Here is a 144,179-nt window from a genome sequence, read left to right on the forward strand (position 1 = left end):
GAAATGTTGGTATTTGGTGGGTAAACAACACCATGGTATATTTGGGAAACTCCAAGTTGGCTTATAATCAGGAGCCTAAGATGCCATGAGGGTGTGGCATGGTGTCTCCAACTCTATTTCAGGGGTTGTGGAGGGTAACTGAAGGGATTGTGAGGTTGTATTGGCACAATTATTTACATAAGATTGGGAAAAGTGGATGTGGCAAGAGTCACTGCTCCCCACTTGCTCCTTGGCACCGCCTTTGCTCCAGGAGGCAGGTCTGGGGAATGGAGGGCAGGTGGGGCTGTGTTTGTCTTGCTGATGAGTTCCAACTAGGCCAACAAGGGGCCCTTGAAGGGATTCCTGAGGGTGAGTGAGAGGTTCCCAGGGCTTCCTAGGCAATTCATTCCACAGTTTGAGGAAGATGGAGTGGAGGATGGAAGACAGTAGTCGAAGAAGAGGGTGACTGTCACAAACATCCATTACAACATTCCCTTTGTAAAACCTTCTTTGGGTAACACCCTTGATTCTTGTCTCTACTGGCTCATCCCCGGCCCTCCGTGGGGGAGGCCCTAGAAGACACAGGAAAACTCAGGCAAGTGGAGAACAGAGAAAGGATGGGAAGCAGGTCCCAGAACCTGCAGCGGCTTCCCAGCAAGCACCCATTCAAGCTGGCTCTCTTGGCAGCCGGCATAGGAATTGGCCCTGGGCAAGTTCCCCAGGTAAAAGGTGCAATCTGGGCGTGGGCAGGTTTCCTTGTGAAGGCTGGTGCTTCCCCCTAGGCTCACCCTCACGGCTGCTGAGTGATCTGCAGGCTGTAATCTGCCCGTGAAGGCACTCTGGAAATGGAGTGTGAAGCTGCCAGGTAAACAGCCAGTGTGTGTGCCCAGAGCTGAGCCTACTTACGTCTGTCTTCTGAGGAAGCCTCCCTCCCCGCTGGCCTTTGGTCTCCACCCTGCCTCTCTGTCTTGCTCTGCTAGGCTGCCCTGTCCTTCCCTGGGAACCAGGTCAGGGGCCCTGCTGGCAGGTGTCACAGGGCGTGAATCAGGTCCCTGCAGGAGGAGGCGGGAGATGTAGGCTGAGGCCAACAAGGAGGGTTAATTGGATGATGTATCTGGTCAATAGCCAATCTATTACACTCCCTAGGGAGAATTAGGAACCTGAGTATATGATGGATCATCTCTTTGTGGGAGAAGTTTAGGTAACTGGTAACTACATTTTGGTCAAGAGCAGTTTGGTTGATGAGAATTTGATTTTGTATATCTGGGTGATTTCCGAGTGGTGGGAGCTGGCTGTCATTTGGCTGGTGCCTCACCAAGGCACTCTATCCCTTTAGTTGGCCTTTGATTATCAGAGTGGATAGACTTTCCAAGGAAATTTATTTATGCTGAAGCCCAGAGTAAGGTTTCAAATGGTTCATATGGAGACTTGACAACCTGTGAACTTTCTTTTCTAGACTTGTGTCAGTTTGATTCAACAGAGCATGACTAGGCCTTGTCGCTATGTGCTGTGGGACAAATCCAGGGATTTGGCAAAGACGGACCCTCAGCCCTGCTCTTGAGAGATTAGCTCATGGTCCCATGCTGGACTCGTGCATGTACACACACACACAGAAATAATGGTGAGATTATTGGAAAGCAAAGGATCAGGAAAAATTCATTCTGTTAGATAAAGGAGGAAATCACTTCCCAGAGGAAGTGATATCTTAGATGAGTCTGGAAGGGTAAATAGAAGTGAAGGTTCTCCAACTGTGGTCTATTTGGTGATCTTGGGATTGGCTTCTTGTCATAATGGTTTTGAGTGTAAATGATGAATTCACTTGTAACACTAATAACAGGAAGAAAGCATTTACTAGCATTGCAAGTGGATTTATCCCAGACCTCTCAGTAATTTCCCCTCCTATACTTCTGTTGCTGAGGTACATGATCTTTGCCCTCTGTGAAGTGGTCCACAGCATAAAAAATTTGAAAGGCCCTATTAAGTGAGCGAGTTAAAGGAGTATGTTGAGCTATGAGCTGTTCTTCTTACTTTTCTCCTTTAAAATACTATGATTGCTCCAGGGAAAGGAAAGTTTCTTACTCATCTCTCTATTTTCAAAAGCCAGTCGAGGGCCTGTCACCTTATCTTATAAATGGGGAAAACATTTGTGGCGTCCTTGTGACTTTCTCCCCAGATGGAATCCTGAGCCCACAGCCCATGTTTCATATGTGGGCTGTTAGATGTGTTCTTCTCTGGCTCTGAAGTCTGATTTCTTCTTGCCAGTTGCAATAATATAAAGATCAGAATTTTCACAGTCTTTCGAGATCAACTTTTATCATTATTTGGTTAATTCCCTTGGCGGGACTCTCTGATTTGCTTCGTTTTCCTTGTTTTTCACTGAAATCATCCAGGGTTGTACATGAAGAGGAGCCCACAGGGGCCCTGGGACTAGAGGAACTCTGGGAGTTACCTGGCCAAACCAGTGCTCCTCTGAGACCCTCAGCCTCAGCAGAAAGCCTCTCTCGTTTAAGGAAGGAAAAAGAACCAGACCCACATCAGTCTCCATCAAAACCCATCGATGCCCTAGGAATTGGCCGTGATTCTGCTTTAGAATCTCTACCTCTTTGCAAGTTGAGCTTTGCAGAGGGTAGAAGTCTCTAGAAGGGTGGCAGACAAGGAAGCGAGGTCTACAGCTTGCCATTGATGACATCTTTATGAATAAATCCGTGTGGGGAATGGTGGCATTGAGAAGGGAGAAGGACAAGCAGAGGGCAAATGGGCTGCCACAGTTGTACATACCGTGTAGAATCAACATGAGAGCGTGATATGCCAGGCTCTGTGCTAGGCACTGGGGCTACATCGGTGAGAGGTGACCCCAGCCTCCAGATTCTCACCGCCTGATGCAAGAGAGAGATGTTAGTACACAAGTACAGCAGATGGCAAGCAGATGGCAAGCACATTAGGATGTGAAGCCATAGATGTAAGCCACAGTGTTCTGGGACTTTCAAGTTGAGTCTGGAAGCATCCATGGGAGTTGCCCAGGGTGAGCCATTAAGGGAAGATGAGGAGGGGTAAGGGGCGCTTCAGGCAGAGTAATTGAAAGCCAAGGGGCTGGGAGGGAGGAAGAGGACATCCATGAGATTGGGAGGAGGAGGACAACAAGGTGCAACTTATGACCAGGTGAAGGCAAATTGTTCAGGATCAAATGTGAGAGTGAGGGCCCCTGGTCTACCTACAGAGGCAGTATTCTGTACTGTGACATTTTGTGGGTTTTTTTTTTTTTTGAAGATTTTATTTATTTATTTGAGAGAGAGAAAGCATGAGCAGGAGAGGAGGGGTAGAGGGAGAGGGAGAAGCAGACTCTCCGCTGAGCAGGGAGCCCAACATGGGACTTGATCCCAGGACCCAAGAATCATGGCCCGAATCGAAGACAGACTTTTAACTGACTGAGCCACGTGGGTGCCCCACTACTGTAACCTTTTGATGAGGATGGGCAAATACATGACTTTTTGAGGCAGCTATTTTCACTATTGAGAACCCCTGGCCATTATTGAGTTCTGAATATTAACAACGGCTACTGTTTCTAAGGCATTCAACAAATATCAGAGTACTTTCTCACGTGTTCGTCTTTGGCAGCCCATGAAGACACTGGGCAAGAGGTCATGGGGTAACCACACACTAGCTACGTAGAAAGCCACTGAACCTTGCTGAGCCTCAGTCTTCCTAGCTGTGAAACGGGGATATTGACACCTACTTCACCTTGTGGATGTGAGGTATAGATAGGATAATTGTGGGGAAGTGCGTCGGAGGTCCTTGACACCTACCACTTCTCATTTGTTTGCACTGTTATCCCTCTGGGGTGAAAGTTTCAGAACCACGCCCCTGACCAGTTGTATTAGGAGGTCCATCCCTCCAAAGTCTCCGAGTGGTGATCTTGGGATTGGCTTGGTGAGCATCTACTAGTGTCCCTGTTGGAGTGTTTTGGGGTGTGGTGAATGAACCTTGCTTCTGTTTGTCAGATAGGAGGCACTGTTTTTAAGATGTACCCAAAGCTGAAACTGGAGGTGAGTGCCTCAGGCCAGCAATACATGTTTCTGCATGATTCTGAGTTCAAGTGTTTCATATTAGCCCCTCTATCTACCCTAATGACTCATGTTCACCAGCTTTAATTGGCCTCCCTAACTGCTTTTATATTTTAAATCTCTTCCTCTGATCCCCGAAGTCCGCCTGCTTCTGTCGCTGCCCTAATTGCATACACATTTTATTCACTAAATGATAACCTTAGCCATTTGTACCCTGATTTTAAAGCCACATCCCTTGTTGGAACCTTTTTTACATATGACCTCAGGTGACCCACCTCCTCCCTCTGACTGCTTTTTAATTTTTTTCTCTTTTCTATTAAATGTCTACTAAGCAATGTGCTGTGTGAAGAACATTCAAAGAGGACTAAGACGCAGTCTTGTGAGCGCAGAGAGACCATGAGGATGCACCCTGGGAAGTGTTAGGTTGGGAATGCAGAGGATATAAGAGGGTACCATCCCAGGATGTTAGGTTTGGGAGAGGATGAGGGACTCTCACAGACAGAGGGACTGTCCCATACAGGAGAAAAGAGGCAGGAAGGAGGCTGGTGTCCTAGGGCTACCATAAAAAAGTATCACAAAATGGATGGCTTAAAACTCCAGAAATTTATTTTCTTGTATTTTTGGAGACAAGAAATTTGAAATTAAAATGTTGCCAGGGCCAGGCTTTCTCCGAAAGCTCTAGGGGAGAAACTGAATCTGTTCAATGGCATTCTCCTAGCTTCTAGCGTCTCCCGCAATCTTTGGCATCTCTTGGCTGGAGGTGCATCACTTTGATCTTTTCTTCTGTCATTACATGGCATTCTCCCTGTATGTCTGTCTCAGTGTCTCTCCTCTTCTTATAAGGACACCAGTCATGTTGGATTAGAGCCCATCACAACTCTATGCCAGGATGGCTTCATTTTAACTTGATTGCATCTGCAAAGACCCTGTTTCCAAACAACGTCATTCACTGGTCCTGGGGGTTAGAATTTCAACATATCATTGAGATACAATTTGGCCATAAGAGAAGACTTGCAGATAGTTATTTTCTAGAATCTTAACTTCTCGACTGGTCTTTGGGAATCAACATACATGGATGTAGGTGTGAAGTGACAATGACAGGGAGAGCCCTTCTGGGGCACACCCCACACTTTCCAGGACACTTTTTTTTTTCTTTATTTCTGGAGAGGTTCCAGGCTGGTGTTCAGAGAAGGCCAAGATGCTTTCAGCCTCACTTCCCATCTCCTTATGCTCCTGGAAGTGAACTTTTGAGCAATTAGAGATGTCTGGTCTAATCTGAATGGTGCTCCTTATTACAAATCTATCAGGCTGATGTGTTGATGTTATCTGGGAGAGGCTGTAGCAACTGTAGGATAAGCAAGGCAGAAGAGAGAAATGGGGTTCATCTTGATCAAAACAAGTGTAATAGGGCAGCCTGGGTGGCTCAGAGGTTTAGTGCCGCCTTTGGCCCAGGTTGTGACCCTGGAGACCCCGGATCAAGTCCCATGTCTGGCTCCTTGCATGGAGCCTGCTTCTCCCTCTGCCTGTGTCTCTGCCTCTCTCTCTCGTGCTCTGTGTCTCTCATGAAGAAATAAATAAAATCTTTTAAAAAAAGTCAAAAAAACCCAAGTGTAATCAAAAGATATCACTGAGGCTTGAGGCTTGATGGCACCACTCTAATATATTTCCCTTGAAATCCTTTGAAAGACAGAAGCTTAAAAGAATAAACAAGATGAGATTCATGAGATAGCATTTCAGAATGGAGCATAGGTACAACTAAGCTGAGCTAAGGAGTAACAGAAGGAGAAAGTGCATGTCAAAAAAGAAAGGAAAGAAGGAAGGAAGGAAGGAAGGAGGGAAGGAAGGAAGGAAGGAAGGAAGGAAGGAAGGAAGGAAAGGAGAAGAAAGAAAGAAAGGAACTAAGGAAGGAAGGAGAAAGGAAGGAAAGAAAGAAAACCCTAAAATGCCTCTGCCCTGTGAATCTTGTGGGCGGCAAACTTCCTTCACAAAGTGCATGTTTGTGTTTTGAGGGACTGAGAGTCCAGAGACAAGTTTAAACACACATAAGTTCAATTTAAAAGTAAATAAGATAACACTGGAGGAAATTAATGATGCAATGTCCCCTTTTATGTAACACATTTTCTTTGGAATTCAAAATATATCTACTTAAAAATGACACAGCAATTTAGGGCACCTGGGTGGCTCAGTTGGTTAGGGTCCAACTCGATTTCAGCTCAGGTCATGATGTCAGGGTCATGAGATTGAGCCCTGCATCTGGCTCTGTGCTCAGCACTGAGTCTGCTTGATATTCTCTTTTCCCCTCTCCCTCTGCCTCTCTCCTTGCTCATGCTCTCCATCTCTCTGTCTCAAATAAATAAATAAATAAATAAATAAATAAATAAACAAACAAACAAATAAATAAACAAATAAGTAAAATCTTTAAAAAAAGACACCACAACTGCCATCTAGTTAACTAGATGGGGTAGGTGGAAGTGGGTTCAGAGGGAATCACTCAGCTGCATGGTATTTATTTTGGAACAAGGGAGAGATGATCCCCAGCAAAGTTCCTAGCAGTATCAGGCATGAGAATAAACACTAATTTATTCAATAAATATTTATTGAGCCACTATATGTGCTGGCATTACGTGACAGGATGTATACTCTCACCTGTTAAATGAAGAGACTCATATGTACTTTCAGGGTTGCGATTTTTGTTATTCAGGCTAATACTTAGTAATAAGTGCCAGATATTGAATTGTATCGAGTGTCAGGGCTGAAGGAGCTCATCCCATCCACCCAGTAAGTCTACGAGGGAACTACTAACATCTCCCTCACTCTACAGATCAGAAAACTGAGGCACAGCGAGGTCAGTGATATGCCCTGAGCCACATAGTTAAGAAATAATGGAGGCTAAGATTTGACCCAAGTCTGTTTCAGACCCAGGTTCCTAGTGTGACATAGTGATGTTGTAAGGAATCAAGGGCCACATAATCACTCTGCTTGATCCTTTCAAAAAAAAAAAAAAAAAAAAAAGGTGTAAGAAGTGAAAGAGTAATGGGATTGGGGAAAAAAGCACCGGGGTCCTGAAGATGAGTCAGACAGTACCTCTGGGATGGCAGAGGAAGAAAGTTGCCAGTGCTGAACTGTAAAATGCCAGAGATTCATTGACAGAAGAAACCAGCTCATGTTAATCAGTATGGTTTTGTCCTTCTACTTGATGATAATACAACCACGAAGTTCTAGGTAGTTCTTGTTTGTTCATGGTCCACCATAACTCAAGAATGCATCCAGTGGAATTGTGGAGACAAAGATGGGCACTTGGAGAAGAGAAGGGCCTCCAGTGTCAAGTACAGTGCCTGGCTTCCGACATCCTTTGGATGGTGATTGCTGACTTCTTCCAGCAACAAATATTTATTAAGTGCCTACTACGTGTAGCACTGTAGCCTGCCTTAGGACACATACCTTCTCCAACAAACTCATTGGGGCAGACTTTGCATATGCCAGAGAGACCTAGAGTTTTCCAGATCAGCAGGATGGCTGATGGGTCTGCCTTGGTGGAAGTGATGCCTTCGCATACCCTCTTGTTGCTCCAAAGCTCTAGAGCCTCATTCTCCAATCAGACTTATCAATAACAAATCTGATCCTTTGATCTTAATCTGAGTCTTCTGTGTCTTACTCTCCATTGGTTCTGAATTTAGGAGGGCAATCATTTCCCTACCACTCTTTAAGTAAATAATCATGACAATAAATATCAATAGGGGCTCTAAGAAGGTTGATATTATTTCAACAAACATCTACTATGTTCTCCCTCCATCTAGGAGCTATGCTAGCCTGAGGATATACCTGGGAATAAGACACAGCCCCTGCCCTCAGGGGCTCACAGGCCACTGACAGGTTGCAGGAAAAAGAACTAGTCTTTCCAGGAGAATGTGCTAAGACAAGTGATTAAGAAAGAGATAATCACAGAACAGTATTTTGGCCCAGACGTGAGCACTAGTCAGGCTGGAAGGGTTGGGGTGAGAGGTTTTGTAGACTCACTTCTGGAGAGAATAGAGCCTGATCCGAGACTTGAGGAGTTAATTATGCCAAGAAAGAGGGGGAGGGTGTTCCCAGAGGGTGTTCTAGCATGGACAAAATTGGTTAAATGTAAAATTTGTAGCTAGAGTGGTAAAAATGAAGTTGGAAAGGAGGATGAGGCTCAGATTTTGAAGGGCCTTGTATATCTTAAGAAAGAATCTGGAGTTCTTGTTTTTTTTTTTTTTAATAGCAGGTGAGAGGTAGGTGATGAAAAATTGAAAATTTTAAACCTACATGGTTTGTTTTCCCAGTATGAATGAGGTATTCGGGGAAGGCCATGGAGCCAGCATGGAGGCAGAGAAACCAAGGTAGGTGCAGACTGAGCGAGTTAATGTGCATCAAATGCTTACAATGGTGCTTGGCACAGTCTCATTGCCATATAAGTATTTGCTATTGTTGTAATCAGTCAGGATGGTCTAAGTCAGGGGTCAGCAAATTTTTCTATTCAGAGCTAGATTGTACATGTTAGGCTTTTTATTAGGCCTGTTTGCAAATCACTCACCTCTGCTGTAGTGTGAAGGAGACCATAGACAACACACAAATGATTGATCATGGCTGTATTTCAATAAACTTTATTTTAAAAAAAAAACACAGCCTGGGGGCATGTGGGTGCTCAGTTGGTCAAGTGTCTGACTCTTGATATCAGCTTAGGTCATGATCTCGGGATCATGAGATCAAGCACCACTTTGGGCTCCTAGCTCAGTGCAGAGTCCACTTTAGGATTCTCCTCCTCTTCCTCTGCCCCTCCCCTCCTCATGCTCTCTCTCTCTTTCTCTCAAAAAAATAAAAAATAAAAAAACCCATAGTCTATATATTTTGCCTATGCTTGATCTAGGTTATGCTGCAGTTACAATCCCCAAACTTTAGTGATTTATAAGAGTTTAATCTTATTCTCTAATTATCCATCAGAATGGGTTAGGTGAGGCTGCATTAACAAACAGCTCCAAAATCTGAGTTATTTATAAAACAAAGATTTCGTTCTTGCTCACACTCCATGTCTTATTTGAGTGGGTTAGGAGCTCCACTCTATGCATCCTCACACTGAGACCCAGGTTGATAAAGCAGCCAGAAGTTTCTGGTCTCTGAAGGCGAAGTAGGGAGAACTTTTAAAGGTCCTATAGCAGCAGTCAAGTGATCATTCCTAGAAGTGCACACAGCCCATTCACTTTAGCTCATTGGCAGGCTCTATGCAGATGGACCCACCTAATCACAGGGGACCCAGAAAGTACAATCTCCACATGCAATCCTACCTCCTGCTCAGAAAGCAGGGAGCTGAAAGCATCTGGCCGCATTGCTGATGGTTTCCACATTATTATCATTTACTTCTCAGCTTCCAAGTCAACATGTTATAGCTCTGGCCATATGGGGAAAAGACATCTTCTCAGTATAATTCCAAATTCTTGAGGAAAAGAATCTATTGGCTCAGCCTGAGTCAGAGGCCCATTGGTGGTCTCATTCACCGAGGCAGAGACAGGGTGTTATATTGTACAAATATGGTTGGTGGGAGCCCATTTGTTTGAATGAGGGGTGGTGGAGAAATTTAAAGAAGTTATTTTAAGTGGGGCAAGTTGTTGTAATATATATATGTATGTGTAATATATATACATTAAAGTAGGTTCCATGACCAGCATGGAGCTCAAAGTGGGGCTTGAACTCACGACTCTGAGATCAAGACCTGAGCCAAGATCAAGAGTTGGATGCTCAACTGATTGAACAATTGAGCCACCCAGGTGCCCAAGTTATTGTAATATTCATATATCTTAGTAAAGTAGCAGAGAGCATTTCAGCTTCCTGAGCAGGCCAGGTGTGAGAAGACAGTGCCATATATAAGTGAAAGCAGGGGAGAGCTGGCACATGGAAATGAAGGCACAAATTCTGGTTCTGTGGCTTATCAGGTATATGGCCGGTGTAAGATAGCTCAAAAACTCTTGGTGCCTTAGTTTCTTTATCTGTGAAACACATGCCTTTGTAAAATAGTAGACAAAGGAAATACAGTTTTCTGAGGAAAATGACAGGTGATGTTTTGGAGATCCAGTGAAACAATGGATATGAAAATGCTTTGTAAATCAAACTCTGGTCTTCTGAATTGCACAGTGTTGGCCACATTGGTTATAATTCCTGAGTCCTAGTCTCCTTGTCTTTAACATGAGGATTAAAAGATTTATTCCTTAGGATGGGAAGTATTTGAAGAAAGGAAAACTGGACACTGTGGCATTGGGTCTGACAATACACCGAGTTAATGATGATTCTTCTTCCTACTGTCTGTACAGTGGATTCATATGCCTCATTGGCCTCCAGAGTTGATTAGGCTGATCTGGCTCATTGAGTATATTTCTTTTGCCTTCTTTCTTGCTGCCATTGACACTCATGGCTAGTGAACACGTGCTCTTCTAGGAGCTGTGGCATGAACAAGGCTGACCGTCCAAGCAGGTGGTGTGCTATGAAATGCTGTGTGAGAAGCACAGTACCCCAAACTGCCTCCTTCCATGGGTCAGTCTAGGATTCTCATCCTTTGTTCATGAATCATGTACCCATTGAGGCATTGTTTCCAGGGGAACCATATGAAAGCAAACACTGAACTCATCAGTAGGTGGAGGAGAGGTGATTTTTGACTGCTTGCTCCGAGTTGGATCTCAAGGAATGGAATACAAGGGCCGATGAAGCTGTGCTTTGGAGATTGAAATTACCTGAGTTAAAAAAAATATATGTTGGTGCTAGGAATCTGCCTGCAGAAATTCTGATTTAATTTGTTTGTAGTGTGGCCTAGTTGGGGGGGGGTATTTAAAAACTCCCCAGATGATTCTCACATGCAGCTGCTGATTGAGAGCATAAGGAATTGTTAGAGAGGGCAGATCTGTGTGGGAAACTGTGATAGGACCTTGAGCAGACAAGACGGGGCAGATGAGGTGCCAGATGTTTTGAAAGAGGGAGTATGAGAGGAAAGGAGAAGGAGAAGATGCGGAGGCCAGGTTTATACCAAGCTTAATCTAAGCACAAAAGCTGTTGTGCAATTTGGCAGGGAGAAGGGATAGAAGGGGAGAGGGTGAGGTTTATTTTCCTAGCTCTTCCGTGATGGTTAATTTTATGTGCCACTTGGTTGGGCTGTAGAACCCAGATATTTAGCCAAATGTTAGTCTCCGTGTTTCTGGTGAGGGTATTTTTCTATGTGATTAATATTGAAGTCAGTAGACTTTAAGTAAAGCAGATTGTCCTCCCTAATGTGGGTGGACTTCGTCAAATCAGTCGAAGATCTAGATAGAAGTAGAAGAAGACTGACCTTCCCGAAGGAAGAAGGAATTCTGACAACAGATTGCCTTTGAACTTGACCTGCAAGTCTTCCCTGGATTCCCAGTCCATTGACCTGCTCTGCACACTTTGGACTTGCCACTTCCCAACAAGCTCATGAGCCAAAATTTTAAAATCTCTCTCTCAACTTCTCTCTATCCTTATACACAAAACACGATTGGTTTTGTTTCTCTGAAGAGCCCTGACTGATACAACCCCAAGGAAGTGGTATTATTAGTTTATTCCATTTTACAGGTGAGAGAGCAGGTTTAGGAACACGTCAGCTTTAGGGCAGGTGGGGGAGACAGGCTACAAGGCCTGATGGCTGCCTCTCGAGTCTGCTGGTTCTGCCTCTTAGATTCTTTTGAAGCTGTGGTCAGTGTGGTGGACAGTCACGAAATGCTAGATTGTTCTGCAGAAATTACTTCTTCCCTGTGAATCTGTTTCTTTTCGCCCAAATGAGGGGTACCCTCAGTAGACCCTTTCAACCCTTCCTAGCTTGTAACAATCGCTAGAAGCTGGTGCTTGTCCACTGGTAGTTGCAGCGATGCCCCTGGGCAGTGTGATAGGAGCATACGTGTCAGCTTTGCCATGTCCTTTGTTGCCTCTTTGCTCCATCTCATTGCCCCCTTTTCCTGGGCTGACCCTTTGGCTCACTGAGACCGCCTTGGTTTCTCAACTCCTTTTCATCCCTTCTTTGATGGAGCTCTTCCCGCTGCCACTGTCTGACACGTTAGCAATGTTAGAAGCTCAGAATGATTGCTCCTAGCCAAACGTTTGCTTGGTTTTGAATATATTCTCATCTTGCCATACTGGTTGCTGGCACTCTTGTTAAGCTTCTCTGTGTATGTGTGCGTGTGAGTGTGTGCATTTGAGCATTTGAGCATTTGAGGGTGTGTGTATGTGTGTGCTCTTTCCTTTTTTTTTTTTTTTTAAAGATTTTATTTATTTGTTCATGAGAGGCACACACACACACACAGAGAGGCAGAGACACAGGCAGAGGGAGAAGCAGGCTCCATGCAGGGAGCCCGACGTGGGACTCGATTCTGGGTCTCCAGGATCACGCCCTGGGCCAAAGGCGATGCTAAACCACTGGGCCACCAGGGCTGCCCCTCCTTTTTTTTTTTTTTAATATTTTATTCATTTATTTGAGAGAGAGAGAGAGAGAGAGAGAGAGAGAGAGAGAGAGAGAGAGAGAAAACCAGAGTGGGAATGGGAAGGGGCAGAAAGGAGAGGGAGACTCCCTGCTGAACAGAGAGCCTGATGAGGGGCTTGATCCCAGGACCCCGAGATCATGACCTGAGCTGAAGGTCTATGCTTCACCGACTGAGCACCCCCAGGTGCCCCTGTGTGCTCCTTTCTAAACAAATCACCCAAATTTTTAATCCTACACCTCTCTGAGGAGACCAGCTCTACCGAAATACTTGTAGTGTTTTACGCAAAGCTATAGTGTATCGGTCTATTGTCAGCAGTTTTCTCTCGCCACTTGCTTGCTATCTGCCTGAACTCTGGTAGATCAAAGTCCAGTTCTGGCAATAAAGGGTTTGGGAGCATGCCTCTGCTTGAGGAGGGCACCAGAGATCCAGGTCCACACCCTCTTCCTTATCTCTCATTGTTCTTGTTTCCCTTCTCACCTGATACTTGTTCAGTTTATCAGGTATCTTTTATTTTCAATCAGCTTTATTGTGGTATAATTAACACACGATAAGTGGACATAGTTAAAGTGTACAACGTTAAAGTTTTACACATGTATGTATCCGTGAAACCAGCACCACAAATCAAGTTAATGAACATAACCATCACCCCCGAAAGCATCCTGTGCCCCCTTGTAATCTCTCCTTCTCTCCTTGCCCCCTTCCCCACTAAATGTCAGTTTGAATTTTCTAGAGTTTTACATAAATGCAATCAGATAGTGTGTACTCTCATTTTGGAGGGTGATTCCGGCTCTTTCTTGTTAAAGTAACTATTTTGAAATTCATCCATATTAATACAGGTCTATTCATGATTATTGATGAGCACTATTCCACTGTATGGAGGGACCGCAATTTGTTCATCTATTCACTGGTGGATGGATACATGGCTACTCTTAGCTTTTGGGTTTTAGTAAGTCCTTTTATGTAAAAGTCCTTGTATGGACATATGTTTTCATTTTTCTTCAAGATCAGAAGAAGGGCACCTGGATCATGTGGTAGGTGTATATTTGACTTTTAAAGAAACTTCCAAATTGTTTCCCTAAGCGATTGGACCATATTTCATCCCCACTGGTGGTGTGCAAGGAGTCTCATGGCTCCGCATCCTCACCTCCACTTGGTGTGGGTGTTCAGATCCTAGGTAGTCCTCTGGGGGTGTGGCGAGATGGACAAATGAGCCATGCTTTGTGCTTCCCCCGTAGTATGTATAGCCAGGTGAAATAAAACTAAAAGACATACCAGAACCGATGTTGGAGAAGAAAAATCCATTCAAAATGCACCAGGAGAAGAGGTTATGGCAGACGGGGGAGCAGGGGTGGAGCTGGTGGTGAGGGTGGGTTTGTGGCTATGATGGGCCCAGGAAATGTATCACTCTGGGTGATACGTGCCAACCGAGAGTGACCCTGAAAGTCTGGCAAGTAGCCTTTTTATAATTTTGCTATTGTCCCATTTTAAATAATATAACTGGGAGGATGGCCTGTAGGGTAAAGCCTTAAAATGTGGTCTCTGTTAATAAGGCTTTGATGTTTCCACTTATCAAAAAGTTCCCGAAGGGGTCTGGACTGACTTTTAAGGAGGGAAACAATGAGCTTGCCTAATTTCCCCAAATTTGGGGAAGGACTAAATTCTCACGCTCGTACCCTTTCAGAACCTCCTCGTAAGTGGCATTGCCTCCTCATGCTATAACCTCCTCCCTGCATGATTCCCTGCAAGTCTGATTTGGGGCGCAGTGGGTCTTTCCCCTGAGAGTGGGAACCTTGTCTGTGTTCCCTGTCTGTACCCCCAGCAATAAGCACAGTGCCTGTGTTGGTTGCTGCCCAAAGATATTTTTAGAGCCACACCTGCTGCCAAGGGAAGCCTGCTTTGGATGCTGAAGTCTTCTCTGCTGATGCTTTGCTCGCTGGCTCCAGCGGAGATTAGGATGAAGGGAAGAAAGCCAGGGATGCTGGATCTCCCGTGGTGTGCCAGGCATTGTGATAGAATCACCGCATTGGTCGTCCTGTGTACTCTGCATCGTGATGCCACAACAGAGCACTTGTGGTTCCCATCCGCTACGACTGAGGAAATGGAAGCTCGGAGCGCTCAGGACCCTTGCCCAGTGCCACACAGCAGAACGGAGATCTGGACTCGTACTTTCCCCGAGACTTTAAAGCTTCTCCATACATATCCCAGATGTGCTGAGATCATTGACTTAAAAGATACATAGCTACCCCGCATTAGGCACTCCCCGCGTGGCAGGTCCTGGGGATCGATGAGTGATTCGGGAGAAAAGCTGCAAGGGAGGTCGGGGGAGGTTTGGGGAAGGACAGCAGGATGAGGAGAGAGGCCAGAACTGGCTTCGAAGTGAGTTATCCACCAGGCTAAGGAACATGTGTTGAATCTGTGGGTGGCAGGAAACAACAGAAGGGTTGTGTTTGAGTAAAGAACAGGATTGGACTTCGAGCATCCAGCAGCAATGGGCAGAAGATAGGGGCAGGGGAAGGGCAGGAGGTAGGAGCGGCGGTTCCAACGCCACCCAAGACAGAATAAAGATGGTGAGGAGGAGGCGACTGTAGGACCGAGCCCTTGGGTGCAGACGTGTGACATGAGCTCCGTGCGCTCACTCATGGAACATTCAGGATGACTTTACCAAGTAAGTGCTGCTATTACCCTCATTTTCCAGGCGAGGAAACTGAGGCACCGAGAGATTAACAGCCATCACTGTCATGATGGGACACACCTAGAAGAGATGCATCCCCTCGCTCGGGCTCTTACAGCCAGTGGATGGCATTGGAACCTACATATCCTGAATCCAAGGCTGGCACTCCTTTTTTTTTTTTTTTTTTTTTTTTTAAGATTTGTTTACTTATTTGAGAGAGAGAGAGAGAGAGAGAGAGAGGAGGGTCAGAGGGAGAGGAAAAAGAATCCTCGGGCAGATTCCCCACTGAGCACAGAGCCTAATGTGGGGCTCAATCCCAGGATCCCAAGATCATGACTTGAGCAGAAATCAAGAGTTGGATGCTTAACTGACTGAGCCACCCAGGTGTCCCTGAAGCTGGCACTCTTTTTTTTTTTTTTTTTTTTTAAGATTTTATTTATTTATTCATGAGAGACACACAGAGAGAGAGGCACAGACACAGAGGCAGGGGGAGAAGCAGGCTCCATGCAGGGAGCCCGACGTGGGACTCGATCCCAGGTCTCCAGGATCACGCCCTGAGCTGAAGACAGATGTTCGACCACTGAACCACCCAGGTGCCCCAAAGCTGGCACTCTTAACCTCTGGGCTGCATGCTTTTGTTCTCTCACCAGATCACATCAGATCACAGCCCTCCAGGGCGGGGAAAAAAATCTTTGTGATGGTAAAGACTACCTCCTGTCCCTCCACACCCCATCCAGATGTTTAAGACCTTCCTGTGCCATCTGGTTAAACACCTCTAGTGACAAGGGCCTCCTGCCCTGCCTTATCCGGTTTGTCCAAGGCACTGCTTCTGGTGCCTTCTCTGAGCCTCGGCTGGCCCCGAGATCGCACCTGAGGGTATAAACTGCGGCTGCCGGGACAACCTGGGACAAAGTCCGGTGGGGAGTCCGTGTGTGTTCTTTGCCCGCAAATCATCACGAGGTGGCCGAGCCCATGCTAATTGGCCGCATTTGAACTATAACAACATTCAAACCCAGCAAGACAATTAAAGCTGAAAATGATCAGCTGGGATTAAAAGGATTCAAAGGGTAATTGGTTCATAACAAGCTACACCGCTCCACGTAGCAGGAAGGGTTGACGGGACTGGAATTAATTATATTGGAATACTTGTTTATTTTTATAGAGTCTTTTAAAATCATTTGGATTTGGCCACGTTGTGCCTTTCCCGAATACCCTGGGCTTTGAGTAACTGCCGGGGATTTATCTGCCAAGTGCAGTTACTGCTGTTCTTGGAAACTACGAAGGCACGAAAACACACTCGCCATTTATCAGCAAGATCAATCCTTTTATTGCCTCTGTAATAATGATGCCTACATTTGTATAGCGCTTGTAACGTTTTCAAAATGCTCTTACATACGTTATCTCACTCTGTCTTCCCAACGACCCAGGGAGATGGTTCGGGGCTGGAATTCCCACTTGGAGGTGATAAAACTAAGGCAGAGGGAAGTGAGCCACACAGCAGACTAACAGGACAGCCCCGGCTGGAGTCCAGGCTGCTGCCTCTCCTCTGTGCTGTTTGTCCTCGTGGACTGAAAAAGATGCATCCTGTGTGCGAGGTGGGCAAGGCCTACCCTGCTGTCAAGAAGAGAGAAAGTCATTGTGGAGGTTCAAGCGGAAGTTGAAACTCATTAATGAATTAGCCATTTAAATGGAGAAGCAGTGAAAGAGGGCATTGACTGGATAGGAGGGGTGCTTTTGGCAGTGGGGCTGCTACCATTAAGGCCTAAGCGAGGAACTTTGGTTTGGAGTTAGCGGCCTTGGGTTTGCGCTCTGCTTCTTCCCTTGCACGGGGTCTGTATCTTGTCCTCTGCAATATCAGTTTTCTCTTCTGTACAATGGGTCTAGTGAGGACCTTCACCAGTGTTATGGTTAAGGTCGAATGACAAATAGCATGTGCCAGAGCCAGACAAACACAAGCTACTTTTGTCGCTGGCGTTTTTCTGTCTGACGCCCCTATCTTAACTGACTATGACATAATAATGGCCCTTTTTGCAGCCTGTTTCCCAAAGACTTCACTCCCTTTATCTTAAAGTGTGTGTATCTCTTAAAGATTTTATTCATTTATTTGAGAGAGAGCGAGAGAGAGAGCATGAGCAGCAGTGAGAGACAGAGAGAGAAGCAGACTCCCCACTGAGCAGGGAGCCCAACTTGGGGCTTGATCCCAGGACCCCGGGATCACGACAAGAGCCGAAGGCAGATGCTTCACTGACTGAGCCACCCAGGTACTTCTGAAAGTGTGTTTTAAATATGTTTTCCAATTATAATAGAATGAGTTACTAGCATTTTTTAATTTAAGGAAAACTCTTCTGGACAAGCACGAGGTGAACCAACTACCTTAAACCAAACAACACCTAAAAGATGTGCCTTCTATTTCTGGTGCTTGTACTATTCCCAACTTTTGGTGACAACCCTGACCAAGTTGGCCAGCCCTAATATTTGTTCTAGGGCTGGAGTTTTCCAGAACTCATGAATGTAAAGCCACAGGATATAGAAAGTCCACATCCAGATTTTTCAGTCCAGTAAAAGGCTGTTTTTGTGCAGTGTGCTGTGGATTAACCCCTAGCAGACAGAAAGTGGTGTTCTAGGCATTGTGCAGTGCATGCAAAAATAAATGGGAGTTAGCTTGTCTCCCAGGAGGTGCTTAGAATCTAGTTGGGGAAAGAAGAGGGACACACATGAAGTGCTTAGAATATTTGACTCTCGTGGAGCTCTGGCCTTGTGTCAGGAACCAGGCTTGGCCTGCAATAAATCTTACCTCTTTTCACCCGATGAGATAAATACTGTTGCTCTTACCCCCATGTTATAACATAGGAAACTGAAGTTTAGAGAGTTTTAGGGCCTTTCCAGAGAAACTCCATCCATCTCCGAAGACTATCCTCATACCATCCAAGTAGTGATGCTATCGAACTTAATCAGTGGGCACCCCAGCCAGTCCCGAATCTTGGGTTCATGGTCCAAAATATCATTAACCAAAGTGCAACTGAATAGATGGCTTGCAAAACAATTCACCTTAAGGAAAGGCCATGAAATGACAAGGGATGAATGACAGTGACTTCTGGGGTGTGACTGGCCTGGCTTAAAATCCTGGACCCAATGCTTACAGCCTGAAACTTGATGAGCTGCCTTGGAATTAGTCTTGACATCTCAGTAAAGGAGGGAAAATGTTCTTACATTAAACAAGATAACCTTTGGAAAGCACCTGGCACCTAGAGACCAACAGGTGGCTCCTTTATTCTCCTTCCCATTTAGTAGCTGCTCACTGGCAGCCCCTGGTCTTGAGTCCTCTGCTCTGCCCCAACCATACTCACCCCATGGTGCCTTATCCACCCTTTCTTTGTAGATTTTATCCTCAAGGTGTCCTGCTCACCTGCTTTGAAGCTTGCCGGCTGGCTCCTGGCTTCTCTCTTCTGATCCCTGGTATGTTCTTGGTCCAGGAAAGATTCCATATGCCCACTTTCTTGCACGGTCACTGACAGGGTCCAGCACCCAACCTTGACAGTGGCCCTTAGAACATAGAAGTGTGTTTACATTTCACAAATGTGTTTGAATTCCCCAGACCTGGTGTCAGAGAAACTGGAACTTCAGCATAACCTCCAGCAGCCCAGAATGTCCCCATGGGGTGCCATTGTTGTCAGGAAGTTTGTCCTTCAGCCCAGCTGAGACTCAGGACCCAGCTAAAGAAACCAGGCTTGGCATCGATGGATTCAGAACCACCTGTGAATAGATGCTGAGCTTGTTTCCAAATGTTTTATTGTCACAAATAAAGCTCCATGCACATGCTTGTGTGTGCAAGGAAGTGTCTCTGGGGGTACATCTTGGAGAGGCATCGTCAGGTCATAGATGGGCACACCTTCAGGTTGACCTAGTGCTGCAGAATGGCTCCCGGACTGGTTGCAAAAATGCACATTCCCTCAGAATCTTTGAGAATTCTGTTTCTTTGTAACCCACCTGCTCTTGCTATTGTCTGACTTTACATTTTTACAAACCTGATGATGTGAAAGGACATATCCTTGTTGGTTGAATTTGTATTTCCCAGACTACTAGCGAAGGTGAACATCCTTACATGTGCTCATCAACCAGTTGTGTTTCCATCTACTTTCCTGATTTTTTTCCTCATTTTAAAAAAAATCAGGTTGTGTACTGTTTTCCTGCTGGTTGCTGAGGAGTCCTTCCTGGCTTGTAGACTGCTGACTTCTCACTGTGTAGTCACGTTGTGCTCCTGTGTCTCTTCCTCGTAGGAGGATGCTAAGCCCATCATGGGGGCCCTGATGTCATGACCTCATCTAAACCTAATCATCTCCCAAAAGCTTCACCTCCAAGTACCATCACACTGGAGCCCAGGGCTTCGACAGATGTATTAGGGTGGAGACACAAACTGTGAGTCTATAGCAAAGAAATGTATAAGGAGGTTCTGTGTGCCTGACACCCAGTTTCCCCCAAGGTAACCTCTTGTCTAGCTATCGTATAGCATCACAACCAGGAAGGTGACATTGGTTCAATTACAGAGTTTATTCAGATTTCACGAGCTATCTGTGCCCATGTGTGTGCAGTTGTATCACAGATAGATTTGATTAACCACTACCACAGTCCAGAGGCAGAGCTGCCTCATTGTCACTCATGCCTGCCTAATATCCATTTCTAGTCTGGGATTTTTCATTTTGGAGCATCCTAAAGACAGTGCTGGCTAAACCCATTCTGTTTCTCCGGAGGACTTGAAAAGAGTGAATTAAAATCCACCAAGTTTGATCTGTATGCAGTCTAGGAGACAGTGAGTACACACTCCTGGCTGTAGTGCACCTGGCTTGGAGCACCGCTCCTCACTAGCTGGGCAACCTTGACTCACCTCTTGGGGCCCGGTGGATACAAGGGGGTGACACTGGTGGCGAGGAGAGGCCGCATTGCTGTACGGCAGCCAAGAAGTGCCTGGTGAGTGATAGTTACTATAATCGAGGTTTTCTCCTTTGGCATCAACCTCATTACCCCGATTGTCTTCCACATGAATGGAAGTCCCGGCTGTTCGGGCCCCCTCTTGCCAGGCCAGCTGACGAGCATCTTATCGAGGAGGCTCTTTATTTCCTTTCGGGCTTCCTCCTCCACTTTGCTCCTCTGCGGGAGCAGTAGCTGTAGCAGAGGCCTCCTGAGCTCATTAGCTGGGGTCTCCCACCTTCCTCCCCCTCGTGTTTCACACGTGCCCGTTTCATGTGCAACTTGCCAGGGAAGCCGCTGGCCTCTGCTGTGTGGCTGGGCCAGCCCCGCCTGTGCCAGCGCTGACGTGCTGGGTGCCCTTTTAAGAGGAGCACCATGGTGTCGTGGTCCCGGATCCAAGCAGGGAGGGCTGAGCTGGAAGAGCCAAGAGCATCCTTCCTGGGGGAGCAGCTATTCCGGGAAGCAAACGCTCTGGGCATCTCATTAGCATAATCTCAGGAATTAATGGCTTGATTGATGATCCACGTTTCCCCACAGTTTTCTATAAATGATAATGTATTAAAACGAGATGGAGGAAAGAAAACATGACACGACATATATTATTTAGGTGTTTGCAGAGAGGCTGACACACAAACACACACGATTTATCAACAGTCATTTTTTGCACGGTGTTCTGAGCCCCAAGCCTCCAAGATGTGGAATTAATTTCATAGCAGGTGATTCTAGGCTATTTCGCATGGGCCATCTGTCGCTTCTTCATCTACCTTTCTGCTGTTACAATAATTAATCATTTCAGGGACTGCCTTGGCCCCAGAAAGTCCATTCCGGCTGAGAGCTCTACATGAGTGGATAGCACACGAGTATTTGTTTCGAAGCAGTGTGCTTTCATGAAGCAAGTGTGTTCAAATGTTTTTCTTACTCATTTTTATCATCCACACCAGTGGCTCAACAGAGAATGTTAGATTGTTGTTGCTAAAACTGCTCATATTCTTCCTTTGAAGTTGAAGAAACCAAGTTCAGAGAGGTTATTTGAATAGTCCAGGGTCACACGGGGCATCTGAGAGATCTGGGACCAGAACCCAGGCCTGTCAGCTTTTCATGACTTGGTCCTTCTGGTTCTTGGTCTGGAGTGGTTCTTCCATGGAAAGGAATGTCACCAGAAATAGTAAGAAAGCTCTAGAAACCCAAGAAGTAGATCAATGTGGGACATTTGAGGCACAATCAAATTAAGTGCTACAAGGCAATGATTTATTCATCCCAGAAATCAAATATCATCATGCTATAAGATAAAATTCATATTAGAAAAAAAATCAGCTCTTTGAAGGAATGTGAGTCATTGGTCTATTGTGCTTGATGTAACAGTGGAAGAGATAAAATACCAGGCCATTTAATTGTCCAAGATATGTTCGCCTACGGTGTTTGTTGTTTATTAATGACACAAAGAGTCATTGACTGATTATTTATGCCAGGCACTGGGCTAGGTGCTGGAAACACACTGATGACACTAACACTCATGGAACTGATATTTTAGGGGAGGAATATATAATGAGGAATTAAATAAACACAAATTGGGATGGTGCTCCAAAAGAGGTAAGTGGGGGCAGGAACAGAAAGAAACTGGTGTCATCCTTCCTTGCGTGTGAGGGTGCCTCTAGCTGGGCTGGTCATAGGAGGTCTCTGGGAGAAAACCACATTTGTTATTGGACCTGGGAGGATAGGAACCGTGCCCATGGCAGTGGGAGTGAGAGGGTTTCAGGTAGCAGGGGCTGTATCACAAGGGCCCTGGGGGGAAAAGATCAGCATGGCAGAGATGGAGTCAGGGATGGGAAGGTTGCTAATGAAGAGGTTCAGAGAGCTAAATGGGAGTCAGGTTGTTCAAGTCTGCATTTGGCTCAAGGCAAGCCACTGGTGGGGTTATAGCAGGGGAATGCCAGAGTCTGTTGTGCACTTTATTATCCCCATTTTACAGATGAGGAAACTGAGGTGCAGATAGATAGTGTAACCTGCAGAAGGCCACCCAGCTTTCTGACTTCAGAGTCCAGGCTCTAAGCCAGAGGTTGGCAAACTATGTCCTATGGGTCAAATCCAGCCTATTGTCTGTTTCTTGTAAATAAATTCTCACTAGAACACGGCCATGTCCATTTGCTTACATTTTGTCAGTGGCCGCTTTCCCACTACAAAGACAGAGTCAAGCAGTCGTGACAGACCCCATATAACCTACAGAGCTTAACATATGCAGTCTCTGGCCCTTTACAGGGAATGTTTGCCAATCCCTCCACTAGCCTGTAGCCTCTATGGGGAGGGATCATGTCTGCCTTGCTACTGGGATTTCCCCAACATCACCGGTGCCTGGGATGAGCCAGGGTCCAATAAACATCTGCTGAATGAATGGGGAATTGGGAGTTGGGTGCACAGAGCCAAGAAATCAAAGGGCCAGAGACTGAGTGGATAGACTCAGCAGGAGAGAAGAAGCACTGGTGGGTGAGCGCAGGTTCTGCTTGGTTACAGTGGGTAGACCAGCTTGGCTGGAAGGGAAGAGCAGGGCCGCAGGCTGGAGAGACCCCCTGGGGGTCGATTGAGAAGAGCCTTGAATGCCACCATCATTAACTGCTGAGACCTTTAAGTGGCTGAGTTAGCAGTCGCAGAGGCTCTGGAAGAGACCTGCTTTTCCAAGACGAAGATTATAATTGGTTATTGATGTCCTATTTGTATGCTAATGCTGCTCAATAAAGTAGCTAAACCGTAATTAACGCTCCAGCTTCCTCTAAAAAAAGCCCACGGAAAGGTCAATGGATTTCATATAATAAATTATTAAATAATGGGAAACACAGGAAGTTAGGCTTCTTGGCTCTAATCTTTTCAGGTTTTATTAACCATCATTTATTAAAAGCCCTGACAATGTTTACATGTTGCTACTGCCAGCTCCAGAAATTTTTGGAGTTGGAGTCAGTGTTGAGTGGAAAAATATATTGTTTGCCAGACTTCATCTGTTTGGAAATCAAGACAGCATTACCTCTGTGATCTGACTTCTCATTGCTTTGTGTCAATGTGAAGTCAAATAGTGCGGCAGCGCATTGGCAGACCTTCTGCTGTATGGAAACCATGATGAATAACTCTGTGATGCCAGTTAGATTTATCTGGTAATCACAAAAATACACCGGAACCCTTTGTGGGTAAAATTCTTACTCCTTTCCTGCAAATTCTGACAGAGGGAAGATCTCACTCATAAGGAATGAGCCGGGCAGAAAAGAAGCCGATGAGCTTGGGTTCTGGGGTCAGACTGTCTGGGTTTGAACCCCTGCTTCACCTCTTGGTATCTGTGGATCTTGGAGTTAGCTCTTCTATGTCTCATTATACCTATGAACTACAATATAGGGGGATGAGTGATATTTAGAGCAAGAGATGTGGTGACTAAGAAAATGCTCTGGACAGTGCCTGGCATGGAGTAGATGTTCAATGAGCATTAGACATTATCACTAATATATATATATATATATACACACACACATATATGTATATATACCTATATATATACACATTTTTTTTGAGAGAGAGTGCATGTTCATGAATGGGGGTGGGGCGGGGCAGAGGGAGAGGGAGAGAGAATCTCAAGCAGACTCTGCACTGAGCGTAGAGCCCAACATGGGGCTCGATCTCACAATCCTGAGATCATGACTTGAGCCAAAATCAAGAATCAGATGTTTAAATGACTGAGCCACTCAGGCACCCCTGGCATTATTATAACTGTAAGGTTTAAAATGCTCAGGGCCAATGACCCACAATGAGACTAAATGGATTGGTAGGTTTATTAGGTTTAAATTTTCCCTCCATTCATCCATCAGTTTGCTGGTAGTTTACCTACCAACACTGTATCATGTTTTGAGAAGATGCTAAAAGAATATAAGCCGAGGTCATCCTGGTTGTCAAGGAATTTACAATTCTTGGTGAGGAATCAATTCAAGGGCGACCCAGAGTACTACTAATCAAACTCACTTGTTCATTTATTGGGCAGCTACTGTATTTCAGGGACTAGGTTGTGTACTGGTGACATAGGGATGAATCGGAAGAACATTTTGATTCACAGTCTAGTGAGGCCTAGACAGGAATTTCAATACAGCGTGTTAGAATCAATATTATAAATATTTCCCCAAGAAGGATATGAAGACATTTGGATTTTAGGCCTTCCTCTAAATGATGAGATTTTTGTCAAATTTCTGGCCTTAATTTCCCCATGTCATATTTGAGCCTGAGACATAAAAGTTGTGTGCTACACCCAAAGACTCACTCCCTGAGAGTGCAGAGTACTTTATATAGAATCATCACTCAACAATCAAATGATTGATGATCAGCTTCCAAAAAATACATAGCAATGATGAAAATCATATAGGTTTGTTAGAATCACACATAATCTTAGTATCTTAACATAGTAACTCTAACTCTGTATGAACTTTCCTTTTGATCTTTTTTCCTGTCATGTTTTCAAGCACAGTTTTAGCTGTAATTCCAATCAAAGGACACACATAGTGATTTTTTTTTTTAGGACCAGAGAATCACATATTAAACATAATCTCAGTTCAGAACACACTCTAATTTTTCGAGTCCATAGAATTGTGTCCTCGTGTTCTCTGTTTGAATTCAGCCCTACATAAGTGTTTTGACATTGCTGCTTGGTTTTAACAAATCTGGGTATCATGGTTGTTGCTATTGAATGTATGAGTTGGCTGGCTTTGCATCTGTCAAACACCGTGCATTCTGACTTATTTCCAACTATGTGAATTTTCCAACAGTAGAGGAGTAGAGGGAGTAGGCAAAGTCCATGTTGGCAAGGTCTCAGATATCACTGAGCCCTTCTTTTGGCCTTGGCCATGAAAAGAATGTCAGAGGAGCATTGCTCTGATAGTCATGGCTGGCTGACTCAACTCATGTCTTGACCACTTTAGATGCCACCTATGTGTCCTTGGTGGCAGAGGTAATACTATAGCCACAAAGTGAGAATTATCATTTAAAAAATTAATAGACCATTTTAAAGAGGAAATTTAGGTCTCTAGAACAGGTGAGCAGAAAGGGTGTTCCTTATGCCTCCCCAATCCCACCCATTATTTCTTCTATTGTTATCATCTTGTATTAATTTGGTATATTTAAAGAACCAATATTGATAACATTATTATTAGCTGAAGTCCCAGAGAGTACATTAAAGTTAACTCTTTGTGGTGTACATTCTATAATTTGGACAAATGCATAATGAATGACAGATGCTAGCTTTGCAGGATTATACAGAATAGTTTTACTGTCCTAAAAATCCTCTGGGCTCCTTCTAATCCCCCCTTCATCCAATTCCTTAGGTCCATGGTCAACCCCAGTCATTTACTGTCTTCATACCTTTACCTTTTCCAGAATGTCATATAGCTGGAACCACACAGTATGGAGCCTCCTCAGATTGTCTTTCTTTGCCTGGAAAAATGCATTTAAGATTCCTCCATATGTTTTTACGGTTTGATAGTTCATTTGTTTTTATCACCGAGTAATATTCCACTGTATAGATAAATCACAGTTTGTTTATCCGATTGTGTATAAAAGGACATTTGGTTGCTTCCATGTGTTAGCAATGATGAATAAAGCTGCTATACATATGTGTGTAGATTTTTGTGTGACCTAAGTTTTCAACTCATTTGGGTTAAATATCAAGGAGCACAACAATTGCTGGATTGTGTGTTAAAATTTTTGCTTTTTTATTTTTTGACTTAAAAAAGCCTACGTATACTATAAGAGTTCTCTACAAAGTTATACAGGAACAATTTGACTTGAAACATTTCAGTGTGTGGGGAGGAGGGTCTGGTGGTAAATGTATGAGTTCCTACTTTCTTGCAACATTAAGTAAGGAGATGGTCTAGCATGTCCACTCCACAAAAACTTTCCAGATCTAAATACTTCAGTAGTACTGTTTTAAACTCTATTACATTAATAAACTTTGGTTTTTCTGCCATCCAACAAGCTACTTGAGCTACAACACTTTCTCTGTAGGCAAGGAACACCCTATATTGCCATATGTGAAAAATTCATATAAAATACGGGCGCCTGGGTGGTACAGTCTGTTAAGCATCCTACTCTTGGTTTTGACTCAGGTGATGATCTAGGGGTTGTGAGTTCAAGTGCTGTGTCAGGCTCTGTGCTCAGCATGGAGTCTGCTTAAGACTTTCTCTCTTTCTTCCCCTCCCCCCTCAAATAAATAAATCTAAAAAAAAATCCATATAAAATAAATACTTAAATAGAAGTTAGGTTAAGTGTGACCCATATCTCATTTTACCTCATTTGATTATCTTTAGAGAGAAATCAGTGTGATGAACATTAACATTTTCATGACTTGGTTTTAACAAATACTGAGGTTTTGCTACTGCTGTTTTATCCTTCAGTTTTTTGCTTTATTATTTTAAAATAAATTTTGCACATCATATTTACAATATTTGCAATGGCTGTCTACCATCGTATATTACACTTAGTGAATTATGTTCCTAAAATGTTTCCACTTTTGGATAGTAAATAATACCACAGTGGATATCTCAGACATTAAAGCTTGTTGGTATTTAATAAAGGCTAATATATGAAACTTTTCCTCCCACAAGATCTGGTACAATGAGAGACAAGTGTTAGATCGGATGGATGGAGAATCAGGTATTGGCCATATGGGTTTCCTCATATTCCCTCCCCTGAATCAACTTTACATCTTTTCTTGCTCAGCATAGAACAAAACAAGTCTCCTGAAGGCATCATGGAGAAAGGGAGTCCAATGTATGTCTGAAGGCTCTTGTTGGGCTTCATGTCCAAACGTACCCATTTCTGGGTCCTTCTATCTCAGTTGGGGCAGCATGAAAGAGGGAGGATTCTGATTCTTCTAGGGTATGAAATTTCCCCCTATAAAAAACCCCCAAGGACTGGGAGATAAATGGCCCCTCTTACAAAAGATTTTGGATTAATCTCCAGACGAGGATTCCTGAATCAAAGAGCAAATGCAATTTTATGGCATGGTGCCAAATTGCTTTCCAAAAGAGCCGTACCTTTGTATGTTCCTACAAACCATGAATGAAGCCGCCCAAATTTTAAATTGGCCAAATTGCTTAAATACTTTTAGCATTATTGTATTCCAATAATAAGATTGCTGAACAGAGTTCGTTGACTGTTCCCTGGTAGAGCTTGCCAAAACCCAACTAATCAAATTGGGTGTTAGCACCCTTATACAGACAGTGGGGGCTGTCTGAACTGAATCAGGCACCAGTTGGAAAGCATGAAATTACTGACTTTGTTTAAATCTAACTGCAATTTATCTGAAAGAACAGCACTGAAAGGTGACATTTGTCTTAGTGAGTTTCCCATTCATTTCTGGAGCAGGAGTTCATCAGTCATGCAGCTCAAGTGCATGATACACACAGATGAATATTTATTATAGATGATGGAGTATCCTTCTGGCAACATAATACACTTCTTTCACTTGAAAAGGGAATTCAAACAGATCCATGATGGACTGCTTGTGTGACTGTGGGGGCCTTTCACCTCCCTTCCTGGGAAATCTGTGGAGAATCCGCCATTTTGGTTAAGGGAGAATCCACTTGGTTAGTGTCAATGGGTAAAATGATTTTTTTTTAAAAAGATTTTATTTATTTGAGAGAAGGAGAGTGAACAAGAGAGAGAGAAGGGATGGGGGAGGGACAGAGGGAGTAGCAGACTTTCGACTGAACAGGGAGCCGGACAATGTGGGGCTCCTTCCCTGGACTCCAGGACCATGACCTGAGTCTAAGGCAGATGCTTAACTGACTGAGCCACCCAGGAGCCCCTGAAAATGGTTTGAAAACATTGTGACTAGTTAAATTTAGTTAAGTACATTTGGAAATTAAAGAAATGTTGAAAAATAGTTGCTACTTCAAAAATAATTCATTACCGGTTGATGAAAAACCCAGTTATATATCTGAATTCAGCCAATAGTTTTAGAGCATATTGGTTGTTTGAATGTAACTGCATTGTTTGACTCTTTGTAAGTTTGTATGTGAACAGACAGATTTGGCCTGATTCACAGGGTTTCTCTGCACTCAAAAAGGATCTTAAAATAAAGCATGCATTTCCAACATTGATCTGACACTGGAGGTTAAGTGCTTCTTTCTTAGGAAATGCAAGATCAAAGACAATGAAATGACAGGAAAAATATACTCAGAGCATCATTTTTTCTTTTTAATTTAGAAGCCACTCCTCTTCCCAGGAGAGTTGAGCAGAAAAATCACTAGAAAAATAGCTTCCTTGTGCCCATTGAGCTACCTTTTGTTTTCTTTTGATGACCGATGGGAATCTTGTTCATTAAAATTGTATGGATGCCTTCTTCTTTCCTCCCACTGTTTATTTACACATGAAAAATAGATGATTTCAAGAATTCAAACATCATGCCTTCCAAAGCTGCTGAAAACATCCACGAACAGTCATCTGTGTTTGCAGAACGATTGGGACTTGCCTAAAATAGACAACGGTGTATTCAAGTGGGTATATTTGTGGAGGTGTGGACAAGGCTGGAGATCTGAGGAAATGAGGAAAAGCAGCATTGCAACAAACCTTCCTTGTCTTGTTTGAACAAAGAAGAATCACTCTCTCTCCCCAGTCTCCAGACACATGCCTTTCCCATTATGTGCTAGATGGAAGTTACAGGAGGTACAGTGAATATGGGGAGACTGAAACCAAAAGTATGGCCATTGAGGAAGATTAAACTCAACTTGACCTCCAAGGCTGATGGAAAAATGATGATTAGAAAGAGGATATGCATATCTAAATTGCATTTTATCTCTATTACAGTCTAACGACATTACTAACATTGCTGTTTGATAATTCGTCAATGTGAAAATCTGTCCACTTATCTCTGGCTATAAAAACAATCATTGATTCAGCCCCTCAACGTGGATCTTGCCAAATTTTCATGGGCAGATGGTCAGACCATTGAATCGGGGTTGGATCCAAATTACCTCCGTCTTTCCTCTATCTCTCCATTTCTCCTTTTCTCTTTCTTAACAAGCATTATTGTGTTCCTGCTACATGTTTAACATGGTCTGGTGTTTGGCTGTACAGACTACTAATTGGTGATTATGGCCAAGTCACTGAAAATCTTGGAACTTTGGTTTTTCCTCCTTAAAAGGGGAATGGATTATGCCCTGAGTAACTCACAGAGTTGTTGAGAATCACAAAATACAAAGCATTTGTAGGCAGTAACGTGCTATAGAAACATGAAAATCCAGGTTGCAATTAGGCTACGTTATTCATTTATGTGCTCATGGAACACTCACTATGTACTAGGCAATGGGATGAGTTTAAGGTATGTGAAAATTAATACAATGTACTCCCTGTGCCTTCTACTTTTTCAGTCCAGTGGGGGAGATGGATGTATGAAGAATGTAGATAGTGGAACTGGTGTTGGGAAGTACATTGCATATTGACAAAGCAGCATGTATCAAGGTATAGAGGTGGGGATGGTGAACGGCAGCAAAGAGTCGTCTTTTGCCTGGTGAACATTGCTGTTTGTTTGTCTAGACTCCACCCCTGCATCGCTGTATTCCTTGTGACCTGGGCCAGCCCAGGTGGGGCCTGTCTAAATGATCCTGATGGATGCTGTTGCTGTTACAGAATCATTATGTGGTTGCTGATGAGGGAGAGAGGTGAATCAGAGAAGCTGATGAATAGTGTAGGCCCAAGATCGACTTGAGAAAATGCCATTCTCTTGCATTCATCCCTTTTGTTGGTGATTTGGTGCACTTCTGATGAGTGAGGTGACCTAATAGGCTCTGTTCAGATCATGGACTTACCTGGGCCCTGGGAAAAAGGAGCACTGGCAACAACTTCTCAGATTGCACAGTTAGAGCTCTCCTTGGCCCCAGGACACAGACCTTGTATTAGAACAAACAGAATGGAGTCGAACAGATTGGCTTCCACACACACTGTATGATCTAGAGCAAGTTACATAATTCTATAAGCCTCGATTTATTATTTGAAAAATGAGAGTAATAATAACCGCAGGCCTGTCATGTGGCTGCTGGAGTACAGTAGTGCTTAACACAGGGTTTCATATATAATAAGCTCTTAGTCAATGCTTCTGTTGCAGGGATTCCTTGTTTCCTAATTTTGAGAGAATTAGCAGGGGGAGAGGAAGAAAAATGGTGTCATCTTTTCCATGGGTACGTACCACTTGCTTCTTTTAGAGGGAGATTTCTTTCTTTCTTTCTTTCTTTCTTTCTTTCTTTCTTTCTTTCTTTCTTTCTTTCTTCTTTTCTTTCTTTCTCTTTCTTTTTTCTTTTCTTTTCTTTTCTTTTTTTTCTTTTCTTTTCCTTTCCTTCTTTCTTTCACAAGACAGCAGTCAAAAGGTAGATGTTTCAGCTGTTAAGCCAGCTGCTACAAATGAAATTTTCCTGCAGGTGCTTCTGTATGGTTTTCCCAGTGGGTGTTTCCAGGGTGTACTTCCTAGCCTGTGTGGTCTGTAAGGTCCTCTTTCCAGCTGAACAGCCTGTGCTGTGCTGTAAGCAGCCCCAAATCTTAGTGGTTTATAACAGCAAATGTTGGTTTCTTACTTATGCTGCCCATCCACTGGGGGTTGGCAGGGGATGCTTGGATCGTCTTGGTCCCTCAGGGATCCAGCTGAGACATGCTCCATGAAATTGGTTCCATGAATCTCAAGGCAATAAAATGGAATGTAATAGATATTGCATTGGTTCTTAAAGCTTTTCCTGGAAGTGACATAGATTACTCTCGCTCACACTTCACCAGAGATGGGAAGGGTGATCCCGCCCTGAACTGGAAGGGGTGGAGAACTAGAAATATTTGGTGAACAGCACTGATGATTCTCAGGGCCTCCAATGGCCCTTTCTCTTTCTTCCTTGATCATGGAAACCTGACTTTATTGGGATTGCAGTGTGTTGAGGCGACAAATCACTGTTGCTCTAATGAAGTCATGGTGATTCCATTCATCTTTGCCAAGGTTGGTCTAGACTACAGGTGAGCATGTGATCAGCTGTGACCAGTACCCTGCTTGAGGAAGTTCTGGAAAAAGTCTCCCCCTGATAAAGGGAGAAAATGGCACAAAGAAAGATTTTTTTTTAATTGTTGTTGTTGGGCAGCCCAGGTGGCTCAGCGGTTTAGTGCTGCCTTCAGCCCAGGGCCTGATTGAGTCCCACGTCGGGCTCCCTGCATGGAGCCTGCTTCTCCCTCTGCCTGTGTCTCTGCCTCTCTCTCTGTGTGTGACTCTCATGAATAAATAAATAAAAATCTTAAAAAAAATAAATTGTTGTTGTCCCCTTTCTCCCTCACCTCCCATGAGATACTGTACCTGTTACTGTTACTGTGTGAGACAAACTATTATATTATTTAATCCTCTCTATGTCAAAATTCTGTATTTTTGGCCAACATGTCTGAATCTCATTTTAATGAGTAGGCTTTATCAGTGTTTCCTAAACTTGCCTAATCATAAGAGGCATTTATTAAAAGGAGATTCCCAGGCCTCTCCCCAGAAGATTCCTAGTAAGTAGGTTAAGGGTGGTACCCAGGAACCTGCATTTTAACAAGTGCCCTGAGGTGATTCTCGTGATTAAAGTTTGAAAGACACTGTGCTAGATATATGTAAAAACCTTCCCTCATATTTTTTAAGCAGGAGGCTGACTGTTGTTTATGAATATATATTTGCACGTGTGGTTTGCTTATTTTTAAAGACCCACGGCAGCAGTATGGAAGGTGTTCTAGAGGAGTTGGAGAGTGAGAGCAGAAAGAACTGAAGTCCAGGGGAGAGGACATAAAGCCTCAGGTCAGGTCAGGAGAACCAGGCAGGTGAAGAGAAATTCCATACATCATTTGGACTTGGTGACTCACCAGATTTGAAAAATAAGTAAAGAACTCAGGAGGACCCCCGGATCTCTGGGATGTGTGTCTGGGCAGCATGGTGCCCTGACCAAGGTGGCAGATGCAGACGAAGGGGCAGGTTTGAGGAAGAAGAATAGAGGGTTTGCGTGTGCTCCATGTGATGTATCAGAGCCTGAGCAGCGGTAATGCCAAGGGTAGAGGAAGCAAATAATTTGGGCAATAAGCATGCCATCCATCCACATCTCCTGATTCTGGCCAGGCTACTGGCTCTAATGTCTCTTTTTTTAGTCAAAATATTTCCACTTCTTTGTGTAGTCATTTTGTTTCCTCAGCAGAGTCAAGAATCAAGACAATGAAGAGACTGATTTATTCATCCATCCATCCATCCATCCATCCATCCATTCATTCATCCAAGTCTGGTGTCTAATCTATACCAAGAGCTAAAGATCAGTTGATAAAACAAATAGATATGGTTCTAGCCTTCATGGAGCTTAGATCAATGGGGAAGTCAGACAAAAAAGAAAAGAATAAATGAAATTCTGAACTCTGAGTTCTGTGAAGGAACCAAACTTTGTTCAGAAAGGAGAGAGTGTGGTGGGATGAGCACAAGGTTTGGGGAAAAGGGACACAGGCTTGGGCTCTCACTGTCCAGCCTGGCAGCTTCTGACATATTGTAGCCTCAGTTTCCTCATCTGTAAAATGGGATTCCCTCCATATCTCACATCTCTTGTATGATTTTAACTAAGTGATGCTGTGGTAACAGACCACACCCACATCTCAGTGGCTCACAAGAGCCCATGGATTTCTTGTTCACTTTTTATGCTGGTTGCAGGTCAGCTACTCCTCTAAGCCATGTCCCCTTCTCTCTGAAAGGGGCCACTGGTATGTGGGACATTGATATTTTTGTGGCAGAAAGGAAGAGTATTGTTGGAAACACATGCCCCTTATTGCTCCTGCTTGGGCATGGTACAGAGTATCACCCATATTCTACTGTCCCAAAAAAATTCTCATGGTTCAGTCTGAGGTCATTGAGGGGTGAAGTTCTCTTCCACCAGGAAGCAGTGGGAGAAACATGGTAGGAAATAGCAACTCAGTTTTAAAAAACATTTTGCTGAAATATAATACACTTACAAAGGGTGTACCTATTAAGGTAGCAAGTATTTTGAAAACAATACAAATCACAGATGTGGAAATCAGTTTAGGTAGATAGGTTCTTGTCCAACGTCAAGTTCAAATGCTAGCATTAAGGAGTTATCCCCTGTGTTCACTGTAGCATTCATTCTTCACAACACTGAAGACTTGGAAACAACCTAAGTGTCTACCAATGGATGAATGGACAAAGAAAAGGCAACACACACACACACACACACACACACACACACACACACACAGGAATATTCTCTTATTCAGGCATAAAAAATAAGGAAATTCTGCCATTTTCAACCACATGGATGGGCTGGAAGGTATTACGCTAAGTGAAATAAGTTAGAGAAAGACAAATATGTGAAATCTAAGAAAGCTAAACTCCTAGAAACAGAGTAGAATGATGGTTGCCAGGGGTGAGCAGTGGGAGAAGATGTTGGTCAAGGGACCAAACTCCCAACTTTAAGATGAGTGCGTTCTGGGGATCTAATGTCCAGCATAATGACTCTAATGATCAGTACTGTATTATATACTTGAAAGGTGTTAAGAGAGCAGATCTTAAATGAAATCACACAAAGAAAAAGTGGTAATTATGTGAGGGGATGGAGCTGTTAACTAACCATATTGTGGTCATCATTTTGCATTGTAAACTTTTATCAAATCATCACAACATTGTATACCTTCAACTTACATATCTTACATGTCAAAAATATCTTAATAAAGCTGGAGAAAAACAGAAAGAAAAGAGAAAATTCTGACTTTCTGCAGTTGCATTTGAGAAACCACCCCGAGTTATGAATTAATTCAGGGAGTGATATGTGAGCCACCTGTGTGATGGTGTGATGAGAGTGGTGACGGTGACTGAGGATGAAGAATAAAAAGCATATAAGCATCCCCATTTTTACTGAAGGGGACACCAGAATCCATACACATTATATAGTTTGCTCCAGGTCTCACAGTTGGAATCTGATTCAGGTTGGCTGATGCAAGAGTCTGTTCCTAACCACCAGGTGCTGTAGTGGCTTTGGGGTGGTGTAGGGCAGTCAGGTGTTCAGCTCTCCGTGCAGAGGCTCTGGTGAGAAGCGGGAGAAGCTTCTCTGAGACCCACACTCTGACAGGAGAGGGGAGAAATCCCAGTGTTCCCCAAGCCTCTGCTACATTACTTCCTGGAGCTACCATTCCAAAGATTGGATAAGTAATCACTCAAGATGACAAGGAAACCTCTCCATCGCTAATGACCTTGATGTGGTTTGCCAGGGCATAGGTTCATGTTGCTGAAACCAGTCTCCCTTATCAAAGTGGGAGGCACCCATAGCCTGGGCCCTTTTGAGTCAGAACTTGTGGGAACAGAGCTGCTTTTCCTCCTTGAGAAAAGAGGGTAAGAATTGCCTGTCCTCTCAGTACCCAGGCTGGTAGTTGAGAGCCTGGAATATTCTATGTGGATTCAACTCCTGTAAGATTTCACTTATTCATTTTTGACTCCTGGGTGAATTTTCTTCCCCTTCCAAAGCCAGATTGAGATACCAAGAGGCCAAGGTATATTTACTTGTCCTGGGCATGTCATTTGCATATGTCACTAGGGTTGACTTGTCTATGATTAAGTGACTGCTGAAAGAACAACTTGTCGAATGTGTTATCGTTTCCTTTGTTTTTCTTCCTCACTTCACTGTGGACCCAGTGGCCTTTTCTAGAAACGCTGAGAGGTGCAGACCTACTGAGGGAACGTCAGAATGGCATGAGGAAGGGCAAGAATCACAGGCATTCTTAAAGGTCTAGTTTGAGAACAGTGATTGAGATGTCAAGAAAACTCTGGCATGATGATATTTGCCACTCACAGAGTATTTTACTGTATCAGGTATTGTGTGAAGGACTTAAGATGATGACATAGCTTTCATTAAATCTTCACCAGAGCCTTACAAGGTAGACCCTACTGTTTCCATTTTACAGTCGAAGGGACCGAGGATTAGGGTTCATCTAATAACACAAGTTCACTCACTAATAACTGGCAAGGCTGAATTCAAATTCAGGTTGATCTGGCATTAGAGCCTGTCCTAATTGTTCTCTTTCCCACATTGCTACGTTGTCCATAACCATTCACTGCTGGCCCCTGTGAGAGGATTGCACACACCCCTCCTCCTCACACCACATGACTGGTAATGTCCCCTCTAGAAGGGAGTTACCTCTCAGTCACCTTGTCTGACTTTGGGTTTGGCCATATGACTTGGTTTGGTCAGTAGATTTTAAGTAGATGTGACACGTGCCACATTATGAATCGTTATGAGTTTCTGTCAGCTTTCTTGCTTTTCCCATCAGAGTAGCACACTCCACACAGAGGTTATTCTTCAGCTTGGATCCCAGCCCGGGAAGATATATGGAGCAGAGTGTTTCAGTCTGTTCAGGTTGGTATAAGAGAAACACTATAGACTGGGTGGCTTATAAACAACAGAAATCTATTCTTATAGTTCTGGGGGCTGGGAAGCCAAGATCAAGGCACTGGAAGATTCATTGTCAAGTGAAAGCCTGCTTCCTGGTACATAGGTGACCATCTTTTTGCTGTGTCCTCAGGGTGGAAGGGATGAGTGAGTTCTCTGGAGTCTCTTTTATAAGGGAACTAATTCCATTCATGAGGGCTCTGCTCTCACGACCTAATCACCTACCAAAGTTCCCACCCTAAATACCCTCACATTGGTCATTAGATTTCAATATATTAATCCTAGGAAACACAAATGTTTAATCCACAGCACAGAGCCACCACTACTGACCTGCAGCCATCAACATGCAACATGACCTGGAAATAAGTTTTTGGTGCTATTCTAAGCTACCAAGGTTTTGGTGCTTTTTCTGTTCACACCCAAATTTGATCAATACATCCAAGCATATTCTGAGACACATGAATCAAGATAGTAATAATCCCAGGGAGTTGGTCCTGGATTTGATTCTCATCTGTGCCACTTTGAATGGGTTGCTAATAATATCTTTGGGAATCAATGTTAAGTAATTAGTTATAAAAACACTTGTTTAATCCATAACATTTCATAATCATATTCACTACCCTAGTAATCACTGTTCTTCATGGTGTGGAACTTTGTTCCATTTTACTTTACAAAGTTCACAAAGGCAAGTGCATGTCTATTTTGTTCAAAAGTGTGTAGTACATGTCACAAAGAAGATGTTCAATAACTATGTAATGAATGAATAATGTAGGGGGTCTTATACAATGAGAAAGTGTTCTGTGAACACATACATTTTTGACCTGCTGAGCTGAATCAGCTAATTTTTTGTGGAACTTCTCAGAGCCTTCAGTGCATTAAAGTGAATTGTGACTCCTAAGGGGGAGGTGGGGCTAGTAGGCAGCATTTCACAAAAATATTTTTGGCCACGAAAAATATTTTTTTCCTGGGAACAGCTGATAGGGTGTGATGCTTTATTTCCCTCCTTAGCCTGTGGACCAGGACTCAGGGTCATTGCCTGTAAGCTGACCAAAATTAGCAGTGGCCCTGTAATTGGCTGGTTTCATTTTTGATCATTTCCGTCTGAGAAAAGCTTCTGTACTGGCAGGATTATCGTAACACTAATTTGTACCTGGATTTCCTAATCTGTGCAAGCGGGATGTCTTTCCTGCTGTCTCATATTTTGGAGGAAGAAAAACAAAAGAGACTGGGAACTGGACTGAGCAGCTTGAGAACAGAGTCTGTGGCTTATTTCCCAGGACCCCAGAACCTATGAGCTATCACATGATGGAACTCAGCACATTTCTGCTGAGGATATGAATAAATTCATCGTACCAACCCAGGGCAAGCAGTAGGATCAAGAGGGAGTTGGGCCTGCGCAATGAAAAACCAGCCAGAGGTGACCTGGTGACATCCTCCAATAAGTTAGCCAATTTTTACCTAGGTCTACCATAGCAAGAGTTTGACTGTGGGCAGTGAGACTTCGCCATTTGGAGAATAGCAAATCTGTGTAGTAAGAAATCAGAGCAATGTGGCAGATGCCACTGCTTTGTCAACTTAATCTATTCCTAATTCTTCTTCCCTGCTTACAGAGCCCTGATTTTGTTCACCTTCCTCTGAAGCTGTATCTTTCAGAGGGAGAGAATTAGTCTCAGCAGTGAAGGTGGTCAGAAATGTCTTACATTTCTGACCCATAGGATATGAGGGGAAATTTGAATGGTTGAGAAAAGTTTTCCAATCTTAAAAAGAGACACCAGAAAGGGGATGTTTCCCTATTTTTCACATTTCCCCTTTGCCGACCCTGCTGTGTTCATGATAATGCCTGAAACTGTGGCCACCATCTTGTAATCATGTTAGAGGTTTTTTGTTTGTTTGTTTTTTAAAGACTTCATTTATTTATTCCTGAGAAACACATAGAGACAGGCAGAGACATAGGCAGAGGGAGAAGCAGGCTCCATGCAGGGAGCCTGTTACAGGGCTTGATCCCAGGATCCTGAGATTACGACCTGAACCAAAGGCAGACACTCAACCACTGTGCCACCCAGGTGCCTCAATCATGGTAGAGGTATTGCCAATATATATGGCTGAATGGGACAGTGAAAAGTGCTTGAAGGGTTTCTTGTTTTTTTTTTTTTTTAATTTTTTTATTGGAGTTCAATTTGCCAACATCTAGTATAACACCCCATGCTCATCCTGCCAAGTGCCTCCCTCAGTGCCCATCACCCAGTCACCCCAACCCCCCGCCCACTTCCCCTTCCACTACCCCTTGTTCATTTCCCAGAGTTAGGTGTCTCTTATGTTTTGTCACCTTCACTGATATTTTCACTCATTTTCTCTCCTTTCTCTTGAAGGGTTTCTTGAAGGGTTCCTTGACATTTTGAACTGTGTAGTCCTGGGGTCTCTGTACCCAATTTTATTATTTTATGAGACAATGGATGTGTTCATTGTTCAACCATGTTGGGTTGACTATTCTTTGCAGTTTGAAGCTCCCTCACAGATACAAGATGATACAACGATGAGTAACCCATGGAGCCTATCTATCCTCCATGACCTCACAGCCTGGCTTCGAAGGCCACAAGGCAATAATTAATGCCAGTGTGGTTCGATTCTTGCCATAATACAGGTATAAATGAGGTTCTTCAGGATGGCACAGGAGAATGAGTTTGGTCTGCCATGGAAGATTGTGGAAAGCTTCAGAAAGGAGGTGGCTTTAAGCAGAGGCTTTAGTCAGATCGGTCTTGCAATCTGGGTGGAGGGAATGGTACATTCAAAGGCAGGGAGATCTGAGAGCATTATTTGATTACAGCTTGTTTGTTTTGGTGCTATTGGATTGGAAAGGGAGCAGATGAGACTCTAATCACGAAGGACCTGGTGACCCACGTGAAGAGGCACTGTGGTCGAGGCCTGGGCACATTAGGACTCAGAAACAGGGAGCTTGAGTCTCAGGCATTCATTCAGTCAGAGATATTTATTAATGTCTGTTGTGTGCCAGGCTCGGCCTGAGTTGGGAGCTGTGGCTGCAGTACTGAGTGCCCGACTGTAACGTCCTGGGGGTCTAATGTCATCGCGGTCACCACTGAATCTCCAGTGGCTAGACTGCAGTTTGACATCCAGGGGACTCCCATCGTTGTTTCCCAAATGAACAAAGCAAATAGCATCCCTTACCTGTGGGGACTCTGCTGACCAGGGAGAAAATAGGCATTTAACAAAAAATGAAATGGATCATTGAACATAATTTGATGAGTATAATTATATGATCATATTTCGGTGCTCTGAACCCAAATTCCACAGGGACCTAACAGAGTCAACAAAGGCCATCCTGAGAAAGGGGACAGTAAGCATGTTTTGATCTCAATCTCTCTGGGTCTCAGTTTCCTTATTTGTAAGCTGAAAATAATAATTCTTATTCCCAAGGGTTTTTGAGAGGTTAGAAATAATGTATTTAGAGTTTCTAGTACATAGAAAACTCAATATTCTTAAAATACAATTCAGATAAGTCCTCAGGAAAAATCATTCATGGGAGAATACACTGCATCTTGGGATTCTCTTCCACATCATGCTAGATTCAAATGTAAAGCCACATGGAAGGAACACGTGGTGATTCCTCAAAATTCATTTCCTGACAATGCTGGGAAAATAGGATATTATTACATTTCTTTTTTTAAATAATAAATGCATTTTTTATTGGTGTTCAATTTGCCAACATACAGAATAACACCCAGTGCTCATCCCGTCAAGTGCCCCCCTCAGTGCCCGTCACCCATTCACCCCCACCCCCAGCCCTCCTCCCCTTCCACCACCCCTAGTTCGTTTCCCAGAGTTAGGAGTCTTTATGTTCTGTCTCTCTTTCTGATATTTCCTACCCATTTCTTCTCCCTTCCTCTCTATTCCCTTTCACTATTATTTATATTCCCCAAATGAATGAGACCATATAATGTTTGTCCTTTTCCGATTGACTTATTTCACTCAGCATAATACCCTCCAGTTCCATCCATGTTGAAGCAAATGGTGGGTATTTGTCATTTCTAATGGCTGAGTAATATTCCATTATTACATTTCATAATGAAAAAAATTTTGTGAATTCGACTAATATCAGAATTGTTCCCTCCTTAGCTCCTGGCAAAAAAGAGCCACCAACTAAATGTTTATGTTGCACATAGTCAAAAGTGGATTAATGGATTAAAACAACCATTTTTTTTAAGATAATGATTTAAGGGGGAATGAAGAAAACTCAGTTTCAGAGGAGCAAATGCAGACACAGGTAGGGAAGGCTGGTTGCTTGTGTTGCTTCTTTTTCCATTAAAGTGACTAGTTAGGGGGTTCCTGGGTGGCTTAGTCAGTTAAGTGCCCGACTCTTGGTCATGATCTTGGGGAACAGGGATTGAGCTCCATGTCGGGCTCTGCGCTGAGTGTAGAGTCTGCTGGAGATTATCTTCCTCTCCCTCTGCTCCCATCCCTGCTCTCTCTCAAATAAATAAATAAAATCTTAAAAAAAATATAAGGTGACTGGTTTTCATCATACCTGGAATTCTGGAAGCTTCTCCAGGGCCCAAGCTGGGGGACCTGCTGGTGAGGCTTTCATATACTAAGACTTTTGGGTAAATTGTCTCTCCTAGACTTAGTCCAAGGCTTCTTCCCTGCCTTCTGAATCCTGATCCACAAGTATCTGTGCCTGAGTGAGTCTCCTGAGTGGAATGGAAGTGCTCCTTAACGGATGAGCATTCGGAAAGCACTGGCTTGGAGTTGCTTGTGTCAAATGCCTGCTACCTTGAAGGCTGAGGGTGAATTGAGTTGAAAGGGGGAGACAATGAACAACTTTTTAATGTCACATGCCACTGAGCTGGATACCTTACATGCCATAAACTTTGCAATCTATGCAGAAATCCTTCAATATAGGCATGGTCCCCATGTACAGATGAGAAGACAGAGCGTCAGAGAAGGTAAGAAGACTCATGGTGATAAATTGAAAGGCCACAGAGCTGGGATTTTTTTAACTTGCTACTTTTTCACCCTAGAAATCTGAGTAAATGGAAGAACTGTGGGCATCTTTCCCACAACTTATTCTGAAAATAAGTCTAAAAGATGTAGACTTGCTTGTATTATTTCTATGAACTCAGTAGACTACATGCTCTGTGAGGGTGAATGGTGTCAGCTGTGCTGCCTCCAGCTCAACTCCCACCACTTACAGGGAGCCTCACACAAGGAGCTCTCAACTGCAAGTGTTGATGAATGAATAAATGAGCTTCTCAGCTTTTGGTTTCAAGAGGTCACTTATTCCAAAAAAGCTCTCCAGAAGGGAGGTCTGGAGAAATGGAGAATTACAAGGACTTGGGAAGGCTTCTAGAGCAAATATCCTGATCCACTGCATGAATCTTCCAATGACTCATTTTGGGCCTTCATTTCACATCATTTCACAGAGAACATAGAACAGGAAGTGACAGATATTGCAGACATCTGGGCCATAAGTAATCTTGCAGATTTTGTGGAAAGTATTTGACTGAATTGTGATCAGCTTCTTCAGCAAATCGATAAGTTGATCTTTCAGTGAAGGTACTGAGTCACCGAGGAAGGGGTGGATTAAGAAGATACCTCCCAGGACTGAATAGGAGGGAAGGCCCAGCCATGGGCTCACCTGGCTTGTCTGGTGGGTGAACCACAGGCTGGGTGCTCAAATGCTGAGGCCTCTAATTGGGTCTCTTTGGTCAAAGGGCTGCAGAACTAGGGGACTCTGAAAAATGGGATGGCCTATACCATCCAAGCAAAAACCCACCACTGGTCATTCATCAATGAGGGGAAGTGCCATAGCAGCTGACGAGGGGCCTTTTTCCAATACTGAACTGACTTAATTGTGATTATTAGTCACAGCAGCAGCTGTCATTTCCTGAGTACCTATAATGTGAGGACAGGAATAGCATCCATGTCATTGAGTTACTGAAAATTGAAAGCATGTAAATTGCTTAGTACAGCCAGATCTGCTATAACGCGACATATGTGCTCCTAAAAATCACTGTGCATGCAAAATTGCCCAATAAAACCACAGGGCTTAGGAAAAAAATGGGGTTAGGGGAAAAACACTCACAAACATCACCAGAGGCATATATATCTGTATATATGATAGGGACCCAATAAAAGGGTAGCGCCTTCTTACACACTAAGTGGTTAAGAGCTGCATAAATACTACAATAAATACGGCCCTTTATCATCGGAGAAACCTGAAGTTCATTTGTGTATGTGGGTGTCAGAAGGACTAGAGCTTGTGAGAAATTGTGAAGCAGTGAGGGGAGTGAATGTGAATTGTGAATCAGATGAAAAGTTGTTACACCAGATGTGCATGGGTGTGGCTCAGAACACACACCCTGTGTTTCCACCTGAGGTGGCCGGTAGATATTTGAAGTGTGTTTTGAGTACTCCTACCTAGCATGGTTCAGCTGGCTGCATGTATGGTTTCTCGCAGAGGAAATCCCACACAAGCAAACACGAAATCCGCATTATGCTCACATCGTTCCCCAATACATTGGGTGTGCTGGAACAAATTAGTATTTTCAAAATAATCATCATAGCAGAGCTGACTATCCAGGATTCATGGCAAATGTGCAATAAATGATGGTTGTAATTGTTCTGGAGAGTGTCTCTCATCCATGCATTAACCTCAGTAAGGTAAGTGGAAGTAATCCCATTTTACAGATGAGTAACTGAGACTCATAGAGGTTAACTCTCTTACTCAAGGGACAGAGCTAGGAAGGGGCACAGGCTCTGGCCACCTCTCTATAGGTCTCACCATGATATGAGTCTCCTTTTACACTCTAATCTAGGATACTGCGCTAGAGGCAGGGGAGGCCCCAGGATAAGTATATGCTTCTAGATCATTGTCTTTGACAGCTTAAGGTATTTTTGCACATAACACAAATTCACATGACTTTTAAAGATGAGACAAATATCTGAGACATTTCTAGTCTGGGCTGTTACCTCAGGGGATATATTTATTCCCCTCTGTGTTTTGGGATGATAGAGTGGAAAATGTTAAAAAGCTCTTCCATGTCCCACGCTACTTGCCTATGGGGAGAAAAATCCCTATATTTAGCCAAAAGCTGCCTCTCTGAAATCTCCAGTGCTATGCCCTTATGTGTTCTTAACTGAGCCCTCTCTTTTCCAGCCTGAACGTGGCAGTGAGTAGCTTACAGTTTGACAGTGTCCCCTCTAAGTCCTGGGGTCCAGAGCCGAGCACAGCACTCCAGATATTCCTTAGCAAACCTAGACACAGAAGATCCTCTGGGGGTCTTGGCCAACAGCAGGATTGACTTTTATAGCTGATGCCTCGCTTTGCTGGCTCATAAGGACAACTAAATCCCTAGACCATTCTCACACAAATTCTTGACACCTGCTCTCACTTCCCCATTCTGAGCTAAATAAATGTAGGATTTACTTTTATGTCCATTAAAATATCTTTTTGTTGGTCTTATCCCATAAAACTTCATTTTCAACCAACTTTTGTTCTGGATGACTTCTAGCTTATTCAAAAGTAGAGAGACTAATAGCATAATGAGCCTGTGTGTACCAACACCACTATTCACTTTACCAGTTACAACTCATGGACAACCCTGTTTTGTGAAGACTCCCATTCACAAACGACATTGCATCTCTGTCTCCCCAGTTGTTTTATTTATTTTTATTTTTTAAAAATATTTTATTTATTTATGAGAGAGAGAGAGAGAGAGAGAGGCAGAGACACAGGCAGAGGGAGAAGCAGGCTCCATGCAGGGAGCCCGACATGGGACCCTATCCTGGGTCTTCAGGATCACGCCCTGGGCGGAAGGCGGCACTAAACCGCTCAGCAACCCGGGCTGTCCACCCCAGTTGTTTTAAAGCCAGTGCTAGATATCATGCCAGTTCACCTGTATTCCAGTATGTGTCTCTAAAAGAAAAAGACTTAAAAACTTACTTGCAAGATCATTATTATGCCAAAACAAATTAACAGTACTCCCTTAATATTATCAATATCCAGCCACTATCCAAATTATCACAATTGCTTTGCTCACGTTAGGATTTCATGTGGATATGTCTTCCAAGTCTCTGTTAGTTAATAAGTTTCCTCTTTATTTCTCCCCTTCTGCCTTGAATTTTTGTTGTTTGTTGAGAAACCAGGCCGCTTATTGTTGAGTTTCTTAAATCATGTATTTTTATATTGCAACTCAGTGGAGTCATTTAACATGTTACTTTGTCTCCTGATTTTCCTATAACTTGGGCATAGAATCCAATGATATGGTGAGATTTGGTTTTGATTATTTTATTTGATTTTAATTTTTAAATATTTATTTTTAAATTTATTTGAGAGAGAGAGAGAGAGCAGAGGGAAGGGGCAGAGGGAGAGGGAGAGGGCGGAGAGAGTCTTTTTTTTTTTTAAATAAATTTATTTTTTATTGGTGTTCAATTTGTCAACATACAGAATAACACCCAGTGCTCATCCCGTCAAGTGCTCACCTCAGTGCAGGGGGGAGAGAGTCTTAAGCAGACTCTGCACTGAGCATGGAGCCTGATGCAGGGCTTGATCTCATGACCCTGAGATCATGGCCTGAGCTGAAACCAGGAGCCAGAGAGTTAGCTGCTGGTGCCATCCAGGCAACCCTGGTTTTCATTATTTTAAATGTGTTTTTCATTGTGATAAAATACATATAAAATTTACCATTCTAATCTTAAAATATACAGCTCACTAGCCCTAGATCCATCTGCAATGTTGTGCAATCATCACTACTATCCATTTCTTGAACGTCTTCATCATTCCAAACAGAAACTCTACATCCATTAAACAATAACTCTCCATTTCCCTGTACCCCATTCCCTACCTGGTAACTTTTGGATTATTTTTTGTTGCTATAAATTGGCCTATTCTTGGCATATAAGTGGACTTCATGTAAGTGGAATAGTACTTGTCCTTTTGTGTCTGGCTCATTTCATTTAGCATAATAGTTTTAAGGTTTATCCACATTGTAACAAGAACTAGAACTTCATTGTATGAATATACCATATTGTGTTTATCCATTCACTTCTTGATAGACATTTGGGTTGTGCTTTCAATTTTTTGACATGAATACTCCATCAATAGTATCTGATAAGGAAACACATAATATCTGTACATCTCTCATTAAGATGAGTTCAAAATATGAGTTTTCTGCACATCTATGTTTTCTGTGCATTCTGTATTCCCCTTTATTTTTTATTTTTTTAAAAAATTTTTTCCTTTTTTCACCCCCCTTCTTTCTCATAAATCTTTCACCTCTGCTTACTATTCTGTATCTCAGCCTGCTCAGCAGATGCTCCTCCTGCCTTAGAGAAGTTCTGGCTTTCTCGTGAGAACCTGCTCCCTCTGTAGTGCTCCTGAAGGTGCCACAGCTCCTATGAAGGGGTGGATTCACAGTAGTGGACTGGCTTCCTTCTAGTATCCACCACCATGTTAAACTTTTGTGCTCCTTCCTCCTATCACCCTGCCTTCCCCTTGGAGGCTCATCCCATGCTTTAACTGCTGGGGTCCTGTCCTCACCATTTGCTGGAGACATTGGTACTGACTCAGAGTCTTTTCCTTCACCTCGTGTTTTTCATCATCACAACTGACCTCATTGCCCTTGGGAACCCTGCATTGCTGCTTCTTCATTCCCTGACCTTGTCAACTCCAGTGACCTTCCCCTCAGCTCTACCTCAGCCAGCCGCCCAACCCCAGAGTCACACCTTGTCTATTGCCAACACTGATGGCTCCATCTCTGGAACTTCCAGTTCAGCATGTTCCACTTTGATTCTGGCCTCTGGATGTCTTGCCCCTTCATGCTTTCCCCTCCATCTTCACCTGGTCAATTAGCAGCTCCCAGTTTCACTGCTTCCCTACCCAGCCTTGACTACTTGGTGGATCATCAGAAGGATCCTCTTACCACAATGCCTTTGCTTCCTCTGTGTCTGCCAACCATTCAAACAAACGCCAAATCTGCTCAGTCCTACAGCTTTCCTCCCGTACCATGGCTTCTGGACACTGTTGGAGCAAGTCACACCACTGTGCCGATTGGTACCACTACAATTTCAGAGCATTGCCACTGAGCCTGGGCCTCAGTATCACCTGACATTTCTCCTCTTGGCCCTTGACCAGATGTCTGTCTTATTCTGTCCTGTAACTCTTCTTTAGTTCCTTAGTCTTCCTCACCCGTATTGTTACTTTGGGTAACCTCTATGGGATTTCATTCTACTTTTTATACCCTCTGTACAATTAAAACTTTATCTTAATCTGTACCCACCTTTACTTCCTTATTTTATGTTCTAGGGACCATATGACCCTTGCCATGTATGAAACTGTAGCACTCCTAGCCTCTGGGACTAAACAGAGTGACCAGATGATATGAGCAGGTAGGCTTTGGAGAAGAGAGGGCAGGAAAGAGAAAGGAAGGAATGGGAGAAAGGGAAAGGCAGGAGGAAGGTCCGAGAAGAGATGACAGAAGAAAAGTGAAAGAGGTACTTAGCCTTTCTCTCAAATGTTCTGAAGGTTTGTTTTGGTTTACCACTGGGTGCTCTCTCAATGGCCTTATCTTTCTGTGCTTCCTTCTGAGCGTTGGGGCAGGTTGCCTCACTCAGCTGTCTCATAGGGAAGTTATGAAGATCATGTTTACAAAAGGCTCTGTCCCACACATGACTGCATGGAGACCTTGGCCCATGAATCCTGGTGGGGAGGATAGACTTTTGACTCCCAGGGTACTGGGATCTGGCATTCACATCATAGATTCATGTGACATTGGAGATGTAGAATCATCCATCTTGAAGCTCTTGATACTTTTGGGTTGTGATAAAGACACAGAAGTTTCCTCCACAGAGTGGAGGATGAGACAGAGGCCTGTTCATACATTTGGTGGCTTTCCTGCCATCGTTACAAAGCATCAGCAAGAAATATATGCTATATGTGCTTTTTGTCCAAATATTCTATTGTTCATTGACATGGTCACTTATTTGCATTTATGGATCTTGATGTTTTCATTCATGTGTCAGTGACAGAGAGCACTGGAATCTGAGATACTATGTGTTCTGGTTGTACCTGAGTCCTTAGAGCTGAGAGAAATATCCTCTATTACCATACTCACTTTCATCCTCACCATACACAGGACTGTCCTCTCTTCACATCTGTCCACAGCAAGGAATCCACTATGTGAGGAGAGAGACTATGTCACTACTGGGCAATAGTTCTCATTGTTAGAAAGTTCTTCTGAGATTATCTGGTTGTGTGATATTGGGCAAGCCACTTCCCTTATCTGGGCTGCAGATTCCCATATGAAAACAAGGTAGTTAAATGAATTGATCTGACCTCCTAATTCTAGACTTCTGTGCACTTTGAGTCAATGCCAGTTTTGTCTCTGGTTTCTGAAACACCCCAAATCTTCTTGATTTTCATCCTCAGTTGTTAATTACGTTTTCTTGTCCTCTTTCTCCTCCTCCCAGCCTCTAAATATTCCTCAGCACTTGGTGTGATTCTCATGCTGTATTGAACTTTGCCGTTCTCTCCAAGCCAATGTGATTTTCTACATTCCCACAATACCACTCCTAAGTGAAGGACTTTCTAAGGCAGGGCTCTAGCCAGTCCTTATGTCTCCTCCGGACACCTGTGCTCGGATATCTCATAGTCCTTCCACCTCACAGTGCTGAATCTAAACGCTTGGTCTTCCCCCACCTGATTTTCTTTTCTTTCTTTTTTTTTTAAAGATTTTATTTATTTATCCATGACACGCACACACACACACACACACACACACACACACAGAGACAGAGAGACCGAGAGACAGAGAGACAGAGAGAGGCAGAGACACAGGCAGAGGGAGAAGCAGGCGCCATGCAGGGAGCCTGACGTGGGACTCATCCCGGGCCTCCAGGATCACACCTCAGGTTGAAGGTGGTGCTATACTGCTGGGTCACAGGGGCTGCCCCCCCCACTTGATTTTTATCTAGCCTTTGAAGTCTTAGGTTTACCTCCAGGCAGAAGACTGAATTTTACTTGAGTTTTCCTTAATCCCTCACACCCATTTATGGTCTATGTCTCCAGCATGTTCATTTTCCTCCATCTCTACTGTCTTCAACATGCCACCAGCACTTTAGCTCTTGTCTGGACCTCTGCTGTGAAAACCTCCTGGATTCTCCTCCTATCCTCTCTTCCTGGCCATTCTCTAAACCACACCAGGATGAAACTAGAATCATGTTCCTCCTCTGCTGAAAATGTTCTAAGGTCTTATCCTTGTGGCTAGAATAAAGTTCAAAGCTGTGACTGAATACCAAAATGTCCTACTTACTCTGACCCCTACTTTACTCCCTGAGCTCATCTGAGGCCACAGTCCCTGTGCTTAGGCCACACTAGTATTCTCTGATCCTCCAACATGCCAGTCCCTGCCCCATTTCATGGCCTTCACATGGTGTTTCCTTACAGGGGAATTCTCTCCCCTGTAATCTTGCCTTAGCTGCAGCCTCATCTTTTGAGTTTTAGCTGAAATCACTTTGCAAAAGAGACCTTAGATGGTTGCCTGATCTGTCTACTTATTAACCATAAGACTTTGGAGAAGTGGTTTCCCTGCCCAAGGCTTCTACTTACTGAATTTACAAGGTGAAAATGATGATATTTGTTTGGTGGTGCTGCGAGGATTAAATGCATTTACTTATCCATTCTTTCACTCAGATCTTGAATTCATAATATAAATAACCAAACTTTGTTGAACAATTTCTAGGCCCTGTGTGTGGGTAGAGGATACAGAGATGAGAATTGTCTGCAGAGTGCTGGCCCGTGCTTGGCATATAGCAGATTGCTCAACAAAGACTTATTTCTAATGGGCACCACCTCTCTTTCACTCAAGCCAGCCTTTTCCAACACTTTCTACCTCCTTCTGGGGAGTTTACATTTCTGGTTTCCCAAATAGCTCCAATCACAGCAATAGTATCTATTTATGGAGTGCCTAGCATGTATCAAGTCCTCCACACACATCACTAAGATCCTGATGATAACCCCCCTAAGGGAGGCAATACCACTGTCTACATCTTGCTGCTGAAGATGGAGCTCTTAGAGTGTAGGATCTGTCTATGAGTCCTTGTATCTAATGACAGGCAGGGTGGGGGGCTCAGCCTTGGGCCATCAGATTTCAAAATCTCTGTACATCCCATGAGGCTATGTGGCCTACCAGATTCTTCACTGACTGTTCTCATTACAAGGATCTTTTGGAATTAAGGAAAACAAGTGTTCACCATGGACAGGGTTCAATGAGAACAACAGCGCAACCTGAACATGACCTCCTCACTCTACTTCCCATAAGCTCATGTTGTCACCTCATAGTCATTTCCCACAGGAACAGTCTTTGTGACCCAAACAACTTCCTGGTCTTGAGGTTGTTGACTGACAGCATGGAGGAGATTATGGCCGTGTGACATGTGGCTGGCCACACCACCCCGTGGCTCAGTTCCCTCATCTAGAAATTGGGGCTCTGAGTCCTTGCCTCAAGACTGTTTCTCAAGGATGTTGTGAGGATGGAGTTTGCAATGTATTTTGTTTTGTTCTGGATCCTTATGTCACATAGACAGAACTCTCTGGCTTCCACCCCAAGCCACAGTGATACTGTCCTATTGCGGTTAAAAGTGAGTGGGACCAAATTATCTCGGTTCTTCCCAAGTCTGGGCTTCTGTGATTCATGCATCTAATCACGGATTGTCTTTATCAGTTTTCTGTGGATGTCTGGAGAGCAAAATAAAGAGGTCATCATACTTGCATTCCTAGAGTTCTTTGAGGAACAACAGTGGCAAAGAGTTTTAGTTGCTTACAATGTTCCATGCATCATGGTTGATACTTAACAAGAATCAGCTCATTTGAGATTTATAACAATTCAGATTGTATAGCCAAGGGGATGGAGGCCCCAGAAAGATCAGATCACAACTAGTAAGTCATGGTCCTGGAATTTTAACATAGGTGGTCTAGTGGCCTCACCTGGGGCTTCAGATTCTATGCTGTGTAGGGCATGCATGTACTGGGGGGAGGGTAACACAGAGAAGAGGATAAACGGACAATGGTAGGGCTCATTCAAGTGAGACAAAGGAATTAGGGAAGGCTTCATAGGGGGAGGTAATGGTTTGGCAATTGAGATGAAAGAGGTGAGTTGAGGGAGGTCACATGAGTTACTGTGTATCACACTGAGACAAATGACATTAAGCAGAGGACTAACAAAATCAGTGATTTTTTTTTTCCTTTAAGGAGAACATATATCACGTCTTTTGATAATCTTAGAAGGCCCAATTAAAGAGAGAGAGGGGGTCACCATGACATGCATGAGATGGATTCCCTTAATCAAACACGGTCAGATTAGAATTTTTCAGTGCAGGACTCCCCATGGAGAATGGTGGATCAGAACTGGGGAGACCACTCAGGAGGCTTGTGTGGTACCGACCTTAGGGGCCCACGGCTCTTACATAGTGGGGCAGGGTTGTCACCCCTACCCCCATCACACTAACAATATCCAGAGTTTGTAAAGCCACTGCACTGGGTGATTTGCATGCATGATCCCATGTTAAACCCTCTTCTGCCACAACTCCTTGATGGGCCATCCCTATCACCCCCACTTTACAGAAGAGGAAGCAGCCCTGGAGAGCTTCAGCTTTAGTGCATGGTGAGAAGCAGATTGGAGTAATTCATCCCAGAATAGATGTGATTTCACAAGGCATTGCTGATTAATGGCCAGATGGGTGACTTCAGTGAGGAGTCCCTTTGAACTAGAGTGGCCAGCCTCATGACCAACATGGTACACTGCTTAAAGGAATCAATAGTGAGGCCATGATAATTCTGCTTATGTACTAAGTTTCGTAGGGATGATGTAACAAATCACCATAAACCAAGTGGCTCAAAACAACAGAAATGTATTCTCATACTCTGGAGCCCAGAAGTCTGAAATCAAGGTGCTGGGAGGGCCCTGATTCCTCAAGGGGCTCCAGGGGAGCTTGTCTCATCCAATTTCTGGTGGTTCCCGTCATTCCTTGGCTTGTGGCTGCATCACTGCAATCTCTACCTTCAGCCTCATGCAGTCTTTTTCTCTGTGTGCACCTGTCTCCTACGTGTCTTTCATAATGACACTTGTCATTAGATATCTACAAAAATCCTTTATCCAATTAAGGTCATATTCACTGGTTCTGGGGATTAGGACATGGACATTCCTCTTGGGGGGCCACCATGTAGCACATTACTTGTACCTACCTTGCCGTCCTTCACAAATTGCTTCCTTATGCATACGTTTGTTTGAATCCAGCCTCACTGCAACCCGTAGAGCAGCTAAGGGTGTTATTGGTGCCCCCATTTGGCAGTTAAGGGAAGTGCTGTGAAACTTGGGCTGGGCAGCTAGTTATCTGCCATCTGCTGACCTAAGCCAGAGCCCCAAGATCCAGTCCCTGGCTGGGGGTCTCATCTTTGTGCTGTGAAAGTATGAGGGACACAGACATAAACATGTGAGCTCACAGACCTTTGGGGAATGACAGACAGCACTTAATTACGGTTTAAGAGTTTGGAAATGGGTGACTCATGGGCCACTCGGGAATTGCAGGTGGGAGTCCTTCGTCCTCTGCTGTATTTTAGAACAATTTTTGAAATAATTAATAAAACTGAAAAATCAGAAGAAAAATCTGGATTTCCCAGTCCCTTTGCAAAAATCAGAGTATCTGGCTCATGTAGGCAGCCATTCCACCGAGAAAAGGGTGGGAGCCAAGTTGTCGTTGGCCCTTAGATAGGGTATGTTTTATTTGCCAATAGCTTAGTGTCCAGTTGCCCCCAGTCATAGTGCTGTAAAACAACCATCTTATTATGCTCACAGATTGTGTGGGTCAGGAATTGAAATAGGACACAGAAGGATGGCTTGTGTTCCCGATATCTGGGGTCTGAGCTGGGAAGACTGTCTGGAGGTAACTCCAACAGTTGGGGGCTGGTGGAGCTGTGGTCGGGGAGCTCACTTCCAACATGGCTTTTTACTCTGTGTTGTACCCTTGCAGGTAGGGCTCAGCTGGAACCATTGGCCCAGCATCTCCACTCGGCTTCTCCAAGTGGCTGCGCTTCCAATCTTCTCACCTGGTGGCTGGGTTCTCAGGAGAGCATTCTGGGAGGAGATATTCATTTTAGGGCCTGGCCCCCGGAGTCCCATCGTTTCTGCTGTATCAGTGGAAGGAGTCAAAGAATTGGAGGCCTTTCTCCCCGAAAATCACCAAAGAGTGGGTGCTACTTTTTCTTTTCATCTGATCCTTAGATGCAGACAGTTGAGTCAATTAAACTCCTCAGTTAATTGCATGCTGCCATCCTCACACCATGGGTCCCTGCAAAGCCCTGCTCATTTATGCTTGCATCTATTTATCTTTTTATTTATTTTCCCCTCTGATGCCCATCCTCCCCTTCTCATAGGCAACATTCGCATGTAGTTGACATTTATCTTTCTGTTTGTAGGTGTTCCGGTGTGATATATAGTGCTTTGTGTGCACACAGTTTAATTTACATAAATGGTGTTATTTTAGAGATCTTATTTTGTATCTTGCTTTTGGATTCAGCCTGGGGTTTTCAGATCTAGAGCACTGACGTGTGTGTGTGTGTGTGTGTGAGACATCTTCTGACTACTATTAGCTAGCTATGTTGGGGTGAGTGTCCACTGTGTGGTTCCATTCCCGTCTCCAATGATGGCCACACAGAAGCTTCCATTCTCTGCCATCTGCTGTGATAATCAAAGCAAGCCATGTTCCCCTGATGGATCTGTGGGAGGAATCCTTTGGGGAAACACAACCAGGAGCAGGAGGGCTGGGTCTTATGGTTGCACGTGTATCTGATTCCACCTTCCAGAACAGCTGCAGCATTTCACTGCCACTAACTAGTCAGGTGTGGATGTTCCCAAACCCTCTGAGTCCCACCAACTCGTGTTTTCCAGCTTCAGTATCATCCCATTTCATTTTACTTTTTCCTGATTACTAATGTGTCTGAGCATCTCTTCATATGCCTACTGGTCAGTTGCATATCCTCTTTAGTAAGTTAACTTGCATAGTCTTTGCTCCACTTTCTACTGTGGTTCCTAACTTTTTTTGGCTTTGCAGGGACAAGTGCCCTCGGTTTGTACTGTTTCCACCCAGACACTTCACACATTGATGTTACTTATTGTCCCCTGGAGGTAAGTGGGTCGGCATCCCCTGGTGGGAGAGTTCTGGAAGGGAGCATGCATTGCAGCTGAAACCACCTAGCAGAGGCTTGGAGTAAAAAGGAGGTTAGGGCAGGCTTTCTTGTTAGTTTCCATCACTGGCTTTAACAAATCAGCACAAACTTGGTGGCTTAAAACAATAGAAATTTATTCTCTTACAGTTCTGGAGGCCAGAAGTTGGAAATCAGTTGCACTGAGCTGAAATCAATGTGTTGTGAGGGCTGAGCTCTTCTGGAGGCTCCAGGGGTGGATCTTTCTTGCCTCTTCCAGCTTTTGGTTGTGGCCAGCAGGTGGTTTTTGTGTTTGTTTTTGTTTTTACTTGTGGTTGCATCGCTCCCATCTCTGCCTCTCTGGTCACATGCATGGCCTCCTCCCCTCTCTGGACCTCTTTTCCCTGCTTCTCTCTCTCTCTCTCTCTCTCTCTTTTTTTAAAGATTATTTATTTATTCATGAGAGACACACAGAGAGAGAGGCAGAGACACAGGCAGAGAGAGAAGCAGGCTCCATGCAGGGAGCCCGACATGGGACTTGATCCGGGGTCTCCAGGATCACGCTCTGGGCTGAAGGCGGCGCTAAACCTCTGAGCCACCGGAGCTGCCCTCCCTGCTTCTCTCTTATAAGATTACTTGTCATGGGATTTGGGGTCCACACAGATAATCCAGGATAACCTCTTCATCTCCAAATCCCTAATTTTATCACATCTGCAAGTATTTTACCATATAAGGAAATATTCACAAATTCCAGGGATTAGGAGTGGATATTTTGGAGGGACACCATTCAGCCTACTGTAGATTATGCTTAATTTAAGCCAGGAGAACAAAAGTGGAGGAAAACACATTTCCATAAAAGTGACAGAGACACAAGGCAACATGATATGGGATAGGGGTGAGGCGATGCTGAAGAGTTGGGGAAGGCTACGGCCAAGGATATGAGTAGGGGAGAGAGGGGGTTTGTGTTGGAAAGAGGAGGGACAAGAGATGAAGAATCTCAGCAAATGATCTGAGCAGGTAGAGACAGAAGAGCAGGTTCTTATGAAGTAGATTTAGGAAAAGTGGTATTTTTATTTTGGTGGCTTTTGTTTTCCTATATCACCATAATGCACATGCCCAAGTATGCAGCCTCTCAAACAATGTTGTAAGAGCAAAACCCAGCTAATGCTTCTTTGAAATAAATCTGAGAGTCTGTACAAGGAGTTGAGAGTGTTTGAAGGGCTTCAAATTTCCATCTTTAAGGCTTGTAGTTGAGCAGAGCCTAATTTTAAAATTTTGACCTGAGGATTTTAAAGTTTCTTTAAATGTTTGGTATTGGCCAAATGAACAGGATTTTGTTTTCATTTGACAATTTTTTGGAGCTGTTGCATGCTGGGCACCATCCTAGGGTATAGGAATGTGAGAGTGAACAAGACAAAGTCCCCATGTTCCTGGGTCCAGTCAGGGGTGATTGGCACTACAGAGACGTTGCAGCCATGCAGTTGGGATAAGTGTTGGGGAGTGCAGGGGGATTGTACTTTATAAAAGATGCTCAAGGAGGTGTGGTTGTGAAGAAGCCAAGCTAAACTTTCACCATCCAGTTGTACGACCTTGGGTGAGTGACTTAACCACTTACTTCTTCCCTCTGAAAAACAGATGGTGGTGGTTTTGAAAAGTGGCTGCAGTTCTTGGAGAGGTCTGTGTCCCATGTCCTTGAATTTAGATGGCATTGTGAATCCTTTAGCAACACAGTACAGCAGAAGTGACCCTGTGACTTCTGAGGTGGGGTTGTAAGAGGTCACATAGCTTCTGCCTCACTTGTTGGAATATCTGTTCACAGGGCTCTAAGATGTGTATAAAAAGGCAACTACCATGAGGAGGACACTGTGGAGAGGCCTCTGGTCAATAGCCTCTGAGCTCTTCTTGCCCAGGAGCCAGACATGTGAATGAAGAAACCTGCAGATGGGAGCGCCAGGGTGGCTCAGTGGTTGAGCCTTTGGCTCAGGTTGTGATCCCGGGGTCCTGGGATTGAGTCCCATATCAGGCTCCCCGCAGGGATCCGTCTTCTCCCTCTGCCTATGTCTCTGCCTCTCTCTCTGTGTCTCTCATGAATAAATAAATAAAATCTTAAAAAAAATAAGCTTGCAGATGATTGTAGCTCCAGTCCTTCCAATTGCCCCTAGCCATTCAAATCTTCCCAAGTGAAGCCCCAGACATCAAGAGCAGAGAAGAGCCTTCCCACACTGTGCCCCATGTGTGTCCTGACCCATAGATTTTGTTTGCATCATAAAACAGTTGTTGTCTTGTCCCTACATTTGGGGTTATTTGTTACACAGCATATGTAAGGGACAATAGTTATCTACATCCCTGGGCTGTTGTGTGGCTTAAATGAATTAATAGAGGTATATTTAAAGGAGGTTCTTAAATTCCATGACTCCAACCTTTGTCTGATTTAGAACTGGCAATCGCTGAGGAGATTGTTTCTCTTTAAACAATGATTTGTAAGGTTTCCAAAATTTTAATTTTGGTATTTTCCTTGTCCTATATATTTGCTCCATTAAAAAAAAATTAGGTCCCTACCTTCCTCTTCGGGAATATTGTAGATAATTGGTGTTGTGCCTACCTCAGCATGGGATACTTTTAACATGGCCTCTTTGGTCTTTGTAACCATGGGCAGTCCAGTGTGTCACATCCAGCAAGTGTCTCATTACTCTAGACCCTTAGATAATTAAATAGTCAGCATGGATCAATCAATAGATTATTTCTAGCCCTCAGAAATTAACATTTCTTTTCCACAAGTGTTGTCTTTGGAAAATAGTATTAAAAGACATTGGAGTTTGTCCTTGACTTTGGACACTTACCAGCAACCACCCCATTTCCCTATAAATAGTTATAGAAAAATTCTCAAAAGAGTTGTCTGGACTTATTGTCAGCATTTCCTCTCTTCCCACTTCTTCTCAATGGCTTCTTAGCAGGCGTTGGCCACCAGACTCCACTAAATCCAACTTCTATCAAGATCACCAGTGGCCTCCCTGTTGCTAAATCTAGTCATTGGTTCAGCATCCTTAGCCTTAGCCTCAGCCTCACTTTGCCACCCATGCATCACCTGCACAATTGATTGTCCTCTCCTTGAGGAAACACTCCCACACTTGGTGGCAAGAGCCTCCCTCTCCTGTGGGCCTCCTCCACTTTGCTGGCTATTCCCAGTCTTGCTCAGTAAGTCCTCCTAGCCTCACCTTCTAAGATCCTTAAATGTTGGAGGGCCCCAGCAAAACTCTCTGCCTTTGTTCTTTTCCCTATTTCCAAAGGACTGCACATTTTACAACATCATCTGTAAGCCAGTGATTCCGAAGTATTATCTCAAACCCAGATCTCCCCAACAGACCTCGGACTTTTGCCCAGTTGGTATATGGAACATAATGTGATCAACACTGAACTCCTGGTCTTTCCCAAGACCAAGACTGTGTCTACCCCCATTTCCCTTTATTAGTAAATGACTATTCAGTTATTGATCAGTGAGTGATCAATGAAGAAATCTAGAGGCATCCTTGGTCTCTCCTCTCCACACAGAAGCCATTAGCAAATGCTGATGATTCCACCTTTAAAATACAGGAAGAATATGACACTTGTTGTACTTTTGCTGTCTGCACCAGGTCTGAGCTACCTTCCTCTCTCATCTCATCCACTGTGGTGGTCTCCTAACTCTTCCCGTTTCCATTTGTGTTCCTTGGTGGCCTATTCTGTGGGTAATAGTTTAAAAATACACATCAGAATATCGTACTCAGCTCAAAAGCTTCCAGTAGCTTCTCATCACATTCAGAGCAAAATCCAAATTTCTTACAGTGGCTCATAAGGTTGATGAGCAACCTGACTCCCTGCTGCACCTCTGAGCTCATCACTCAGGTTCTTTCCTGCTCTTACTGCTCTAGCACATGCTGCTCTGGCCATTCCTTAGGCAGCGCAGACACTGTTCTCTCCACCTGGAATGCTCCCCCCCCCCCATTTCTGTGTGGTTGGTTTATTTCTAATGATATTCATATCTCCGTTTCAAAGTCCCTCTGTCAGGGAGGCCTCCATGAATACTCACCTGAAAGAACTTTCTGTCATACTCAGTCTCCTTTTCCTGCTCTATCTATTATCTATCTATCTATCTATCTATCTATCAATCTATCTATCTATCTATCTATCTATCTATCATCTATCTATCTATCTATCTATCATCTATCTATCTATCATCTATCTATCCATTCATCCATCTACTTGTCTGTTCAAGTATCATCTATCTATCATTTCAGAGCAGTTTTAGATTCATGGTAAAATTAAGAGGAAGACACAGAGATTTTCCACCCATGCACAGCCTCCCCCATTATCAACCCTCCTCTCCCCACTGTGTACATTTATTACAATTGATGAACCCACACTGACACATCATTATCACCCAAAGTCCAAGTTTACATTAGGGTTCACTCTTCATGTACTATATTCTTTGAGTTTTCACAAATGTATGAGGACATGTATCCACCATCATAGTAGCATATGGAGTAGTTTCACGACCCTAAAAATCCTCACAGCTCTGCCTATTCATTGGTCTCTGACCCCTAACCCTGAAAGCCTCTATCTTTTTACTGTCTACTTAGTTTTGCCTTATCCAGGATGTCATGTATTTGGAATTATACAGTATGTAGCCTTTCAGACTGGCTTCTTTTACTTAGTAATATGCATTTACATTTCCTCTACCTTTTTCCATGGCTTTGGTTTTATTCGTGGAGGTTAACAGAATCTGATGTATACATTTATTAGTTATTTCCAGATATTGTATTATAAACCTCCTGAGAGAGGGATTGGTTTATTTTTGAACAACTCTATTGTCTGCAGCTGGAACAGTGACTGGAATGTAGCAGGCATGCAAAAGCAATCTGTTGAGTGAGTAAATAAGTTAATCAATGAAACGATTCTTCTTTGCAATGGTCTGTACAGAGTGTTCTTTTAGATAATGTATATGAAAGACACCTGTCAACTGCAAAAAGCTTTATAAATGCTAATAGTTATTATCGCTGCCTATTGGGAAGAGCCCTTGTCACCATGTCAAAGGATGATGGAATCTCAGATTTGAAAGCAATCTGAGAGGTGACCTATGTAACTCTCTCTGATGGCCCTGCAGATCCTGAAACATCTCCAAATATTTTACCACCACTAAGAAGCCCATCTTCCACTCCTTTTAATGGCTCAGTTTCTTTATTCTCATATTTTGAATTGAAATCATCCACCTTGTCACTTCTATTTTTTGATCCTAACTGTGCATTAGGGGCCACAGAGTACTAGATGAATCCCTGTCTTCATGACAGCCCTTTAAATTTTGAAGATAATTGGCCTGGTCCCTTTTGGATTCAGTTCCCCAAGGAAAATAATTCCTTCCATCAACTGCTTCAGCTGTGACATGATTTTGAGATCCTGTCCCCTCTCCTAAATGCAGCTGAGTCTTCCTGTTACTAGTTTCCCTCATGTAAGCACTGCTCAAAATTAAACAGGGCACTTTGGTCCCCACCTGACTGTTTCAGGACTCAGGTCTCTCTCTGCCTCCTTGTTAAGGGTATGTATGCTTGATAAATATTAGGATTTGTTTAGTTTTAGAGCTTCTGTTTCTCATGGTTGACAATGCACTTGAACTCCAATCCTCCTTTTCTTTCTCCTCCTCCTCTCTCCCTTCTCTTCTTCCTTTTCTTCCTCCTCTCTCTCTTTCTCCTTCTTCCTCTTCCTCAATGAAAACTGCTAAGTCCTCTCATCTAGATCTCTCTCAGCCTAAAATTAAAAAATATATTGGAAGGACTTCACATTGATTCCTCAACATATAAGTTTGTCCCCTCCTTCCTACCTTAACAAATAATGTTATTTTGTCAATTGTTCCACATATTGCTTTGTTTCCTAGTTTTGAGTTGCCTGTCTGGACAAGCATGCCTTTTTTAGGAAAGTTGATGGCTAATCTAAAGCCCTGGCCAGACCAGTAGATGATGACCACATGAATTCCTTGATGACTCTCTGAAGGTACATTCTTCAACCTTCTGTGGATCCACCACTGCAACATTTTTCGAGATTGCAATTCTTCCTACTGCTATCAGACTATCACCAGATACCTCAAAATCTTTGTTTCTTATGCTTAGAATGTTTCTGATTTGAAACCCTATTAGAAGAGGGAAACCCATGCATTTGCCAACCCTTACTGTTGACTTCTAGTTCACCGTGGCTCCTTGAAGCTCCCAGGGAGGCCATCTAGTCTTGGCACTCAGGAAGGGAGTCTCAAACACACAGCCTGGCTCACCCACCTTAATAACCATAGTAGCTAAAATAGCACTTCCCAAGTGCCAGATAATGTTCTAAGTGCTTTGTGCATTGTTAGCTCATAGATCCCTTACAATAACTCCAGGAAGTAGTTGGCATTATTATCCCCAGTTTATGGCCGAGCAAACTAAAAGACAGGAACATGAAGAAATTTGATGAAGGTCACTTAGCTAACAAAGACTAGAGCTGAGTATGCTACTTCCAGAGCTCAATATCCTTTCCATTTTGGTTGTTGCTCATGCCACCCTCAGTTCATATCTTTATCGTGGCCTCCAGTTTACCTTCCACCCCTCTAATATGTGTAATATGGCAGAATGATTGTGAGCATGGACTTAGGAATTCAGGTTCTACTACTGCTAGCTGCATGACCTTGGGCAAGTCATTTAATACCTCCATGTCTTGTTTTCTATATTTTTATTAAACTGGTAATTGAAGTAGCCATTCTGTTGGATTGTGATAAGGATTAAGTTGACTCACCTATAGTGCCCAACACACTCTCAGTGCACCCCACAGTAGTTATTACTGATATAGTATTATCTTTGTTGTTATTAGCTAATTGTGCAATGGGTCTATTTAAAGCTCTGAGGCTCCACTGGAGGGACTTGAATTTATCACTCTGTCCAGTGGCTCCACCAAACCTCTGGGAGCTATTCTTCCAACCTGCCTCAAAGGTGTCCAGCCCTTGTGCTTGGCCATCCATCCTGACCTCATGAATTAGATCTGGATGGCCTGATGCTTGCCATCTGTATTTCTAAGTGTCAGCAATTGACTTAAAAATATTTATTTACTTATTTTAGAGAGAAAGAGATGAGTGAGGGAGAGACAAGGAAGAGGGAGAGAAGGAATCTCAAGCAGACTCCTGGCTGAGCACAGATCCTGATGCAGGGCTTCATCCCAGGACACTGAGATCATCACCTGAGCCAAAATCAAAGGCTAGATGCTCAACAAAGATATAGATTTGAAGCGGTACATGAACCTGAAGTTTATAGCAGCATTGGCAACAAAGCCAAACTTTGGAGAGAGACCAAAAGTCCATCAACAGATAAATAGAAAAAGAAATGGTATATATATATATGCATGGAATATTACTAAGCCATCAAAAAGAATGAAATCTTGCCATTTGCAGTGATGTGGATGGAGCTAGAGTGTATCGTGTTAAGTGAAATAAGTCAGAGAAAGACAAATACTATATGATAGTATGTGGCATTTAAGAAACAAAACAGATGAACATAGGGGAAGTGAAAAAGAGAGAGAGGGAACCAAACCATAAAAGACTATTATCTATAGAAAACAAACTGAGGGTTGGTGGAGGGAAGTGGGTAGGGGATGGGCTAAATGAGTGATAGGTACTAAGGAGGGCACTTGTGAGGAGCACTGGGTGTTATATGTAAGTGGTGAATCACTAAATTCTACACCTAAAATCAATTTTACCATATATGTTAGCTAACTAGAATTTAAATAAAACTTGAAATTAAAAAAATAATAATGTTCTCTTCTTCCTCAAAGACTAATCTGGTTGAATCATTTTATCTAGCTGCTTAGCAAACACCCTCTAAATCTTAGCACTTTAATGAAAGAAAAGCTTGTTTTTTTTTTTCTCTATCCTGTAACTATTCAGTGTGAGGCTTCAGTGGGCAGCTCTCCATGTGGTCCTGCTGAAGCCCCTCTCTATAGACACATTCTTTTTGATGGCTGAGTAATATTCGGTTATATACATATACCACATATTTTTCCATTCATCAGTCGATGGACATTGGTTGACAGTGCTACTATGAACTTTGGGTGCATGTACTCCTTCAAATCTTTATATTTGCATTCTTTGGGTAAATACCTAGTAGAGCATTTGCCCAATTGTAGGGTACTTTTATTTTTAACCTTTTGAGGAAATGCCACACTGTTTTCCAGAGTGGCTGCACCAGCTTGCATTCCCACCAACAGTGTAAGAGGGTTCTCCTTTCCCCCGCATCCTTGCCAACACCTGTTTCCTGTGTTGCTAATTTTAGCCATTCTGACAAGTGTGAGTTGGTATCTTACCATGGTTTTGGTTGGTATTTCCCTGATGATCAGTGATGTTAAGCAGCTTTTCATGGGTCTGTTGGCCATGTATATGTCTTCTTTGGAAAAATGTTTGTTCATATCTTTTGCCTATTTTTTAACTGGATATTTGTTTTTCTGGTGTTGAGAGTTTGGTAAGTTCTTTATAGATTTTGGATACTAGCCTCTTATCAGATATGTCATTTCCAAATATCTTCTTTCATTCTGTAGATTTTCTTTTAGGTTTGTCGATTGTTTCCTTTGCTGTGCAGAAGCTTTTATCTTGATGAAGTCCCAATAGCTCATTTTTGCTTTTGTTTGCTTTGCCTCTGGAGAGCTGTCTAGTAATAAGTTGTTATAGCAGAGGTGAAAGAGGTTGCTCTCTGTCTTTGAAAAGGAGAACATCTGAGTTTGTTTTCCTCATTATTGTACCGAGAAATGGGCCCTCAACTCTATGGTCAACTAATATTTGGCAAAGGAGGAGAGACTATCCATGGAAAAAGGACAGTCTCTTCTATAAATGGTGCTGGGAAAATTGGACAGCCATGTGCAGAAGAATGAAACTAGACCATTCTCTTACACCATACACAAAGATATACTCAAAATAGATGAAAGATCTAAATGTGAGACAAGAATCCATCAAAATCCTAGAGGAGAACATAGGCAACACCCCTTTTGAACTTGGCCACAGCAACTTCTTGCAAGATACATCTATGAAGTCACGGTAAACAGAAGGAAAATGAACCATTGGGACTTAAGATAAAAAGCTTCTGCATAGCAAAAGAAACAGTCAACAAAACTCAAAGACAACCTACAGAATGGGAAAAGATATTTATAAATGACATATCAGATAAAGGGCTAGTATCCAAGATCTATAAAGAACTTATTAAACTCAACAGCAAAGAAACAAACAATCCAATCATGAAATGGGCAAAAGACATGAACAGAAATTTCACTAAAGACATACACATGGCCAAAAAGCACATGAGAAAATGCTCTGCATCACTGGCCATCAGGGAAATACAAATCAGAACCACAATGAGATACCACCTCATACCAGTGAGAATGGGGAAAATTAACAAGACAGGAAATAACAAATGTTGGAGAGGATGTGGAGAAAGAGGAACCCTATTGCACTGTTGGTGGGAATGTGAACTGGTACAGCCACTCTGGAAAACCGTGTGGAGGTTCCTCAAAGAGTTAAAAATAGACCTGCCCTGTGACCCAGCAATTGCACTGCTGGGGATTTACCCCAAAGATACAGATGCAGTGAAATGCCAGGACACCCGCACCCCAATGTTTATAGTAGCAATGTCCACAATAGCCAAACTGTGGAAGGAGCCTTGGTGTCCATCGAAAGATGAATGGATAAAGAAGATGTGGTCTGTATATACCATGGAATATTACTCAGCCATTAGAAATGATGAATACCCACCATTTGCTTCGAAATGGATGGAACTAGAGGGTATTATGCTGAGTGAAGTAGGTCAATTGGAGAAGGACAATCATTATATGGTTTCATTCATTTGGGGAATATAAAAAATAGTGAAAGGGGTTATAGGGGAAAAGAGAGAAAATGAGTGGGAAAAATTAGAGAGGGTGCCAAACATGAGAGATTCCTAACTCTGGGAAATGAACAAGGGGTGGTGGTAGGAGAGGTGGGCGGGGGAATGGGGTGACTGGATGACGGGCACTGAGGGGGGCACTTGATGGGATGAGCACTGGGTTTTATACTGTATGTTGGCAAATTGAACTCCAATAAAAATAAAATATATAAGAAAAATTATTATGTATATGTATATATATACATAATAATTTTTTAGCCTGTTTAGCTGATAGATAATTATTCGATGAAAATGTCTAGCGTCTGTAAGTTGAGGTTGGGTTTGCGGCCAAGAAGAAGGAAAAAAAAGTGAAATGGACAGAATAAGTGAACATTCTCAGGAGAGGACAAAAGGTGAATATTATCTAAGGAAGATCATTTTGCATTGTCTCTCTGAAGGGCATTTAATGAGCAAAATGTGGACAACGGATGGATTAAAAAAGGGAAGCAATATCTAAGCACAGTGCAAGGAAAGCTCGAGATATTAATTAGTGGAAACTTTCAGAAGTGCAAAAGCTACAGAAACACCTCTCAGAGTCTTGCCTTTGAAGAGGGAAGGGGCTGGTGTGCCACAGGAGAAGGAGCACAGGGTTTAAGGACTCCCGTTTTAGGCCCCCGTGTGCCTTTGACTATCCCTTAAATCCTCAAAGTCACCTGATCACCCTGGGCCACTAGTCTCTTTTCTCTCCCGAAAGTATAAGGCCTGCCTCATAGGGCTGCAGCCTGAAACTTGCCTGAGCACTCAGAGCTGTGAAATACCAGGGCCAGACCTCCCATGTGGCTCCTCCTGCTCCAGGTACTTTAATCTTGAGTCTTTACTTTTGCCATCACGATAGGTTCCCTAGATTTGGGTCAACTTCTGAAGGATTTCCACAGCCAGTCTGAGGAATTTAGACATGACCTGGAGGTATAGAGGAACTTCAAAGACAATGAAAGCCACTAGAGCCTTGAAAATTTGGGTTTGTTAATCACAGTACTTGGGGAACTTTCTGGATTTAGGGCTATCTTTGCTTTCATGGTGTTAGGATTCAGGGAGCTTCTGGATTTCTGTACTCATTCCCCAAAGGCTCACCTCATGTCCCCCTTAAACTTTCCTTTGGGGATATGCTGACTGTCCCTCTACCTCCTCTGGATACAAAGAGCATGGCTCTTATTTCCTGCATCTGTGATCTGGTTTAGCACTGAGCCATAAGTGTTCATTGCCATCAAGGATGCCTGCACCCCAAGGACATGGTAGGGACTCCCCCATGGCTTTCTAAGGTCCACTGATCAGGTGTTGACTGTACCTCAACACAGTGACTGAAATCTTTGGCCAGACTAATGACTGAAATCTTTAGGTGAAATCAAGCCCATTGTCTCAATGGGTTTTACTGCCAAGACAAAAAACCCCACAAGCTTATGAAGGCCCCACTGATTCTTTATGACCTTCATAGTTATTTAGAATCCACAGAGGACGACTTCTCTCTGAATAGAAGAATCTCAAGCAGAAAAGGCGTAGCCTTTATCTCATGAAGAAGCTTCTGAGTGTTCCATTAGCCTAGGCCTTAGAAGACCCACTGCTGAATCAATAGAAGAAAGGTTTTTTCTTTGTTTAAGCTCTTGAAAAATACTGTGAATTTAAAACACAAACAATTGTAAAGGTCAAAGATATAGAAGCTTCTTGTTAAATCTCAGTCCCTTTGTAGGTGTGCCTATAAATGCTGAAGCTAAGAGCTTGGTTTTGGAGGGGACTGGACTCCAAGATGCGGTTACAGAAGCTCAGGTGTCTTGACCGCTGTAACCATCCCAGAGATATGTGGGATTTTAATGGATGGAAGCCACACTTGCTATTGATGACTATTTGATAAACAAAGGAAAGGGTAGGTCAGCCTCTGGTGAAAGGATGATTTTTCTCTTTGAAGCCAGACATTATCTCAGTTCTTCTCTAGGGCAGATACTTAACAAAAATCCCATTTCACAGATAAATAAGCTGAAACTCAAGAGAGGTTGAACCATATTTCAAGGTCACTCAGCTGGTCAGTGGCAGCCAGGAGCTTGGGTATTGTGAGCTACTCTGCTCTCCACAACACCTAGTTTTTAGAATGGTGTCTGACAGATACAGATAGATCTTCCAAAATATTTGTCAAGTGAAGGATGGAATCTGACTTCAGGCTTTTATCATTATGCTCCACTGCCTGAGTGGTAGGTTCCTTCTAGGGACTTATCTGTCAGAGAAGGAAGGTGATTCCCCTTTAACAACACTCAGTAGTGGGACTCGACTTAGCCACATTTCTGGGTTGTTCTGGCTGGCTGAGGCATGCCCCTAGTCTAGGGAGTGACTTTTAAACCAGGGTATCTGGAAGGAGTGGGGACAGGAGGTGGGTAGAATCAGTTGGTAGGCAGGACCCAGGATTTTCCTTTGAAGCCTGTCAGTAAAGAACTATGTGTGTCTAGATGTCACATTCCCTCTTGAAGCCTGGAGTGAATGATCTGAAACATGATTTTTAAAAAATAGCTACTATTTATTAGCAGCCAAGAATCTGGGGTAGAGGGGGCAGTTCTCTCCAGGAAACCCAGCCATCATTTCCTCCTCTGAGCATTGCTCAGACACCACAGCACAAGGTGCCTCACACATATATGCCATTTCTCAAAAGCACATAGATGGAAAGTTAGGTCTGTAAGAAACTGCACATGGATGTTTATAGTAGCTTTATTCATGATTGTCCGAACTGGAAACAACCAAGATGTGCTTCAGTAAGTAGGTGAATAGAATATTATCTATGTTAATATTATAGATAATAGAATGGAATATCACTCAGTGCTAAAAATAAATGCACTATCAAGACATGAAGAGACATACAGGCAGCTTAAGTGCATAATACGAAGAGAGAAGCCGATCTGAAAAGACTGCATGCTGTATGATTCCAAGGATACGTCATTCTTGAATAAGCAAAACTATGGAAACAGTAAATGATTGGGGGTTACCAGGAGCTGGGGAGAGGGAGGGATGGATAGGTGAAGCACAGAGGATTTTTAGTGCAGTGAAACTACTCTATATGATACTACAATGATACATCATTGTATCATGATGGTCATCATCATCATTATACATTTGTCTAAACCCAAAGAATGTACAACACCAAAAGTGAACCCTGATGTGAACTACGGAGTCTGGGTGATAATGATGTGTCCACGTAGGTTCATTAATCATAACGGGCGTACCAGTCTGGTGTGGGACATTGATAATAGGGGAATCTGTGCATATGTGGGGACAAGGGCAATGTGGGAAATTTCTGTACCTTCCTCTCAATTTTGCTATAAACCTTAAACTTTTGTTAAAAAAAAAAGTCCCTAAAAGAAAGAAAGGAAAAACAACACATGGGCAGTATGATGACAAAAGCACACAATCATTTACACTTTACAGGATTTAGGAAAATTTTTGCTATGATGTACCAGTAAATTGGTGATAGGAATAAGAATAAAATTATGAGGAAGTTATGTTGAAAAGGTTCTCATACCTGGAAATGTGGCAGATCACTGAAGGAGATGGTCCGGGAGCTCACCCACAGCTTCCCATCCCGAGGGGCTCCCAAGGGCTGCAAGGCTCTGTCTATAATTACGGTAGCTGTCAGGTGACCTGAGTACGGCCCCCGTCTGTTTGGCTTTGTCCACTCACCTCCTTTTCTTATGGGAAAAGAGGCAGGATTTGTGAGCATCAGCAGTGTCTCAGGCAGACCTTTCATCTCTGTTCCAAATCTTTGCTTCTGTGGTTTTCTCTACTTAAGTAGACCTCTTTGCCTTCTCAATTGGTTAAATCAGGCCCACCCTTTCCTGTCCTGGGTCTGGCTCAGGTTCTTCTCCTTGAGGCCTTGCATAGTCTCTGTCCCACCTAGCCACCCCACTGTGAGGTCCTCCAGTTCTTGCTGCCAGTAGCCCCCACTCTGCCCTGGAACTAGAGAACTCAGTGCCTCCTAGGAGTCCTTGGCTCCTTGCCTCCCTTGTGCAGAAAGGCCAACTCAGATGACATGCCCGAATGTGGCCAGTTACCAGACAGAGCCAAGATGCAATAAGGTCTCTGGGAACCATGAATGTGTGTATCAGTTCTTGTGAAACAGGAAATACATAGATCTACTTTCCTACCACTTTCCAACACTTATCCCTTTTCTGAATCAGAATCGGATCTGAGACATCTTAGTAGCATAGATGCTTGAAGATTAAAAAGTAGCAGAACAAAATGCTATGGTACCTTGCCCTTCATATTAGCAGAAAGATCTTTCTCTCTTTCCCTCTCTTTTTCCTTCCATTCTCTAAACCAGGGTCTGAACCTCAGTACTATTGGCATTTTGGGCCAGATAAGTCTTTGTTGTGGGTGGCATAGCGTGCATCACAGGATGTTTAGGAGAATTCTCGTGGCTCTACCTATTAGATGCTAATAGCACCCACCTTCTCCAAGCTGTAACAATAAGAGATGTCTCCAGATTTCGCCAAATGTTTCCTGGAGAGTAGGGTCACTCCCGTTTGGGAATCACTGCTCTAAACTTGAATCAAGTACCTGCTAAGTGTCTCTCCTTTTCATTTTGTAAACCCACAAGGGGCCTCCACTCTGTGTAGGACAGCCCTCTAATGGCTGTGAAACTGCTGGGGTTCACTCCCTTCCAACTCTCTCACTTCCTTTTGTTCCTCTTATAAGAAATCATGATTTTGGGGGAGCTGCTTACAGGAAACCATAAAGTCATTCTCTGTTCTCTCACCCTGGCTGTGAAGATAACACAATCAGGTCACAGAGGCAGGGTTTTGGGAACTTCAAAGCTGAGCCGGAGGGAGTGGAGGGACAGGACCTGAGAGCCTAGGTCTTATCTGTGGCTTGAATGTTCTCACCCTTATCAATCCAGGAGGAGGAGTCCTAGGGGAGAGCAAAGTGGGAGTCAAAGGTCACGTTCCTTTCTTTTTCCCTCCTGTCTTGAGACTGAAAGGGACCAGGGAATAAGGAAGGGCTGAAGACAGGAAAGCAAAGTAGAAAGAATATCAACAGGGGAGGAACTTTGAGGTGAGTGAGTGTGGAGGTGGAAACCTTTTCTGACCTTACACTAACCCATACTAACCTGAATTGGACACCAGGGCTCCAAAACCAGAGAATCTGAGAATGAGAAGGTCTTGGCATTAGCTCCATGAGCACCACACAGATACCCAGGCCTCCAGCCTGGGCCCCTTCTCTGGGTAGGTGCTGTAGAATGAGGGGCAGCTGCTTTGAGACCTCTTGCTATAGATAATGAAGGCCCGCACACAGAGAGTAGCACCTGGAGTGGAGAAGTGAGAATCTAAGCAAGAGAAGTTTGTAGGAGTTGAGGGCAAATCATTTACAGAGGTTTGAGGGAAGAGGAGGAATCCGAGGTAATAGTAATAAATGCAAACCTTTATTACTTGCAATGGGTGTACATGATTTGATACACTTTACCTAAGTAGTCACTCATTTCATCCTTCCCAATATCTCTATAAGGTAGGTGCTACTAAAGTACCCATTTTATAGATGAAGATATTGAGGGACAGAGGTGTTTAGTAATTTGTATGTCACAGAGCAAATCAGGAGGAGAACTGGAACCAGAACCCAGATAGCCCAGTTCTAGCATGTGTGATTTTAACCACTATGCTATCTATCGCTTGGATAACAGAACTCGGACAGCTGAGTGGATAGTAAAATCATAAATCATGGCCTGAAGGAGCAGATTTAAGGGCAAAACAATGGGTTCAGCCTTGAAGATGTTAGGTCTCGTGTGTGCAAGGGAAACCCAGGTGCCTGGAAGATGGGGGGGTGGGGGGGGTGGGCAGCTCAGCCGTAAGCTCAGTACAGAGGTCCATGAAGCCATAACTTACTTGGATCCCTAATTTGGAAGCTGTGGGCAGTGAGAAAACAAGAGGACCCGAGAGCCCTCGGGAGCACTGACAGTTAAAGGCAGATGGAAGAAGAACCAAGAAAAGAGAATGGAAAAAAAAAAATCCATCAGCATAGAGAGTGGTGCGCTGGCAATTCAGGGTGAAGTGCATTTCAGGAAAGAAGTGCAAGGTCACTAGGGACAAAAGCTGTAAAGAAGTCTTCTAAGAGAAGAAATGAAAAGAGCTATTGTTCTTTAAGGATCTCATGGGTTTCTCATTTATTTCCCCAACCAGATGGGAAATGTCTTGAGGTAAGTATTGCATCCAACACTTTGCTGCATTCTTTTTTGTCTCTGCACTGTCTCTAGTGCAGGGCTAGGCATGCAGAAAGCATCCACTGAGTACCTGTAGGTTGATGGTCGTTCATGATCTTGTTGCTTTTTCTCCTTATTAAAACAGTGATGTGTTTAATAAGTTGTCTCTACCTGGTGAGGAGGAAATAGAGCATTCCAAGTTTCATACAATTCATCCTTCCTCAATCATAGAGACAAACATAAACCCGTTGCCCTTTGAAGACCTACTGTGTGCCTGGCTCTGCACTGGACATTTACATTTATAGTAAATCTTCACAACCTGGCATGCTGGGCATTGTTATCTTCTTTTTCCAGATAAAGTGACTGGGTTGAAAGCTTGTTGCCTTGCCAGGGTCACATAAGTAGGCAGAGAACTGCCAAGATAAAGACCAAGGTCCACATGACTCCAAAGCCCTGGGACTCAATATGCCCCCAACTGAGCTTCCCATTCCCTGGCCTTATTTCATGTGTCGCCACCATTTGGATGGGTTTTGCCAGTTTCTTATTTGTCTTCCACTCTTCTATCAAGCCTCCTTCCCCAGGATCCATCTTCCAAACTAAAGCTGTAGTAATTTATCTGAATGCAACCCTGATCATTTAAAGATCTTCAGTATCTTTTTTTTTTAAAGACTTTATTTATTTATTCATGAGACACACACACACACATGGAGGCAGAGGCACAGGCAGAGGGAGAGGCAGGCTCCATGCAGGGAGCCCGATGTGGGACTTGATCCTGGGACTCAATCCCGGGACTCAATCCTGGGACTCCAGAACCATGCCCTGGATCGAAGGCAGGCGCTAAACCGATGAGCCACCCAGGGATCCCCAAAATCTTTCAGTGTCTTAAGGAATATGACATTCTATGAGATAAACCCATCCCCCCTCAGCACAACTTGTGAGGCTTTCATCAGCTTCCCCCACTTGCTGTTCCAGGTCCTTCTTGGCTACTGCCTCACAATTCTTCTTTCTGGTCAAACCAACCTCCTCCACTTTCCTGAAGGTGCCCGTCTCTCATTTTGCATATTCTGTTCCTTGAAGTTGTGGTGCTCTTCGTCCCTTCTATCCTGGACTAACTCACACTTACTTTTTAAGCTTCAATTTACCTCCTCCTTTCAAAAGTATCCTCAAGCCTTCTGAGATCTTACTAAATGCTCTCCTCTATGTTCCTCCTCTGAGCACCTGAGAGTCCTGGAATTGTCACTCTGCATCTGGCTTGCCCCTTTCTTCTGGTGCCCTTACTTGGTTCTGAGGTCTTAGAGGACAGAGTTCATGTGTACCCCAGCTCAGAGTAGGAGCTAAGGCCCTGCTTGTTAAATAATTGACTGGATTTTGGGGAACAGCCAGCACCAAGATTGGAATGTGGAAGTGGGAAGAAGGCCATCGGGAAGGGCAGGCAGTTGGTTTGGCCAGAGTGTAGGCATCACTGTGGGGAGTTGGCAAAAGGCTTCCCCCAAGGTGACTTCTTCCTGCCACTCCTGAAGGCACAAGGGATCCCCTGCCTCTGCTTCCAGACAGTGATAATCCTGCTGGACCTTTCTGGGCCAAAGCCTTGCCTGGAGTCTCATCTTTGGATTCCAGTTTTTTTTTTTTTTTTGGCAAGACAGGAAACACTTGACAATGAGGTTCTCCTCCTATGGAATGTGAGTTGTGACAGAACTGAGGTCCAGATGGAAAATGCCTCCGAAGTCCTAAGCCAAGCTGGAAAGATAGGCCATTGATAGTGAAGTTTATCCCTCCATTTTAAAAATAGTTGGCACTGAAAGTAATCCAGGCTCATGCATCTGAAGTGTTGTAAAAATTAGCAAGACTCGGGGGCTGAAAGGAAAAGAGCTGCGAGGAAGAGAAAGCAAGCTATCTTCTCCTCCCTTATCTCTACCCTCCCATCTTCAGATGGAGGGAAGCATTTCTCTGTTAGTGGAAACACGATGCCTTTACTGAAAGGAATGTCTAATGGTGGAATTTTCAGATAGTAAAACAATAAAAGAGACTCTTTTAGGGCAAGCAGACCCTTCAAATCACAATCAAGGGGCAGCCGCTGACTTTTGCTGCTTATAAATGCAGTCCTGTGTGTGTGTATGACACCATAACCTTTGGTGGAGTCACAGCTGGTGACAAACTTCCACAGACATTGAGTTGATTTTTACAATTGTCTGGTAAGGAGGGGATTACCATCTTCTCTCCCCATTCTACAGAAGAGGAAACTGAGGATCTGATTTGTCCGATATCTCACAAGCAGTTATTCATCGTTTTGTTCATTTTCTCACTGGCTATCCAGCACTGACATGGCACCAGCCATCATTTTTGCTCTGGTGATACCACGCTTCATAAGGCAGGTGAGGTCTCTGTCTTCATGCAGCTTACATTCTAGTCAGAGGAACAATAAACAAATGAACAAGTAAATAAATAGGACCATGTGCTATAAGGAAAACAAAGCACTGGAACAGGATAAAAGGTGCTGGTGGGTGGTGGTGGTGGTGTATGCGATTATTTTGGAAAGGATGACGGGGGAAGCATGGTGGAGAAGATAAAGTAGAGTTCGAAGAAAGATTAATTCTATGCCCCCTTACCTTACACCCACACAGCAGTGGGCTCCTCTAGGGATTTCCACTCCTATACTTCTTTAAAAATTTTTTTCTTTAAGAAGACTCTAAGAACTTCTTTCTCTCTCTCTCTCTTTTTTTTTTTAAAGATTTTATTTATTTATTCATGAGAGATGCATAGAGAGAGAGAGGCAGAGACACAGGCAGAGGGAGAAGCAGGGTCCATGCAGGGAGCCCGATGTAGGACTCGATCCCGGGACTCCAGGATCATGCCCTGGGCCAAAGGCAGGCACTAAACTGCTGAGCCACCCAGACAGCCCGACTCTAAGAACTTCTCAATAGAAATCGATAATGGCCAGGAATATATTTTTCAGGGACCTCTGAAGAGGACACTCAGAACTTACCAGTGACAGCTCACAGATGGGGAAAATGCAAATGAAGGCCCCACCTTGGCAGTATCTAGGCAGCTGTTCTGGAAAATAAAAACATATTTCCGTTTACAGGTTCAGGAAGCTGAAGTGTTTTATGGGCACAGTCATTGAAGGCAAACACGGCTGTGTTTCTGGAAGACATCTACCGGAAGCTGTTCACCTGGATGACAGAAAGCCGCGAGGAAACTTAATAGTCTCCAAATATTTGAAGGCCTGTCATGGGGCAGGAGGACTGGCCTTATTTGGGGTAGTTGTAGGGAGTGAGAGTAGAGACAGTGGCAGGAAGTGAGGGGACGAGGGCACCAGTTTGGTGTTGGAAATAATTTTCTAACAATCTCAACTGACCAATAATGGAATGAGGCCGCCTTGGGAGGGAGAAAGATATTCCCTCTCTCTGGAAGTGTGCAGGTAGAGGTTCCAGTTCAATGAATGATCTGTTGATTGATTCATTCATTTAACTAGTACTTACAAACATCTTCTATGTCCTAGGCACATGGATGCTGTGGTGAATAAGACACACAAGATCCTTGCTTTCCTGAAGTTTTCTTTCTGGTGGTGGAGATAGTCAGGAAAGAATTGAAGACAAAGATACAAAGATAGTTGTAGCTAGTGATGGGTGTCCTAGCACAAACAAAGGGATGTACAAGAATGTGTGTGTGTGTGTGTGTGTGTGTGTGTGTGTGTGGAGAGTTGAGTGGGTTGTACTTCACACTGCATGCTCAGAGAGGGTGTCTCTGATGGGATAAACTTTGAGGAAGTCCTACATGACCAGAAGGGCCAGCAAGGCTAAAGACCCCAATGGTGCTCTCAGGGATGGAGAGAGGCCCATGTGGCTGGGCATAGTGAGCAGAGGGGTGAAGTCAGGCAAGGACCATATCAGGAAGGGCATTATAGACCATGGCAAAATGGTTGGGAATTTTATAAAAAACACAATGGGGTGCTATAGCAGGGACATGGGTTTTTTTTTTGGTGAGAGGTTGGACTAGATGAATGTTTTCAACTCTGGTGGTACATTGGAATCACCTGGGGATCCAGAGCTGGAATCCAGTGTTGTACATGAGCTCTAGGATTCCTTTCACAGTGAAGACTTAAAGTATCGATATTGGCTTTCCTATGGAATTACAATTTTGCTCAAGACATAGGAGAATGTTATGGCCCATAGGAATCGGGCTAACATATTCTCTGCAAACCAGTTTTTTGGTATGGGAGTGTTCTAAATAAGTTTAATTCAATTCAATAATTATTTAGTGGATGGTCTTCTGTGTGCCAATCTCTAAGCATGCACAGGGTAAAGCACTGTGTCCAGCACATAGCAGGTGCTCCATAAATATTTCTTGAATAAATGATTGGACAAATGTGTCAGATATTGTACTGGGCACTTGGGAAAAGAGATGGGGGGAAAAGGATGGAAAAAGATAGCAAGGATATCTCTGAATTTACTATCACAGGGAAAAGAATACAACAGGATATTTGCAAATGGTATGAGAAGATGGGAAGGGCAAGGAAAGGGCTTTCAGTTTGAATTTTTGTTTGTGCAGCAGGATTCCATGGGCTCTCAATGGGAGGCAAAGGGCAGAGAGTCTGAATTGTTCACTTCCCAGCCTAGTGGGTTCTGGTTTCTCGTTTTTCGGAGGAGTTTGCCTGCCACTTTGTAGGGACAACCTAGAAAACGTTGAGTGATCAGGAGCAGGGACTCTGGGGCTCCCCGGGAAGTTCAAGCTGCTTGGAACCAGAGCCTCTGGGTTCTCTGCTTTGGCAGGAAGATGGAAGATTTAGCCAAGGAGCTCAACAGAACATCTGTAGCTACTAGCTTTTGTATGCTGTCCTGCGGCCACATCTCTGTGTGCTGTCCTGTGTTAACCCAGGCAAGTGACCACCAAGTGTCTGACAGCCATGACCAAATCAGCTCCACATTTCCCCCCACCTTATTCTAATAACCCAGGAGTAGATTTCTGGAATTACCCTTCATTTAATGAACACATGTTAAGGAGTCTATCCTCTACAATCAATTCCTTTCCAGGCCTAACAGGGCACTTGTAGAAGGTACAGTCTCAGCGTCTGCAATTGGGTTTAAACTTTCTGCAGATTCCAGGAAGAAGGGAAGGAAAAGGGCTTTTGATTGCTCCTATTATGGTCCAAACACTCTGCAAGATGTGAATATCCATCACCATGCACCCCAGTTCTGAAGTAAACATTACTATTTCCATTTTCAACACAAGAATCCAGAGCTTTAGAGGTTAAGGGACATGGCCAAGACCACACAGCTTAGTCAGTAGTAAGATTTGGTCCCAAACCTATCACCAAAACCCAGACTATTGTCATTATGTTTTTCTGGTCCAGGACTTCCCAGTAAGCACAACATTCCTTATAATGCCTGCACAGTGGAAGGAACCCCACGCATGATCTTGGGAATTTCACATGCTTGGGGATCAGGCAATGCCATTCTTGAGTATTTATGCTATGGGGTTGAATGACTGTGTTCTACTCTCAGGAAATTCTTTTTTTTTTTTTTTTAAAGATTTATTTATTTATTCATGAGAGAGAGAGAGAGAGACAGAGAGACAGAGAGACAGAGAGGCAGGGACACAGGCAGAGGGAGAAGCAGGCTCTTCGCAGGAGTGCAATGTGGGACCCAATCCCGGATCCCTGGATCACGACCTGAGCTGAAGGCAGCCGCCCAACCGCTGAGTGACTCAAGTAAATAGCTCCTTCCAGTGTCCCATGCTCCCAGGAAATTCTGATTCAATTGGCTTAGGGGTACAGCCTGGGCTTTAGATTTTTATGAACTCCCTAGTTAAGGACTGGAGGCAAGCTGGTCCCTCAGAAGCAGCTGGGAAAGCCTGAATGGAAGGGATGGGGCAGACGAAAATGAGGGGCTGCTCCATAAAGGCATGCAGGTAATCTAGACTATGGGGCCCAGGGGCTGAAACAGAAACAGAATCCCAGGTCTAATATCAGAGTAGTGAGTGGGACCCAGAAATGAGAGTCTTTCCATGGTTAGGGATGAGGGAGAAGAGCCACAAAGCCCTGTGAGAATTCACTTAGAAAGGGGGTCAAGGGAAAGGAACATTGGAAGAAATCAAGACTCCTAATGAAGGAGGAAGAGTTTTTGCGGCCTGGAAGGAGCCCTCATGTGTTGAAGATTTTAACTGGTTTGTCCTACTGTTCCTAAGAGAGCCTGAGATAGGTTCTAGCTAGTAACTGCGACAGTGATGACAACGATGATGAAATATGTGATATTTACTAAGTGTTAAAAAAGCACTTCATGTGTATTATCCCTCATAGTGGGCTGAGTGGTGGTCCCCCAGTAAATATGTTGATGTTGTAATTTCCGGCACCTGTGAATGTGACCTTATTTGGAAAAAGGGACTTTGCTGATATAATTAAAGTAAGAATGTCAAGATGAGATCATCCTCAATTACCCAAATGGGCCCTATATCCAGTGACAAGTGTGCTTATAAGAGGGAGGCAAGATCCCCCTCAGCACCCACCCTAAGCTTTCATATATAGGCATCTAATAAACATGTGTTAAATGGGGAAAAAAAAAAAAAAGAGAGAGAGAGAGAGAGAGAAAGAGGCAGGAGAAGAAGGTCATGAGCAGGCCGAGGCAGGGATGTAGCCACTAGAGAAGGTGGGTCTGGAGCCAGCTGAAACTGGAGTGGTGAGGAGGGCTTCTTTCCCTTGGCTTCTGGAAGGAGTATGGCCCTGCTGATACCTTGATTTCACACTTCTGGTTTCTAGATTGTGAGGGAATAAAATCTGTTATCCTGAGCCCCCCAGTTTGTGGTAATTTGTTGGGGCAGCCCCAGGAAAAGGATTCACCCCCTGTAATTTTCACATCTCTGTGGTTGGCACTACTATTATTTGCATTTCTCTGGTGAGGAAACAGGGCCAGAGGTCTTGAATGTTTTGCACAGAGATTGTAGGAGGTGGGCACAGGATGTACATGCGGAGAACCAGGCTCCAGAGCTTGGGAGCATTCGTGACCGTTCATGAGCTCCATGGGGTAGTGACAGTCTCCTGTCTTTCCCTTGGATCCGAGGGCTATAGAGGTGCCCAGGCTCATGCCTGGATGGCACTATGGTCTTTTGGGGCTAATTTCAAGCCAACCTGTTGGTCATGATTGGCTCAGGAAAAGGTGAAACCTGATTTTTTATTGACAATTGAAGTGAAATTTATATAGCATAAAATTAACCGTTTTTAGAGTGAAAAATCCAGTGATATTTACTACATTCACAGCATTGTGCAGCCATCATCTCTATCTAGAACATTCTAATCACTCAAAAAGGAAACCCTGGACTCATTGATTGAGCATTTGTTCCTCATTCACTCTTCCCTGATCCCTGGTAACCCTCAGTCTGTGTTCTGTCTCTATGGATTTGCCTATTTTGGATATGTCAAATTAATGGAATCTCACAACATGTGACCATTTGTGTCTGGCTTTTTGCATTTAGCCTAATGTTTTCAAGTTTCATCCACATTACAGAGTATATGAACACTTTCTTCCTTGTTATGGCTAAATACTGTTCCACAGTATGGGTATACCACAACTGTTCATCCGTTCATCCATTGACGGACGGCTGGCCCACCTTTTGGCTGTTATGAATAATATGGCAATAAATGTTCACATCCAAATCTTTGTGTACACACATATATTTCTATTTCTTTTGGGTATACACCTAGGAGTGGATTATTGGTCATATGGTAACTGGTAACTGGTAACTCAATGTTTAGCTTTTTTGAGGAGCTACCACACGCTTTCCTACAGTGGCTCCTTTATAACATGCCAGACACTATACTTGATGGTTTTATTAAATTGGATCCTTGTGGCAAGTCTGTAAGGGATGCATTATGGTTCCATTTTAGAGATGGAGACACTGACACAGAGAGAGGTGAAATCACTTCATGCTTGTAAGGAGCTGGGATGCCCAAAGCTTGAACTCTTGGTCATGATGTCTGCTTGTCCTCTGTGCTGTTCCCACTGAGGTGGAAGTACTTTGAAGAAAGAACAGGGTTGAAGACTGCCCTTGTATTTTCTGCATTGCCCAGCACAGGTTTGGATATTGAAGAGCCTCCCAGTAAACACCTGCTAAAAAGGGCTAAACTCTCTCTGATATGTGAAATTTTATCTATAGATGCTACTTTTTACCTCTTTGTTTGGTACTCTGATACACTTGTGGCTATCTTAGCATACAACAGGACTTCTCTAAACTCTCTTGTAGATCTTGAAATCTGGTCTTCTAGAAAGCCTTTATAACATTGGCCAATATAATTTCAGTAATTAAGCAGAATTATGGCGATCTGCCTTTCATTTATAAGACCCTATTGGGAATTGGGAAGGAGTGGTTCCCAAAAAAAAGAACAGTGCTGTTAACAGAGAAAATAAAGATGATTGTATTAGAATGGAAATAATAATAATAATAAAGACCCTATTGGAGATCTGGGGCCAGAGTTCACCCTCAAGGCGCTTAAATGTTGAAGCTTCAGATATGGATGAGCTCCCCAGGGGATAAAGTGGAAAGAAAATGAACGCAGTGGCTTTTGGCAGAAGCTTGGGAGACATCATGCTTGGAAAGTCAAAAAGAGAGAGTCCTACTGAGAAAGCAGGGAAGGTGCAGCCAGAAAGGCAGGGGAGAGCAACGCTTATGCTTGGTTCTGGAATACAAAAAGCTGACAAATATTGTTGAGAGGAAGACGAAGGAGACAGTATGCCCTCATTTGAGTAGGTTCACGTGTAAATCAGAAATGTGCACCCTGTTCCTAAAACACAAGTCTGATTATATCATGGCCTTGCTTTGGATTCTTCCATGGTCTACCATTGTCTTTGGGATGGAGCAAACTACCCATGAGGCTTGCTCAGCCTGGTTCCTACTGCCTTCTCCAGGCTCGTTACTCTGAGCCCTTTCCCTAGAAGCCCGCCATCCACAGCCACTGGTGGTTCTGCTCAGCCCCGCCTCCTGGGGGACTTTTATTTTATTCTTTTATTCTCGCTGCTGGGGACAACTTTTCCCTCCTGTTCACCCAGCGAAGTCCCTCCCAGCTCTAGCCTTTCCTCCTGGAGGAAGTCCTCTCTGATCCCCTTCTTGCTTTCAAGGTAATGAAGACCTTCTGCTCTATCATCTCCCAGGGGGATCTTGGGCGAATCTCCTTTAAAACCCACATGACTTTACACCAGGATTATTTATGGATAAATGGATAAGCCCATATCTGTTGGTAAACTGTGAGCTTCCAGAAGGCAGGGCCTTGTGTTTCTTTTTAATTTTTTGCTTCCTCCGTGCCAAGGTTTGCAATCCATCCTGAATGAATGAATGAATAAATTAATGAATGAGTGGATGAACAAATAGATAAACCACAAGCCTAGAAATTCCAAAAGGTTAGGGCCATAAACCAGGGCAACTCTGTATGCTGGCGAGGTACCAGGGGGCACCTGCCTGGACCTGTTCTGTAATATGAACAAACTAAGCCCTCTTCACCCCTCAGACAGATACCTGTGATGACCCTACTGACCTTACCTGTCTTTCCACATCATTTCTGTAAACAAGAAAGCCGAGGATAGCCATTGCTTAGTGAAGGGAGAGGCTGGAGGCAGACAAACTGGATTGTCTTATCCCTCAGAGCTGGACTGTCATGATCTATGAAGTAGGGATGACACCAGCTGCCTTTTGATCTTCAGCCAGCAGTGAGTGGGCATTACGATGCTAGGTGCTAGGGGCTGCAAAGAAATAAGAAACTGATCTTACCTTTCAGCTGCTCCTGAATTTTGGAGGGAGTTCATGGGATTGTTGTGCAGATGAATTATCAAACTGAAAATAATAGGGATGCCTGGGGGGCTCAGTCGGTTAAGTGTCCAGCTCTTAATTTTGGCTCAAGTTGTGATCCCAGGGTTGCGAGATTGAGACCCGAGTCTGGCTCCATGCTCAGTGTGGAATCTACTTGAGATTCTGTCTCTCCCTTTCCCTCTGCCCCTCCCCCTGCTCTGCTCCCCAGCCCCCCTCTAAAATAAACAAATATTTTTTAAAAATAAATCTTTAAAAACTGAAAATAATAGTAACAACTCTTTACTGAATACTGATGGTGAGCTGAGCAGCGCTCAGAGAGAGGCACCTTGGTAAATGGTCCGACCCAAGGCCCACTGTATCACTGTGAGGGAGGCATCATTGGCAATCCCATTTTGCAGATGAGGAAAGTGAGGCTCAGGAAGAAACTGGTAACTAGACGGAGGTCTGGCATGCACTCCAGGGCCAGGGCTTGCTCACTTGTGCTTTGGGGAACAGCACTGCTTGGCTATTGTACTTTGGGTTCAGTGATGCCAGAGCCCAGCTCCCCTGCTTTCAGCCAGGGCCATCAGACTCTATGAGTTGAAGCAATGTCTAAGACCCAACTCCTAGGTTCTTTGCAAATTTTTATCTTTAAAGTCTTAAATCTTCTTTCCTGTGTGATGCATCCTTTTGTCAGTTTTCCCTGGTCCTGCTGAATTGCCCAATATGGTACCACCCTCCTCCCCACTCCCCTACCTTTATATTTGAGAGGAGAAGCTTTTCCCTGCTGGTTTACAGGGAAATGGAAATGATGGCTCCTGGTGGTGAACCAAAAACAGGGATGGAAAGTGAATGGTTTGGGGAGTGGGGAAGAAGAAAGGAGTCCACAAACATAAAGCTTGGACTATTAGAATAACTGGCTGGAGTTGCAAATATTTAGGTAGAGGGGACTCAGAGTTCGAATCTTATTTGTATCCAGCCATGTCCCTGTTCCCGTTGAAAAAGCCTGGCAGGCAGGGACCTTGGGCAAGGCGTGCAGGAGGCTGACAGATGACTAAAAATAGGGCAGGTCACCAGAGGCTTGGAACCCACTCTATCTGACACGTGAATGCTTCCCCAAACCTCTGCAGGTGAATGGGGCAGGCAGGTGGGGGAGGGGAGGGGGGAGAGGCTGGGCTGTGAGCAGCAGCTGGTGAGAGAGCTAAGGGGGCTGCTGATGCGGAGTGCCTGGCTCAGAGCTGGAGCTCCTGCTCTGGTTTGGGTAGCTTGGGTGCAGTTTAAGGAAGTAGGAGCTTATGTGTGACTAAGAAGCTACTGAGGCAGGTACTAACAGGAAGTCCTGAGGCGGTGGGGGGGGGGGGGGGTGTGCAGAAAGGGAAAGGGATGCAGGGAAGGAGGAGGAGGGGCTGACATTAATCTCTCATCTACTCTGGCCAGGCATTGTGCTGCCCAGTCCCGGAATCAAAATCCAGCCTGAGAGGTGGGTGCCATCCTTCCCCATGACAACTGCAGCTCAAGAAGCTTCCTGACTTGTCCCGGATCATCCAGCCAAGAGGCAGTTGAGACTCCAAAGTCTGGATGTTGCCAATACAGCAGGCAACACCAATACTTGTGGAAATAATACAGGGAGCTCTGGAGCTCGGAGGGAAGTGCCCAGTATAATCGGAAATGCATGGCTCAGTCACACTGGGTGATGGGCACTGAGGGGGGCACTTGGTGGGATGAGCACTGGGTGTTATGCTATATGTTGGCAAATTGAACTCAAAAAAAAATTAAAAATAAATAAATAAATAAGTACATATCTGCTGAACTACCTACATTTACAATTAGTGTGCTTTTTATACTCATGTATGTTGTGTCTCAATCAAAATGTTAGCAAATAAAATATATTATTATCTCTGGAAAAAAAAAAAAAGAAATGCATGGCTCCTCCTCTGGGAATGTTTGCTCCCCTTTGTCTGCCCAAGAGCCTCTGCTTATCCTTGAAAAGTCAGCTCAAGCTTCACTTCCACCTTGAAGCATTTTATTCCATCCCTAGGTAGATTCAGATGTGAGCTCCCCTGCACATAATTCAGACACGGCCCTCTCTGTATTTCTGTAATAATCGTCTGTTTCCGTCTGTCTTCTGCTCCCAAGACCATGAGGCTCACCAGAGCAGGGCAGAGTGCGTATTTCTGCATTTCCAGTAGCTGCCACAGAGAAATCATCACTAATGACAGCTAACAGTCCTTGAGCACACACCATGTGCTAAGCAATTTGAGCGTGGCATCTCATTTTTGTGGGAGGTGGCCAACTTATTTTATTTTTCTTGAAAGACAGATTTATTAGAACATGTTACCATCTTGACTGCTTTGGGTCTATTTTCCCAGGCACATGGTATCCCTTTCAATATGTAGTTTTAAGTATTTTTTTTTTTAAATGAAAGCTTTCATGAATTATAATTTTTTTTTCTGATCATCTTCTAGCCAGAAGATTTTTTAAAGCTTTATTGGCAGTACAACTGATATCCAAGAAAGCGGCATACATCGAATGCATATAATTTGATGAATTTAGGCATATGCATAACCAGAGGTACTAATCACCACAATCAGATAGCATCTCATTTAATCATCATGCAGCTCAATGAGGTAGATATTTCTTTTCCTTTTTTTTTTTTAACATTTTATTTATTCATGGGAGACACAGAGAGAGAGAGAGAGGGGCAGAGACACAGGCAGAGGAGTAGCAGGCTTCCTGCAAGGAGCCCGATGTGGGACTCGATCCCGGATCCTGGGATCACGCCCTGGGCTGAAGGCAGACGCTCACCGCTGAGCCACCCAGGCATCCCGAGGTAGATTATTTCTAATGTGTGTTATTGGTGTTGCACAGAAGCCTGGAAATTGTAGGGGTTTAACCAAAGAACAAGCTCACTTGTTCACATAAGGTCCCCAAATTCCTGAGTGGGAGGCTGGGGGGCACTGGAGTGGATGCTACGGGCGCCACACTCCGTGTCCAGCTGCTGTGTGGATTGCTAGTGACTCACAGTTGACTCCCCTTTCCAGAAAATTGACTTCTGCTGGATGATGTGGTGAGGGGAGAAGCAGCATCCTTGCCCACGAGGGGGTTTATATTCCCCATGTCCTGGGTGCTGGCAGTGGTCTGCTGTTGATGACAGGTACAAAGGCCACCACCCCACTCCTTGCCTTGAGGTGGGACCAGCTCGTGTGGTACAGATCATGCCCCGGAGCTCCCTGGAGGGGGTCAGGCCAAGGCTAGTCCCCTGCTGAACCTTAGCTCCCCTCCCAGGCCCAGCTTGCTCTTCCCCACTCCCTTTCCCTGAGACCCATTTTCAAAAGCTCACATTGCCTCCGGGCTCTGTCTCAGGCCCTGCTCGGAGGAAAGAGGGAACGTGGCTCAAGACAGGGGCTCCCTGCCGCATGCAGTTAATTAGGGATTTGACGGAGGCTCTCTGTTTGACACAGAGCTTCGAGAGTCCCCCTGGGTGAACCATCCTGCCAACAGCCTGGGCAAGAGAGACAATAAGGAGGATGGTGAAGGGGGGTGTGTGAGTCAGGCCTGGAAGTGGTCCCCGATGCTCCTTCCCACATTCGATTGGCCAATATTTAGTCACAGCCACACCTAACGACCAGGTGGCTGTGAATACAGTCTAGCCGTGTGCCAGAGGACGAGAGTGAGTTTGTGACCAGCTAAGCCAGTTCTGTCATGATACCTCATCTCAAAGGTGAGAAACTGAGGTTTTGAGGTTGGAGGTAATACCCGGGGTCACAAAGTCAAGACTGAACACACAGTCTGACGCCAGAATCTGTGTCCTCGACATCACCCTCTACACCACCACGTGCAGTGAAAGTGCTGGGAAGGGGGTCAGTGATGGAAGACGCTGAGGTTCCTGCGTGTGGCAGGTCCCTGTCGCTTGGCTGCATGGGCGGGGGCACCCATCACCAATGTGTGGAACCCACTCTGGCTTGGCTGAGACCCCCTCATTTGAATTAAAGTAAGTTATATTAAAATGCCCCTCTTCTACTTCTTTCCAGGGACCGCTTGAGCCAAATGTTTCCAGATTTCCAAGCTGAAGGCATAAGACACCTGTAGAGATGACAGTGAGGGCTTTAGCGTGGCACCGAGGTTCCTGTGGGGACCTTCCCAAGGCTCGACCGTCTGGCACCGTGTCTCACTATTCTCCTCTCATGCCAGCCTCCTGGTAGCTCACTGCACTCCAGCCAAAGTAACTTTTTCCTGAGTGAATGAGTAGAGGATTTCCAGGATGCAGTGGGCGTGAGGTTGCCTGGGTTCGCATTCTGTCTCTATCACTTCATGGCTGTGTGACTTTGAACAAGTAGCTTAACCCAAGTGCTAGTTTAAGCTTGAAGATGGGGGTAATAATGCCTGCCTGTGCATATATTAGGCTTATATATGTTTGCCATTCTTATTCTTATGCTTTGCTAAGACTCTCCCCAGCTCAGGGCTGAACTGTAGGCAGGACTCTCTCCAGCCCACAAACCCTTATACCCCTTACAGGCTTCAGGCTCACTGTTCCAACAGTGGGGGAGCTTTCCTGAACCCCCAGCCTAGGAATGGGCTCCTCTGATCTCTGGCAAGGCTGGGATCAGGGGAAAATGGGTGAGGTACTTGCTTTGGGTGCAAAATACAAGGGAGTGCCCCTGCCCCAAATCCTCTCAGTAACTGAGATAAATAATACTCTAATTCGATATTTTAAAATATCAAAATTAATGCAAAAAAATTCCATGATGAACAAAATAATAAATCTTTACTAAAGACCTATTCCGTGCTGAGCCACGTTAATGCCTGAGGCCAGAGGGAAAACGTGTGCTCCTGGGTTTAGTGGAAGCAAACCCTCCATCATATTTTCAGCGTCTATGGCTTTGCTTATCTTACTGTCATTAGAGAGGATTGCCACATTTGGCAATTTTTCGTGAGCAAGTGGAGATCTTGAATGATTTCTGAATTATTGAAGTAAAGATGACAATAAATTCTGTTTTGAAATAAGAAAAAGTAGGGGCACCTGGGTGGCTCAGTCAGTTAAGTGTCTGACTTGAATTCCACTCAGGTCATGTTCTCAGGGTCATGGGATGGAGCCCTGTGTCGGGTTCCGTGCTGGGGGTAGAGCCTGCTTAGGATTCTCCCTTCTCCCTCTGCCCCTTTGCACCTCCTCCCCTGCTTACCCAGAAGTGCAGGGTCTCTCTCTCTCTCAAAAAAAAAAAAAAAAAAAAAAAAAAAAAAAAAAAAAAAAAAAAAAAAAAAGAAAAGAAGAAAAAACAAACATAAAATGATGTGAGTTTTAATACACCTACCTACTTCAAAATTTTTCAATGTTTAAATTTTGGGTATTTTGTTCATCATACATATTTTTGCCCTCATTTTGATTTGAAAAATGTTCCCTTAAAGTCTCCTTTTGCTTTTTTTTTTTTTTGGCACTTTTTTAAATTTTGTACTCTAGGTGAGCATCTCATTTGCTTCACCCTGTTCCTGGCCCTCTTCTTTGCTGGTCGTGATCACGATGCCAGTGAAATAGCTATGCTGCTGCCTGTTTGGTTCACCTGCACATAAACTCCCTGAGGGCAGGGAGAAGGCCCACTTTGCTCTCCACTGTGGTCCCTGCCCCCTCAGGTATGCAAAAACATTTGCCAGATGAGTAAGTGAAGAGATTTCTAAAAGGGGTGGCTCTCCATCTGATCTGTAGTTTCAGCTCCTTCCTTTTTTTATATATATTTTTTATTGAAGTTCGATTTGCCAACATATAGCATAATACCCACTGCTCATCCCATCAAGTGCCCCCCTCAGTGCCCATCACCCAGTCACCCCAACCCCCTGCCCACCTCCCTTTCCATCACCCCTTGTTTGTTTCCCAGAGTTAGGATGTTCTGTCTCCCTCTCTGATATTTCCCACTCATTTTCTCTCCTTTCCCCTTTATTCCCTTTCACTATTTTTTATATTCCCCAAATGAATGAGACCATATAATGTTTGTCCTTCTCCGATTGACCTACTTCACTCAGCATAATACCCTCCAGTTCCATCCACGTTGAAGCAAATGGTGGGTATTTGTCATTTCTAATGGCTGAGGAATATTCCATTGTATACATAGACCACAGCTTCTTTATCCATTCATCTTTCGATGGACACCGAGGCTCCTTCCACAGTTTGGCTATTGTGGCCATTGCTGATAGAAACATCAGGGTGCAGGTGTCCCGGCGTTTCATTGCATCTGAATCTTTGGAGTAAATCCCCAGCAGTGCAATTGCTGGGTCATAGGGCAGGTCTATTTTTAAGTCTTTGAGGAACCTCCACACAGTTTTCCAGAGTGGCTGCACCAGTTCACATTCCCACCAACAGTGCAAGAGGGTTCCCTTTTCTCCGCATCCTCTCCAACATTTGTGGCTTCCTGCCTTGTTAATTTTCCCCATTCTCACTGGTGTGAGGTGGTATCTCATTGTGGTTTTGATTTGTATTTCCCTGATGGCCAGTGATGCGGAGCATTTTCTCATGTGCTTGTTGGCCATGTCCATGTCTTCCTCTGTGAGATTTCTGTTCATGTCTTTTGCCCATTTCATGATTGGATTGTTTGTTTCTTTGGTGTTGAGTTTAAGAAGTTCTTTATAGATCTTGGAAACTAGCCCTTTATCTGATAGGTCATTTTCAGCTCCTTTCTTCACACTGCCTAATGAAGTAAGCATTTATGAGACACTTCTTGTGGCCAAGTGGCTTCTGTACAGCTCTAGAGATGATGAAGACAAGGCCTTTGTTCTCTGTGAGCTTGGCTGGTGGTGAAGACTAACCTGCAAGCAGTTATGTTTCCCAGGATAAGTGCTGACAGAGCTCATGGTGGGGAGCTTTGAGAGCACAGAAGAAGGGTACAAGCTCACCATGGAGGCTCAAGAAAAGGTCAGCACAGAGATGACCTCAGCCATGTCATGGAGGAGCAGGAGGGGGTGACAGGGGAACGAGCAGGGAAGCAGAGTTCTGGGCAGAGAGCACAGCACGTGCAAAGGCCCAGGGACAGGAAACTGCATCCTATATATCTGTGTGGCAACTCCTGGCCGTGTGGTCCTCTTGGGGCATGGAAGAAAGCGCTAGACATCAGCTAGGGCAGCCTTGTAGAAATGGGCGGGGTGGATTCCTGCAGTCCAGGATGCCAGCATCTTTAATGTGTCTTTCAGTAGATGGCCAGTGTAACTGCTTCCCCAAAAGGGGATAAACCAGGATTCCACAGATTGTTCTGGTAGATGCCTGCCTGCCAGTTTTCTGAGCAGTTAAACACATGGCCAGATATCTGGGAGTAGCAGGGAGTCATTTGTTATATAGAATTGGAAGGCCTGGAGCTGAAGCGCAATGGAAGCCTGGTTATAATACCACTCCCCTACCCTAAAGTCAACTACAGCCAATTCAGCATGTGTCCCCTCATCTCTTTGATATGTATCCAGGGCTGTCACCTGCCACTAGACTGTCACTCACACCAAGTAGGGGCTTAATAGCATATATTTCTCTCTTGAAGTAATCTCAGCCAGGCCCTAACACCAGATACAGTGCTGTTACTGGCCTGAGGCATGTCTGTCTGTTAGAACTCTCTGGTCCAAAGTCACGGTTGAAGCAGTGGACACCACCCCTTTGCCAAACAATTGTCAGTCCCCAGCCATGGGCCCGGAGAGCTTATCACAAGGGCCTGGTGGGGCTTCCTGTCATAACTTTGCACAGGGTGTGGGCTTATCTTTCGGGAGCCTTTGGAGTTGTGAGTTGACTCGCAAACCCTTCCCTCGCGGCCCATTTCATCCTGAGATGAGTGTCGTCGCCCACAGGGAGATGAAAAGTGCCCTGCCCGGGTTGTTAAGGTTTGCATTATCAGCTCCTCAAGCCTGTATCACAAAGACATTTGCGGTGGCATTTGACCCCGAGGAGGGAATCTGGACCATCTAATGGCAATTGTGGCACTTTCCTCTGTGTCTGTTGAGCATAAATTTCTCAAGGCTGCAGCCTCCCACCAATAATCTGGTTTCAGCCTTCATAACTAGACATAAGACATCCTGAAGACATCCTGCCAGGGAGGCAAGGTTTGGCTGTAGCAGCCAGGTAAGAGGAATCCAGTTAGTGGAGGAGAAAGAAGCCTTTTTTGCCCGTTTACCCAGCGTAACCCTCCTCTAATTGCGGAAGTATCTGGCTCCTGGTTCATTCTGTCCACTTTTGGTGGTTACTTCATCGCCCTAAGCCTTAGTTCAGTTTCTTCATGAGTAAAATGGGAATCGTGCTGCCTACCATTAGGATCAGCAATGATAGCACAACACGCCACAGTCCAACATGCCACAGGTGCTCGGTCTGGGCCTGGAGACTTCTGCGCCTGGTCCTCTGGTCTACGCGCCCGTCTCTGATTCTCTGGTAGAGCCAGGAAGAGGCCAAGCAGCCAGCACGGAGGAAGTCAGTAACTGGGGCTCATATTCCAACTGCAAATATCAGCCTCTGATGTTGGGTCTTTCTCATGACATTTTCTTTCCTTTTCCAATGGATCACAGTTTTCTAAGTGTGATTTATTTCACATAGGTTGTTAAATTGTTCAAACTCTCATTTCTTTTGTTTTCTGGAACTCTGGGGAAGTAAGGGTAAGTGTATTCAGTCTCCGGTTGGCCTCTGACTCACAGATGACATCCAGCCCTGCCTGGGGCCACCTGTGGAACTGGAATCTGCCAGCTGGGGCTCTTGACCGCTAGTGAATTGCCTTCTGCCTCCATCTCTTGTGGCACGCACCCATCCCATCTCTCTTGGGGTTGATCTCTATATCCTGTTCTGACCACCTAGATAAGCTTGGGCAAATTCTCTAATGTCCTCTGTTTCCCCTTCTATAAAAAGAGGGTATTTTGGTATTTTTCAATGTCCCTTTTGCTTCTATTTAGTTGTCCTCTTCTGTTTGTATACACAGCTGTAGCCAGCCCTTGCTCACAGATGAATGCTGGGTGAGTCTCAGGCCTGTGTTCATATTGTTCATCTAAATTTCTGTGGCACTTTCACAGAAAGTGCCCACCCACCCACCAACCCAGCACCATACTTCTTTGCCTCCTTCAAGATAATGGCTTGTAGGATTTATAATGTTGTTGCTGGACTTCAAATCTCAGCTTTGCCTCTTTTCACACCGTGTGATGTTGGGATAATTTATTTCATCTTTCTAGGCCTCAGTTTATTCATCTGCAAAGTGAAAGGCAGCCACAGACAAAACAAACACAAATGAATCTGACCCCTTCCAGGAGCACTTTACCGATGGATTTCAAATTTCATATGATTTTTGCATGTAACAAAATTGTATTATTCTTTTAATATTTTTGACCATTTGAAAAGGTAAAAACCAGGGACATGTGGGTCACTCAGTTGTTTAAGCATCCAGCTCTTTATTTCGGCTCAGGTCATGATCTCAGGGTTGTGAGATCAAGCCCCATGTCAGGCTCCACACTGGGTAGGGAGTCTGTTTGAGATTCTCTCTCCCTCTGCCCCTTCCCCTGCTTTCTCTCTCTGTCACTCTAAAATAAATAAATAGATCTTAAAAAAAAAAAAAGTGTATGAACCGTTCTTAGCTTGTGGACTGTACCAAAACAGATTATGGTCCAGATTTGGCCTGGAGACCATAGTTTCCTACCCTTGTTCTAGTTGTTTTCCCCTCTCCTGCTGCTGGGGCTGCAGAAGCTGAGCCTGTCCTTTGAGAATCCGTGGAAGGAAGGTGAGAACACTGTTCTAGGCCCCGCTCATATGGCTCTGGCCACTCGCTTGTAACTGTACTAGCAGAGGTACATCTGGGCTCTACTTCCCTCCCAGGGTCAGATCCTACCTGGCTCATTAGTGTCATGTCCAGTATTAGGCTAACATTGGCTTGTCCATACAACCTCATGTACTTAGGCCCTCTGCACATTGAAAAGCAAATCTCTAAGCTGAGGGGACACCTGAATTGACTATTAGATTTCTGAAAGTTCATGTTGCTGAAGAAAAACTTGCACAGAAGGTATATATACACATCACCCACACCTACTCCCTTCCCATCATACACACTCAAAAGCATGGAACTTAATGGTTTGAGAAATTAAACATTTTTTTTTATTTATGATAGTCACAGAGAGAGAGAGAGAGAGGCAGAGACACAGGCAGAGGGAGAAGCAGGCTCCATGCACCGGGAGCCCAACGTGGGATTCGATCCCGGGTCTCCAGGATTGCGCCCTGGGCCAAAGGCAGGCGCCAAACCGCTGCGCCACCCAGGGATCCCTGGTTTGAGAAATTAAAAAAAGAAAAAGAAAAAGGAAAGACCCAGGGCTTATTTCAGTGTTAAAATGCAACCTCCCAAGAAGATTCCATCATTGACATGATCTTACTGTCCTGGGATGGGTGAGGGCAAGTCACTGCGTGTGCCTTCCCAGGGTGGGAGGGGGACGCAAAGGGCTCGGGCCCAGACAAGGTGTCACTATCATTTCCTCTAGGAATTTTTCTTGGCACTTGAAGGCAGAGGATTGACAGGGGCAATGAGCTCACGGCCCAGCTGGCAAAATCCAATTAAGCTCATTAACAGGACGACCTTGCCTTGAGTCAGCTCTGCAGAGGAGGAAGTGCTTTCCTATGCTCAGGGAATCTGATTCCCCACTGGCATCTATGGTGCTATGCTTAGGGCCTTTTCATGTGGGGCAGGGCTGTACCCTTGCTGAGAGTCTGCGCTGCATGATCTAGAACTATCATGACCAACTGTCCTGATTTGCCCAGGACTGGGCAGGAAGTTCCCTGAAAAAACTCAGGAAAGCCCAGGGCAAACTGGGATAAGTTGGTCACCCTAAATCAGGTGGTATAACAAGGCTGATAGTGCCCTTGAGAGGACGTCAGCAACCTGTTACCCTGGGCCTTTAGAATATGTATCAAACCTTCTGTAAAGATCAGATAGTAAATACTTCAGGCTTTGTGAGCCATAGGATCTCTGTCACAATCACTTAACTCAGCCATGGTGTGCAAAAATAGTCAATACCTCAATGGATGAGTGTGACCACATCTCAATAAAATGTCCATAAACACAAGCTGGATTTGGCCCATAGGCTGTACTTTGCGAACCCTTGCGATAGAAGGCATTTATTTTTTTCTACTTCTCCCTCAATGTCACACATATGCACCCTCATTGCCTTTGGGTAGGAAACAGGATATCCCCATAGTTATGGAGGGCCCTCCCACCCTGGAAAGGCACATGCAATGACTTTCCCTCACTCATCCCAGGACAGTAAGGAGATGACGTCAATGATGGGATCTTTGCTGATGGCTTTGCCACCAGCTGGCTGAGTGACCCTGAACAAGGCTCCACATCTCTGAGCCTTGGTGTTCTTTCTTTAAACTAGGAATAATAAGAATGGCCTCTACCTTCCCAGATCGAAGGGAGGGGGGGCCCCGACCCTGGTTCTCAGTGGGAGTGTGTGAGAACATGTGGATCCAGGATGATGACAAAGACAACCAGCACACAGCAACTTTATACCCAGCTCAGAGCTAGTTGCCAGAGGTACAACACTCGATAAATGACGCACAGCTCTTTTCCTTGTGGGATTTGCAGTTTAGAGGAACATGTACACAGGTAACTAGGCAATTGCAATAAATAGGTTTAAATTCCAGATAGTGGGAGGGCAAGAGAGGAGGCAGCTTCAGACTCTTTTCTGTGGGAAGAGCATTTCAGCAAGAAAAACACATCTCTTAAAACTGCCTTGAGAGAGCTGAGAAGAGCAATTGGTGGGGACTGCTGGGGTCTCATGGGCACAGGTGGCTTCTCCTGGGGCATGAGCCTGGGTGGGGCTGTTTGCTGCAGGGGTGTGGGCTCAGGATGTGTGCGTGGAGGTGTGTTTGTATGTCTCTCAATGGGTAATTTGTGGGTGTGTGGCTGTCTGATGACAGATGAAGGGCGGCTCTGATGTAACAAGAGACATGTTTGCATCTGGGGCTTGAAGAAACACAGAACTTTGGGATTGCAAGGGTCTTTGAGATGATCTGGTCGGTTTTTCATCTTCTTTTTCCTCCTGTTGCAGGCAGCTAAGTGGAGGACTGGTCCCGAGCCTCTACGCTGTCACCTCTTAGAGGCGGCAGGGGAGGCAGGGTGCCCAGGGGGAAGGCAGCAGTGCATATGCATGGCAATGAACTGGCACAGGGCCAGCTGCTGCCCTCAGGAAGGGCTAGTTGAATTTGAACCTACATTTTGTTTATGTTTCATTGAAAGCCAGTTCAAAACCTGCCATTTCAAAACTCCCATTTGCACAAAATTCTTCCATTTCCGTTTCCATTTCATTGAATGAAAACCCGAACTTAAAACTGTATAAGCTGGGTGCATGATTTAATGGGAGATGCTGTTGTGTGTCAAGATGCCCTTAACATGCTTCAGGTCTGAGTTGGTTTGTGAAAATTCTGGAGGAATTTCAGAAGCTGGAAAGGACCTTTGCCCAGAATCACGTTTGTTATGTCAAAAAAAAAAAAAAAAAAAAAAAAAAAAGGCACGCAGGTGTTTGGTCCCGTTTCTGTATGTTCACTGACAAGGCATGATGCTTAGTGACATCCTGGACTCTTCGTGCCCACCTGTGATGGAGCACGCACGGGACCTTCTCAGCCAGCGTTGGTTTCTCTGACCTGCATGATGTCTGATTCAGTCCCACAGTGTGGGAACCTCACCTCTCAGACAAGGTGGTGCCAAGTATGAAGTCCTTGATACGTGCCTGGCAGAGGCTGGTTTGTGTTTCCATCCAGGGGATGTCACCCTGGGTTAGTCCTGAAGTCAGCCAAGTCCAAGGTGTTATTGAGCTGCTTTGAAAATGGTTTATTAAGAAAATATTTTTGATATATGAGTAATGCATAATCATTGCTGAAAAATGAAAACAAAACATACAACTAATGTAATGGAAGATAAACATCACTGCTCAAAGACAACTACTTCTGAGACTTTAGAGTGTGTACTTCCAGGCTTTTTCCCTCTATGTGGTGAGGTTGTATTTTTGAAATGAAATTGAGATCATGATGTAAAGCTCTGTGAGACTGAGAAAGTGGCTTAGCCTTCCTTGAACTTTGGGTTTTTGTTTGTTTGCTTTTTGTTTTCAGCAAAACAGGAGCAATGATACCTAGAGGATTATTACTCCCTTTCAGGACCCTGCCACCATCCTGTGTGAAGGCCAAAGAACATGGAGATACAGCATTCCTGTCCTGGCTGAGCCCAGCCTTCAAACCATCCCAGCCCAGGCACCAGCCACATGTGGGAAAAAGCCCCCAAGTGATTCTAGTGCCCAGGCATTGGAGTCACCCTTAGCTATTGGGGTCCTCCCAGATGGGGCTCCATGCACGCTGGGGCAGAGGTAAGCCGTCTCTGCTGTGGCCTGTCCCAGTTTCTGACCCGCAGAAGCAGGGATCCTAATGAAATGGTTGCCCACTACACTTTACATTTGGAGGGGTCTATTTTATAGCAAGGGAATCAATAACTGGAATCACAATTACACTTGAGAAGCACTTCAGAGAAACCCCTCACCTGCGCATGGGTTTTGCCTTTCTCCACTTTGTCAAGGATTTATTCTTTGGATTTTCCCACTCTCTTTCTTGACTCTTCTGTCTTGCTTACTCAGCCTTACAAGCCCAGTCAAGCCTTCTCCAAGGGGAAAAAGCCCTTCTCTTGTCACCACCATTTTGATGACCTACTAATCTTTTCCTCACCTATTCTTTATCAATCCCATTCTTTTTTTTTTAAAAGATTTTATTTATTTATTCATGAGAGACACACACAGAGAAGCAGAGACATAGGCAAAGGGAGAAGCAGGCTCCCCACAGGGAGCCCGATATAGGACTGGATCCTAGGACTTCTGGATCATGTCTTGAGCTGAAGAAGATGCTCAACCACTGAGCCACCTAGGCATCCCACAATCACATTCTTTATTTTTTTAAAAAAATTTTTTAATTGGAGTTCAATTTTCCAACATCTAGCATATCACCCAGTGCTCATCCCACCAAGTGCCCACTCATTGCCCATCACCCAAGTCACCTCAACCCCCCCCGCCCACTTCCTCTTCCATTACCCCTTGTTCATTTCCCAGAGTTAGGTGTCTCTCATGTTTTGTCACCCTCACTGATATTTTTTCATTTTCTCTCCTTTCCCTTTATTCCCTTTCACTAATTTTTATATTCCCCAAATGAATGAGACCATATAATGTTTGTCCTTTTCTGATTGACTTACTTCACTCAGCATAATACCCTCCAGGTCCCTCCACGTCGAAGCAAATAGTGGGTATTTGTCATTTCTAATGGCTGAAGAATATTCCATTGTATACATAGACCACATGTTCTTTATCGAAAGATGAATATCTTTCGATGGACACCGAGGCTTCTTCCACGGTTTGGTTATTGTGGACCCTCAAACACATTCCTAAAAGGACTTTCCATATTCCTTATTTTGACCAGGTGCAGTCTGGGCTTATGCTGTTGGATGTTCTCCTCCAGCCTTAGCATAAGACTCCACCCAAAGGCCACTTTTTTCCACCTGATTCTTCTCAGTTCACTGAAATTCTCTTCTCCCTTGGCTTCCAGGTTGCTTGTGTCTCCCCCACCACCTTTATCCTCACTCGGTGGTCTTTGGCAGTTTCCTTCTCTTCTCAGTATATGTGTTATCCCTGGATGGTCTCTTCGTCTCATCATTGTGGAGGGGATTTCTGAATCCACTCCTCCAATGAAGTATTTCTTGCCAAGATACAAGTCCAAAATGTAACCTGCCTGTAAAAGGTCTCTAGACATATTGATGCTTCAGGCCTCCTTGAGCAACTTTTGTGTTCTTTCAGTGGCAGTATTGGTATTCAGTCAAAGCTCAGCTTGGGCTACCAAACAGATCCAGTCTCAAATCTGCTTAATAGATGTGTGTCATAGAGATGGTCACTTCACTTCTCTGAGCCTGTTTTTCTCCTGTAAAATGGGGTTAATGATGTCCTAACCTCACAAATCACGATAATGTAGAAGCTGTTTAAAATGTAACTATTATTGGGATATCTGGGTGGCCCAGGGGTTGAGCGTCTGCCTTTGGATCAGGTCGTGATCCTGGGGTCCTGACATGGAGTCCTGCATCAGGCTTCTCACTATCATACATGCTGATTTTAGAACATTTGGAAAATTCTGGTGTTTTTGTCATTCAAGGCTAAGTACTGCTAACATGCAAGCATGTTTCCATTTGTCTTGTATTTTTGTAGTGTGTGTGTGTGTGTGTGTGTGTGTGTGTGTGTGTTGAAGAAGTAGGGGTTCTCTCAATGACTCTGTTGTTTCCCCAGCATCTCAAGGTCGAAGACTTGGTGTCATCCTTTACTTTGTCTCTCATAACTTCATCCAATAAGTCACTCAGTTCTGCTGATTTAGCTGTTGGATTTCCCTCAGAAGCAACATCTCTTCTTTTTAAAAATATTTTATTTATTTATTTGAGAAAGAGAGAAAGAGAGGAGCAAGTGGGAGAGAGCAAGAGAGCATGAGTTGGGTGAGGGGCAGACAGAGAAGCATACCCCCCTCCTGGGCAGGGAGCCCATGCTGGACTCAATCCCAGGACCTCGGGATCATCACCTGAGCTGAAGACAGATGCTTAACTGACTGAGCCACCCAGGTGCCCTGCAACATCTCTTCTTCTGCACAGTCACCATCATAATTTCCATGAGTTTTCAGTTTTCAGGCTCTTTTTTAAAAAAGATTTTATTTATTTATTCATGAGAGACACACAGAAAGAGGCAGAGACATAGAGGAGAAGCAGGCTCCCTGAAGGGAACCTGACGTGGGACTCGGGATCCTGGGACCGGGATCACGCCCTGAGCCAAAGGCAGATAGATAGATGCTCAACCACTGAGCCACCCAGGTGTCCCCAGTTTTCAGGGTCTTTCCCCACTCTTTATTAAGTTCACAGGGCCAGTGTCCTCAAATCTCAAGGCAGAATGTGCCTTCTGAAAATACTTCTGTGGCTTCCCTTTGCTGCTGGGCAGGCCAGCTCCTATCTTCCCAGCCTCCTCTCATTTCTCACCTGCACCCACTCATGTTTCCTGGACTGTCTGTGCCCTTGTTTCTTTTGCCTTAAATATTTGTCCAGCTCACTTTAGCCAAATGCCAGCTCCTTTAGGGAGCCCTCCCCTTCCATTTCCCTGAACCCCTTCCCTCAGACTTTGTTGCTGCTCCCTCTGAGGATCCCAACCTTCAGCACTTTGCTCCCACCGTGATTAGAGCCTTAACTACGTGGTTTAGGACTCTGTCAGATTCTTTGCTCTCTGTCAATTCCTCATAAGAATCACAGCTCCAGTACTTGGAATAATGCTTGCACGTTGGAGCTGCTCAGTAAATATTTGATTTAGGGATGGTGTGGCGTGGGATATGAAAGAGAGCAAAGAATTCTATGGAAGAACACTCGAATTTGTGATTTGGTTTATCCATTGTTTCACCTGCATGGCTCTGAGCAAGTGATGTCTTGGAGTCATGCGTGTGTGTTTTGTGTTTTTTTTTTTTTTTCTTTTCTTTTCTTTTCTTTTCTTTTCTTTTCTTTTCTTTTCTTTTTTTTTAAGCAAGTTTGTTGAGATGCTCCAATGAGATCATGGAAGGTGAAATGCTTTGGGAAATAAAAATGAAATGCTATGCAAGCATTCTTTATAGGGTTATTATTTCCTGAAAGCTAAGTAGCAGATGAGTTTCCATCTGGTCTTGCTCAGTGACCACCGTCTACATATAGGGTCTTGACTGAGGATGGGAAGTCCCCCATCTAATCCCAGGAGCTGAGCTCCTTCAAACAAGCCCTCTCCCAGTTCCCTTCTGGGTTAGGTTTGCTTATTTCTGGCCACTCCTACCTCTCTGTGTTTGTTGTGGGGCCCAGATGAGATAATGCATGTTAAACATCCATTGTGGTTACAGTGTCTGGAAAAGGTGCTGGATCTTCCCAAATGCATAGTGCTTCTTCCAGGGAGCCTGGCAGCCTCCTGGAGGCCCGTGTTCTTGGCTCTTGCCTGAGATTTCTAGTCCCAACCTTAGAGTCTCACTTGATTGATGCCATGTCTTCTGGCTGCTAATGAAGCTGCAGGCTAGTTCCTGCCTTTGATTCCATCCCAATGCTGGGGTGGCTGGAGACCAAGATTTACCTCCCTGAGGAGCTCACTGTTGAATTAACATTTACCCTATATCCAGGAGGAGAGAACTCTACTTTTCTACTCATTAATGTGCTCAGATACTCCATTTCAGAGAAGCTCTTGCTGACCTCCCAGACAAGGTGAGATCCTTGCATCTCTTCTGATCTTGTGTCTTTGCTTATCAAGTTTGTAATTCTATCACAGTTATTGTGATATCAATGTATTTGATATCAGTCTCTCTCCTGGGCCATATCTGGCTCATGGCCACTTCCCTTCTGCCTAGCACAGTGCTTGGCACACAGATGATATCAATAAATATTTGTTAATCAAAGAAGTGAAATAATGTTCTAAATGTATTCAGTCCCCTATATATGCATTGCCCATTTCTACTTTGGTATGTTTGTTTCTGCACTTAGCCTGCCAGAAATGTACCCTTCTTCTTTCTCTGTCTCTGTCTCTCTCACACACACATACAAGCCTGTCTATTAAATGAGATAATGCTTGCAAAGCAAGGAGCCCAGTAGCAGGCAAAGGAAAAGCACTTAGTAGGGTTAGCAGTACTGCTGTGTGTCTATGGTACTGAGCATCTGATCTGTACTCCGGACCACCTGGTGCGCCACACACAGTCTGGCACACACAGCATGTGCTCCCTCTCAGTATACCTGGCATAAATGTACAGTGCTTGTCTTCTTTCAAGGAGATGGAATGGGACCTAGCAAATCATGTGATGGTGCTTTTATCACCATTGTCCAGATGAAAAGCTAGTGGTTCAGAGAGAAGTAGGATTTGTTGTGCCTATTGTGCCCGGTCCTCTGCTTGCCTGGTGAGAGAGTGGACAGTTGGTCAGATCAAATGACAAGCAAGACGGGACAGAGCCTTGGGCTTCTGGATCTTCAGTCTGACTCTGCAAGACATAATGGATTATGCTAAGTACCCACATCAATCTGGGAGTCAGATGCGGATTAAATCTTGAACATTGGCATTGCCCCTCATCATCCTTAGGACCCTGGGGACTTTACCTAAACTAGCTAAGCCTCCATTTCCACATACCTACAAATGGGATGAAAGTAACCCAATGTCTCTGGGTGGGTGTGGCATGGATTGCCCCTGGGTAAGAACGATGCTAGTGCCTATCGTTAGTGGCCCTTCCCGCCTTTCTAAAGAAGGATGTGTGCATTCCTCTCTCCCACCTCAGCACAGAAGGAGGCAAGATTTCCCCAGCAATCCCCCAAACCTCCTTCCTCTTTCCATCACTCTGCGGGGGCTCATGCTTTTCCCTAATATCCCCGCGCGTCAGTGAGCGCAGCAGGGAGAAATCACTGTGCGTGAGCCTAATTGAGACGAGTCTGTTGGCAGCGGCCCCTGCATGCAGGTGCCTTAATAGAACTGCCAAATGGCTTCTGGGGTTTAACGATCCTCCCTGGGGTAATCTAGGCCAGCATCGATTGACATCTTTAGGAGTCATCCCTTGCTGCCTAACCAGCCACCTGTCGCTCAGAACCCAAAGTTAAGTCTCCGCCACAGACCCAGCATGGAGATGGGAAGGTGCCGATTTTGGTGTTTGATGAGAAGAGTTATTACTTTAGAAAGGGTTGACCTAGGGGAGTGGAGGTGTGACAGAGAAGAGAACCCTGTCACGATTAAATATTCATTGAACAGTCACGCCATTAGTGTCAGAAAGTGGCAGCAATGCCACATAAAATAAAACGGGCAGAGAGGCTCCAGCAGGTACCAAGGGAATCTTGCTTTCCTCCTGTCCCTGGTCCCCACCCCTTTCATCAGATGAATATATTTCTCCCTGAGCTAAAATATTCTTGCTGTCTGAAGCAACTTTTCCAAAGGCTAACTCCTGACTTTTCAAATTATATCCAAGTGACAGCTGCAGGCTCTTTGTGTTCCAATAAGCTGAGTTCACAGTATTCAGGGGCTGGCTGACGAAAGAGGCAGTGCTGGGGTTTCCTGTGAGCAGAGGGCCTGGGCTCAGCCAGACTGCCAGGTGGCTTCCACTGTGTCACCGTCCCCCTACACTGTCCAAACCTCCCTCTCCCTAGGGTTCCCGTGGTCTCCCACATGGCATGGCGTCCCTATGCCCTCTCCCAAGTTCTGAGCATTTGGTTCCGTGGCTCCAGAGTCTGGAAATCCCCTCTTTTAAAGCTTCTGGGACAGTCCTTCTACCTGCTTCTGTTCCTAGCTCTCTGCAGCGATGTTTCCCTTCTTTTGCTGACTTTCCATTTGGATGCTCCCTGTAAATTCTGTGTTTTGTCTTACTTCTCTTCTCTTGGCTCAAAACATTCTCCCTGGATGATCTCATTTATCTCCTGGGTTGTAATACGTAATTGTAGTAGGTAGAGTAATGGTCCCACAAAGATGTGACCGTCTTAATCCCTATAATCTATAAGTATGCAACGTCACATGGAAAAAAGGGAGTTTGCGGATGTGGTTAATGTAAGGCTCTTGAGATGGGGAGATTATTCTGGATCATTGTTTGTGCCTCCAGTAATCACAGGGTCCTCATAAGAAAGAGACAGGAGTGTTAGGGTCTGATTGAAACCTATGTGATAGCAGAGACAGAGGGACAAAAAGAGATTGGAAAATGATACTTTGCAGGTTTTGAAGACAGAGGACGTGGCCATGAGCCAAAGAATGCAGACAGCTTCTAGAAACTGGAAAGGTAGGGAAGCAAAAGGCATTCTTCCCTAGAGTCTAAAAGGAGCAGAGTCCCACTGAAGCTTTGATTTTAGCTCAGGAAACCCATTTTGGATTTCTACCTCCAGAGTCATAAGATAATAAGTTTCTGTGGTTTTTAAGCCAGTAAATTTATGGTAATTAGTTATATCAGGAATAGGAACCTAATACAATGATCTGCATAAGGGAAAGGAGCATGGTTTTGAGGGTGATTGGAAAACTGGAACTGAATCCCAATTCAATCATATTTACCACTTCTTCCACACAGATTGGACTCAAAGGAGAATTAAGTGATCATTCATTTACTCAGTTTATTCAGTCCATTGATCAAAATTTGCCAAATGTGTACTGTGTGCCAGGCCCAGTGGTACCTGTTGATATACTAGGGTTATGTCCTCAAAGATAGTGTCTAGAAGAGGTATAAGCATATGAGAAAAACCATTGTCATTCTTATATAGAGCTCAGAGCTCAGTAGGATCACAATAAATAGCTTCTGAGTATTGACCAAGAGAAATCTATCTATACAGGGGACAGTGGAGGCTCAAGGGAAAGCAGACCCCTCTCCAGGGTTGTGAAGACACTTCACAGAGGGTAGAGTTTGAGCCATGTTTTGGAGGAGGAGGGAGTGTGGGCAAAAGAGGTAATGGCAGAGGGGTCTTTGTATGTAGAAAGAGCCCTTTGAGAAGAGGCACATGGGCATCCCAGAGCCTGAGGTCAGTGGAGAACTTTGAGTAGTTCTGTGTGGGTAGAAGATTCAAGCCTGTGGCAGGAAAATAAACCTGAGGGAAAGAGAGTTGACAAATAGTGGAAGATCAGACCATGGGTTGCCAGGCAAGGAATTCAGGCTATAAAAAATAGTAGTTTCTCAAGAGAATGAGAAGACAAGCCATAGAGTGGGAGAAAATATTTGAAAAAGACATATCTGATAAAAGGTTGGTATCCAAAATATGAAAAGAGCTCTTAAAATGCAGCAATAAGAAAGTAAGCAACCAGATTAAAATATAAGACAAAAGATTTGTGCCCAAAGAAGAGATACAGATGTCAAATTAGCATGAAAAGATGCTTTATAGGCATTATATGTCTTCAGGGAGTTGCTAATTAGAACAACGATGAGGTACTACTACTATTAGAATAATCAAAATCGAGAACATTGACAATACCAAATGCCAGTGAGGATGTTGAGGATTTGGGGTAACAGGAGTGCTCATTCATTGCTGGTGGGAACACAAAATGATACAGCTACTTTGGCAGTTCCTTACAAAACTAAATATACTCTTGTGGTATGATATAGCAACTGTGCTCCTTGGTATTTATACAGAGGAGTTGAAAATTTATGTCCATACAAAAACCTGGACATGGATGTTGATGGCAGTTTTATTCATTATTACCAGAACTTGGAAGCCACCAAGATGTCCTTCAATAGGTGGATGAATAAAGAAGCTGTGGTACATCCAGACAACAGAACAGTATTGAGTATTCAAAAGAAATGACCCATTAAGTCACAAAAAGCCCAGGAAATTCATATCACCAAGTGAAAGAAACCAATCTGAGAAGGCCACATAGTGTATGATTCCAACTATATGACATTCTGGGGAGACAAAACTATGGAGAAAATAAAAAATTATCAGTGGTTTCAAGGGGTAAAGGAGGGGAGATGAAAAGGTAGAGCACAGAGGATTTTTAGGGCAGTGAAACTGTTCTGTGTGAAATTATAATGAGGGATATATGTCATAATAGGTTTTTCAAAATAGGTTTTTCAAAATCCATACAATGAACAACAGTGAGAGTGAACCCTGATGTAAACTATAGGCTTTGGGTGATGATGTGTCAATGTTGTGTCAATGCAATGTTGTGTCAATGCAGTTGTACCTAATGTCCACTCTGGTGTGGGCCGTTGACAACGGGGAGGCTATATGTAAAAGGGGCAGGATTATATGAAAACTTTGTACCTGCCTCTCAACCATGCTGTGAACCTTAATGTGCTTTGAAAAAAATAAAGTCGATTATTTTCTAAAAATCACTTTCTAAACGCCAGGCCTTATACCCAGTTGTCACATCATCTCAAGGACTGTTTAGTGAGAGAATGAAGTTAATACCTCATTCGAAGATGAAGAAACTGTGTTTAGTAAATGCAAGTGACTTGCCCAAAGTTAAACAGGTAGCATATATTTTCTCCATGTTGCAGAGGAGGAAACAATACCCAGAGACATTAAATAACTTGTCCTGGCTCACACAGCTATGGAGTGGTGGAGCTGAGATTCAAATCTAGCTTCTGAACACAGAAAAAAATAAAAACTTTTGTTCTTATTTATGGCCTGAGATTATTCTAACACACTGCCCCCATCCATTCCATGAAGGGAGGGTTTCAGATGATAGAGTGGTTGAACAAGTGGGAACACCCACCCACTCAATATTTCTGAGTGTTTTAGGATCCCCGATTCATCCCAATGCATTTCAAGCCTCCCCTCCAGGAGGCTGTAAAGTTAATGAGGTCAGGCCTAATGTGCCAGTTTCAAGCTTAGGCCCCAAGAGCCCTGGTGTGCTTCCATTCATTCTTCGTGCTCAGTTAGGCTTCCTTGTGTTTACAACCTGACTTTGCTGTGAGAATTTGCTTGGCCTAGCCTGCTGAAGGAAACAAGAGCATATGGAGCATGAGATCCACGGATCAGAATCAAGACACCGTAAGTGACAGCCATCCACATGTGACAGTCACCTACAGCTGACTGCAAACCCATGAGGAAGCTCAGTAGAGGTGAGAAGAGCTACCATGCTGAGCCCCTCAGCCAAAATTGCTGACCTACAGAACTGTGAACTGATGGTCAGAATTTTAGGTCCCAAAGGTTTCGGAGATTTGTTTCACAGCACAGTTAATGTACACATAGGAGCATAATAAATATTTACTGAATGAAGGAAGGAAAAATAGATCCCATCCATCCTGAATTTGACAGCCAAGTGTTGTCCTTGGCTCTTCCCTGCAGGGAGGACATGGTACTGGTCAGCAGCTGGTTGGGAAATTTCTGAAAGAGGACATGCAGGCTCTGAGAGTATGTTGCCCAGGGTGACAGTTATGGGATAATGAAGCTGGGACTTAGACCTCAGAGTTGTCTACAGAGCCTGTGATTATACCTATAATTGCTTATTTTGTGTATTTGCAGCTATCAGAGAGGGAAAGAATAGGTACACGTTGGAGATCCAGGCCTAGTCCACCAATCTTCTAGCAAGATTAAGTGCCTTAGCTTCATTTCAACAATGAACCTGAAGGTTTTATGATCACGCTGTGATGAGTGGTGGTGGTGGTGGTGCTTCATTTAAGAAATTCCCATTTGGCCATCAGACACTAATCACACAGTAGAGGTAGAAGCATACTTGGAAGTAAAAATCATGAAAGTGGTTCTTTGGGGTACTCCTTCTTTTGTTTATCTTCCTTACAAGTGCTAGAAACAACTGAGATGTCATATACAATTACTGTATTAGAGAATCACTGTTCAATGCACATGTTGTGTGTATGTAGCCACAGCTCATGGTCAAAACATCATCAGTCTGAAATTTGTTTTCTGACTCTGCAAGTGCCCTGAGCTTTATGTCTGAGTTCTTTCTGACATATTAGGGAGAGAGAAATAGCTCCAGAAATGGTTGTTCCTGACACCCTATTTCAGTCTCATGTTCATGATGGATTGAATCACCTTCAGGATTCTTAAAGAACCCACTGAACATTTCATATAGTTCACACTACCACACCACCCCCTAGACTAGAGTTCCATCAACTCAGGGTAACTTGGCCCTTTCGATCTTTCCAAGAGCTCTGTTGGGCACTTAGCCCCATCCCTAATAACGTGCTATTAGAGCTTTGTAATTATTACTTAATAAAACCCTACTGGACGCATCATTTCGAAGCCGTGTGAATAGGGGAGGAAATAATCTAGAGTCACAGAAATGGGAAAAGCTTGTGGTCAAACTCACATTGATAAGGTGAGAGCCCATCCTATGTAAACTTTGCATTCTTATAACTTTTTCCCTTTCATTTCTAATGTCTTTATGCCTGCCATTGTCTTTCTCCTCTCTACCAACATTTTCTACTTCTTTCCCTGCTAGCTGTAAACAATTGAAGAAAACCTCACCACTTCCATGCATCGGTGGGAAAAGAATGTCCTTTTGGGTAGTATTACCTAGTTTTACCCTATTTTTGAGAATGCTGGAGCAGAGCTACCTCTGGGATAGCCCACTCAGAATCATTATAATAATTGTAGCTACCACTTATATTGTTGAAAGCATATTATATATTTGACTTGAATTAAGTCTCATAATGACTTCATGAGACAAGGATTATTATTGCTCTCATTTTATAGGCGAGAGAATGAAGTACAGGGAGCTTGATTTATTCAAAGTCATGTGGCTAATAAGTGGCAAAGCTGGATTTGACCCCAGCAACCAATATCCCACATTACCTTTTGAAAGTTGGAGTTATTGCACTAACAAGGCCACCAATGAGCCAGCACATATTTGGTTATCCAATCTGAGCCACTGTCACTGCTTTTTTGTCACCTAGTATATGTTAAGGCTGACAATAAGCCAGCCCATATTCAGTTACCCAGTCTGAGCCTCCCTCACTGTTTTTTGCCACCTAGTATACGTTGTCAAGTACACAGTGTAAAATGTTTCCAAATTAGAGTCCTTCTCTGTTCTCTCTCTGACAGCCTGGTGTCAACACTCCCTAGCTCCAGGAATAGCTCTTTAGCAATTGCGAAAATATTCTTTCCCTCCCTCCTCCACTGGCTGGTTTCCAAGTGTTAGGTTATGGGTCTGGGAGTCTACACACTGTGAACCTGTGGGATAAGACACAATTTGGAGCCACAAAGGAAGCTACTCTCAGCAGCTGGGCCCAGAGGGAGCAAAATCATGTGGCCTGTGTCTCTGTGGATTTTCCTCCTTTGGAGAGGCATAGGTATTTACATATCTTTCCTCAAGTGCTCAGAAAAATTGCTTGTAGAAAAGTCAGCAATGCTTTCCAAAGTTGAAGCTGAAATCTTTGTGTGGGGGTGCCCATAAAGGAAAACCTGTGAGCTTTGAACACATGCAGACACGATCTCTGCTGCCAGCACTGCCCTCTTATTAACTGTGCAAATTTAAGGCAGTTATGTAACTCTAGGGTCTCTGTTTCCTCATCTGTAAAATAGGAGTGGACTTTTTTTTTTTTTATAGAGTTCTTTAAAGTATATGTCAGATTTCACATGCTAAGCATTCAGCTGAGTCCCTGCTTGTGTAGTAGTAATAGATTCTCCACCCTCTCTTTGAGGATCTCCAGGTGTCTTTTGTTTCTGCACTCCAATCAAGAGCCTTTGTCTACCATTTAGATTGAAATGGTTCCTGTGAAATGGGTCTAGGTAAATATGTGTTGGATTCATCTATTGCTACAGTTGTTTCTTGCATGCTAGAACCGTAGTAACTTCTGGGAGTGGTGCTGGGTGACCGCAAGGTGGAAGACAATGTCATGTGTACTGAACCTATCCTCTGATGGAGACATACATAAGATCAATAGTAAGAAAAATGGAAAAGAAATTGGTAGGAAATGAATGTTGTGGAAACGATGTGAATTGTGTAAAGAAGTGATGGCGGTGTTTCCCCCACTTGGAAAAGCTGTCCACTCACCAATAGGGAACTGCGTCTAGTTAAACAAGTGTCGTGTATGTCATCTCTGTGCCTGCCTCACTGAGTTGACCAGTATTATTCAACAGAAATATGACAAGGGCCACACATGTCATTTTAGATTTTCTAGCAGCCTTATATGAAAAAAAAGTTGAAAAGAAATACACAAAATTACTTTTTTTTAAAAAAGATTTTATTTATCTATTTTACAGAGACAGAAAATATGATTGGGGGGGAGGGGCAGAAGGAGAGGGAGAAGTAGACTTCCCGCTGAGCAGGGAGTCCAATGTGGGGCTCAATCCCAGGACTCCGGGATCATGACCAGAGCCAAAGGCAGATGCTTAACTGAGCCATCCAGGCTCTCCTCATGGAATTACTTTTAATAATGTATTTCATTTAACTCTGTATGTTAATATTATCAGTTCAACCGGTTATCAATGTAAAAAAATTACTGGTGTGATATTTTTAGTATTTTCTTCCATATTAAGTCTTCAAAATGTAGTGTGCATTTACATAGCACATTTCAGTTTCAACTAGTCTCATTTCAAGTACTCATAACCATCCATGGCAAGTGGCTCCCATATTGGATGGTGGAGTGCTGGATAGTGGATCCTTTGAAGGAAGAGACCTGTCTTTTTTTTCTTCTTTGACATTTCTTTATTTATTTTAGAGGGGTGTACAGAGAGAGAGGGAGAGAGAAAATTCCAAGGAGGCTCCCCGCTGAGTGCAAAGCCCAATGCAGTGCTTGATCCCACCACCCTGAGATCACGACCCTAGCTGAAATCAAGAGTCAGACACTCAACCAGTTGAGCCACCCAGGCACCTCTCTTCTAATTTATATCTCCATTCTACTGGTTCTTTTGCTTAGGACATGCCCTAAGGTGACTCAGGATTAAATACTTCTGTTGACATAGATTTGAGTTCCATTTTCACTCTTGTTCATAAGCCAACTTACCTCTGTCTACTTTTCTTGCCACTGTGGAATGAGTGACACTCTCCTTCTTTGCCCACTTGCCCACTCTTGTCACCCTGAACCTCTAGCTGGCACCTTCCTATTGCCGGGATGGGTAAGGAACTCTTTCACGATGCACTGGGTAATTAACCCAATGCCAATGTGCCTTTAGGGTTTCCTGACAGACAGCCTTTGGTCCCCAACAGCCCACTAATGAGCAGACACTGAGAGATTGGAACCAGTTAAAAGGAGACAGCAGAGAGTGAGAAAAGGTTGACAGGGCTGAATTTATGTGAGGAGGTTGGCAAAGATGGATCTGGTGATGTACAGAGAAGGCTGAGCCACATGAAGTGTTCATACTGTAGTAGACACATGAAAGGATGTGCTGAGAAGGACAGGGACCAATTATTCTCATTAGTCGGGAAGCAGGAGCTTGATATCTGGCAGGACAACTGAAATTATGGAGACAAAATTCAGGTATTAAATAGAAGAGAAGAAAGAAGAGGACTATGGCATCAAACACGCTTCTCTTCAAATCCTGTCCACTTACTAACCCTATGACCTTGAGTATATTACTTAATCTCTCTGGCCTTGGTTTTGCCATCGCTAAAATGAGAATAAAATTTCCACCTTAAAGGTGATCTTGAGTATTCAATCATGTAGAATGTATATTCCCTGGGGCTATGCTTGGTATTATAGATGGCATACTCTTTCAGCCCCTGAGGATTCTGTGAGGGGGTCACTATGTGGTGGTCGGCAGTGATAGGGACTCTCACACCCTACTGTGGAACTCAGTTCCATAGTGGGTCATCTCATGGAACTTACAGAGAAGAGAAGGCTGTTCTTGCTTATCTCAGAAAACAGTTAACTCATTTCCAAAATTAGAACACACTTCATTTGGTGTGCTTTAGAGACCAGGTAAGGAAAGTTCAAAAACAGAAAGTCCAAAACAGGAGAATCAATTCTGGCTGGGAAGGCTCAGGGTGCCAACTATACACCAGGCACTTTTTCATATGCTAGCTACTGGATTCTGCAGGGTAGCTACTGTTAATTCCTCCTGCCACTCTTTTTTTTTTTTTTTTTAATAGATGAGGAAATGTGCTTAGAGAGTGTATTATATAACCCACCCAAAGACATGCAGTCATTCATGTCATACATTACCACGCTGTTTCCACTGGCTGTGCATGAGATTCCAACCAAGAAACTGGAGGATGTAATCCATTTTAGGAAGGGAATCTTTCCTTCTGATGGTCTACTCCCTCTCCCAAACTCTTTGGCTGGCTTTGTACTTCTCATGAAATCAGACTGTCTGGTTTCAGTGTTTCCCAAATGTCTGGGGAGAATACTGCTAATGGTATGAGGCTGTGAGAAAGTTGTTCTCTTTTTAATTCTCTTCTGTTCCTTCTGAGGAGATGCTCAGTTTGGTGTTACTCCTTTAGACCTTTCTGACGTTTGCTCCGTTCTTTCTAAAGGAAGGGAGAGGAGGGTTCTGGATCAGAATTTGGGTGAGCAATGTGATCTACCTGGAATTTAACACCATTGTTGTATTTACATAGTTTTTTCTATTTAGGGAAACCTGATACTGATTTTCCATGTTTGTGAAATTAAGGTATGTGATTGAATTAAATATTGGAAGCCAATGGTGCGGTGTCCCATTCAGAAACCTGTAAAATTGTAAAGGTGCTCCAGAAATGCCTAAAACTTGGGAAACACTGATTCAGGCCCATATTGTCCTTTTATGGCAGACATCAAAGCACTGGGGAGAAGAAGTTTCTCATTTGCCTACAAACGTCCCTGCTCAGATTCATGTTTGCAGTAAGACCTGAGAGAGACATTGGGGCTTGAATGATAACTTCTGTGGCCCATGGGGAAGTCACTTACCTTCTTAAAGCTTTGTTTTTGCTGAATTACACTGATCTCTGAGGTTCTTCAGTAGTTCCTAAATTTCTGTGGGGACATCCTCCCTTCCTTTGCTCTCTGAGCTAAATAATTCTTAATGGGGTGCTTTGTGCTCTGGGTTTGGGAGCTAGTGGAAAGAATTAGGAATGGTGGAGACTATGGGAAAGGCTACCACTTGTTTAGGCTCATCACCATTTCTCTTGTCTGAGTGGTGGCTCCAGCTGTCACATGGAACCTTGTAGGGGGACAACTCTTTTGAACGAATATGCCTCTGAGCCCTTCAGAGGATGGTGTGGGATTTAATCGCTCAGACAGCCAACTTTACACAGAGTGGTCCTACACTTAAGGTCTGGTCTTATTTTACTGATGGCTTTAGCTGTCTTAGTGACTTTCAGAATATAAGAACAAATTTGTTCCAATTTGTTCTGTAAATGGACATTTAATTGTGAGTAGTATTTGGCCAATTTTCCAATTCTTTTCAGTATTTAAGCAAAGCTAATTAGAAATTTTATTTATAACTGTCTAGCCTGGGACCTACAGTTATATTACCTATATTACCACAGCCTTACAGGAGCTGATCAACTTTTTCTCTAAAGGGCAAGATGGTAAACAGACTTTGGGTGAGCCATACAGACCATATATACCATTTGAGTATGGTAGTGTGGAAGCAACCATTGGAAATGGAATGAATAAACTTGCCAGTGCTCCAGTAAGATTTTATTTATGAATTCAGGTGGTGGATTGGATTTGGCCCATGGGTCATCAATAACCCTACTCTAAAATGTATTTATTTTTCTACCCTTTTCTCTGCACCACATGCTTACAACACATACCCTCAGTGACTTTGTTTAGGAAGCAAGATAGTCTGGTGGTTGAGGAAGGCTTAGATTGGGACAAGACTCTTCTGTGTACTCCTATCCAATGTTCTGTGAATCATACAGTGGATAAAAAATATGCATGACCTTCAGGATTCATTGGAATAAAGGAGACTCACATGTCACATGCCTGATACATGTTAAGTACTCATCACACATTTATTTGCAACTCTAATCACCATTGTACTACCCAATATGCCATAAAACTAGAATTACAGTCTCTCCTTCCTTGCTCACACTCACACTCACACTCACAGAACAGCTTTCTTACTCCCCCCAGAAGCCTGGGTTGAGCAGAAATAATTTCCTCAGGTGCAGTGTGTGGCTTTTCTTGGCTTTCTGGCCTGCTAGGCTCCTCTGAGTCTTGGGTGTGGAGAAAATCAAGCAGCCTCTTCCAGGAATTCAGTGAAAAAGAATTTCTAGGCAGAATGCCTAAAAGCTACACTATGTTCTTAGAAAGCAGCTGTTGTATCTGTTAAGAGTTGACTATGTGAGACCATTGGCAGGAGCTGTTTTTTGAGGACTGACTCTGAGACATGGGGCTCCAAAGGCTTTAGGTGACACCACCACCACCACCTCCATGGCCAAGGACCCACACCACTCCAAGACAAAATCCTGGGAGCATGGTGTGCTACAGAGATCTGACAACTGTTCTGATAGCACCTTTACCCGCTCACTGCAACCTGGGGCCCCATTAGTGCTACCCTGTCCAAGACAAAAAACAGTGGAAGATGGACAGAAGAGGATAAAACATCAGCAGGTGACTCGGGCTTCCTTCCATGGCTGTGTCACAAAAGGACCCTGTGCTAGCCAAGCTGACTTCCATTCCTGCTGTTGGTATGAGACCTCCACCAAGCTTGCTATCTTGGAGTCTTTGTTAGAAAGTTAGAGCTGACATAGTCTTTGAAAATACCTTAGTCTAACTCATATTTTCTACCATAGCAGGCTGAGTGAGGTCCAGAGAGAATATGGCAGTTGTCTAAAACTATGCAGATCTCATGCTAAAGTTGGGTTTTCTGAATTTCGCATTTTGGGGCTACAGTCACAGTGAGATATATAAATTTCCATTTGGCCACAATAGCCAAACTGTGGAAGGAGCCTCGGTGTCCATCGAAAGATGAATGGATAAAGAAGATGTGGTTTATGTATACAATGGAATATTACTCAGCAATTAGAAACGACAAATACCCACCATTTGCTTCAACGTGGATGGAACTGGAGGGTATTATGCTGAGTGAAATAAGTCAATTGGAGAAGGACAAACAGTGTATGTTCTCATTCATTTGGGGAATATGAATAATAGTGAAAGGGAATATAAAGGAAGGGAAAAGAAATGTTGGGAAGTATCAGGAAGGGAGACAGAACATAAAGACTCCGAACTCGGGGAAACGAACTAGGGGTGGTGGAAGGGGAGGAGGGCGGGTGTTGGAGGGGAATGGGTGACGGGCACTGAGGTGGACACTTGACGGGATGAGCACTGGGTGTTTTTCTGTATGTTGGTAAATTGAACACCAATAAAAATTAATTAAAAAAAATAAATTTCCATTTGACAGTCTTCCAAGGCTTTAAGTATTAAATAACTTAAAAGGAATATTTCTCCTCTCTTACATTATTACCCAAATTATCAGCCAGTTCCCACAATATATGTATAAAGGTACACATACTTATTTATAATTTAAACATTCATTCATTTATTATTTATCCATTCACAAATGTTGAGTGCCTTTTTTGTTTTAAGTGCTATAATTAGGATTTGTGTAGTGTGTGCGTGTGTGTAATTATGTGTGTGCATGATATATGCTTGTGGATTGGGGAGGTTATGGTACAGCAAACAATTCAGTTTTGGTCCTTATGAACTTATAGTTAAATGGTTTCTGTGGGTCAGAAACTGGAAATAGCTGGATAGATATCATTTGTGGTCTACCACTAGATTGCAGGCTGATGTTGGCTACAGCTTCATTCTTCTGAAGGCCTAACTGGGCTGAACATCTACCCTTGGGCTGAAAGATCTACTTCCAAGTTGATACTCTCAAGGCACTGGCAAGTTGGTGCTGGCTGTTGGCCAGAGGCCTAGTGTTTCTCCATGAGGATGTTTAAGCATCCTCATGGCCTTAGTGGTTGGCTCTTCCCAGAGTGAGTAATTCATGAACCCATGCCAGAAGCTGCAATGCCTTTTATGACCTAACCTTGCCTGTCACACATCTTTACTTCTGCCATATTTAATAGCCAGCCATGAGTAAATGTGGGATATGTTTCACAAAAGCATGAATATCAGTAGGTGAGGATCATTGGCAGCCATATTGTAGAATGGCCTCCATATAATCCATATAATAAGTGGGAAACATTGGATAATTATCATTCTGTGTGATAGATAACATAAAATAGGAAGAATAGAGCTTAAGAGAGCAAAAGATAAGTATAAATAACCTCTGGAGTTGGGGGAGGGTGACATTTGTGGTTCTGTTAAAGAGTTTTTGGAGAAAATGGAATTTTACACTCCGTGACTGTGGAATAAGAAATGGACAGGCTTGGGAGTGAGCGTGTGGGAAGAGTGTTCCAGGCAGAAGGAAGAACATTCTTTAGGTTGCAGCTTGAATGCCACTCCCTCCAAAACTCTAGTCCCAGGAGATGTAGGATGAAAAAGAAGCTTGTACTTAAATAAGTTGGGAAAATGTAGTATACTTCAGTTCCTGTGAAAGATTTAGAGTTCCCACTGATAGACTCCAGGTTTGAGAAATTTTGCACTAAAGATATCTTTTAACAGTTCTACTCTCAACTTATTTGAATGTGGGAACATGCAATATTCTGTGGAGTACATTATGGAGAAAGCTGTACTAGACTAGACGCAATTTGGTTGCCACCAAAACCTTCTCAATAATTTAGAGGACAAGGAAAGAAGCCATGCTGTTTCCCTACCTGAAGAGTAAGGAGCAGAGAATTCATTCATTTACCCACTTTATTAGTGAACAGCCTTTTGACTGTAAGAGATGAAATCTGATTCAGAAAGTCTTAAGCCAAAAACCAGAAATTATTAGTTCATATAAAGAAAAGATTAAGGGTAGATGTTCAGGCTTACCTGGATCCAGGTACTCAACTCAGATCATCAGAAATCTGCATTGACCTTATTCTCAGTCAAATTCTTCCCAGCTGATGACTGGCAGGCCCACCAGTAACTTCAATTTATCATATGTCCAGCAGAGTAACCATGAACAAAAATGATATCTGATTGTTTCAGCAAAAGGCTGATGATGGACATTGATTGGCTTGGTGTAGGTTATAGGCAAAGAGTATACTTTGTTACACATTAGCTTGATCTGGGGCAGGTGACATTTTTTGGAGAAGGGATTGAGGGTAGTAGCCCTATCAAAAACCACATGGATTTAGAGAGAGAGAAGAACGAGTCATTCTCTCGACCATTGTAGAGGGGAATTCTTGGACAAAGGTATCCAGGTAAGTTAAAAAAAAAAAATATATATATATATATATATCCATATCCATTCCTACCTTCAGATGTTAATTGATCATTTGTTAAGCTCAGTTTCTTGGCTATTTACAGAGAATACAGTGATTGTTAATTCCTCCCTTCAAAGGACATGGAGTCATGGATATCAAAGGGTCACCAGTCTGGGTCAGTAGCTGATGGCTTTATTTCTGTATCCAGTTTTCCAATTCAGGAGTTCCAACGTATGCCTTAGAGAAGCTTCAAATGACTACCTGACTGTCTTATAGACAAAAATGGTAAAGGCATTTCTTATAGGTTCCAAAGGTCTGTAATTTTAATGCTGTTCTAACAAACGCTGTGCCAAGGCAGAGAGGATAAGTCATTCATTCTACCCCAGTGGTTCTCAACTGTCTTTAGCTATCATAATAATTTAGGGAGATTAGAAAATACAAATGGCAGGGGCCTAACTTTATGAATTTTTATTTAATTGGCCTGGAGTGGGGCCACTGGACGTCGGTCTTTTTAAAAGTCTCCCAGCCTATTGTGATATGCAGCCAGGACAGAGCACCATTGCTCTAAATAGATCATCAGCTGCTTGAGAGCTGCTTCAAGGTGTACTCTGCTCATCATTGGCTCCTTAGCACCAAACATATTGCCTAGCACATGGTAAGTGCCCAAGAATTAGTTTTTTTTTTTAAGAATTACTTTTTGAATGAATGAATGAAAGACTTCTATGAGCAAGAATCAAAATATTGGTTTTCCCTTTCCTCCTGCATCCTGGACATCTTGAAAATCAAGGGACATGTCTTCTTTGAAGGGAGTACCATATCTTCAAAGTGCACTGTGCAGGAATCTTGTGAATTTTCACGGCATTGTGGTGAAGAAGGTTTTTTCCCTTTCCCCACTTAACTAACAGGGCACTCAATCAGAGAGCACACAAATGATTTGCCTCAGGGCCTCTGAGAGGAATAATGATAGGTTTGTGGGGTCTCTGATGCAATTACAAGTAAGCTGATGGAAAGAGATTAAGGCTGCAATTTGGAAACATAAAAGGTTAATATAGGGTAGATGCTTTGGACCTGAATTTGATTTCTGGGACAGCTGACCACCACTAGATTCACATTACTTCCAATTCAGAAGTATTATTTGTGTTGATGCTGCCGGAGGCTCCTGTCAGGCCCTGTCAGCTGCCCCTGACCAAGCTGTTCCTTAGAAACATTCAGTGAGATGTAGGTTATTCCAATTCTTCCTAGATTGGCAGAAGCCACTGTATGGTTTCATGGTCCTGGTTTCATGAACTATTGGGTTTAGAGATAGTTTTTTTTTTTTTTTTTTTTGTATTAGTATTGAGAGAATGGCTATGAAACCCAAGAGCAATTGCCTCAGCAAAAAACGCTGGTCTCCAAGCATTGAGGGGAAGGATGCTTCTAGTAGTCCTTCTCTGCTGCATCACTTTGGTTCTTGGTGATTGTTCTTGGTCCTAAGGGCTCTGGCCCAGACTTCCTGGTTTGTGCCCTAGCCCTGTTCCTAGCTATGTGACCTTTGTCAGCTCACTACCTTTCTGAGTCTCTGTTTTCTTATCTGTCAAATGGGACAAAATAGCACCTACCTTATAGGATTGCTATGAAGATTAAATAAATATTTCTACACACACACACACACACACACACACACACACACACACGAATATTCTCTTCTAAGATATACATATGTCTTCAAAGAGCACTAAGCACATTGTAGGTGTCCAGGAAATCTTAGCTATGTTACATGTTGATTTTTGTACATGACTACCCACCATTCTTGACAACCTGCCCTGATGGAGCTCAATCCTGTTCTCCACTCCCTGACATGTCTAGAAAAATCTCCCTTGGCTAACTTAGCCCACATCTACAGTCCCTGTTATCTTGGCTGCAGGGCCAGGCAGTGTTTGTGAAGGAAGGCCCCTGGAGCTGGCAAACAGACATAGCCACTTGTGGTAGCTCTGCTGTGTTCCATATTTACATTAAAAAAAAGACTTTATTTATTTATTTGAGAGAGAGAGTGCACATGAGTGGGGGGAAGGGCAGAGGAAGAGGGAGAAGTGGACTCCCCACAGACCAGGGAGCCCAATGCAGGGCTTGATCCCAGGACCCTGAGATCATGACCTGAGCTGAAGGCAGATACTTAACCAACTGAACCACTAGGCACCCTTTTTGTCCATCCTTTATAAACTGAGGTTACATGTGCTTCTCCAGGGGAAACATTTCTTGGGTGTGATGACTGGATTGGACCTTGATCACATGTGCCATGCCCCTTGCCCTCCCAGGGATGTAGTCTCTAACCAGGTACTTCCTCCTGCTTCTGCATCTTTCCATCCACCCCTTTTCAGCTAATTATCTCCCATTTGCTTCTGCTTCCCCTTTATTTCTGGTGCTTTACCCACAGCAGTTCTTGAAGAATTGCTTTTAAGTGCCCGTCTTCATGGTCAGACCATAAGTTCCATGAAAGCAGGGCCATGCCTGTCTTTTAAGGTTCCTATTTCCCTTGCCAAGCTCAGTGCATGGCACGTGAACTATATAATTCATATTTATTCATCTTTTGATGGAACTTTGCTCAACCCCGACTATGCACTGGGTGCTGATAATATAGTCAGAAGGAAGGAAGGACAAGAAAAGTTAAAATTAGAGACTTGAAGTCATATGTTACTAAAAGTTCTTGCAATAATTCTAATTGGGGGATCCCTGGGTGGCGCAGTGGTTTGGCGCCTGCCTTTGGCCCAGGGCGCGATCCTGGAGACCCGGGATCGAATCCCACATCAGGCTCCCGGAGCATGGAGCCTGCTTCTCCCTCTGCCTGTGTCTCTGCCTCTCTCTCTCTGTATGACTATCATAAATAAATAAAAATTAAAAAAAAAAGTAAAAAAAATAATTCTAATTGGGTTTCATGGATCCCTCCTGAGTTAGGGATCTACTGGAAGTAGTAATGACCGGAAAAAGTTTTCTTCTTTCCCTGAATGTCCTCAATATTGAAAGGTTTGATCACCCAGATAGAGTTCAAAGCTTGAACAAGTCGTGAGGAATTTTTTGTTCAATCTAGATCCACAAAGTCTCATCTCATTGAAGGATCCTTGCTTCTTTCTGACCCATTCCCAGCTTCTGGTCCTCACTCTCATAATCTACATTGAGCATATGTTTGTTCCTCCATCCTGATCTGATTACCATCATTGGCTTGTGTGTATTCCAGTCTTGGACCCTAAGACTCTGAGGTTGGCTTCCATTCCTAGCGTATCACTAGTGGTTACATGTTCAAATCCATTCCTCCAGAGAGGCTTGACACCTGGTTTACAGAAGAAATCATGAGAAGATGACTATTTAATTCACAGGAATGTACCTGGTCCTTGGGAGTTTTTAAGATCTCTTCCATTGAGGTTCTATATCAGAAGAGTAAAAAGTAAATAACGTGTGTCACCTCAGCATATCATTTATACCAAACACTCAATGAAAATCCATTTTAAAGTGATATAATAGTTTAGAACTGTAAAAGCCTTACACATTTTTTCCCCTCACTTGGTCCATGTGTATGTGTAGTAGGCATTTAGAGTCCCATGTCATGGATGAGGAAGACTGAATCTCAGAGATGTTAACTGATTTTGTCAAGGTAAGTAAGAAGTGATGATAGGTCAGCAGATGAACATAGATCTTCTGTTTCCAAAAAGAGGGAAAGAGATTTTGGGAGGGGACACAATGACCCACTCTATGATGTTCTTAAAACGTAAGAGTGTTTTTAAAATATTGTATAGTTTTCGAAGAATTGATACCACATAATACCACATCTAAAAGTGGGGCAAAGTCTGTAATAGCCTGAGGCCTAGGAGACTGGCTCACAGAAAAAATTTTCTTGTTCTTCTTTAATTATGTCATTACAAAAAAAAAAAAAAAAGGATAAGCATATATTATTACACTTTTACCTATACTGGCAATTAAGATCGTAATCTGGATGACTACTAGAGCTTGTAATGAGATTATACTCTCCTATTAAAAGCATGATCCAGTGGTGGAATAAAGAACGTTTCAGTTCTATTTAGTATGCTGTCGATCTTTGGGGGAGGCCCTCAAAGACACTGAAAGACATCTTTAGCAAGGAAGAGCCGCATCAGAATGTCAGGGTGCTTTGCAAGGTCCAAAGCATTTAGAATTAAAATGTTGCTTTTTGGTATTTTGTATTCCCCGTCCCTCTCCTGCACCCTCCCGCTCCAATCCTGTTGTTCTGGGTTTGGGCATATTTACTGTCTATTTTTCCTTTCCGTTTTCGTTAGTATATTCCTGAAAGGAAGTGCTGTAACTTCTACAAATAATCATCAGAATCAGGAGAGAAATGTGCTCCCCTCTGATGCATTACAAGGTGCTTGGTAAGTACTCTAAGTACCATTATGACAGAAGATACCTTCGTTGTTGTTATTTGTTGGGGAACATCATCAAAAAGGCTGATTGACTGGTGAGCTGGCCCAGGGAGCCCAGAGGCTCTTCACCCCCTCCCTTGTCCTTGGAAAGTGAGTTCCCCTGGCCTTTCCCACTTCCAGCTCCCAGAGGCGGCTCCGAGGTCACAGCCTTGGGATAGTGGTGTGGTATCGAGAACACCTGCATGGTGTACGTGACTGTGCCCTGTGCCCAGTTACGGCCTTTGCTATTATTAAATCTGCCCCTTACCAGCCTCAAGTGGCCTGCCACTTCCAGCTTCCAGTCTCTCTCTGCCCTCTGACGGAGGTTGGGTTCAGATTATACCTGGGAAGCTCTTGGCAGCATTAAGGACCAGACCAACACTATTGTCCAGGTTTATTTTAATCTTTACAGCATGTCAAATATTATTTTTTAATTTTTTTAACCTAAAAGTGTCTAAATGTTATCAAAATACACTGGTTTCAAAGCTTCATTGACATTGATCTTTTGTCGGAGCCACTTCTCATTTTATACTTGGATTTTCTATACAATGTCCACAGAAAGGATTCTTTGGGGGGCGGGGAACAAGTGACAACAAGCCTATCTTAAATCGGCTGGCTAAAAGCAAAAAGGTATTTTTCTTTTTGAGTCTCTAAAAAGATGCAACCAGTCTGAGGAACAGCTACATACAGGTCTGCCTTTGGGTTTCTCTCTCTTCCACTCCTTATACTCATTCCTCTTCCTTTCTCTCAACCTCTGTTACTCTTTCTTTGAATCTCTTTTCTTCCCTTCCTCCCTTTTTGCCTTTCTCTTTCTTTCTCTTTCCCTCTGAATCTCTCTCTGTCCTTCTGTCTTGGTCTCTCCTCTTTGTCTCTTGAATCTCTATCTCTGTCTCCTCCACTTGGCTTTCCTGTGTATTGTCTTCATTCCTAAATCTCTTTCCCTAGCTCGTGGCTGGCTGGCCTTCCTCTCCAGGCTTTCTGTCTATCACCCATAGGTGCTCTGCTCAGAGAGCCAAACTTCCCTATGACTCTTGCAAATACTCAGATGGGGGTGGGGGATCCTTATTCGCCTGGCTTTGATTACATGCTCTCTTTATAGCCGTTCTATGAGACGCTTCACCATACAGACCTGGGCCACCAGACCAGCCTGGGAGCAACAGAGCGGAACCAGTTTCACCCGACTCCCATGGACTCAGAGGGGAAAGGAGTGGTTCTTCAAAGACAGTTGGGATGTTACCAGAAGTGAGATGAGAGGCGGGCAGTCTGCGTCTATAGATGGACTCCAAAGTGGCTGTATCTGACATCTCCCTGGTTACAGTCTTGAAGAGAAGCTCCCTGCCTCTTGCCGACACTTGTGTTAATTTTTGAATAGCCATAGCCATGGATCCCTGAAAATTCTTCATGTCATTCAAGCAGAATTTTTGTGAACTTCCAACCTCGGTTCCAGTTTTAACCTTTGGTATCACACGCAACAAACCCAGCTTTTTTTTTTTTCCCATAGAATACAGACTTTGATATATGGAAACAACAGGTCTGCCTCCATGAAGGCTTCTTCCCAAGCCAAAGTTCCCTTGTTTTCTTACTGTTTTCTCAAATTTTAAACTAGAGTTTTCCTGATGTCTTTCTTTCCCCATATTCTGTTGTATTTATTCGATCACCAAGTTCTCATGACTCTGCCTTCTAAGTAGCTCTCCATGTATATCTTTCTTTTCCTTTTAGGCATTGTTTCTATTTATATAGTCTGAAATCAGCTGTCTGCAAACAGCCTTAATCCTGAGATGTACCGTAGACATTCTAGGGGGGAATGGATAAATCTATGACTCTTATTTTATAACTATTTGACTGTTACAAAAAAAAAAAATGCACTAATTCCATTTCCTCCTAAGTACCTGATTTGTTTAAGCCTGTTAGTTATTTTGATTCTGGAAGTTTACCACGATGAATGATTAGCGGATCCTTTAATATAATTTTAGAGGTAACCAAAATTTTTCGACTTCCTAAAGAGGCCAGATCTGACTTTTGTAATTAATTTTATTTTAATTTGAGTATAATTGACATACAACATCAAAGCATTTTTTTTTTTTGGTTTTGTTTCTCCCATCCTTCTCTCTTTATCCAAGTTTGTGTACATACAGAGTTTACATTTGATTTCTGTCTTTCCCAAACTTGTCAGTATCTCTGGAATATTGGTGTCTCAATGAATTTTAATCTTCAGTCTGTTTAGTTGGGCAGAACAGGAAGTCACCAAGGACCCAATATGTGCTGGGTTCTGTCTATGAGCAATCAGGGAGTCAGGGAAGAGAATTTTATCTATTTTATTTCCAAGTTGTACATAAAACCTTACATTGTCATCTTGCCAACAATCTCCTATAATGTTCATCAAACATGTACTCAAATTCCCTGGATGAGAATAAGGGATTGAGGTCTGGGATTTGGTCAGTTTTGGGAATACAAAGATGTGTGAGGCTTTATCTTTTCCCTCAAGGACCTCACAGTTCAATAACAAAGACATATTAGCAGATGAATCTCAATACAGTTACTTCTATGACAGCAGTATGCATCAACTTATGATAACTCAGCAAAAAGGACACCTAACCCAGCTTGGGGTGTTGGGAAGGCTGCTTGATGACAGTGCTATTTGGACTGAGTCTTGGAAAGGTGGAGAAGGAGAAAGAGGAGATTTTGGAGAGAGAAAACTGTGTAATCAAAGACATGGAGGAATGAGATGCAGAAGACAATTAGCACTTCTTGGTCTCTTGAAAACTTGAACAGAAGCTTAGGTCAAAGACGGGTCATTACCTGGTTCATCAGTGCCCCTGGGGAATTCAGATCCCTTCTTCTATGCATGTTCTAAGGGAGCACACTCTCATTACTCTTTAGAGGGTTCACGATTCTCAGAAACTTTATTTTCTCTTTTTGTACATCAGGTTCAGCCAGAAATTACTGAACATCTTCTATAAGCCACACTTTACTAGCTCTTCCACATTCATCATCTTATTAGACTCTTATAACAACTCTTTGAGTTATACCTTGGGTTAGAGATAGCTCGGTATCCCCCAGCTTCCACCCCCCCCCCCACTATTTATATAGTGGTAAAATTCCCCATCCTAGACACATAGCTGTCCAGACCAATACTAAAATTTCCAACCTTCCTTGCAGATATATATGGCCATATGACTAAATTCTGGCCAATGGGATGTAAGCTGGGGTGTCACTTGGAAGCTTCCAGAAACTTTCCTTAACAGAGATCTGGTATAGATGGTTTGTTCCTCCTATGCATTTTATTTCTGTTGGCTTGAATGTATGAAGGCTGATGTTGGAGCAGCTTTTTTAGACTTGGAGGTGATCTTGGAAGTAGAGACCCCTCTCATGGAGGGAAAACAACAGGAGGGGCCTATGGTCTGAAATCTCTGTAGAGCAGAGCTGCCAAAGTCCTTGACTGTCTACCTCTGGATCTTTTACAAGTTGAAGAAATAAAATTCTACCTTGTTAAGACCACTGTTATTTTTGTGTCTCTGTTATTTTCAGTTCAACGAATTATCTCCATTTTACAGATAAGAAAAGTGAGAAAAATGAAGTATCTGTCCACAGTGTCCATAATAGCAAATGTTGGGGAAGGAGGCATTGGGATTTTAAGACCAAGGTTTTTGTTCAGGCTGTTTCACTTGCTGCTATTTTTTTTTTCTTCCTATTTTGCTTTAATTAAATTACGATTGCCTGGGGCTGGCCCTAAACACAGTTTGACCCAGAAGCCTTTTAATGTTGATGTGACTTAACTCTAATTTTCAGGAAATAGCTCTTGGGTTTCTTTACTTTGGAAATCCAGGAGCTGAAAGATTCGTAGGGCAATAGGGTAAAGAATGTTCATTAGGCACTGTGACAGCAAATTTTGTTATCTTCACAATGTAGTACAACCTATTGTTTATCCAATAATCTTTTAATTAATTGGCAATTAAAGTTGGTAAGGATTTGAAGATGCCCATTAATAAAGCTGGGCAAATTACTCTCATGGTCTGAGGAAAGAAGAATTTCAGTTATCTCTCTCTCTCTCTCTCTCTCTCTCTTTAAGTCAAAATCAGTTACCTTTCTTATAATTTATTATTCATTTTTTGCCAGTATCACTCAATGTGTCAAATGACCTGGGAAAAGAGCATGAAACCCATGTTTTCATCTGAGCTATGTCATAAACTTCCTCTGTGACTTTGAATAGTATGCTAATCTTAATTACTAGTTAGGATGACACTCAAAATAACCGGGTAGTCAGGAGAGGTAAATTATTTTAAACTATCATAAGACAGAATCATATATGGGTAGAATAACAAGGACCTATGAGTTTGCTCTTGCTCATGTCCTCATTTTAGAGGGAAAAAAAAGCAGAAAGAAAACCAGAGTGAATGTCAAATATTTCAATGGGCTGGCCACTCAAATTGTCCTGTATTTTAGTTAAACTAAATAGACATGACTCTGTTTTCCACCTTATTTAAACAAACTCTGAAATGCATTCTCCACAAGCTAATGAAGGCAATGCACTGTAACAAATGTATTAAAGTGTGTTTCATGAGATGTCAGCAGGTGTCCTTATGCAAAGTGTGTTGACTACAGCACACATCCTTCCTCTCAACTCTCTTTGATCAGCAAGGTGGATTGTAATCCAATTAGCCTGTATCAGTCATGAGCCAATTCTGGTCTAGACAAGCTAGAGCCTTTGCCATTCTCCTTCTTCACCTTCCTGTTCCAGGAACAAACCTTTCTCGCTCCCCTGGCTTATATGATTTTCTCCAAATGAAAGAGCTTCAACCCTTGCCTACTCCCAATCTGACCCTGCCCTAGAGGATCTCTGGTCCCATTTCTCTGCAAAATGATTTTCTCTTTTTTGTCAAAGGCTTTTGAGAGTCCAGTAAGTACTGGATTAGTAGCTACAAATGGAATAAATGGAAAGTATGGGGCTGTGTAATTCTAAACTTTTGTTCACTTTTTTGCTTTTGAGCATGGCGAGAATATGCCTACTGATTCTGGATGTGGATTCTATGGCTAAAATTGATTCATATTGTCATCGAGACAGACTAGATAGAGGGTGTGGTAAATATCAGTTCAATATGTATTGAACAATGGAGAGAAATACCCTGTAAACTGTAGAGGTTGGGGGTTTATTAATATTTGGGGGTAGTACTGCTCTCTATGTCTTGGATCACTGCCAGCCTGTTTGAGATATTTATGATTCCAAAAAAGAGAACATATATATACTTATTAGAATGGTGAAAATCCCAAACACTGACAACACCAAATGCTGATGAAGATGTAGAGCAATAGGAACTCTCATTCATTGCTGGTGGGACACAAAATGATACAGCCACATTGGAACATGGTTTGGCAATTTCTTACAAAACTTAACATGCTCTTACCATATGATCCAGCAATTTTGCTCCTTGCTATATATCCAAAGGAGCTGAAAATATATGTTTACACAAAACCTGCACACAGATGTTTATAGCAGCTTTATTAGCTTTATTTTTTTTTTTTTTGAAGAGAGGGAGACATGACTTTATTAGAAAAATAAAAAAGAAACAAAAAACTGGGGTAATGAGTTGGTCCTCAACGGATGCCTTGGTGGATGAGGCTGCTCTTGGCCGCGCTGGCCTTCTCCCGCTCCCGCCGCCGTGCAGGATCCAACTCAAAGCAGCGCCATAGCCGCAGGGTCTCATCTGCAGCCGCTGAGGCCACAGTGGCCCCGTCTGGGCTCATGGTCAGGCTGAGGACCCGGGCAGTGTGACCTTTAAGCTCAGCCACCTTGGCCATGGTTGGGTATTTCCAAATAACCAACTGGTTCTGGGCGAAGCCATGGCCAGAGATGAGCTCCTTGTAGTGAGGAGACCAGAGGATGGAGCACACCTGGGAGCTGAAAATATATGTTTACACAAAACCTGCACACAGATGTTTATAGCAGCTTTATTAGTTTTTGTCAAAAGTTGGAAGCAATGAAGATGTCCTTCAGTAGGTGAATGGATAAATAGACTGTAGTACCTCCAGACAGTAGAATATTATTCAGCGTTATAAAGAAATGAGCTATCAAGCCACAAGAAGGCATAGGAAACCCTAAGTGCATATTACCAAGTGAAGCCAATCTAGAAAGGCTATATACTGGATTATTTTACTCCGGAAAAGGCAAGACTACAAAGAAAGTAAAAGATCAGTGGCTTACAAGTTGTTGGGGAGAATGGATAAATAGGTGGAGAACAGTGAAATTTTTGGACAGTGAAAATATTCTATATTGTACTATAATGAGGGATATATATCAGCATACATTTTCTTAAACTATAGAATGTACAATAAATATTAAGAGTGAACTTTAGGGTCAACTATGTGCTTTGGGTGATAATGATGTGTCAATGTACGTTCATCAATTGCAAAAATGTACCACTCTGGTTGGGAAATTGACAGTTGGGGAGGCTCTGGGTATGTGGGGGCAGGGGGTGCATGGGAACTCTCAGTATTTTCTGCTCAGTTTTTCTGTGAACCTCAAACTATTCATAAAGCAAAGTCTATTTTGAAAAGGAATGAATATTTTTGTGCCTACCATGCTCCTGGTATTGTGGTGGGCACTTTGCATACACTACTCATTGATTCTTTTAACAGGTGAGTAGTAGATTAAAGAATTCAGGCCCGGAAAGTTTGAGTGACTTGCCCAAGGTCATGGAAAAAAATAAGGAATGGAAAAGAGATGTGAGTGCACACATGTCAGGCTCTGAAGTCTGTGCTTGTCTTCAACCACAGTACCCCTGAAACCTACAACGTTTGAGAAAACATCCTTCAAGCCTCACTCTGCTGCCCACCATGAGAGTGTGCTTCTCTCCACGAGCAAGTGGGCCTGTACTCAATGCTGTCTCCTGAGCAGGAGCCGGAAACTGGCACCTGAGAAATCTTATAAAAATCTGTCTGGCTTTTTGGCTTCCTTATTACTGCACCCGGGGTAATTATAACAGCCCTTTGTCTGTGGAAACTGACATCAAAGATTCTCACAAAGAGTAGCTCTGGTGGGAACTATGATTATCCCCATTTTATGGTTGGAGAAACTGAGGAATGGATTCGTTAAGTGGATTGCCCAAGGTCAGCTGGTGAGTCACGGAATGGAGTCTACATCTGTATGGCCCTTGCACCATAATCCTGCTTTTGGCCTGAGACACCTATCATATTCATTAGACTAATATTGCCATTCCCCAGATAAATATTAAGGGATTCAATGTAGCCAGATGAGAGCATCTGTATCCTGTAAAGTCCACAGGAAAGGAGGCTCTGTCTCTCTGGGAAATAGGTCACCAGCCCTAGTGTTTTGCTTAAGCTTCAGGAGTAGGGAACTTGGGAATGGAATCACACCAGCTTAAGAAACCTACCGCCATGTAAGTAGTGGCTCTTTTTTATCCATTAGAGGCAGTCAGTGTGCTGGTGGTTTCAGAGGCTTCCAGGACCCTGCCTTTGACTAACACTTTGCACTTGACACACACCGAGTTGCCACTACGTAGAGGAAGAAGCAGCTTGTGTTGGAAGACTGAGCTGACTTTGCAGTCTTTATTCACTGTCTGGAATCGTGTTTAAGAAGGGGTGGTATGACTTGCCCTGTGTGGAATTTGCATATCTGAACATTAATGAGGCATGTAGCTACTCTACGGTTTAATGTGTCAATTAAGGCGGAATTCTACGGTTTTTGTCTAAGACAGGTTATATGACAAGAGCTTGTCTTTAAGGCTTAAAGCTATATAAAATCCATTTGCTGGGGTCTGTTCCCAGCTGGGGATGGGCTGCCAGGACAATGAGTCTCACTGTGAAGGGAAACCAGCCTCATGTAGTCTTGGGCGAAGGGGTGAGAACAGGGCTGTCACTGTCAACCCCCTATGTCTGGTGACTTAAATGTCCCCTTGGGAGATGCTTGGAAAAGACTAGTGTGAATCTACCTAGATCTGAGATTGCAGGTGCCAGTCAACTCTTGCAGCTACCTACTAGTTAGATGACCTTTTACTCTCTCTGCCTGTAAAATTCGACTCATCTCTCAAATGTCACCTCCTCTTTGAAGACTTTGCTTCAGGGCAGAATTAGATACTCCCATGCCCACTCAGCGCTTTCTTCTTACCACTGTTGTGGTACTTATCGGAGTCCTGCATTGCCTGTCTATGATATCTCTGTGTCTATGATGAGACTGTGAGCTCCTCGTGTGACATACCTCATCTGAATCAAAGCATTTGGGGTCAATAAATCTGTGTGACGTTGACTTGGCTGATCAAGAACCATACGGGAGATCCCTTGTACCCACTTAGGACCTCACCAAACGTAAGATCCCTTGTATCCTCTTAGGACCTCACCTCTACCCTGACCTCTGCCATTTTCTGTTTGGATTTCCCTGTCACTCGTATCATTTAAGGTCTATACAAGGACCCAGATGGCCCACTAAGTCTGTGTTTGAGGAAAGTTCCATAAAGGGACTATTTATATAAATGTGTTGAGGGGGTGTAGGAAATCCACAGGATTAGTGCAGTATCTTGACCTAGTACAGTGGGGGCAGTGTCATCCCCCAGTCTGAACTAGTGAAATGTTGGAGGGGCTTCAGAACACATAGAGAGAATTTTCAGACAGATGCCGTGACTCTGACAGGGAGGTACACAGTCAGCCCTTAACCCAATACCCAGACTTCATTGTCTCCCATCTTCTGATCTTTTGCCATGTAGTAGTCAGAGGGATGGGGACAATCCATGGATGTGAGCCACACAGGTCAGCCTCTTGGGCTGAGAGTAGGTAGAGAAGGAGGCAGAGTGGAGGTGAATAGGGAAACAGAAGATGACCAGCACATCACTTAACCACATGGGGCCCCACCCTGACCTGTGCCCAGAGTCTGGAGAATACTGGCAAGAATTCATAGTGGAATGAGTCGGGTAGAGCTAGTCCAGGCGTATATCCTTAGACAAGTTATTTGAGCGCTACTCTCTCAGACTTTCTGTTTTCTCCTCTGTAAAATGGGAGTCAGGGTGGACACAAGTGACTCATAGGGTTAAGTGTGAACACTGTATGAGAAAATAGATGTAAAATGCCCATGATAGTGGCTAGCACACAACAGGTGTTCACCATTTCATTGATTATTCCAGATATGATTCATTCCCTCCCACCCCCTTTCTTTGCATTATAAATATTTTAGCAGTGAATATTTCAGATTCAAACTCTCCCTTAACTGCATTTTGGACTTTGTTATATACTGGATTGTATTCCAGAGAAAAAAATTGTAGAATTAGACTCTCTCGGAATATGGATGAGCACCTACCTCTCTGCATCTTCCTTGCATTTTATTCTTCTATTTGGAAAGTTGAGGCTCTGACCTCATTGAATTAGACATGCTGGTCAGTCAGTCTGAGTGTAAACCTGATCTTGCTTTGGTAGGGGGCAGGTCACAAAAATCTTAGTCCTTACTCCTTGGCTATCATCCATTTCATCCGTTGGTTTTTCCAACGGGGGAAGGAATCCATGTTAAAATTTTGTTTTGAGATTCCAGGATTTAAGTGTATATGATTTCCCATTTAAATTGGTCTAAACTTTTGTTGTCTGCTCACTTTTCCATATAACAAACCACTTGACACACACACAGATCCACAGGTCAGTGGGTCAGGCATTTTATATAATTATACACAGAGGGAGTTAAGGTCAATGGGTTGCGCAAAGTCACACAGTTGCTGAATTACATTGTTCAGGCTAGTACTCACTTCTATTTCCCCTGCACTATGCTATGGCTGGCATGTAAAACGGTCGGAAATTATTAACCTACGCTTAATAAATACAGAATTAAATGAGTTTGCCCAGCACAGAAAAATCTGGCATAGACCTAACTTCAGGAAACTCATAAATCATCCTGCAAACTGGTGATTCTTCCCTCTGAGGGCTGTTGTGTATGGAAAGTACATTTCATTAGGCTCTCGGAAGCCCCGTTTACTTAACAGCTTTCTCCCAATCTCATATTTTCCATCTAATGGCCCTCGTGCTAAGATGATAGACATCATGGAAATGTAGAGTGATAAGAAGAGGTAGATAAGAATACTGGTTTATATGAGGTAAATTATACATTAGAATTGCCCTTCCTCTGTTCTCTTGGAAGTTCATTTCTTCACCTGATTCATCTTTTCAGCGCTGTTCCTTCCATTTTAAGCCAGCTTTCCCAAGGCGGAGTGTTTGGATGGCTTGGTGCAGAATGGATTTTGGTAACAGGTTTATTCTTCTGGAAGAGCATTTTCCATTCAGAGCAGGGTGCTTTGAGGAGTCATTATCAACATGTAAATTGAAATTCCCATAACCTAGGGCAAAGGTGATTAGAGCTTATGCAGAACTCAGTAAAGAGGGCATTAGGGGATTTACTCTGAGGTAATGGACTTGGATGTGATCATGCGTTTATATGTTTTCCTCTCGCTTCTTCTCTGTTGCTTCCCAGCCAGCCATCCCTCCCCCACCTCCTCCTGTCCTCTGCTCTGTTTAGATTTGACCAAATGCTGAGTGAAGTAAGTCAATCAGAGAAGGACAAACATTATATGTTCTCATTCATTTGGGGAATATAAATAATAGTGAAAGGGAATATAAGGGAAGGGAGAAGAAATGTGTGGGAAATATCAGAAAGGGAGACAGAACATAAAGACTCCTAACTCTGGGAAACGAACTAGGGGTGGTGAAAGGGGAGGAGGCCGGGGGTTGGGGGTGAATGGGTGACGGGCACTGAGGGGGGCACTTGATGGGATGAGCACTGGGTGTTATTCTGTATGTTGGTAAATTGAACACCAATAAAAAATAAATTTATTAAAAAAAAAGATTTGACCAAATGGCAGGCAAATGTAAGAGCCCCTAATTTTCATCCATTGTTTATTTGATTATATAATTCATGACACCCACTTTTAAATCAGAAAGAACATTCCAATAATAAAACACATGCCATTGAGCTTAGGGAACTCGTCAAAGCTTCTTTAGAGGACTGCCCCCTCTCCTCCTGCACATTCCTCCTTCTTATTGTGTTTATCATTCCATTGCTTTTCTTTGTAATGTTGCCACCTCCAGATAATTCCCTGATGATCTGATGTTTAGTTGTGATTTTGAGATCCATCCATATTCCTGCCCACAGTTGTAGTGTGTTCCTTGTTACTGCAGCATGGTGGTGCAGAGGGGTGGGCATCCTATCATTTATTCTCCTGGTGATGGGGAGCTGGGAAGAGTTTCTGCTTCTGTTTTGATGAACAGGACTGTTAAGAACCCTCTTGAATGTGTGTTCTGGAACACATGTGCAATCATTCCTCTCCAGCATGGATTCTCAATCTTTTTCATGTCAGGAAACTCTTAGAAAACGATGATACTATTTGTAGAGCACATAGGGCAAACCATTATCTCTCATATTACCAATAAATATCATTAGAAAAGTAAAGTAAAATAATTTTTTTCAAATTTTTAATAAGTGTGAATTTGTTTCCATAAATTTTTATATGAATCTTTCTGCCTAAACTGGCTGTATATAATCTCTAATAAAATTTTTTAATGGTGCTGTCTTGAAATTCTTGATGGTCACTGTATATGAGAAACTTTGCGCTGGTAAGTGATGTAAAATGAGCATTGTATTTTTTAACTTTGAAGTTTTGCAACAGTGACAGGATCTAGTAACTTGTTGATAAATGCTGTATTAAAATTACTTGTCGGGGATCCCTGGGTGGCTCAGCGGTTTGGCACCTGCCTTTGGCCTAGGGCGTAATCCTGGAGTCCCAGGATCGAGTCCCGTGTTGGGCTCCCTGCATGGAGCCTGCTTCTCCCTCTGCCTGTGTCTCTGCCTCTCTCTCTCTCTCTCTCTCTCTGTCTCTCATGAAGAAATAAATAAAATCTTTAAAAAGATTAAAAAAATAAAATTACTTGTCACAGTGCAAATACATTTCAAATCCTAATAAGTAGTTTCTTACCAAGCACTTAAAAAATGATGAAGCTCTAGCTCTAATGTGTATGGAGGTTCAGGACCTTGGTTAGAATGCATGAGCAGCTCATCGGAACTGGCTCGGGTGCCACAAGTGCAAAGAGACACAAGTCTGTGATACCTGTGAGGAATGGTCAGAGATGTGGACCCAGCATCGATGTATTAGTAGGTCAATATTGGGAGCTAACAGTAGGTAGCTAGTACCATTGGTCCTACCCATTAGGACTTCATACCTGGCCTCTCTTATTTCAGGCTCTGATGCCAGTGGCCACATGTTGGACCCTGCACAGGACCTGTGTTCACGGTGGCATCTTCGTCTGTGTCGAGCATGACCCACTGAAGCAATGATGACCAGATATTACTCATCTGCTCTTGTGCTGTGTCTGTAGAGCTTTCTCTGGTGGAACTGGGAAAATCTGATTGCAGGGCTGGAGTGGGGTGTTTGGAGGAGTTGGGGTTGGGAAGTTGATGGCTGGCCTAGGGCTCACGGTATCAGAATTTTGTTGTACAAGATCATAGAGTTGATGATAGAATTGCTGAGATATACGTATTGCTCAGTTTTACTCTTTAGTGCCAAAATACTTCCCAAATGGCCATACCAGCATGTTCTCTTAACAGCATTGCTTCACAATCTCACCAACACTTGGTGAGATTCACCATTTGAATTTTCACCAACCTATTATGTGTGAAATAGTAACTCACTGTGGGTTTAATTTTCCTTTCCCTATTGAAAATATCCCTCCACCAAACAGATTAAGCATGTTAAATTTTTGGATTATTTGTATGTCCTCTTCTGTTCACTTTTAATTTTAACTTTGTCCCACTTTCTACCCGGTTGTTTGTCTTTTTCAAATAATTTGGTATGTAGGAAATGTCTGCATATGCCAAATGCAGAGCCTTTATTGGTTGGTTTCAAAAATCTTCACCCAGCCAGAAGCTTTTCATTTCTTTATTTCACCTTTGGATGAAAATTCTGGACTTCGACATAGTGAAATTTGTCAGTGTTTTCTTTTAAGGTTTGTGATATTTGTGTTTTGTTAAAAAAGACTTCATTATCCCCAAATATTAAATATAGTCTCTTATATTAATGCTTCTAAAAGCATTATAGTTTGGTCCATAATCCAAATCTTTATTCAAGTAGGCTGCTTTTTGGCTGGGGGTCAAAATTCATTTTAGCATTTATGAATAACTGTTAGCCCAATACAATTTATTCCATGGTTTATCCTTTCCCCAATGATCAATCATGGCTATTCTGTGGTAATGAAGTTTCCATTTTGTGTGTATGTGTGTGTGTGTTCACAGGTTCCTTACTTCTTTTTTGTTAGTTTCTACACCAATACTTGCTAGCTTAATTCCTATACCTTTCTAATATTTCTTGATATCCAACAGAGGAAGCCCCATAACTTTGTACTATACCCTCAGGAGCATCTGGGCTATTCCTGGGCTTTTGCTCTTTCATACAAATTTAAAAATTACTTTATCAATTTTATGAAAAATACTGTTAGGATTTTTGGTGAAATAATATTAAATCTATAGATCAATTTGGGGAGGATAAATATCTTTAAGATAGTAATTCTTACTTAGAATATTATATGGCTTACCATTTGTTGACATTTTCTTTAATATCTTTCCATTAAGTTTTATAATATCCATAAATGGTGTACATATTTTTGTTAATTATTGCATGCATTACATTTTATAGTGCCATTGTAAATATATGTCTTTAGAATTACATTTTCTATCTCATTTTTATTGGAAAAAAATTGCTTTTCTCTCTCTGTCTCTCTCTCTCTCTTTTTTTTTTTTTTTTTGCCTTTCAGACTCTTTTTGTTTGTGAATGCTGAGCAAAACTTTAACCTTTCCCCCATAAGGAGTGACTTGATTTTAATGTAATATATGTAAATAACAAGTTTACATTCTATTTTTTGGAAGATGCATAACAAGGTGCTTTTTCCTTGATAAGCAACTGAATTATGTCCCTGTCAAATTAATATGTTCAAGCCCTAATTCCGCCCCCACCCCCCACTATGTGACTATATTGGAGATAGGGCCTTTAAGGAGGTAATTAGAGTTAAATGCTCTTTCTTTATTTCCATGAACATGTACTGAGGAAAGGCCACGAGAATATACAGCAAGAAGGTGGCTAACTGCAAGCCAGGGAGACAGTCTCACCAGAACTGCCCACGCCGACATCATGATCTTAGACTTCAAGCTTTGAGAACTGTAAGAGATAATTTCCCATTGTTTAAGCCACCCAGCCTGTGGTATTTTATTGTGGCACTTGGATCAGATTAACACCCTGATACATTTGGATTTATTTTTACAATTTGATCTTGTGCTTTCCAATTGTCCTATCTTTTATGTTTTTCATTGTTTTTCTTTCCTGTGTTCATTTGTGATTGATTCAGTTCTTCCTTTTTCTCTTTTCATTTTTTTTCTCTACTTGTTAGCAGCTATAAGCTGTATGATTATAGTTACCTAGCTCTTTCAACAGACCTGTTATGTTAACAAAATCTAAATTTAGTATTTTTTTTTTTTACTACACCCTATAACAACACCAAAATATGTATAACACTTGAACTCTGCTTATTTCTCATTGAGCTGTCTTGCTATAGAGCTGCCCTGGATCTTCCTTCTATCCTTCCACCTCTACCCTAAACATTCACTTTGCTTTTTTCCTCCTCTTCCTCTTCCTTTTCATTCTCCTCCTCTCCTTCTCCTTCTTTCTTCTCTTCTTCATCTTTTGATATTCTATAAATAATAGTGTGATGAACATTCCTATAGAGAAATCTTCATCTGTGGCTCTGGTGTTTCTGTACTGTAGATTTCTAAAAGTAGAATTATTGCATTGAAATGTTGATAGTACTGGATAAGTGGCTTTCCAGAAAAGTTAATACATGTGCATTCTGACCAAATGTGCGTGAACTGCCTCATTTCACCAGACCCAGGTCATCGTAGAAAGCTACAGTTTAAAAGTCATTTCCAATCTGATGGACAATAGTGTTTCAGTCTATTTTTATGTTTATTTAGTTAGTTGAACATTGTTTTGGTTGTATTATCTGTGACTTTGCACTTAGGTTTATTTTTTATTATTTAATTCCAAGTTTTTATTAAAATTCCAGTTAGTTGATAGTGTAATATTAGTTTCAGGGGTAGAATTTAGTGATTCATCACTTACATAACAATACCCAGTTGCTCATCATAAGTATCTACTTTAATCCCCATCTACCATTTAACCCATCTTCCCAACCTCCTCCCCTCCAGAAACCTTCACTTTTTTCTATATAGTTAAGAGTCTCTTTTATGGTTTGCCTCGCTCTCTCTTTCATATGGTCATCTGTTTTGTTTCTTAAATTCCACATATGAGTAAAATCTGTGATTTCAAATTCCCTTTTTCTGAGTTGTTCTTTGAATCCTCTGGCAATTTTGCAGTCTTACTAGTATATAGAAACTTCCCACATATTAAAACTTGTTTTATGTAGGTTTATATTCTTCAAGTCTACTTATCTCCCTTATTAATTTTTCATTTATCTAACCATTCAACAAAATTTCCTGAGCACCTCCTATATACCAGTTAAGGAATCTGTGGAAAATCTTGAACGGTAATAGGATAACTATCTCTTCAAAGATTCTTTTCAGTATGTCAAGCTTTTCATATTTTCCTGTTGCAGGGTTCTTATTTTTATTATTAAAAGTATATCAGGGACGCCTGGGTGGCTCAGTGGTTAAGCGTCTACATTTGGCTCAGGGTGTGATCCCGGGGTCCTGGGATGGAGTCCCACATCCGGCTCCCCGCGGGCAGCCTGCTTCTCTCTCTGCCTATGTCTCTGCCTCTCTCTGTGTCTCTCATGAATAAAAAAGGAAAAAAAGTATATCATACCTGGCTAAATTATGAACCTGGGAATTTATCATATGCATGAAGCTCTCAGGTGGAGGTATGATTTTATTTATTTCTTTATTTTAGATTTATTTATTTATTTTTTAAGATTTTTATTTATTTATTCATGAGAGACACACAGAGAGAAGCAGAGATACAGGCAAAGGGAGAAGCAGGCTTCCTGCTGGGATCTTGACATGGTACTCAATCCCAGGACCCTGGGATCATGACCTGAGCCGAAGACAGACACTCAACGACTAAGCAACTCAGGCGTCCCAAGATTTATTTGTTTATTTTAGAGAGAGAGAGGCAGAGTTTAGGTGTGCTAGCAGGGGGAGGGGCAGAGGGGAAGAGAGCAGAGCAGACTCCCTGCTGAGCAGGGAGGTCTAGGTGGAGCTCCATCCCAGGACCTTGTGATTACAAGCTGAGTGGAAATCAAGAGCTGGACTCTTAACCAACTGAGCCACCCAGAGGCCCCTATAATTTTTTAAAAATATTTTATTTATTTATTCACGAGACACACACACACACACACACACACACACACACACACACACACAGAGTGGGTGGAGGCAGAGACACAGGCAGAGGGAGAAGCAGGCTCCATGCAGGGAGTCTGATGTGGGACTCGATCCTGGGACTCCAGGATCATGCCCTGGGCCAAAGGCAGGCACTAAACCGCTGAACCACCCAGGTGTCCCTAGGCCCCTATAATTTTAATGATAGATAAAATATGTTGAGCACATGCTAAATATTGTACTTAGCATTTAGAATATATTACTTAATCTCACTTTATCACATTGCTGGATAGTAAGAATTACAATCCTCATTGTAGAGATGACAAAAGTGAAGCTTTGAAAGGTTGAGGTTAAGGTCCCATGGGAAGTGGGACTAGGGATTTAGTTTTAGACCTGTGTCTCTCTACCCATATGATGCATACTTTCCGATTAGGTAAGAGTCCCTCTGAGTGGCAGTGAGTCCGTGTTGGACTTCTGTGCATGTGAGATGTGAACCTGGTCCTGTTCCCCCTTTCATGACACTGTGAGGTTTCAGGAACAAAAATAGGAAGCTGTCCCCCTTGGTTAAGTGGTCCGACCAGCAGAGGGACTGATCAGGAAGACAGAATTTTGGCACTGGCTCATGTGGCATCCTTCCCATGGCAATTCTTTCTATATGAATCACTTCTTAAACCCTTTTTTCCTAAGGTGGAGAAGATACCACTGAGATTTGGGAAAGTGAGAGGACAACAAAAACCCTGACCCACTATGAAAGCCCAGATCAAGAAGTTATCTTTTTCTTTCCGCCCTCTCCTGAATAACTGGATTGTCGCTTCTCCTGCTTGATCTATATTTATTGGCTGTTCGGATGGTGCTTGGAGAGGATCCCAACTTGGGGAATGTGAAACATAGCACAGATGTAGGCATGAGTTGTCTATAGGCAGGTGTCCCAGAGACAGGGGCACATCAGGAGGATTAGTCCAGGGTCTTTCATGTGCTATCATTTTTGTCTCTGGTCCTGTGGCTTTTGTCCAATGGCTGCAAGGACAATGACTGTGAGTGGTAATCTTGGCCACTGCTATAGTGCAGAGTCCTTGTTCATGAAGGTCAGGAAATGTGGAAACCCAACTAATAGCCTGATCAATTGAGCCATTCATGCCCCAACTCTGATTAAGTTCTTCCTGGGTGCCAAACTCTTCAAAGGTTCCCCACTGCTTACAGAGCAAGTCCAAGTTCTTTATCATAGCATGTAGAAACCTTCTGTGTCTGACCTTACTTTCTGCCTTATTTCTGTGTGCATCCATATTTGGCTCCTAGCCACTCCTATTGAACCTCCTTGGACCTTTGGATATGCTATTTATCTCCTTCCTTGGCACGGTGAGCTTTTTTCTCCTTATTAGAGACCCCTCCTTTGACACTTTCGTGACAGCCCCACTTCCTCCCAAGCAGAATTGATTTCTCCCTACTTTGCAGTATATGTAAACTCATGGAGTGCTTTGACAGGGTTGTTTGCATGCCACCTTCCCTTCTAGATTGTGGGTCTTAACCTCACTCATTTCACTTTTTAAATAAGAGACACTCAATACATTTTTGCTTGAGTGAACAAGTGAATAATCTTTGATGTTTACAAAATACTTTATTCATTTAACAAATTGTTTTTGCTCTATTATCTGACTTTGTACCTTACAATAAGCCTATGAGTGGGATTATTTCCTGTATTTTGGACATGAGAACACTGAAGACCAGGCCAGAGAGGTGATGTGATTCTCAAAGATGGCAGACTGGTAACCAGCATATAATGTCTAAGTCCTAGTGAATCAAAGTCAGAATGGAACTCTGCTAACTAACTTGTGGTGGCTGTCCCTATTATATGAGTGCCATACAGGTCAAAATAGCTGAGCTCTTTGGCTTTTCTTTTTTTATTTTATTTTATTTATTTATTCATAAGAGATACACAGAGAGAGGCAGAGACATAGGCAGAGGGAGAAGCAGGCTCCCTGTGGGGAGCCTAATGCAGAACTTGATCCCAGGACCCCAACCAAGGCCTGGGCCAAAGGTTCAACCACTGAGCCACACAGGTGCCCCCTCTTTGACTGGCTTTTAATTATGCTTGTGAAGAGACAAGTTTTGTACTTGAGGGTATCGAGATGGATTCCCATTGCTTTTAAAAAACAGTTCAAACTCTTCAGCAAGGCATTGAAGATTCTGACTCCAAGCATAAATTTCAGTTTTATTGCTAGCCACTCTTGGTCATAGTACAACACTCTCTTACTATCGCCAGAAGTTGGCAAATCTTTTCTGTAAAAGGCGAGTTAGTTAATATTTCAGGCTTTCTTTTTTTTTCTTTTTTCTTTTTGCCAGACAGTCTTTGTGGTAAGAACTCTGCTACTGTAGTGTGAAAGCAGCACTAAACACTACTTAAGTGTGTGCATATGGCTGTGTTCCAATAAAACTTTATGAAAACAGTCAGTGGTCTGGATTTGGCTTGAGGGCCACAGTTTGCTGACCTCTGTTACAAACCCTTCCTGAAAGTGCCATACATTATTTCTTTTTTCCCTTCTCATTGGTTTCCTTCCCTTTTCTAGGTTCTCACCCCTATATCCTTTCCTTCTTACCTTTCTTTTATCTTTGTTTCAATGTGTGTTGAACAGGGATCCAACCTGTGAGTTGTTCTTAAATCACCACATTTGCTGTTACTGGTTCTAGGCAACATTAAAGGAAAACTCCCACAAGGAATCTCATTGTTCAATGGTCTTAGTTTCAGATCCCTTGGCCCAACTCACTTTTCACCCTGCATTCTACTTTGTTCTTGATTCTACTTCTAACCTCCCAGCTCATTCTCCTATTTCAACTTTGCCTCACTCACACTTAGAATGGATTGTTTGCTGTCTCACCACCCACCTCCTTCACAGCAGTGACCTGACTCCCTCTTTTAGTAGTGTTGGATTCGGTATTCTCTGACTGTGCTGCCTCAGGTCTGCTTGGATGGATCTCCTCCTGGTTGGATCTGTCACTATGACTCTCCACCTTGGTGCCATCTTTTCCATCATCTGCTGGGCAGTCCGGTCTACCTTATTGTAATGAGCCTTGCCAGCTGGAGTTGGACACTCTGTTCCTGGTCCTGTGCCAAATGCCAAAAGGATGGAGAGACCAGAATGACGTAGTCTGTGTTGTTGAGAAACCCAGTGAGCGGAGAGGAGGTACAACTAACTCTAAGGTAACAGGAGAGGAGGATATCTTTGGGGAACTGGACTTAGAAGTGATGCCTTCAAGGGGAGAGAGGAGAGCAGAGACAGCTTCAGTTTTCAGTTCTGAATTTCACTTTCTTGCCGAAAAACCTGCTGTAACCCCCTATTGTTTCCTATGCCAATTCCAATTTCCAGTTCATCCCTTCAACTATTCTCTGCAATCTCTTATTGGTTTGCTAAACTACTGAGTTACTGTTCTTAGTAATCCCCAGTGTGGACTTCTGCCTCAAGCATCCCACTTTCTTAGTCTTTGTTGCAGATAGCACTCCAATTCTTACCTACGTGCTTAATGGCTAGTGTCATCACTCACCAACTGTGTCACCTTGGAAGGTCACTTAATTATCCTGAATCTCAGTTTCTTTTGTCTGTAGAATGACTAAATATTTGCTTTGTTATTTGTTTATTCAAAAATTTTAAGTATTTACTGAAATGCCAGATCTAAAATGTTTCACCTGGTGCCTGAAACTTAATAAGTCCTCAACAAGTACGTATTTTTTTCTGCTCACCTCTGCTTTATTTCCCTCTTTTTTCTCTCCTCTCTCCTCTCCTCTTCCCTTCTCTCCCATCCCCTCCCTATCCCTTCTCTATCCTAACTTACTTCTGAAGACTAGCTTTAGTTTTTTCTTCCTCATGAAGATTTCTGCACTCATTCCAGCCAAACCTGACCTTTGTCCTATTCCTAAGAGCTACTAGACAAAGGCTAAGGTGATAATATATGTATTTCTTGACTATATTCTGTTGTGCTGGCTATTTTCTTGTTTTATGTTCATATGGTCAGTGTGTAGCTGTGTGATCTTGGACAGGTTGTTTAACTTCTCTGAGTCTCTATTTCCTCACTGGTAAAATTAGACTAATAATTAAACTACTATCTAACATTAAGTTACCTTTCAGTTCCTCTGTCACATCTACTCCTCAGAAAACTCATTGTTTAATATGATTACCTTTTTTTTTTTGTCTGTTGTCTTTCTTTTCCTACGAGTAAGTAGCAATTGATAGGAGACCAGAGACTTTGCTTAGTATGTTCACTGCTATAAAACCAGTGCCTAGAAGATCTCATTGAATATTTGTTGAATAAAAGGGAGTAAGTCACTTATAGGTGGAATTTGAAGGCATACTGAAGTGTGAGTTAAATGGCTGCCTGGTTCATGGCCATCAGTGAGCTTTAAATAAATGGAATGTCCTTAGCACAACCTTTGCTACCTGTGTTTTCCATTACCATTGGTAGTATTATTAAATAAGGCAGATGCAGCACTCTCTACTCTAAGGCAATAATACTGGTTGGGAAGAGAAAATCCATCTAGAGTGGAACCAACCTCTTCAGAGTTGCCAAACTTTGAGAGTGAGCTGTGTGGTTTTTGCATGAATGCAAATGTTAATAAACAAATGCAAACACAAACAACAGTGTGACTAAATGGCATCCTGAGGCATAAACAAAATCATGATTTTAGTGGAGTCTTGGTCTTCGTATTTCTCTGTTCTCCATCATTCTGGGACAAATGACCATTTGGATATAAATCTGAATTTTTTCCCAGCTCACTTACTGAAAGACCTCCTCTTATCCATATTGGTTGATACTATCCTCTCTTTTTCTTAACTAATGCTCTGTAGCAATGGATCAGTACAGTGGTGAAAATTCCTTTCGTCTTCTTATTGGTTCACTTTTTTTTTTAAATTAATTTTTATTGGTGTTCAATTTACCAACATACAGAAAAACACCCAGTGCTCATCCCGTCAAGTGTCCACCTCAATGCCCATCACCCATTCCCCTCCAACACCCGCCCTCCTCCCCTTCCACCACCCCTAGTTCGTTTCCCAGAGTTAGGAGTCTTTATGTTCTGTCTCCCTTCCTGATATTTCCCAACATTTCTTTTCCCTTCCTTTATATTCCCTTTCACTATTATTCATATTCCCCAAATGAATGAGAACATACACTGTTTGTCCTTCTCCGATTGACTTATTTCACTCAGCATAATACCCTCCAGTTCCATCCACGTTGAAGCAAATGGTGGGTATTTGTCGTTTCTAATGGCTGAGTAATATTCCATTGTATACATAAACCACATCTTCTTTATCCATTCATCTTTCGATGGACATCGAGGCTCCTTCCACAGTTTGGCTATTGTGGACATTGCTGCTAGAAACATCGGGGTGCAGGTGTCCCGACGTTTCATTGCATCTGAATCTTTGGGGTAAATCCCCAACAGTGCAATTGCTGGGTCGTAGGGCAGGTCTATTTTTAACTCTTTGAGGAACCTCCACACAGTTTTCCAGAGTGGCTGCACCAGTTCACATTCCCACCAACAGTGTAAGAGGGTTCCCTTTTCTCCGCATCCTCTCCAACATTTGTTGTTTCCTGCCTTGTTAATTTTCCCCATTCTCACTGGTGTGAGGTGGTATCTCATTGTGGTTTTGATTTGTATTTCCCTGATGGCAAGTGATGCAGAGCATTTTCTCATGTGCTTGTTGGCCATGTCCATGTCTTCCTCTGTGAGATTTCTCTTCATGTCTTTTGCCCATTTCATGATTGGATAAATGGTGCTGGGAAAATTGGACATCCACATGCAGAAGAATGAAACTGGACCACTCTCTTTCACCATACACAAAGATAAACTCAAAATGGATGAGAGATCTAAATGTGAGACAAGATTCCATCAAAATCCTAGAGGAGAACACAGGCAACACCCTTTTTGAACTTTGTCACAGTAACTTCTTGCAAGATACATCCACAAAGGCAAAAGAAACAAAAGCAAAAATGAACTATTGGGACGTCATCAAGATAAGAAGCTTTTGCACAGCAAAGGATACAGTCAACAAAACTAAAAGACAACCTACAGATTGGGAGAAGATATTTGCAAATGACATATCAGATAAAGGGCTAGTTTCCAAAATCTATAAAGAACTTATTGGTTCACTTTTGACATGATTAGCCAATGATTTTCCCCCAACGTTCTATCATTTAGCCCTGACTTTAGTTCTATGAGGTAGAACTAAAGTATTTCCACTTTCTAGATGCTTGTTGATGTGTCTGGGGTCCCACGAATGGATAGTGATAGGTCTGGGATACTCAAGCTTCAGTTCTAGGCTTCTTCCATTTCCTCACAATTTCCTTCCATCCAGGTTTTTGTCTGAGATTCACTACACTCAAGAAATACTTGTTGAATATCTATAGGGACTAGGACACAGGTTATGACAATATCGACAAGAGCTTATATGTCCTGCTGTGGGTGTAGACTTTGTTTTAGGACCAAAGCAAATTGGACTTCATTTTTGTTTCCCATTTCCATGGGTAGCTTCCCCAAAGAGAAATCCTGTTGCTAAATTGGTCTTTGTCGCTACCATCCTATGGAAATGTTGGTTCAAATGAGCCATAACAGATCTACTATATTCCACCATGACATGGCACTTCTTTGCTCCACTGACCTAGGAGAACCTGCTGCTCATGAAGGTGGAATTCTGTGTATGCATATGTGTCCCATACTCAGATATCTTCCATTATTTAGGACCTCACTTTCCTAGCTGCCTGTGAGTCAAGATGACAAACAGATGGAGTTTCAGGATCAAAGAACATGACTCTTAGTTAGGAGCCAGAATTCCTCGGAGCTATCTGCAAAGGGCTGCTATATTCTTGGTCAACTATTCTGTGTCTAATTCATTGATTGGGAAATGTCAGAGAGGGAGACTGAACATGAGAGACTCCTAACTCTGGGAAACGAACTAGGGGTGGTGGAAGGGGAGGTGGGCGGGGGTAACTGGGTGACAGGCACTGAGGGGGGCACTTGACGGGATGAGCACTGGGTGTTATTCTATATGTTGGCAAATTGAACACCAATAAAAAATAAATTTATAAAAAAAAGAATATCCACTAAATATATTTTTAAAATACCATTAAAAATGTAAAGCAAATGTTAGCTGTGATTATTAATAAGTGGATTGTTTATATGTGATTTAAATATTCATTTGTATGTTTTGCTACAATTTGTAAATTTTATCTAATAAGTATTATTGCTTCAAAAAATAATTCATTGATTGAACTTTTTTTTAATAAATTTGCCAACATAGAGAATAACACCCAGTGCTCATCCCGTCAAGTGCCCCCCTCAGTGCCTGTCACCCAGTCACCCCCACCCCCCGCCCACCTCCCCTTCCACCACCCCTAGTTCGTTTCCCAGAGTTAGGAGTCTTTCATGTTCTGTCTCCCTTTCTGATATTTCCCACTCATTGATTGAACTTGATGGCACTGACATCCCCCACTGATCCACTTCCTTTACCTATCCAGAGACTGCATTTTAACTTCAAAGCTGCCTTCAACCTGAGAACTGGATGGAGCAATCTTCCGGGAGAGCATTCAGCCTGTGGCTTTGTTTCCCTCGCCCCTGGCTGGGTCGTCTTCAAGCCAGTAGAAATTTCACTGTCTGTGTTGGAAAGGTTTTTCTTGGCCGCTGTTTGCTTTGGAACACATCGTGAGCTCTCTGTGGTTATCACAATATAAGTCTGTCAAAGAATGCTATTTTACTTTTAATGACAATGTGGTGGAGTTGAAAGAGCCCTGGATTAGAATTTGGGAGAAGGAAAAAAAGAAAAAAAGGAAAAAAGAAAAATTTAACCCTTGTTTCCGGCCTTACTGTCCCCTCACCAGCTGTGCGTCCCAGGGCAAGTCACAATCACGGATTGGTTCACAGTGGCAATGAGTTAGTCCTGATGCTACAAATTTTTCTGGATTCTCACCTAGTGAGAATGACCTCTAAGCAATAAAGCATTTTTTTGGATTTTTGTCAACCTTCACTCTTATTTTAATTTTTATTGAAAGCAGGTATAAATCACAATGGGTTTTATTCTTCTACTCCAGGAAGTAAATCTCAACACTCCAGTCCTCATGGTATATTCTTTCTCTGAGCTGATGAAAAGATAAAGCTCCACCTTTTTTGAACTTAGCCATAATACTTCCTTTGTTATTTCTATATTTATGCATTTCACGCATAGGATGAGGTCCCCGGCAGGTATCCGGGATGTCTTTATTTTTCTTTCTGCTTGGCACAGCACTGAGTATAAAGTAGACATTTTGTATTATTGAGTTAAACGGAATTTCCATTTATACCCTACTTGAGCTAATAAAGGCTATGCAGCTCTGAGAAAATTCATTAATTGGGGTCATGTTTATTCTAGTATTATCAACTAACATAACACATTTGTTTAAACTCAGGGCTCAGTAGTTTACGTTGGTCATTAATGCGTCTCAGTGAGATATGGTTGTTTATAGGACTTTGCAAGAATATGTGGCTCTTTCATTCTAAGGAAACCACAGAATGATGATCAAGCAAAGGGAAGTTTTTGCTTCCCATGGATATGTGGCATATCCATGGATATGTGGCCATGGATATGTGGCAAGTGAGCCTGGAAGATGTGGAGAAGTCAGCCATGGACTCCTCTACATCTTCCAGGCTCACTTGCCATGAGGGCAGCCACGTGATTGAGTCCTGGTCCACAGAAGGTGTGTGGCCCCAGAAATGGTCTGCACAGTATCCAGGGCTGGCTATAAAATCTCAATGTGATCCCTCTTACTTGCTCTTTTTAGTCATTGGTTGATTGAAGGGGATTCAGTGAGAGAATTCCAAGGAAGTGTTTTCCTAAAAAAGGCCAGATAGTAAATATTTTAGGCTTTGTTGGCCATATGGTCTCTGCCGCAATTATTCAATGCTACTAGCGTGGTGTGAAATCAGCCATAGACAATATGTAAACAAACGAGCATGACTGTGTTCCAATAAACCTTTATTTATAAAACAGTCAGTGGTTGGATTTGGCCCACAGGCTGTAGTTTGCTGACCTCTGACCTAGAGGATGGCGCATCACAGGACGCAAGATCTCTGAATCACCACATCGAAGTCTTCCAGCCGTACACCCAAAGGGACTATGATGTATGTGAGAAATAACCTCTACTTTGTTATGCTGCTGAAGTATTTGCATTGTTTGTTAAAGCAGCTGATGTTAATTATCGCCACTAATGCTGAATCATTCTAGAATTCGCCATTTTTTAAAATCCTAGTTCAATTAATCACTAATCCTGCCAATTTTGTCTTCCAAATATTTTTCATATCTTCTTCTATATCCCTACTCCCACTGCGCAAGTGCAGAGCCTTGTCATTTATCATCCGTATGGCCACAGCATCCCTCAAACTGTGGTGGCCTCTCTCCAGCTCCTCTTCCATCTTCTGCCGTGGATAAAGGAATGGCTGAGATATCTTCCAAACACAGAAGTTAAGGCCAGCTCTCTCTGAATGTCAGCATAGCCATCCTGTCCTTTGAAATGTCCCTTGCTTGAGGTATGACAGACTGCTGAAAAATGCAGCTTTGTGTCTGAAGGGCTTGATTTAAGTAGTACCTCTGCTGCATCCAACTGTAACTTGGCTTTGCTTCTGTTCTTTCATCTGTTCGTCTAGGGTAATGATTCCTTCCTCACTAGACTGCTGTGGGGATGAAATGTGGTTGTTTGTAAAGCTATTTCCAGCGTGGGGCTGTCCTCTTGCATTGCTCTTTGCTGTGGTGACATCCCACACTTTTTTCTCAAGTGGTGAGAGGAGGGAACAATTTTGTTCCCCAGGGTATATTTGGCAATGTCTGGGGACATTTTTGATTGCACAACTGTGGAGGTGCCTTTGGCATCTAGTGTGTAGAGTCTGGTCATTCTATGAATAACAAAGCAAAACCTCACAGCAAAGAATTATCTGGATACAAATATCAATAGCACCCAGGATGAGGGACTCCATTCTGAGATCTGTGTGAGGTGATGAACAGTCACTAATCAGAGGATGTTTGTCAGTCATGGAACTGAAAATGTTTCTGAAGTTGAGGGCCTTTAAAAGTGGACTTGACTATCCCCACTAACTCCTTGGTCATGATATATATTGTTAAATCTACTAGCCCCTGAAGGCACTTGAATTGGTTCCCCTGGGTGGACTTTTTCATTCCCCAAATAGACAGTAACTTGCTTAAGAGCAGGGATCTTTGCTTTGCCAAATTAACATTTATTGGATTGAAGAGACATTGACCTTTTGAAAGGTGGTTTGCCACACGTCTATGTCAAGATGTGGGCTCAGGGTCTCCATCCTTCCGAAAGTTCTTGGTGGAACTCATTCTTCTTTGACTTTCTTTGTGTTTAACTTCTTAATAGTTGAAGACTCTGTCCAGTTATATACAGGAGACCTCAGAGTTACAAATTCTTGACTTTAGAACATCCTCATATAGAAATAATGTTGAGGTCCCTTGGGAGTCCGGAGAGGGAAATGAAGGTTTTAAGGTATCTGGTTCCATTCTTGTTTCATCTTAGGCCTTAACATATCCCTGAGGGTCCATGGTTGTTATCTTCTGTGCTTCTAGGTTCTCTGTGTTCATTTCTCATCAACTGCCTGATGATTAGTGGGCCAATGGGAAGATGGTTGGGGGGACAGAATGTTCTCTGGGTTACCTAATTTTCTTGATAACATTAGAAGGGAATGCTTTTTTTTTGACAGAAAGAATGTTGAACACCTGTTATTTAATATATATCCCAAATATTATAGAAAAGTGGAAGAACTTCTGAACCCAGGCAAGCATACAAGTTCTGCCTAAATGGCGGGTCAGGGGGAAAGGTGCATGAAATGTTAGACACTGCCTCAGAGTAAGAGCTAGTGAAGTAGTGGCAGTATTTCATTAAAGATGAGGGACTGGAAAGCCACAGAGAAGAGCAAGGGAATGGAAAAGAGAAAGTGCTAATTGTATGTGGGGTGTATGTCTTCCTCACCCGAAGGCCCTCTGCCACTTGTCTTTGAACACATTCAGAATATAAGCCCATGAAGGAAAAAGGTAGATTTCATGTCTTAGTCCATTAGGGCTTCTTTAACAAAAGACCACATATTGAGCAGCTTATTAACAAAAACATTCATTTCTCATAGTTCTGGAAGCTGCAAGTCCAAGATCAGTTTGCTATCATGGCTGCGTTCTGATGAAGAATTTTCTTTTGAGTTGCAAATCGCCAATTTTTAGCTATGACTTCAAATCCTATTAACTCTACCTCTGCACTGTCCTGTTCATCAATCAACTCAAGTCCATTTGCACGGTCCCTCCCCTGGCCCAGCCTCATTACCAATCAGCTGTGGGAGTGACTAGTCTCTTTGCTGTCAACCTGCTTTCAGACTTGGTCCTTGTAGCACAGACTACTCTCTATTTCTAGGGGCAGAACCAAGGGCTTTCTCTATTACGCAATGTAGCCAATGTGGCTAGAATAGAATTATGGTGGTGGTAACGTGGGGCACCTGCACAGGACTTCCATGTGCTAAGTGCTGTTCAAAGCACTTGACACATGTCTACTCATCTAACCAGCACCATGGCTCTGTGAGGTAGGTGGCTCTATTTCTCTGCTTCCTCTACTTTAGAAGAGAAGCCTGGGGAACAGAATTTAAGATTGTGTCCAGAATCATATAGTCAATGGTAAAACTAGGATTCAGAATCACTTTTTTTTCTTGAAGAGGTTTTTCTTCACCTTTGAAGATTTGGGGTGAAAGGGGCATTTGCACATAGTAACAGATTGAACAATAGCAGCTCTCTGGTTTTGGGTTGCATTTAAGCTTGAATTTTGTCCACTCATTCATTCACTCAGGAACACATTAAAGAAATTTTGATTGGGGTATTTGGGTGGCTCAGTTGGCTAAGTGGCTGCCTTTGGCTCAGGTCATGGTTCTGGGTCCTGGGATAGAGCCCTGTGTAGGGCTTCCTGCTTAGCAGAGAATCTGCTTCTCCCTCTGTTCCTCCCCCTGGCTTGTGTTCATTCTTTCTCTCTCTCTCTTTCAAATAAATAAAAAATATATATAAAAAAGAAATTTTGATTGACATTGCCAGG

This window comes from Vulpes vulpes, chromosome 13 (genome assembly GCF_048418805.1).
Source record: "Vulpes vulpes isolate BD-2025 chromosome 13, VulVul3, whole genome shotgun sequence".
NCBI classification, from domain to species: domain Eukaryota; kingdom Metazoa; phylum Chordata; class Mammalia; order Carnivora; family Canidae; genus Vulpes; species Vulpes vulpes.